This window comes from Phoxinus phoxinus, assembly GCF_949152265.1.
Source record: "Phoxinus phoxinus genome assembly, chromosome: 6".
In the NCBI taxonomy this organism is placed as follows: domain Eukaryota; kingdom Metazoa; phylum Chordata; class Actinopteri; order Cypriniformes; family Leuciscidae; genus Phoxinus; species Phoxinus phoxinus.
Window position 1 is genome coordinate 10999667 of NC_136881.1, and position 144179 is coordinate 11143845.

At 38.0% G+C, this 144179-nt stretch overlaps 8 protein-coding genes and 1 long non-coding RNA gene across 41 annotated transcripts; 6 read left to right on the top strand and 3 right to left on the bottom strand.

Annotated features, from left to right (window-relative positions):
- Positions 1–3483: 3483 nt before the first annotated feature.
- LOC306999852 (piggyBac transposable element-derived protein 4-like) lies at positions 3484–14144 on the bottom strand. Of its 6 annotated transcripts, XM_079614912.1 has the most exons (5): positions 12522–12908; positions 12040–12256; positions 6746–6933; positions 4744–5973; positions 3872–4636 (listed from the first exon to the last, which is right to left on the bottom strand). In XM_079614912.1, exons 2-5 carry the CDS (start codon positions 12061–12063, stop codon positions 4411–4413), a joined length of 1668 nt encoding a protein of 555 aa, XP_079471038.1. In that variant the 5' UTR covers positions 12064–12256; positions 12522–12908; the 3' UTR covers positions 3872–4410. The 6 variants fall into 6 exon arrangements, with proteins under 6 accessions (XP_079471036.1, XP_079471035.1, XP_079471038.1 ...); XM_079614910.1 differs by lacking the exons at positions 12040–12256; positions 12522–12908 and adding an exon at positions 13827–14144 and having other exon boundaries at positions 3484–4636; positions 6746–6930; XM_079614909.1 differs by lacking the exons at positions 12040–12256; positions 12522–12908 and adding an exon at positions 13827–14141 and having other exon boundaries at positions 3564–4636.
- A 2609-nt stretch (positions 14145–16753) lies between these two features.
- On the bottom strand, positions 16754–40440 carry LOC306999850 (piggyBac transposable element-derived protein 4-like). Of its 14 annotated transcripts, XM_079614896.1 has the most exons (6): positions 28226–28545; positions 24691–24821; positions 24426–24592; positions 22343–22539; positions 18354–19583; positions 16754–17934 (listed from the first exon to the last, which is right to left on the bottom strand). In XM_079614896.1, exons 4-6 carry the CDS (start codon positions 22510–22512, stop codon positions 17499–17501), a joined length of 1836 nt encoding a protein of 611 aa, XP_079471022.1. In that variant the 5' UTR covers positions 22513–22539; positions 24426–24592; positions 24691–24821; positions 28226–28545; the 3' UTR covers positions 16754–17498. The 14 variants fall into 14 exon arrangements, with proteins under 14 accessions (XP_079471022.1, XP_079471021.1, XP_079471030.1 ...); XM_079614895.1 differs by lacking the exons at positions 24426–24592; positions 24691–24821; positions 28226–28545 and adding exons at positions 32260–32435; positions 32514–32616; XM_079614904.1 differs by lacking the exon at positions 28226–28545 and adding an exon at positions 29099–29511 and having other exon boundaries at positions 24426–24821.
- Positions 39863–55907, top strand: LOC306999848 (piggyBac transposable element-derived protein 4-like). Of its 10 annotated transcripts, none has more exons than XM_079614885.1 (7): positions 39905–40162; positions 40416–40463; positions 40569–40873; positions 41091–41294; positions 51821–51990; positions 53571–54818; positions 55238–55907. In XM_079614885.1, exons 3-7 carry the CDS (start codon positions 40589–40591, stop codon positions 55671–55673), a joined length of 2343 nt encoding a protein of 780 aa, XP_079471011.1. In that variant the 5' UTR covers positions 39905–40162; positions 40416–40463; positions 40569–40588; the 3' UTR covers positions 55674–55907. The 10 variants fall into 10 exon arrangements, with proteins under 10 accessions (XP_079471010.1, XP_079471007.1, XP_079471009.1 ...); XM_079614887.1 differs by having other exon boundaries at positions 39915–40162; positions 40416–40513; positions 40621–40873; XM_079614882.1 differs by having other exon boundaries at positions 39915–40162; positions 40416–40513; positions 40621–40873; positions 51917–51990.
- Positions 55908–58840: 2933 nt separating this feature from the next.
- Positions 58841–67051, top strand: LOC306999860 (uncharacterized protein). Of its 4 annotated transcripts, none has more exons than XM_079614940.1 (7): positions 58841–59008; positions 59576–59619; positions 59711–59856; positions 65637–66020; positions 66182–66319; positions 66677–66720; positions 66811–67051. In XM_079614940.1, the coding sequence occupies exons 3-7, from the start codon at positions 59808–59810 to the stop codon at positions 66919–66921; spliced, it is 726 nt and encodes a 241-aa protein (XP_079471066.1). In that variant the 5' UTR covers positions 58841–59008; positions 59576–59619; positions 59711–59807; the 3' UTR covers positions 66922–67051. The 4 variants fall into 4 exon arrangements, with proteins under 4 accessions (XP_079471066.1, XP_079471064.1, XP_079471067.1 ...); XM_079614938.1 differs by having other exon boundaries at positions 58879–59008; positions 66152–66319; XM_079614941.1 differs by lacking the exons at positions 58841–59008; positions 59576–59619; positions 59711–59856 and adding an exon at positions 65413–65500 and having other exon boundaries at positions 66811–67050.
- A 9991-nt stretch (positions 67052–77042) lies between these two features.
- On the top strand, positions 77043–79892 carry LOC307000861 (uncharacterized protein). The gene is made up of 5 exons (XM_079616785.1): positions 77043–77129; positions 77258–77644; positions 77790–77957; positions 79177–79223; positions 79635–79892. Exons 1-5 carry the CDS (start codon positions 77099–77101, stop codon positions 79764–79766), a joined length of 765 nt encoding a protein of 254 aa, XP_079472911.1. The 5' UTR covers positions 77043–77098; the 3' UTR covers positions 79767–79892.
- A 2368-nt stretch (positions 79893–82260) lies between these two features.
- On the top strand, positions 82261–84092 carry LOC307000862 (uncharacterized protein). Its single transcript, XM_079616786.1, has 5 exons — positions 82261–82394; positions 82531–82917; positions 83146–83243; positions 83718–83761; positions 83852–84092. Exons 1-5 carry the CDS (start codon positions 82358–82360, stop codon positions 83931–83933), a joined length of 648 nt encoding a protein of 215 aa, XP_079472912.1. The 5' UTR covers positions 82261–82357; the 3' UTR covers positions 83934–84092.
- Positions 84093–86220: 2128 nt separating this feature from the next.
- Positions 86221–87294, top strand: LOC307000492. The gene is made up of 3 exons (XR_013798046.1): positions 86221–86251; positions 86345–86728; positions 87236–87294. It is a non-coding gene; the product is annotated as an uncharacterized lncRNA (long non-coding RNA).
- A 16212-nt stretch (positions 87295–103506) lies between these two features.
- Positions 103507–107584, top strand: LOC307000725 (uncharacterized protein). The gene is made up of 6 exons (XM_079616512.1): positions 103507–103528; positions 103657–104047; positions 104193–104360; positions 104524–104570; positions 104986–105096; positions 107044–107584. The coding sequence occupies exons 2-6, from the start codon at positions 103972–103974 to the stop codon at positions 107047–107049; spliced, it is 408 nt and encodes a 135-aa protein (XP_079472638.1). The 5' UTR covers positions 103507–103528; positions 103657–103971; the 3' UTR covers positions 107050–107584.
- Positions 107585–139868: 32284 nt separating this feature from the next.
- LOC307000871 (uncharacterized protein) lies at positions 139869–143374 on the bottom strand. 3 transcript variants are annotated; one of them, XM_079616798.1, is made up of 5 exons: positions 142535–143323; positions 142206–142348; positions 141846–142001; positions 141059–141151; positions 139875–140613 (listed from the first exon to the last, which is right to left on the bottom strand). In XM_079616798.1, the coding sequence occupies exons 2-5, from the start codon at positions 142305–142307 to the stop codon at positions 140305–140307; spliced, it is 660 nt and encodes a 219-aa protein (XP_079472924.1). In that variant the 5' UTR covers positions 142308–142348; positions 142535–143323; the 3' UTR covers positions 139875–140304. The 3 variants fall into 3 exon arrangements, 2 of the variants coding, with proteins under 2 accessions (XP_079472924.1, XP_079472923.1); XR_013798107.1 differs by lacking the exon at positions 142206–142348 and having other exon boundaries at positions 139869–140613; positions 142535–143298; XM_079616797.1 differs by having other exon boundaries at positions 142206–143374.
- Between the last annotated feature and the right edge of the window lie 805 nt (positions 143375–144179).

Genomic DNA, 144179 nt, shown 5'->3' on the forward strand with positions numbered 1-144179 from the left:
TCGATCCTCTACATTTTCTAAAAGATATTGATACTGTCTTTTTGTTGTCGCTCTTTTATGTCTTTCATCCTCATTTAAGTTGAGACTACTATGAACATTAGCTATAACTTTGACCATTAACGCTGCTTTATCTTCATCCTTCACTGCCACAGTCTCACCATTCTTAAGGACTGGATAACTCCAAGATTGTCGCACCCCACTCATTTTTTTAACAACTCTCCATATATCATTTACAGAAGTTTGCCTTCCTATAGTGTTACAATACTTTATCCAGTAATCCTTTTTTGTTTTCCTAATTATTTTCCTCACCTTAGCCTGCTCCCGTTTATATTCCAAATACTTTTCAAAGCTTAAACTATTTTTAAAATCTTTAAACGCTTTATTTCTACTGTTTATTGCTTGCGTGCATTCACCTGTCCACCAGGGTACCAATTTCCGCTTCTTACTTCCCGGCCTCGACTCGGCAATCGAAGCTCTTGCAGCTTCCACAATAGCTATACTAACATTATCATTAAATTCATCCACATCATCTATCACCTCAACTTGACTCATATTCCTATCACTTATAAATGTAAACATTATCCAGTCAGCTTTTTTAAAATTCCATCTTTCAGAAAAACCCTGGGTCACATTGCAGCTCCTGTTACCCATCCTACACATAATCGGATAGTGGTCACTTCCAATCGTTGACTCACTATAAACTTCCCATATTATTTGACCTGCAAGAGACTGAGAAACTAAAGTCAGATCTAATACAGACTGCACCCTCACCCCAATACGTGTAGGCGACCCATCATTTAAACAAACCAACCCTTTCCTATCCATTAGTTCTTCTAAAACCAGACCATTATGATCTGTTTTATCTCCTCCCCACAAGGGGCTATGTGCGTTAAAATCTCCTAACCATAATATTTTGCCACCTTCTTGTCCTTCAACCAACTCTAGTGCATCAATATCCAGTCTTTTACAGGGATTATAAAAATTTATAACATTTAAGCTACTATTATCACACCAAACCTCAATAACTAAATACTCTAATCCTCCACCTTTACCTAAAACTCTGTAGGGAACCCCCACCTTAATAAAAGTAGCACACCCACCCCCACTACTATCACTCCTATCATTTCGCTCACACACATACCCATTTAAAACAAAGTTCAAATGGGGTTTCAACCATGTCTCAACAATGCAAATAATCTCAGGTTTAGTCTCTAGTTCAGAGATAAACCTCTTGAGCTCTTGCCCATTTGCCACCAAGCTTCTAGCATTCCACTGTAGAAAATACGTGTTTTTTTGTTTTGTTTTGTTTTTCTTAGTTTTTTCCTCCTTTTCCTTTCTTTTTCCCTTTTCTTTTCCTAGGTTTTAGTTTTCGACGTAGGCAACTGTGAAGACGGCTGTGATGTTAGGGATGCTGGCTTCTCAGATTTATCTCTGTTCTGAAGTTCTTCATAAATACTCTCCCACGCAATATCTTTAATACCCAGATATCTATTGGCACTTTTAACCACAATGGCTGTCTTCTCAGACCTGTGTTTTGCTTGTGACGTACAATTTATAACTTCCGCAATAAAGCACAGAAACTCTTTCTTTTTAACATTCAGGAATTCCTCGTCAACAACTGGGTTTTTTCCTGCTCTTACTGCCTGTCTCACTAACTTTGGCACAACTTGAACTCTCTTAGCTGCCTCAGCATAAGACAACTTTCCTTCAGCCCTAACATGCTGGATTTCAACTGCTCTCTTTCTGGCTTCACACTCCCTGTACCCGACACTATGCGCTCCCCCACAGTTGACGCACTTCTCTTGCACCCCAGTTCCACATGCACCATAGATATGTTCTCCCCCACAACGACCACATGTTTGTGTGCCTTTGCAATAAGCAGCTATGTGACCATATTTCTGGCATTTAAAACAGCGCAATGGAGGGGGCACATACATCCTTACATTGTAGTTCATATACCCAACAATTACATATTTAGGCAGCGTTTCCCCCTGAAACTCCACTAATACCGATAGACTATCAACCTTCACTCCAGACCTCCATGTTTTAAGCCTCTTCAGGCTAATCGCATGTCCTCCCTCAATACTATCCTTCAGCTTTTCCAGATCCTCGTTTATGGGAATACCATAGATGACTCCCCTACATACCTCTCCTGCCGCCATTTTTTTCCTCACCTCCAAAACTTCTTTTTTGCAAACACTCTTCAGCTTTAGTGCTTTCAACTGCTGTCCCTCGTCTTTACACACTATCATCAAATCACCGTCAGACTGCACTCTAGCTCTGGTTACCTCACCCACCTTCTCGCGCAAAAATTTAGTGAGAGCAACAGGCAGGCCCTACTAACTTAATATCATGACCCTCTTTGAACTTTACCAACACTTTCAATCCTTCCTGATCCATTTTCCGCCTCACCACTCGTTCACTCGCATCTTCTGACTCACTGCCATGACTTAACCCCCTCTTCCTTTGAGAATTACGTTCGCCCTCGTCCATACTATCCTCACTCGCCCCCAGCGTCCCCCCCAACCCTGCCATAATGTGATCAAACACAATCTCCTTAGAGACTTTTGATGGCTCTCTCAAACAGCAATGTCATGTGAAAGACAAAAACCCCCAGCCAAAAACGTTTTTTTCTAAACCGTATCGTTGGAATGGCTCTGGAAGTTTTCCACCTCTGCTCTCGCGCCGAACCGCCCCAATTCCTCTACTGTCAACAGTCTGTTGTTGCAGAAGACGAAACCCTCTAGTTCCATGAGCAGCCTCTCAAACATTGGTCATTCATTTCACTTAATCATTTTACAAATACTTTAATTTTTTTTTAAATTTGAAAACGTGTAATAAAATGTTTCCCGTTTCACTGCATTTATGCCTATTTATGTGATACAAGTATTTCCTTCATGTTCATGTTGTAACAAACACTAGCTACTTAAAAACACAGAGTAGGCATGCAATGTCAAATATAATTTATTTAATCCAAAGACTTGAACAAGAGAAACGTGCATTTAAGCTAATAAGATATGACAACAGAACAATATATAAAACATAAATTCATGTCACATTTACACTTAATGTTGTCACATCTTACTGGGTAAATGAACATTACATAAACTAGAGAAACCAAATACAATTCTGTTTTGTATTTTACAATAACTATGTAATTAAAATTACATTAATTAAAAGTTTTTTTTAAGCATTTTTGCATCTATTCCAGAATAATAACTAAAGGCACAATTTAAACAACATACTTGTGAACTGATGTTCAGCTGTTCTTAATACTCAACTTATTTCCATCATCAAGCTCGGTAAACACTGATCACAGACGAAGATGTAGCCTACCTTTAATTTCACCAAGCTGATTACTCACTAAAAACTAAAAAGTCCCTACAGTCATCATGTTTTCAGTCCATTTCAAGTTTGATTTGGCTGTTGTAATACTACACAGAATATAAATTATGAGTGCTCATATGTTTTTTGTTTTGTTTTGAATGTCAAAGTAAATGCATTATTCTAATTGTTTTAGCTATATATTTTTCATAAAGGCCCTATTGGTTTCATACAGAGAAATGCACGTTTTACTCAAGGCTTTGTATTTGGCTAAATTTCATATGATTACAGTATATTTGACATTAAATAGGCCTACGTCACATGCTGTATTTAAGTGGTATTATTTGTAACATGAGCATGAAGGAAATAATATGATCACATTATAATCAAATGGGAAACACTTTACAACCTGTTACACATTTATTAATAATTTTAAAATAAAACTAGTTGTCTTGTTGTAGCATATATCATTGAATTAACAAAACTATTGTTTTCGTATCCTTTAACATTAACAATAATGAATAGACTAGATTGCTTATGATATATTATGCATGTATGACCATAAAAGTGACTTTATTAAAAAAAAAAGTATTGTTGTTAAATATTGTAGATATTGATCAAATCCAAATCCATGTGGAAATAGGGAACCATCATATTTATCGCAACTCCACCCCTCACTTCCGCCCTGTGGCTGCGGGTGTGAAACTGCTGGCCATGCGGTTCTGCTGTTGTTTTTCAGTCAGTTAATAATATTATACATAAAACATACATAAAATTTAGATCATTTAATACGATTCAAAATATATTTATTCCAGTTTACAGCTTTGTTTTTTCGTTTTGGGGGCTTAACATGGTAACATTCACTGAAGCCATAAATCAAAAGCCTTGATTTTCATGCCAATCATTGAAACAGTCCCTCTCAGGCTGAAAGCACAACAACATATCACAATTGTCTTGTCTGGTTGCAGAGCCTGCACTTCCTTCCACCCGTGTTTTCTGGCGTGATGTTCTTTGGCTAGTGGAAAGAAGAAGGAACTACTGAGGAAGAACTGCTAGAGAAGAAGCTGAGGAAACTGGTGCCAAATCCTAAGGACCAATTTCTGCAAGCTCTAAAATAAGCACCTCCAAGAATGCCTTTCGAGTCAAAGGCTTCATGTTCTTTCTCTTAGCCATTAGTTCCTGCATGATGAATGCATTCTCTACAGTGATGTCCAAAAAGTGATAAAAAACACATTGATACCACTTCTTCGGTTTATGTAGAGCTCTGTAATGTCCAGTAATGCAATTAGATGGATCCACCGCCTCCATGTTTCTAAGTGGAAATATAAAATACATATTTCAAACTTTAAACAGTTAGAGTAAATTATGGAAGCTTATTTCTCACAATTGCAAGTTTATATCTGAACACATTTTACTTACTTCTTGTAGTCCAACACCGCAGCTGGAATGGGGACCTGCACACGGGTCGGTTTAGCGTTACCCTTCACCTTCCTCTGCACAGTATCACCTTCATAGGCTTTATGGAAGGTGGAGCACATCTGCACTTTCTGTGAGTCTTTCCACTCAACAAACAGCAGCTTATCATTCCTAATCCAACGCATGGTGCCGCGCGGAGCGTTCCTTGACAGTCTGTTCACAGTTGTTTTTGGGAAACCTGCCCTGTTTGCCCACACAGGACCACAAGCCCAGACCTTTTTACACAAGAGGTCACTGAAGAGTGTGGGGCTGGTGTAAAATTTGTCTACGAACAGTTTGTACCCAGAGCCCAACATATTTTCATCCACCAATGCCATAACGGACTCATAACTCAAGCCCTCGCTCTGTGAAGAACATGACTTCCCCTCGTAAATAAAGAAGTCCCACGTATAGCCAGAGGTGCAGTCTGTCAGTGCAAAGAGTTTGTACCCTATGTTTGGAGATTCGTTTTTCATGCATCGCTTGAGTCCAGTTCTAGCCTGCGATGTCACCATTCTTTCATCAATGGTGATGTTCTGAAAGGGATGAAAAAATGTCTTGCAAGCCTCCCTAATGACTTGATACAGGGGTTGAATTTTACCCAGCCGTTCAAAGGCTGCGGTTCCCTTCCTAACGCGGTTCTTCTCATCCTCCCTGCTGTCGCTTAGATGAAGAGCTTTAGAGATTGACAGAAATTTCTGGTAAGACATGACTTTTGCAGGAAAGGACAGACTGAAGTGCTGGGAAACACTCCAATAGTCAGTCAGTGAAGAGCACTTGAACATACTCATGTAAATGACCAGTGCTATGTACGACTTCAAGTCGTTTTGACAGATATTTTCCCACACCTTGCCATTTCTCTCTTGGCACTTGGCTCCATAGTCATTTGTGTGCTCTACAATGGTCTGCAATGTTGTTTTTGAAAACAACAGTTGAAAAAAATGCAAAGGATTGCTGCACCAACTCGGTAAAAACTTTGGCCCAGGTTCTTGGAGAGGAATGAAATTTAGCTGAAGTGATTCAACATCTGCTTCATCTGAGCTGTGCCACCTTTCTGTTGATACAGCAGAGAAACCATCATTTTCACTCTCTCTGCCACCACCATCAGCACTGGAAGACAGACGGGATCTCTTTCTCTCCTGTAGGCTGTCCTCTGAATCACAGTCCTCGGGGGGGTAAATGTCACATGAAGGCCTATTGCATGACACAAGGATAAAAAAAAAAGGAAAAAAAAAAAGGAATTAGCAATGTACTTCACAACTCTGTTGACTAAAGGTCAGTTCCCACAAACACAAATATTTGGTTTGATTTTTGTATTCAATTTGACTGTTCAGACTGTTAAGAGCTTTTTGATGAAATCTGAGTGAGTTCTGTCTCTCCATTGACAGTTACTCAACTACCACTTTGACGCTTCAAAAAGTTCATAAAGAGATTTAAAACGAAAACGAAAGTTTTGTACAAATTTTATGAAGAGAAACGATCACTTTATATGATGCACAGATTCAATTTAGGCTTTTATTCACATATAAACTTTAATTAGCAAACAAAGAGAAGCTCAACCGAACCTGCTTGATGAGAGAACAAATCTAATTGGTTCTTGCAGAAGCTCAAACGTGCTGCGTTACACGAGAATGAACCTCATTGGTTCTCGCACATCAAGCGAACATGCTTGAGCTTCCGTTTACCACAACTGATGTGTGCGTTGATGATGAATCATGTTTATGGGAATCAAAGTGAAATCTTAAGAATTGTGTCAGAAGGCTTCAAGCGGCTGATGCTTATTTATATGAAAGTATATTTTGTTGCTATAATGACTATAGCAATTGGATTTGTGGTGTGAAGCAGGGCTAGCAAAGCACATTTGTAATAAGTAAAAAACATTTTTTTACAATTACAATAATTTTCAACTCACATCAAAAGTGCTAAAACATTAAAAACTACCAAGAAAATGTGTAGAAAAACTCACCGATCTAAAACGGAGTCAAGGCCATCCATAAACATTTCCTCTGCTGTGCTGTCCACACTGCTGGCCACACTGTCCAGGTCACAAATATCTTCATCACTACTTCCTGTACTGTCCTTCACACCCTTCTTAATACTTTCCTTTGGATCCATCGGAGAGTACTGAACGTCAATCCTTGTGGATTTTTGCTGCTGAATATTAGGGGAGTAAAACTGATTCAGTGGCTAGCAATAGTATCCAGCTGCAGAGCCAGCCGTTTCAGACCAGCAGCAACAGGATGGAAATGAGGAGCTGAGCAATTTTTATGTTCATACATGCATAATAAGATATGTACAATGAACAATATTTTTAAGGTAGTGCAACACTATTAACTGTATAAGCTCCACCCCTCACTTCCGTTCTGACGTTGCTGGTCTGATACTGCTGCTGCAATTCTGCATGCAGCTGTGGTGGTTAATGCATGTGTTAGGTAAACAATCCACAAGACATTGTAATCTCGTATTCATGTTATTTTTATTCCAATTTTGTATAAAATGTCCTACCTTTTAGCATTCAAATCAACTAGCACTGCATGAGTGGCATTGTTGACAACAGACAAACTTATTAACAAAGTACTTTAACTTGAAGCCTTTAGCTGACAGCACCGCAAATAATATAATAATATACAGCAGTTTAAAAATTTTGCCTAAAAACATACACAACTCACATGCTAGGGTAAGACACACATAAGCAAATGACAATTTGTTCTCTGGGTGAGAGTCCCGTAATTAGTATGGGGAGGGACGTATTTCCTGCGAATAGGTTATTTCGAACGGTTCGTTTTAAAGTCCCCCTGTACTGCAATTCTATGAATATGCAAATTAGTCCCGCCTCCACTCAATCCAGCTCAGAGATTGACGTGATTGGTTACAAGATCGCTAGTTTGTGACATCAGAAACACCAGCGAGGTCTTTGGTTCACAGCAGTTTTAAGGAGAAAACACTCCGCAATTCACCTTTGGCTAAGCTTAGTTACCCCCTTAGTTACTGTTGCGACGTCCGTCAACTTCATCTGGGCTCTGGTTTGGTATCAACAAGGCTTATGCTGTGACAGCTCTTCCTGCTGAAATTTTATCAAACTTTTATAAAGCAGCAAATAAAGTGTCCGATAGAAGTAGGCAAAAGGGGCTGCATTATGCGTTCGAATGCTTTATTCAAGACATACCGGTGAAACGCAAGCAACAACAAGGCATCCAAATAGAGACAAAAGCATAACGGTCACAGCCAAAAAATTAACCACCGCATATCCTAATCGAGACGGAGGCTGGGACTAACAATATCAAGGAGCAACACTGTTCAAAGCTGGGTAGGTCTCTTTTCACTTCTATAATCGTTATTACAAAGCAAACGGACTACGCGAGTATAAAGTTGTATTTATTAGCAGCATGTGCTAGCGTATCAACAATTAGGGTAGAGGACCGAAATCATAACCTAAAACTGTCTAACTAGTATAACTTCACAGTAAGGTTAAAAGCTAAATGCATCTTAGAGCACAAAAGTGTGCTTGTTGATCCTTGAGGGGTTTCGCTGACTGTGAGGACGTCCACACAGTTTAATCCAAAAACGACACTTGTCAGGTTTGATTTCGGTTTTGGGAAGGGAAAAAAACAGACACCCCCCTCCAACCTCTCTGGGAAATGCGTATCTGTGTTACAAATGCCCCAGGCACAACGTTTAACCATATTTTTGATAAAACTACGACGGTAATAGCCTGCAGAGACCAAACATATGAGCCGCTTGTGTTAAAGTCAATGGAGCGCTGTGAAAAAGTGTCGGACCTCTGTGGGAGCTCGTTCTTGGCTGCGCTGTGATTGGTCAATCTACATTCTAGGGCGTGGCTTAGCCAAAGGCGAATTGACCGTTTGCAAAAGCCACGCCCCTTAGTTATTGTTACTACGCCCGTCAAACAATTGAGAACCATAGCCATGGCTGGGTTGAGATCCATACATTAAGTGATTGGTTTTGGAGTAATGCAGCAGACATATCCTCCAGGGCACGACAGAAAGTATAGACAGAATAGCACACGGGAGCACATGCACAAAACAGTTTTGTAAATTATATATCAATAATTTTTATTTGATAATATATCATTTTACAAAACATGCACAACTGCGCATGTGCTCCCGCGCGCGCTATTTCAGTCACAACACTGCAATCAGAGGACGCGCTGAAACCATCAACTCTCGATGCTGTTCTCTTCATTCATAACTCGTAGCCTACTGACTGAGAAGGATATATTTGTGTAAATAGTTGTGCAACTGCGCAAACTTTGTTTTGAAGTTTAATGTTTGAGTTCCAGAGGAATTTGTGACTGTGTGTAACGTTACCTGTTCAACCACATCAAAGTTTCGTAATTAGTAAGTTCGTGCTTTTTCTCTTTTTTTTTTCTCTCTTGTTTGCTGACTGATGAGGGGGCCGCAGTGCCGTAGTGAAACGGTGTTTGTACATGTAGCCTATTTTTTAATAATAGTTGCAAGCAATCATAAAATACAGCAAGTTTTAAGCCCGTGCAGACCTCACTGCCATAGGCGCATCGTTTCACTATCTTGCTGAAATCGGAATGTTTGACGGAGGTCCTTCTCCTTAGTTACAGTTGCTGAGCTAGGATTGGACGAGAACCGTTCGAGGGTGGGGTTTTGCGAACGGTCAATTGTTATGACATGCATTTGTACATGGTTTGTCTTAAAGCATTATCGAAAACACCACATAGATAAATAACATTAAAAGCTTGATTTTTACCACAGTGGGACTTTAAAAGAGCACAGGCTGTAGAACAGAAACGTTCAAACTCATACATCCTGTCCTTTCGGTTTCGTAACCATGGCAATTGACCCTTCAGGGAGTTAATTGACAGGCGATCTGACCAATCATACTTCGCCATCGACGCCATTTTGTCCGACAAAGCAGTCAGGAGAGTTCGAAGAGTTAGTAGACATGGGACGGGAGGATTTGAACTTGAAAAAACTGAGTGTACTGACGCCTTTCCACGGTTAAAACAACATTCCTTCTTATGTTCATTGTTTATTTAATGCTATAAATTAACTAGAAGGAAGAGATGATCGGTTCACGAGCAGCTTTAAATGAGCCTCTACGGCGATCTGTCAGACACATTAAAGATCCACAAAACGGTATTTATTGATTCAATTTATTTTAAAAAGTGAACTATTTGAAAGGTGAGACTTTGTTTAAAGGATAATTCTGGTATTTAACACCTTGAGTCAATATTGTAGTTTGTTTTGGATGAACAAGAGTGGTGGACAACATTTTTTTGACAAGGTTCCTCTCTCGAGTTTTTGACTATAAAAGAATTGGCCATGGACCCATTTAACATTGGAGTCAATGTGCATGTCCGAAAATGTCATTAAAACAGCCAATAATGTTCGTTTACAAAACTGTTAAACTCACCGAGTGGTTAGTGGTGTTCGTTGATGATTATAAACAATATATCGTCGCAATATATGATTCCAATCCGTTTATTTTGCTATAGTGGAACTATTTTTTCAGAACCGTGTAACTTCCGCTCAATATTTGAATCTGAAGCGTTAGCACACTCCCGACCACTTGATGGCGATAACCGATGTTTATGTCTCGCGGGACACTCACGGTCACAGTCGAGTTCAACTTCATATTGCACTGGTCAGTGGTCACGTCTTTCAATATGGTTAGAATTTGTGCGGTCAAAAACTGCGGTAAAGAGCTCTGCTCGCTAGCCTTATGAGAAACGGAAGCAAGCAAAAAGATTACATCGACCAAATGTAAACAGCCCCCTTTCCGTTACCGGTAGCGCATTTATATTAACGAGCACTCAGTCCTTCAACAGAATTCAATGGGATTTTACAAAATGACATAAAACACGGCAGAAACTGTATTTCGCAACACTTTTTGTTTCTGGAACATCAACTAACATCACTAATCACTCAGTGAGTTGCACAGTTTTGTAAACGAACATTATTGGCTGTTTTAATTACATTTTCGGACATGCACATTGACTCCAATGTTAAATGGGTCCATGGCCAATTCTTTTATAGTCAAAAACTCGAGAGGAACCATTGTCAAAAAAATGTTGTCCACCACAAACTACAATATAGACTCAAGGTGTTAAATACCGGAATTATCCTTTAATATCAAAAGTGACCTGGTCTGTCCTGTCTGTCAGCGTGTTGTCAGTGTCCTCTCTGTTACGCAATGTATTTTTCACTGCGTGAGAACTTATTTTTTTTAAAGTCTATGGTGAGAACATGGTGGGGCGTGAGAGCGGTGGAGAGCCCCAAAAAGGGGCGGTCATTGCGAACGGTCAATTTCACTCAAACCAGAACTTTTTAAAATCTTAAAAAGGTCATGACATGAGAAACCAAATTTACCTTGATCTTTTAGTATATAAGAGGTCTTTGTACCATTAAAACGTCCTGCAAGTTTCATAGCTTAAGACGTCCTCCCGATTATAAACGAATCATTTATTTAATCAAGCTCTAAATACAGCTCGTTCTGGATCCATGGTAAGAAGTGACGTCACGGTACGAAGTGACGTACCAGCGTTTGCATATGACCGCCTCCGTCACAAGACAACTAAGCTTAAAGCGCAAGACTACGCTCATTTCGTATCGTTGTCGCGCCCGCGCGCCTCACAAGTGTTCAGTCGACGGACAGCGAGTGGGTCTGTGTACAGGGAAATTACGATGCCACAGATCCAGTCGTCAGGGGAAAATGGATGCACTTTATTTTTTGCGGACGTCCCAGTCACGGCAGTGTTAATTTAAGCGTTTGTTCTATACATTTGAAGGATGACTGTTTTGAGAACAAATCCCTAAATGATGCTGGCTTTGACAGAAAACTGTTGCTCAAAGATAAGTCCGTGCCGACTATTCTGGGCTCAACAACGACGACGCAAACTAAGTAATGTATTTAAAACTTTAAAGTAGTACTTTTTAAATACGCTGAATCCGCAAATGTTCTGGCTGTGGGCGTTAATAATTGATACATAGGCACTGACGTTAGCCAATCATAACAGTGGGCGTTAACACTGAACTCTTAAAGGGGAAACACCACCAAAACAGACTGTTTGAATCAGAGGGTGAGAAACAGGGTGGGAAAAGGTCATAAATCACTACATTTGAAAAGTTTTTTGTAAAAAAAAAAACTATAGTAATACTATAATTGCACCTAAGGGAACATAATAATAAAATTTAAAAAAAAACATGTCATGACCCCTTTAAAGGATTAGTTCACTTTTTTAAAAACTTTTGCTGATAATTTACTCACCCCTATGTCATCCAAGATGTCCATGTCTTTCTTTCTTCAGTCGAAAAGAAATTAAGGTTTTTGATGAAAACATTCTAGGATTTTTCTCCATATAATGGACTTCATTGGGTACCAAACGGTTCAAGGTCCAAATGACAGTTTCAGTGCAGCTTCAAATGGCTTTAAACGACACCAGGCGATGCATAAGGGTCTTATCTTGCGAAACGATCAGTCATTTCTAAAATAAATAAAAAAGTTTAAGTTTTATAAGGACAAATGCTCGCCTTGCTCTGTTGTGTGATGCACGTTTGTAACGTCAAGTAATACGCAATTACGTTCAAAAGGTCACGGTTGACCTTAAAAAAAAAAACATTTTAACACGTCTATAGTAATAGGAAGATATTAGTGATAAACATTCACACGTTATGAAACACATTGACGAGAAAAACACGTCAATACATCTAACGTTAATATAGTAAAAAACAACAACAAAAAACACATACCTCCGTTTGCTGTAAAAACTTATTGGGCACAGCCGACATTTTCAGAAAACGGCGATCTCCTTGCTGGGAGGGTTTGAAATCATCGTTGAAAAAGTGATCACTGCACACTCTCTTACATATTAGAACATGTTCAGGTGTGTTAATATCCAAGTGCAGCACGAGCAGCCACAGTTTCAATCGCTCAGGATTGTGTATAGGAAATCTATGAAAAGTTAAATATTTCTGTCCTGACGAAAAAGTTCTTTTAGCCTTTATAATATTAAAACACCCAGGATACGCACACGAAATGGGCATTTTAAAAAAACTGACAAAAAGACATTTGAATATGTGTGTTCCTCCTTCCGAAGGACCGTAAACACCAAGGGGGTAATCCATCCGCCGGAAACTGAAGCCTCCCTGGGCGCCGCCATTGTGGCAGAACTTCACCTGCTGTTAGCATTCCATTGACTCCCATTCATTTTTGCGTCACTTTGACAGCGAATAACTTTACGTCCAAAGACTCCATTTGTCCATTTTTTATTTCTAAAGAAACTCGACCATGTATAAAAGGCTCCATTACCTTGTATCTTACGTTATGGCCCCGTAGAAGCCGTTTTTGTAAAAAAATAGGCTAACGATTGCGTCATAATCACGCGTCTCTCTGTCGCACTGTAGAGAAATTACCGTATAGACCGGCGGAGAAGCTCACGAGCAATCGGAGGGACGTTGAGGCATAAAGTCCGACAAAGACAAGGGAGAAGCCCATGGCATAGAGAGTGATAAAGTTGATCCTGCTGCTAGCTCATGGACAGCTAATACTCACGCTCTCCGTCTCTGCGAGATTCAGAAGGGAATGATTCAGATTTCTCTCGGCACAGCTACTAGAAGACCTAACGTTACAGAGCAAGGCGAGCATTTGACCTTATAAAACTTAAACTTTTTTATTTATTTTAGAAATGACCGATCGTTTCGCAAGATAAGACCCTTATGCATCGTCTGGTGTCGTTTAAAGCCATTTGAAGCTGCACTAGAATGCACTAGAAACATTCCTAGAATGTTTTCATCAAAAACCTTAATTTCTTTTCGACTGAAGAAAGAAAGACATGGACATCTTGGATGACATGGGGGTGAGTAAATTATCAGCAAAAGTTTTTTAAAAAGTAAACTAATCCTTTAAGTCAAATGTTAAGATAGGATGTTTTTGCAATACTGCCACAACGTAGGCTATCATACAAGTGCCAGTGCCACGAACAAATTGGCACACAAGGTATTTTACGTTTGAACCGTCAATAGCGAACACTTCAACAAATAACCAAAGACACTTACAAGTTTTGATGAAGAGGCGCCAGACTGTCTGACCAAAGTAGGAACTGCTCCATTTTTCAGGAGTAGCCGTTGTGTATAGCCGGCGTTGTATTCTCCCAGGTTTAGGAAGCTGTCCTTTGTAAAATGCGCAGCACACAAGCGAACCTTTGGTTTGTGGCGCTCAGGAACAGTGTTATAAATGAATTGTAACCATTGATTCCTTATTCCATCCGTCTTCGGAAGGCCAAACAAATGGGTTTTGCTTTCGCATCGGAACTCACAGCGTCCCCACGACATGATGCAAACACTCGGTCTGTTCTGACTGAACTGAAGCCTGCCAGTGCCAAGCGTCCTTTCTGCGCATGTATTTGGGTCCTCTCAGGCTGTGACGTATACGTTTGTGGAAGTAATATTTTTTTTTATTAGTATTCATATAATTGTGGAACATCAACAGAAAGGCAGTCATAACTAAAAGATATACCTACATGTAAAGACCGAATTACGAGAGAGAGAGAGAGAGAGAGAGAGAGAGAGAGAGAGAGAGAGAGAGAGAGAGAGAGAGAGAGAGAGAGAGAGAGAGGAGAGGAGTAGGAGGTTACATTAGAAAATAAAAATAATATAAAATATAATATAATACTTTGCTTTGGGACTGTTCTGCGCCAGAGAAATGAGTGCGCCGCCATCTTTAGAATATTGTCTTTGAACTTCGGCTTTTGCTGTTGCTCTGTATCCTCTGATATCTCGATGGCATCGCTGTCCAGGAGTAATTAAGTTAGCTTTTGAAGTGGATTTACTTAATGTAAAGTTAACGAAAGTTATCATGAGGATTGTAATGTTTAAAGCAGATGTCTTAACAAATGTCAGTACTAGACCAGGAAGATTTTAAAACGAGCCGTTTATTCATAAATACGCAAGATCACTGTGAAAATACAGACCGGAAGACTCAAGACAACGAGCTCAACGCTGAAAATCAATGTTACATGAATTTTGAACAATGCCCTTTCTTGTCTTAAGTTGGGACAACTGATGAACTTTTTTGATCCACTTCAAATGTTGTCTACAATATATATATATATATATAATCCTCTTTAAAAAAAAAAACAATCTGGGAGGATTTGTGCACGTAAAATTTCCATTTACCATAAGATACCTTCTTATCCTTAAAGCTGCAGTCCGGCACTTTTTTGGGTTTAAAAATATAAAAAAAGACATTTTTGAAAAAAAAACGTAACCAGCCAGTGTTCAAAACGATCTGCTTGCCTTACCTCGATTCAAAACGGTAAGCTTGTAATAATGATTTTAATTCCAGTGGTACTGGTGGATTTCCGCGGGAATTTCGAGCATGTCTTTGCGTCATTACGTCACTTCTGTACACATAGAGAAGGAGTCCCCGGCTAGCGTGTGTGGATGATGGAGGTGGAGATTTAGCTTAGCACTTGGTATGGCGGATCCCGAAAGTTTAAAGCGACAAACACCAGTGACAACTGGAGATTCACCAGTTGTAAAACCCAAAGACTTCGGACTTCAGAGTGGCTACAGAAAAAATATATTTTTCACGTTTTGACGTGATATAAGCAATCGTTAGATTTAATCAGCATGATATAGCCTACTGCAATGCTTCCCCCCACCCCCCGAATTTGGTCAGAACAAAAGTGAATGTTACTTACTTGTTCAGATGACATTTTCCGATGAAAATTCTAATGTTGACACTTTCAAAAAGTATACTCTGAGATTGCTGATGACAGTAGTACAGTATCCACAGCGACGCGGCAGCGACAGGTTCTCCTCAATACATTGTGTTCATCCGCGCTGTTTCATGCCGATTTACTACCCACGCACAGTTAATAATTCCGCGAATAACTGCAATTGCAGATTTCGAACAGAGATGGCGACAAAGAGGAAAAACGACGGACTGCAGCTTTAATTAACAAACCAAACCAGAGCCCGTCTACGGAGAGCCTGTTCACTCCCTATTAAGTCCTATTGTACCGAATTTTGGTTGTAGTTCCACCAGAGTTCCACTGGGGGCGATCACCCCCGAGTGCAAAATGAATGGGAGTCTATGGGGCTAGACGGCTAAATTTGTTCCTTTCAGCCGATTGCCGTTGAGAAATCTCAGATTTGATTGTAGGTTTGGCAAGTTCAACATGGGTTATAGGTCGAAAATTGAATGAACGAGTAATTATGTCCTTTCGATTTCTTACAGGTTGAGTTGTTGTTGCCCATAACACGCTAGCATTCTGCTAATGAATGCTGATTGGTCAGTGAAGGACTGGTTACGACCAGAGATACCGCTTGATGGCATCATGGCATCCGAAGCGGGAACAGAATGTATTCTAGCAGAAACTCTTCTAGCACGTGTGTTTACCTGTGTCAGCTGTGCTGGCGATGCCTCGAGAGAAAATAAAGTGCAGAGCGCGAAAGCACCACAGTGACTGAAGGATTGCCGTAAAGCAGTATCTCTGGTCGTACGATGTGTATGACGTCATTGACATTTTGAAAGACTTTTTAAAGCAAATAAGTGACTCTAAAAAATCTAACACCCAGCAATGTGCAATTTCTTTGCATCTCCTTTCGAATACAACATTCAAATTACTAGACAAAAAATTATATCTTGAGAAAAGTGGATTTTGAGGGGTATAGCTCCATAGACCTCCATTCATTCTGCACTCGTCCTGTGAGCGCCCTCATATGGAATCAGAGTGGAACTGCAACCAGTCAGAAGCCGGAAGTGTAGCGAGAGTGAACCTTCTCCCCTTATTAGACATTCTCTGACCAAACCTAACAGTTTCCCACGAGAGAATCAGTCTTGCAGGTATTCTTTGTTGCATCCAGCCGAACGCATCATTCCAGAACGTGAGCACCAATTTACATACTGTAATGTTCAACCCTTTCTATCCCCAACATTAAATCTTAATCGTAAAAAAGCATTTTACTTTTTTTTTATTGGAAAAACAGCAACAGTGAATTAGAAATTAGTGAATGAAGTGAATATACAGCAGCACACACGCCTATGCACACAATTGTATATTTATCAAAACCAGCAAGTACACAAACACAGTGATTTTTTTTGTCTTTATCTACATCCTGATTGCATTGCTCATTGTTAGAGTATGTGTGCTTTCAAAATCTTCAACAATAGTTCTCATATGGTGTTAAAACGGGAGTTTTTGCTTCAGTAATGGTGTCCATTGTAGTGGATGTAAAAATTCTGATAAAAAAGTGAGTTGAAAAATTAGGATATTTTCTATGCTGAAGAAGAGCAAATATCAATTGTTGAATTTATATTTACTAAGTGGAGAAAAAAAGTCAGGTCTGAATGGGTTAATGCCTCTTGAAGCATGGATTCAGCCCATTAAGAAGTCATTAAAAATATACATTTTTGCAAACATTACATCTTAATTAAACCAAGCCCATTTAATATGCAAGTTGATAAAACTCATGAAACGAAGTTGTAAATCCATTTCCAGTATGTTTTATTTGTAATATTTCAGCATCAGCAGCCATCAATATCTGTGGATGATGATTTGGTCATGTGTGAAAAGTCAAACTTTCCACCTCCTTTACAAAATGTAACAAACAAAACATTTAGGCCAACCCAAAATTCTGATAATTGAAATCAAGCAAAGCACCAAAAACTGAGAGATTGGGGGTGACGACCCTTAACATGGTTACATTCGCTGAAACCATAAATCAAAAGCCTTGTTTTTCATGCCAATCATTAAAACAGTCCCTCTCAGGCTGAAAGCACAACAACATATCACAAGTCACACACATGACTGGAGTTGTCTGTTTGCAGAGCCTGCACTTCCTTCCACCAATGTTGTCCAGTGTGATGTGCTTCGGCTTGTGGAAAGCAGGAACCACTGAGGAAGGGCGAGCTGAGAAAACTGGTGCTGAATCCTGAGGACTGATCTCTGCAAGCTCTAAAATAAGCACCTCCAAGAATGCCTTTCGGGTCATAGGCCTCTTGTTCTTTCCCTTAGCCATTAGTTCCTGCATGATGAATGCATTCTCTACAGTGATGTCCAAAAAGTGATTAAAAACACATTGATACCACTTCTTCGGTTTATGTAGAGCTCTGTAATGTCCAGTAGTGCAATTAGATGGATCCACCGCCTCCATGTTCCTAAGTGGAAATATAAAATGCATATTTTAAACTTTATACAGAGAGTAAATTATGGAAGCTCGTTTCTGCTTGATTTATCTCACAATTAAGACTTTTCCCACACAATTTATCTCTAGTAAGATACAAACTTGTAAGTGCGAGTTTACATCTCACAATTCTTTTTTTCCATCACAAAATACACAAAAAAAAGAAGGTAATTTCAAGTTTATATCTCACAATTCAGACTTTTTTTCTCAGAATTGTGAAAAATTCCAAATTGAGAGAACTTGGAATTGCAAGAAGAAAAAAAGGGAGAAAAAAAGTCGTAATTAAAAAAAAATTCTGTGGCGGAAACAAGCTTCCATAGTAAACGCATTGAAGACTGAAGGCACAGGTACAATAAAATGGACAAGGAACAACTCTGAATAAATTGTACTTACTTCTTGTAGTCCAACACCGCAGCTGGAATGGGGACCTGCACACGGGTCGGTTGAGCGTCACCCTTCACCTTCCTCTGCACAGTATCACCTTCATAGGCTTTATGGAAGGTGGAGCACATCTGCACTTCCTGTGAGTCTTTCCACTCAACAAACAGCAGCTCGTCATCCCTAATCCATCGCATGGTGCCGCGCGGAGCATTCCTTGACAGTCTGTTCACAGTTGTTTTTGGGAAACCTGCCCTGTTTGCCCACACAGCACCACAAGCCCAGACCTTTTTACACAAGAGGTCACTGAAGAGTGTGGGGCTGGTGTAAAATTTGTCTACAAACAGTTTGTACCCAGAGCCCAACATATTTTCATCCACCAATGCCATAACAGACTCATAACTCAAGCCCTCGCTCTGTGAAGAACATGACTTCCCCTCGTAAATAAAGAAGTCCCACGTATAGCCAGAGGTGCAGTCTGTCAGTGCAAAGAGTTTGTACCCTATGTTTGGAGATTCGTTTTTCATGCATCGCTTGAGTCCAGTTCTAGCCTGCGATGTCACCATTCTTTCATCAATGGTGATGTTCTGAAAGGGATGAAAAAATGTCTTGCAAGCCTCCCTAATGACTTGATACAGGGGTTGAATTTTACCCAGCCGTTCAAAGGCTGCGGTTCCCTTCCTAACGCGGTTCTTCTCATCCTCCCTGCTGTCGCTTAGATGAAGAGCTTTAGAGATTGACAGAAATTTCTGGTAAGACATGACTTTTGCAGGAAAGGACAGACTGAAGTGCTGGGAAACACTCCAATAGCCAGTCAGTGAAGAGCACTTGAACATACTCATGTAAATGACCAGTGCTATGTACGACTTCAAGTCACGTAGATAAATATTTTCCCACACCTTGCCCTTTCTCTGTTGGCGCTTGGCTCCATAGTCATTTGTGTGCCCTACGATGGTCTGCAATGTTGTTTTTGGGAACAACAGATGAAAAAACTGCAGAGGACTGCTGCATCTATTCTGCAAAATCTGAGGTCCAGGCTCTTGAGCGGGTTTGAAGTCTATATGAGGTGGCTTAACATCTGCTTCATCTAAGCTGTGCCATCTTTCTGTTGATACACCAGAGAAATTATTTTCACTCTCCCTTCCACCTCCATCAGCACTGGAAGAAAGACGGGATCTCTTTCTCCGTTGTGGGTTGTCCTCTGAATCACAGTCCTCCTCTGGTGGGTAAAGGTCAGATGAAGGTCTATTGCATGACACAAGAAGAAAACAATAGGATTAGCAATGTACTTGGTGAGTAAAATGGTAATTTTGGTCTGTCCCACCTCAGGTCAGGCAAAAAAACAAAACAATCATAATTTGAATAAATAATTTAAAGAAACTATAGTTTTATGTATTTGTGACTTTACAACAGTGAATTCTAAAAGTCTGAATTCTAGTTACAGTAGATATCTATACATGTGCATTTGTTGACAAGCAAATGCTTTCAAAAGCCAAGAAAAAACGACTGATGAGATGAGCAGTAGTCCAACCATAACAAAATACTAGCAGGAATGACAGAAACGTTTTAGTTTTCCTGAAATTCTTGTAACGTTTTCACAAACTCTAGGTGCGTCCCAATTTGTGTACTTGTGCACTATATTCTATACCATTCTGTCATAGAAATAGCATGTTCACATAAAATCCAAAAAAAAGTGCACTTTAAATATCCGGATGATGCACTTACCTGAAAAAAAAGGGAAGAGTGAAATATTGGAAACTTTTGCAGCTGTCAGAGGGGCTATCAGACTCAGAGGTTGCATGACAAAATAAACGTATAAAATGTATACACTTCACAGTTGAGTACATGGCACACGATAGTTGTGTCCCAAATAATGCACTATAAACTTTGTACTTAAACTAAGTGTTTGACTAAGTATCTGTAAGATGTATTTATTTGCAATCTATCCTAAGACGGAACTGTTAGATGATTTTTAACATTCCGGACAAACTATAAAACTCTGTGGGATGACACCAACAAACATTATAGCCCAAGTTGTCATCTTTCATAAATAACACTGGCCACTTGTGTCAGATGTAGGTTTTTCCTGTTTGTTGCGAGACAGGCAACTACAACTAACGTCGAAAGTATAAACAGTTTGTAACCTTGAATTAGCAAGCTCAAATAACAAAAGAATTCATGCATTGCTAATGGTGTATGAGGTTAGTATGTCTTGTTCTCTAAAGCTATGTTGGTGTGATGTATTGTGTGACATTGAAGGAAAGTCTCAGCTTTCAAATTGTCAAGTTTATAATAAACAATCATTTTGCCACTCTTTCTGGCATGACATTGCTGTAGATTCAATTGTGACAATTATGTAATCAGGGTATCTGCACATTTTTTTAAAGTCAAATTTCAGGCTTTTTAAGACCTGAGGAAATCAAAATTAATACCGTACATTAGGGGTGTGCAATATTAACAAAAATATATCTCGATATTTTCAACGTTTTGTTGATAATAATTAGATGATATTTTACTGATTTTGTACTGGTACCATGGTTGGTTTAGGCCTGTTGTTTACATTTACATTGTTGATAGCAGACTCACAAATATATTCATATTTAACATTCTATGCAGTGGTCAGTTCACAGTAGTGACTGAAATTAAATTTTTTATTAGGGGGCAATATTTGCCACCTTAAATTGATTTCCAGGGGCATTTTCACCTAAATATGGAAATTATTTCTAAACGTATTTAGAGGTATGCATCACCTTTTATGTCAAATTCTAACATTCAAATTAAATTCTATTAGAATAACACAGTACCACTGTCAAATTAATAATTAAATTAAAATCCATCCTTGCAGTGCAGAGGTGACACAGAAGCGGCATCCGAACTGGCATTACTATATTTACACTTAATTTGCAATTGCATAAATAAAGCTATTCAATATTTAAATATGAAATGATTTATAATTTTAACATATGAAATGTTAAATGTAAATATGAAACTAAACCCGCCAGTAGGTGGCGGTAAGTCACTGTCTTAATAAGCGAGTTGTTGGAGTCATTTATTCAACAGATTTGTTCAAACGGCCGATTCATTCATTGAATCAAATGATTCGTTCAGAACGCGGATTTCAGTTAAAAAAAATAATCATTGTCTGTTGGACTAGTTTCATTATGAAATTCTCGTCGGCGAAATAAAGGCGGAATGTTGACAATATAAAAAGTAACACACAATGTTAACTTTATTGTTAATTTAACTGTTGTATAAAATAAATAGCACATTTACAATTGTGCACAGCCGGAAAACGGCACTCTTGCTCATGTGACATTCTAATATAACAACATATGATATAAATATAATGAGACAAAAACTCATTTGGGGACATATCTATAACTGCACTGACATCACGCAGTGAAAGCAAGCATGAAAGACAAATACGATGTCAGCTCGAACTAGCAAATGCCTCGTACGTAGTTAAAACAATGATTACAATATCATCATAGTTCATAGACAATCCTAAACACAAAGAATGAACTTACTATTGAACTGACATTTACTCGTTCTCTTATCTTCTCCTCTCGCGTGCAGGAGACAGACCCAGGCTAATACGCTGCCGTAAATGACGCGAATTGTCACGTGAACAAGCAAATCCACAAAGATTGAATAATAAAAAATAATACGTACGCTAATTAGATAGTTTTCATTTGGAAAGTATTTAGATATGCCTAAGTCAAAGTGTCATCTAAAATTTAAGACCTTTCATATGTAAAAATAAGACTGTTCATAAGTAAAAATAAGACTTTAAGACTTTTTATGGCCTTAAATTTGAAAAATAGAATTTACGACCTTTTAAGACTTTTTAAGGATCCGCGGAGACCCTGGTAATTAAAAATCAATTTTTGTTATTCTAAAAACTTTTCCTTATGAAAAATTGACATGCGCCTACATGAAATTTGTGTCAATGCCAAGCCCTAGTTCTTAAGTACCAAATACAAATATGTTATAAAAAAACTCACCGATCTAGAACAGGGTCAAGACCATCAATAAACATTTCCTCTGCTGTGCTGTCCACACTGCTGGCCACACTGTCCTGGTCAAACATATCAAGATCTTCATCACTACTGGCTGTAACGTCCACCACATCATTCGTAGTAATTTTCTTGGGATCCACAGCAGAAGTGAGCATCAAAAGAGAAGGCGCTGCAGATGTTTGCTGTTGGATTTTAACAGGGAAAACAAAGAGTTAGTGGAATGTCTGTTGCAAGATTATCACATGCATCTATAACCAATTATAAAAAAAACAACAAACCAAAATACATAAAATGATTGGTTTAAAAAAAAAAAAAAAGGTGCCTTCCCCGCACCTCAGTGTTCAGCGCTCATGTTTCACTCTTGCTCTAGCGTTATCATCAATCCGCGGTGTGAAGGCCATTGCACACTGAGTCCGAAATTCGCATCCGAAATTTTCGCACGTTAAAAAATAAATACAACCTCACGTTATGTCAAACACGCTTGCACGCTGCCTCCGAAACTTTCGTCCATCATAAAAAAAAAAAAAACCGGGTTCGATTTTCTGCGTTTTTCGCATCCGTAACAAGCAGTTTGAATGGTGCTTTGACAATTCAGAGCCACCGAATACGAAAATTTCGGACTCAGTGTGCAATGGCCTTAACGCTGCAGTATAGATACAAATATACAGTATTTAATCATTTAAAATTCAAATTAAAAACTTAATACAAAGCCTTGAGCAACTGAAATGTGATTTTCTCTGTATGAAATCCATTAAGACATTTGACAACAGAACAAGCATGGATAATACGGTGAGTTGTCTGTAATATTTCTGTCATGTGGCAACCAAAAATTTTTTTGGAAAAGTCTCTCATTTTATTTTCTAATTTGTTATCATACTTTGTATAGAATATTTCCCTGTGGTCAGATCGATTACTGTTCGGATGGGTTTTGTAAATGGGCTTTTTACGATGAAGTTATGCTTTGTATTTAGTCTTTATAAACAAATGATCGTTCAGTTTTTTTTCTTCATTTGTCAAAGTAGAGATATTGAAATTAATCATTAATTTTGCTTTCAGGGATGACTGAGGTCTTACTGGGTTAAATGCCATGATACAATGAGCTAATGTCAACCGTTTGTGGCCCAGTTTCACAGAAAAGGCTTAGATTAAGTCAGGATTAGGCCTTAGTTCAATTAGGGCATTGAAATAGCTTTTATAAGCATGCCTCAAGTAAAAAACATTATCGTGTGCATCTTGAGACAAAACAATGGCACAGACATTTTAAGATGTTAGTGGCAAGTTGCGTTCAGTTAAAACAGCTCAAACAAGCATTTTAGTCTGAGACTAGATTTAAGCCTTATTTGTGAAACCGGCTATTTGTGTTAAGTTTATTTGTAAATAACTTTTTTAAATATGAGCCATTCATACGTTTTTTAAAAAAAAAAAAGTATTAAAGCTATATTTAAAAAATAGTATTGTTTTTTTTTTATATAGAAAATGGCAGTTTCACTTGTTTAAGGAGCTTTATAATAAACGTTTATTTTAAATTGAAATACAGTATATTTGACATGAAATACATCACACTCTGTGTCCAAGTATAATTTGTAATGACATGAACATAAGTATCACAAAATAGTCAACTGAAAACCCTTACAAAATAGTTACACATTTATTAAGATATATTTTTAAAGAAGACCTATTATGCAAAATTCACTTTTATAAGGTGTTTGACTTAGGTGAACACTGATGTGTCCCCGAAGTGTGGGACTTATGCCTCTTTTTACAAGATGTAAAATGTGTCTCGGATAACCCAAGAGTGTGTATGTGAAGCGTTAGCTAAAAAATACCCTATAGATAATTTATAGGGGGGGCATCCCTTTAAATGCAAGTGAGCTGGTGCTCCGGCCCCCTTTCAAGAAGAGGGTGGAGCTTCAAGAGCTCATGATCCGGCATACCGGCAACAGGGGCAGCATCAGTGAAAACAGGCATAGACAATGGTAAATTTAGCGAAGTTAGCCATACAGAGTGCCAACAAGCTCTTTCAGAAATACAATTTGGGAGGACTCAACACATGACGTGTGATACTTACTTTGTCTGCATCTGAAGTTTGCGCACGAAGCGTTGGTATTGACCCATCTCTCAGAATCAACCTTTTTGAAAATCCAGCGTTGACAAAACCCTTGTTTGTGAAGCAGTCGGGCGCAAAATGATTGGCGCAAACGTATAAGATTTTAGCAATGTTCTTTGGGGTATTTCCTTTGAAAATGAAATTTAACCACAATATCCTCAGTGACTCAGATTGTGGTAGTCTATGGAAACTCTTATGTTCCTTGGTACATCCCAAAACACAACACCTGTAATGCCTCTTTGGCGCAGACATTGTACAACTCCAGTTGCCTCTGTGCTTCTCACTCAGCGCTGCGTCTATGCTAACAGGGCAGATCGTCACCGGCTGTGGACGGGTCTTCTCTCTACGATGATGTCACTGTAGGGGGGAATTTGAATCAGCTCGTTTGAAGAGACTGCTTTTGATTTATGGGAATTAAAAAAAAAAAATGAGTGAGTGGATTTTTACCATTAGAGGCTGGTTGTTCGAACACACTGTGAACACATTTGGTGCGCAAACACCTTATAAAAGTGAATTTTGCATAATAGGTCCCTTTAAGTATTATTTGTAATGACATGAACATGTCACCACAAAATAGTCAAATGGAAAACACTTTCACAACATGGTTGGTTACACATTCATTACTATATTTTGTATCCATTAACTTTATACGTGATTTAAAATATTGCTCATGCTCATTGTATAGTGACTTTAAAATTATCGCTAAATATCAAAATCCATGTGAATATAGCTTATATCTAAAAAAAAAATTGTGTAACCTCCGCCCCTCACTCCCGTCTAGGGATGGGACGATTACCGGTTTCACGATCAAATGTACTGACAGTTAGTATTATCGTCTAAAATTTAATTATCATTAAAACCGTGTTGGATTATCGCGATTTTAATAACTCACTGTAAATCCTGCCCAGCCAGCAACAGTCTGACGCAGGTGCAGCGCGCAATGTTTGTTTTGTTTTTTATTCGAGAAGGAATGGCGGATGGCAGTGACTGTACTTGGCAGAATTTTCAGCCTTTTAAGAGGACCAAATCTGAGGTGTGGTCATATTTAGGCTTTTACAAAAGTCCTGAGGGAAACTTAATCGAGGATGGTCACCCTGTCTGCAGAACAAAAAGTCACTGCAATATAAACACTTTAAATCTGCCGAGTCGTCTTGTGTGACCATTACCCACTGTTGTATAGTGAACAAGTTAACTTTGACCTCAATACCAAAACTACGTCTGTGAAATAATTAGGTGCAAAATGTTGTTTTGAGTTGAAATATTTTCTCACTCACTTGAAATAAACGTGAAGCTTCTGCGAAAAAATGTTTGCAGCAAGTGGCTTTGAACCAAAGACGAACGAACAAGTTCAAGCAAGACTACTATTAGTATTAAGAGTGACATTTAAGGGATAATAATGTATAGATTCATTGTAAGTTACACTTATTAGACCGATTTTTTTTTTGTTTAACCACATAATTACATAATCACATATTGAATTGAGATTAATGTTTTAAATCTTACCTGTTTATAAATCGATTTCGTTCAGCGTACAAAACAATCGTCCAGACAAGATGATCACAACAATATTATTCAAACAATATATTTGAATGAAAGGAGAGAGAGCGTCCGTTGATACATGGATGTGCGCTGTGTTATAATGCGTTGCTATGACGACGGTCATTATAATGAAGGAAATGTCACAGGATAGATTCTTGCTTTAAAGAGTGCATAGAGCTGCTCGTTTTATTTGTTTGTTGATTTTCAAATATAAAACTTGTTGAAATGTTTTCAGTGTGAGCATCAGTTATTTTTAAACACTTTCATCTCGTTTTAACAAAACGTGATATTGATAATCACTATAATTAAGGTCACTATAATCGTGATATGAAATTTTCATACCGTCCCATCCCTACTTCCGTCATGGCTCTGCTCTGAATAAGGTCTATTGGAGCAAATAAAGTTGAAGTAGTTCTATAGTTGTGTTCCAAATGACGCAGCATACACACATTTATGAAGGTAATGTGATGCCATAAAGAATCACATGAGCAGGGTAAGATTTGTGAAAGTGTACATAAGTTTGCAAGCAAAAATTTGATTTGCATGCATGCACAAGAGAAGATTTGTAAAGGTGTAAAAGGCAATTTAAAACTTTACAAATCTTCTCTTGCGAATGCAGCTTTAATTTACGCTTGCAAACATATGTACACTTTCACAAATCTTACCCTGCTCATGCGATTCTTTATGGCATCATAGTTCACACACATTATGCAATCAACAGTGTCATGGATGAATTTTAAAGGGGTCATGAACTGGCTTTAAAAAAAAATTGTATACTGTTGTCGGAGGTCAACTTATGACGTTCACGTGGTTTTTACATTCAAAATGAATAAGGAATAGGCTATTTTCTACCCGGGTTTTCTGCCTAGCACCTGAAACGTTCGGTTTATGGGCGTGCCGCATTGAAGACTTGAAAGTAAACACCCACTGCTATGATTGGATAACAGTTTTGCATATTATAATGAGTTTCGACTCCCCTGTTAGTTCACGTGGGGAATTGTTATGAAAACTTCCAATGTAGAAAAATGGCAACCGGAATGATTCACCCATACATGTTCGACCCAGAGTCTGGTTAGACATGTACTCAGTAGATATCAAACGATCTGTAACAATGCAATACTAGACATAAAAAAACATTTTTACTCACATAAGTGTGTTGCGCCATTCCTGTCGGATCCAATATAGAAGGCACAGCATCGTTTTTTAATCTCATTCTGTCTGCAAATCCAGCCTCAACCTGTATCTTGTTTACAAAAGAATCCGCGCTGAAATGAAGCGAACAGACGCGCAATGTCTTGCCCACGTGAGCTGGAACTTCATTGAAAATAAAGTTCAACCACGCATTCCTAAAATTGGAATCCGAAGGAAGCCTATGTAGCGACTGTGTTCTTCCACAATCAGGCACTGCACAATATTTTGTAATCTTCAGCGGCATTTTTATTGCTTGGTATAGCGCCACATATGCATATGTTATTTACCTATTAAATATCACGAGCGAATCAGTGGGCGGGGCTACAGAATTAGGCGTTGTTCTTCTGTTGAGGCGGTGTTTTCGCTGCTCTCTGACGTCACAGGTAGGCCAATTCGCAGATCCCTCGTTTGATGAGCCAGCTGTAAAAGCTTTTATTTGACTAAAAGGAAGTTTTCAGCGCTTACATGATAGTATTATATTACGATGACCTTTTATACACCAAAAGTTGATTTCTCAATTCATGACCCCTTTAAGGTTTTGACATTCTGCATTTAGTCTGATACTAGCTCCTCCCCCTCTTCTACGTAATTAAAGCTGCGACAGATGAGTGCATTCCAAACATTCCACGTTTATTCGTTTTTTTCCCGGTTAAATAAATGCATAATCCGGGTATTTAAAGTGTACTTTTTCTGTTTGGAATTATCAGTGAACACTATTCGATATACTATAAAACGCCATAGACGAATGCATAAGAACGCAAATTGGGAAGCACGTTTTGAGTTACCACAGTTCACAAAGGGATTCCGGTGTTTCGTGTAAACGAATTATGAATGAATGTAACATCGTTTGTCGCGCTGTTGCTCTTATATTTATCTCTATTACGCGTTTAAATATAATGAAAGACTGATTTCTATCAATGTGCATATGGAAACTGCTAGGCCATTGGTAAAAACATCTCTAACTACTCATATTAAACGATCTGTAACAGAAAGCAATAGTGACGCTTGGTAAAAATAACATTGTTACTCACACGTGAGTGTTGCGAGATTACGGTAGGCTTCAGTATAGTCGGCACTGCATCATCTTTTATTTTCAGCCTCTCTGAAAAGCCTGCGTCGAACTGCGTCTTGTTTGTAAACGAATCCGCAGTAAAATGAAGCGAACAGACAAACAGTGTCTTATTGACGCGATCTGGAACCCCGTTAAAAATAAAGTTCATCCACGCGTTACTAATGTTAGGATCACGCGGAAGGCCGTGCAAAGATTGCGCTTTTCCACAACTCAGCACTGCACAACGTCTCGTAATCCTCAGAGGCATCTCGGTCGTTTTGTTGCTGTGTTTGCGTCTCTTTTGCATTTGCTCTCCTCCTCCTACATACGTGATCGGTGGGCGGGGCTAAAGAGGCAGTGATGTAGAAGTAGGCGTTGATCTTCTGTCGAGAGTCGAGACGGTCTGGTCTCTTAGAAGCTTGGTTTCTATAATATATGTTTTCGGATTAACAAGGAAGTTTGAGTTCTGCAATTTACAGGACGTTTTAATAGTGCAATTTCCTCGTATATGTCAAACGATCGAAAGGAAAATTGTATCACATCCCTACAGTTTTTGAGTAAGCTCGGGTTTTGAATAGAAAATGAGCTAGTTCTAGCGAACCTGGCAACCCTACACGGTCTTCCCCTCCTTTTCGAGAGCTTTTTCTGCTCGGGTTGGTCAGATAGCATTTCAGTTCCGGAGGCGTCCCCATCGTTACTGTTCGAATCACTAATTTAGCAGAACTGTTTCATGACAATAACGTGAGATAGCAGGTTAGTAGAGGCCTACAGCGGTGCACTGGGTGTATAAAACACAAAACCTTGCATTCTAAGCACTCCGTACAAAATATATAGGCTACAGAATCATACTTACAGGTTGTGATCCTTTACATGTTGAGGCGCAAGAAGGCCCAAATAATGTGGGTACTGTCCCATCTTTAACGAATAAACGTTTTGCAAATCCTGCATTGACCTCGGAAAGATTTGAAAAGCAGTCGTCAGTAAAATGACGGGAACACAACAAAAGGTTGGAGTTATACTGCTGTGGTATCACTGTAAAAATGAATTTCAACCACTGACTCTTCACATCCTCATCCTTTGGCAGTCCATGCAACGTGGATTTGATTTCGCAGCGCAGAAAACAGCGTCTTCTCGACATGTCGACAACAACAACACGAACCAACAACTCTTATTCCAGCTACAACTACAAGCAGTTCACAATAGCTTCCTTCTTTTTGGGAGACATTTTTGTCGTGCACTTTTAAACAGTGTAGACCTTAGAGAGGCACGTCAAATGCAAATGAGCTGCTGCTCCCCACCCCCTTTCACTCACTGCTACTGTGAATACTGGAGTTCAGAAGAACAGGAGTCGGACACTGAAGAAAGAAAACTCCGGCAGCTACACAAATACGATTCTGCATGCTTAGTTGACGAATTTATGTAGTTACTGTACAGTCCCCCACACAATCTCGATACTTACGTATTCTGGGCATGCAGTTGGATAACGGACAGTTGGTATTGATCCATCCTTAATTAATAACTTCAATGCAAATCCTGCCTTGTACTGACCCTCGTTTACAAAACAGTCTGATGTAAAATGGTTAGCACAAACATATACGTATTTACCTACTTTTTCGGGCGCATTCCCTTTAAAAATAAAATGAACCCACCGCATCTTTAGTGGCACAGATGCCGGAAGTAAATGCACACTCTTATGCTCATTCCTACAGCCAACTACAGAACATCTACCACGTTGCTGGGCCATTTTAGTGTAAGCACTAGCTGGTCTAGCAAGGAGATAAACATAGGGTTATGGGGCATGTGTGTTGGGGAAAAAAACTTTAGATATTCCAAGAAGTGCGCTTTTTCTTCTTGATTTGTGGCGGTTCGCAACACAAAGTACATTGCCGCCACCTATCGATCGACTGGGCCATTACACACAAGTCACTGCTTATTCAGTCCTTATGGTTTTATGGATGATTTAATATCTAATTTCTCAAATTGTTCGTTCTAAGTAGTTAGAAGATCCAGTACTGACATATAAAACAAAACTATATGCATTTGATAAATGAATGATTGATTGATTTTGAACACTTATTAATCATACTTACAGGTTGTGATTCAGAGAAGCAAGTTGGTCCAAATAAACTACTGCCCCATCTTTCATGGACAAGCGTTTTATGAATCCTGCGTTAAACTCGCCGAGATTCAGGAAGCAGTCGTCAGTAAAATGACGAGAACACAACACATGGTTGGGAGTATACTGCTGTGGTATAGTTTTAAAAATGAATTCTAACCATTGATTCTTCACACCCTCATCCTTTGGAAGTCCGTACAACGTGGATTTGCTTTCGCAACGCAGAAAACAGTGTCTTCTCGACATGTCGACAACACGAACCAACAACTCTTCCAGATCTCAGCTACAACTACAAGCAGATCACAAGCCTCCTCCTTTTGGGAGACATTTTTCACGCACTTTTACTAAACACTTTTTCACAAAACACAGTCTTCTTGACATTATGTAAAACACACACACAGGCCGCTACAGTGTTTGAGGGCGAGTCAAAAGTGTGCGTTGTTCCAGAGCAGCCAATAAAGATCATAATGTATTACCGCGTTACTCATGCAGGTCACGAAAGTGAGACTGTCTGGAAATGGAATTAATCATTTATTAACCCCTACTCATCTATTTATTTGTCTATAATTTACTTTAATGTATTTTTAATTTATTTTAGTATTTATTTCTCATATTTTATTTATTTATTCTCCTTTATCTTATGGTATGATTGTCTGTTGTCTGATTAATAAGACATTTCACATTTTGTACCAGGCCATTTATGGTTGTTAACAAGTTTATAGTGTTCAATAAAGTTCTTAAAAAAACCCATTTACATTTCATATTAAAGTCATGGCTTATTTGATGTTAAGCTTCAAAGAAAAGACTACAATAAAATATAGGCTATTAAAAGCAAAAAAAAAATTGGAAAATTGCTGGAATTGACCCTTTTCACATTTACGGGTTTCTCAGAAGCAGAAGTCGTCAGTTGGGTAAACTTACATATTGGTGAATGAGAGATTACATTAAATATATTTTTTTGTGAATAATATACTCCACAATAGTGTTTTTACAACTTTCAAAAAGAGTAAAAAAATATAGAGATTAATAACAGCAGTCAGAAAAGAGAAATATGTAAATTTGACCGTCACTCCCACAAAAGTGTTAACTTTTTCTTTTAGTCATTTGCAATCACAAACTGTACCTTTATATTATTGTGCTGTAATGAATTTAAGCCCTGAAGAATCTCTATTATCATGTCCTGTGTGTGTCTGACTTCTGATCTTTAAAGGTCCTATGACATGCTGCTTTTTGGATGCTTTTATATAGTCTCTTTCCCGAAATTCAGCTTTGGTGCAGAATTAGAGCCACTGCGAGCCAGTCCCACAAGCCTTCCTTTTGGACGTGCCATTTCTGAATCTGCAGCTTTAAAAGAACACGCTGACTTTTTAGGACTTATAGCTTCACCGTATCCCCCAGACTTAGATTAGTCCATACATACCCTTCTCATCTCCGTGCGTGCCGTAACTCTGTCAGACACACCCACCGCTAGCCTAGCACAAAGACTGGAGGTAAACGGCTCCAGCTAGCATACTGCTACCAATAAGTGACAAAATAACACCAACATTTAAATAACACCAACACCAACATAGTCACAGCGTGTACAAATAACAAGGTCACATGAGACACAGGCATCTTCTAACCGTATACATACTGGGAAGGAACTATACTCTCAGAAGGTGAAGCACTGCTACTTGGGCGGAGTGATTAGCGCTCTAACACCGCTCATTTGTTACTGGGGCGATAGAGCGCATTCATGACAACACAATACTAACATTACAGGGGATACATGGAGCCCGGGAACAACTGCAATATTAGTGACCACCCTATTCATGTAATAGTGTCACTAACGTTGCATTAGATCTAGCCAATGGCACTGTTAGTAGGCTAGTCTTCTAAAAACATAACGGAATACTTACCGCAGCCGCAGGTGATCCACTTTGTCCTGTCTTTACTATCGATGGGATGGCCGTATCCTTCAGCACACGTTTCATGGTCCGTGTGGCAAATTCCATTTTTTCAAAATAGTCATCCTCAGTGAAATGTTGTGAGCAAACACGATGGTACTTGATGATGGCTACAGGTGTGTTTGGATCTATATCCAGAGCAAGTAGCCATAGATTCACCAGGTCAGCGTTTTTGGTTGGAATTCTATGAAACATCATGGTATTACCTGGTCTCCCCTGTTTATTGTCGCAGCTCTTTACAATACAGCGAACACCCATGATTGTAAACTATGCATTTACTATCTAGTAATCAACTCTTTCTTCTTCTGTTGTTTAATGGCAGTTGGCAAACCATCTAAAAGTTGCATTGTCCGCCACCTACTGGATTGGAGTATGGACCACTACTTGCTTGAAAATAATAATAATTTTACCAGTCCTGTATCATTTAATTTTTTTTAACAATTCCTCATGTATTATACAATTTGTTCCCTCTAATACACTCCAACTCACCACGGGGCTTCTCAGGTGCTGCGAGCAAATCACTCCGCATAAGTAGCAGAGCTTCGCCTTCTGATGATATAGTTTAACTTCACAGTAGTATGTATATGGTTAGAAGATGGCTGTGTCTCATGTGACCTTGTTATTTGTACACGCTGTGACTATACAAATCACAACATGTAAATAGGAAACTGTTGGTGTTATTTTGTCACTTATTGGGAGCAGTAGGCTAGATGGAGCTCCAGTAGGCTCCAGTATTTGTGCTAAGCTAGGCTAGTGAAGATGAGAAGGGTATGTATGGACTTAACTACAGTGAATAATAAGCTTAAGTCCCAAAAAGTCGGCGTGTTCCTTTAAATGCTATTGAGGAGGAGACGTGGGGCAGGGTGGAGGTGTGGCCTTGACCAGCTTGAGGCCACGGTACCATGCGCTAATGTTTACAGTGGATGTATCGCAAATTATGGCTCGTAGACGCGCAGTATTTCAAGCTTTCCAGTTTGACCCAGAATCTGATCCGGATGGAGAAGCCCCTGTTCCAACGCAGACAACAGCAGGACGTCTCCGATTGGTTAGTTTAAAATATTGTGTCTGGATACGGTACTTTAGTTGGTTTGTTTATGTACTGCTAGCAGCTAACTTATGCTGTTACAGATATTATCATGTAGCTAGCTAACGCTAGCCTACGTTGTTGGCTTTTCATATTGCTCTGATTTGCTATCGTTCTAAAGCTGTATTAGCATCTATATCAGTTATCTTCGTAGTTTAGAAAAGAAATACTCTGGCTCATTTTTTAATGACAAAGTTCTCCATGTCCACGTATGTTGAAGTCATGTTACACATAACCCATGATTTACTCCTGAAGATTTAACACTCTGTCTGTCATATATATCAGCTATAGATACTAACCAGCGCCTCGCATTTGTCCATTCTCATCTGATCATCACCCTGGTTTGCAGAGCTGCACACTCATAGTCATTTTAATAAGGGGAAATGCGGATATCGCGCGCGCCATAACACCAACAGCAGAAAGGTTATCCAAATAACAAAGAAGCGCACAACACTCGCGTTACAGTGCGTGTATTCACACACATGATGCCATCTACCTTTACAGTAGCGACAGTAACTGGGCTGTTAGCTGCAGAGCTAATGTTACAGCCATATTCTAAGGGTAACAACCGTAACCATGCAGTAAAGCAACACAATTATATAGCATTAATTGACTTACTTGTCCGAGGTTTGTAACTGAGCCAAGGAGAGTTGGTACTGATCCAGACTTTATTTTCAGACGTTCAGCAAGGCCAGCTCTGTATTGGCCCAAGTTGAGGAAACAGTCATCCGTGAAATGTTTGGCGCAGGCATGCAAAACTTTGGGAAGTTGTGTCGGCACATTTCCAGAAAACATAAAATTAAGCCACTGGTTCTTCAGAGACTCCGATGAAGGAACTAAAAAAAGATTTTTGTGTTCATTTGAACATCTAAACACTGAGCAACTGGCATGCTTCCCTCGTTTGCAAGCCATGATGTCTCGAGGAAAAAAACAATATCACGCTTGCACGGTCATCATAGCTCATTTTCTCATGGGCGGGCCAAGTTCTCTGAGCAGGCAAAGCAGAGAAAGGGGAGGTAACCTTTCCCCATATGACGACATATAGGGAATATTCCAGGTTGGCTCATCTGAGCTTTCATTTTCTCAAAGGCGGAGCAGGATCAAGAGGTCCTCGCTGTTCGCTGCAGCCTTGAAGCACGACGACGTAGCTGGATCAAATCCAACACGTACTGGACGCGCATGCGCGTTGGTGCGTTTTGGTGACGTCATATATGCATGCGCACTAGTAGAGAGTTGGTGAACAATCTGCCTTGGAGAAAGTGTGGTCTCTATCCAATAAATATTTAATCACTAATAAGGTTAAAGAGGTATCATTCAAGTTGTTACATTGATTTTACCCAGTCAATCTTTATATCCAAAAAATGTCTCCTGAGTTGGATCCCCTATGCTCCTTCTGTGGAGTGAAAGATGAGTCTGTACCTCACCTTTTTTGGGATTGTGTTCATGTAGCTACTTTTTGGAAGAAATGTTGTCTGTTTGTACGTGCTTCTTTATTAGTTCATTTTGTTGGGTGTTTAAGGATGTCTTATTTGGATTTTATAACTCTGACAAGAATCTAAAATACATTTATTTTTATATAAAAGATAAAAATATCTATTTATTTTTCTAGCCAAGTTCTTTGTACACAAGTGTACATTTTTGTCTGTCAAACCTCTTTTTATTATTTTTTTCAAAGACCTGAAATGTTATTTGCTTACTATCTCTTCTTCCAACAATGCCAAAGCTTTAAAGTCTGTTACATTGTGCACAAAGTAATATTTTTGCTTTTTTATAATGAAAACAAAAAGGGACTCAAGGCATTTCTCTCTCTCTTGAATTTATCAATTTCATTATCCTTTATTTACTCAATTTATTATTATTTATTTCTAAAAAAAATTATGTTTATTTTAATTGCTTTTTACTTTACTTGCTTTTACTGGCATTTGTCTACTGTTTATAATTATATTATTGTTATTTAATTCTGTTTTGAGATGTAACTATGTATTTGCTGTTATATTTGTTCAATCATTTTTTTTTAAAAATCGCAAATAAAGTTGGTGAACAATCGCACATGCTCTGATCTTCCAAGAACAATAAAGTTAAATATAAATGGTCACTTGAGTGACTACTGCTTAATCTGACTGCTGTGATCAGTTTGTATATTAAACTTAAATGCAGTAAAAAAAAAAAAAAAAGTACGTACATGTCTTGCAGACAGACACTGAACAGCAAATTAAGAGGAACTTTATGTACAGATCACTGTGGAAAAACGAGTATAGCCATTAAAGAAGGAACTCTTACCAGGCAAAATATCATTAAGCACTTTTCCTTTTTTTTGACATCTGACAAGGTTTTTTTTTCTTGATGCTGTTATTATTCTTGCCTTTTTTTCCTTGAATGTGTACTTGAATTGTGTATTTTAAGATGTTTACAGACCTTATTGAATTGTACCTTTAGGATTAAAATGACAGAGACTTGATTCATTTTTGCTTCCACTCAACAGCAAATATGACCTGAATAAAATAAAATGGCTTTATTTTAAAATGTTCTATATACACGCATTAAAAAAATAATAATACTTGCGGTGAGGACATGCTATTAATCTATCAAATTTAGGTTTGAAATCATGTGATTTCAAATGTTGTAAAATTAACTATTTTGCATGTATGTAGACAGAAACTAGGATAACTTAAGCATTTATGTAAATAATTACTTATTCATCAATAATCACTTATTACTATTTAACAGTACTACTACTACACAGGTTAGAACATCATCTCATTACAATATTGAGCATACATATCACTTAAAGGTATAGCGGAGGATTTTCTTTTTCCGGGTGGGTAGCCTATACTATTGGTCCACCTAAGTGTCAATCATTCTGGTGATATGTTTACGTAAGGCCGTCATACGTGCTCGTCCCAATGTAGTTTTCGCTTTCTGGTGTATTATGTGTGATGAGTTACGGTTTCAGCCATTCCTTTGAAAATGGCTGAGGGTCGAAAGAGAAAAAATGTATACGAAGTGTATGATAAGAAGAGAAAGGCCGCAGAATATAGAAACAAGACCAGAGTGATTCTGGGTGAATATTTCACACGCTGGCGTGCGCTAAAAGCACAGGTTGGGCTTCCCACTGATGCCGCAGTCGCGAAGATTCTACCAGACAGGTAAAGTTTGTCATGCTATTTGGAGAAATCCATTTTAAATCACTGCTAGTAAAAGTTAATGTAAGCGTTCCCTCTCGGGAGCAAATAGAGTGTTGCGCATGTGCATTTTTAAAAAAATGGGAGAAAGTCTTTTCTAAAATTAGGAAAGATCCTCCGCTATACCTTTAAGAGACCAGCTCATGCGAATAATCCAGAGATTGGTACTGCGCATGCGTCTAGACGTCGCTAAAACACACCTCCATGTACGGTGGTAGCTGCCCCTGCCACGGAAAGATTTTACCCTTACTGAAAAGCTCTCGAAAAGGAGGGGCAGACCGTGTATGGTTGCCAGGTTTGCTAGCCCATTTTCTATTCAAAACCCGAGCTTACTCAAAAACTGTAGGGATGTGATACAATTTTCCTTTTGATCGTTTGACATATAAGAGGAAATTGCACTATTAAAACATCCTGTAAATTGCAGAACTCAAACTTCCTTGTTAATCCGGAAACCAAGATGCTGAAAGACCAGCAGAAGATGAACGCCTACTTCTACATCACTGCCTCTTTAGCCCCGCCCACCGATCACGTATGTAGGAGGAGAAGAGCAATTGCAAAAGAGACGCAAACACAGCAACAAAACGACCGAGATGCCTCTGAGGATTACGAGAGGGGAAAAGGAATAGTGAGAACTGTGAAAACTGTGGGGTTAAAGAAAATGTTGAACATAAATATTGTACTGTACATTGAATGAAGTGGAAAGACAGGTGAGGTTCAGGAGGGAGTGGAATCTGGTAGGGATACTGGGATCAGAAGGAGAAGGAGAAGGAATAAGAATCACTAGGAAGGCTCTATTTACTTTTTAAAAAGACTCAGGGTTATGGAGTAGAATTTAAAATGACATGATAATAGAGCATCACAGTCCCGCCCACAGCCCGAGAGAGCTTTGGTGCCGGAAGTAAATTTCCCATTCATTTCTCCCATTGACTTTTGGAAAAATCCGTATCTAAAGAGTTTTAGAGCATGTCTGAGGATAACCAGCTATGGCTGAACTCATAAGCATACAACATATCATTTCGAGTAAAAAAACGAAGAGAAAATCCAAAAAAAGGCAAAGGTACAAGACTGTGTACATATTTTCATTTCCGAGCGAAGGAACTACTCATCCCATAAACCACCGCGCCTCACTGAAGTCGACTGAAGCCACAGCCGCAAAAAAGCCTTTTGAGTGAATTTTATATATTAAATGTGTAGTTAATAGCAGTTATTTCAGTAATAATCGTGTAAATAAAAATAATAATATATTGTGTGGGTGTGTGAAAGCGGTTAACGATAGCGTTAGCAACATGGTGCAGCTCAGTCATCAACACACGTGTGTTCAGTCAGTGTGTAACGTTAGTTTGTGTGTTTATTTCAAAGCCCTTTATGACACAGGACACTCTGCTGACAGGACAGGTTGAGGTCCATGCTCATTTTCATGATGTTATAGTTCATCCTTAATTGTAATAACATTTAGTGTATTTTCTTAATATCCACAACAAGTGAAAATTAAAAAGTGATGGTCAGCAAACCAGCAAGTGCACAGCGCCACCGGTCTGATGCTTGGACCGGTGCATGGTCTGCTCTTGGACCGTCATATTCAGTTTATTAACTTGCCATGAATTATTACACAAATGTTCTAAATGCATGAAGAGGTATGCCTAGGCTTAATATTGTTTTGACAGTGGCATCATAAAATGCTTGATATGACTCATACCATATGAAGGCTACAGTAAGTTAGCCTATCTAAAGTGAACGATAAGTAAGGGATAATGTAAAGGTTGTTATAGCGAGCGAATACAACTCGCGAAAGGCGGATTATGAGCCCAAAGCGAAGCCTGAAGGGAGTTGTATTCGCTATAACAACCAACTCGCTATACATTATCCCGCTTATTACATGGCTACCTACCAAATAAATAAATAATTTGACACAAGATATTAATTTAAAAAGAAATGTATTGATTTAAAAACTATTTATATGGCTTCCGCTAAAGAAACAGTCCGTTCAAGTCTCTACCAGAGAATGTAGAGTAGACGGGCTCTGGTCTCTACTGTTAGAATCCTGCTTCCATGGCAACGCTCTGACCTTCGCGGGGTTTACACGACATCCACCAATCAGATGCATCACTGTGGGATTGTGGGATTGTTTAGGATTGTGGGTAATGAAGTACTTATCCAAGACATCGCGAATAAAAGGCATTTATCTCAAATCAAGGTTAGTGCCCCATGAACTTTTGGCGTTTATATGAGCATATACAATCGCTTAGTACAGCCGTTGCTGGTTTTAAGTCTACCATGTATGGTTACGTTTTTATGGCTTAAACCCCAAATGTCTATGGAGAAATTGTATTGAATTTTTACTTCCGGCACCGGCTGTGGGCGGGACTGTGATGCTCTATACACACTCCAGTTCAGTAGGCGGCATGCACCTAAACGTTGTTTGCAGTCGAAGAAGAAGAAGAGGATTACGAGGTTGAGCAGTGCCAGAGCCCGTCTACGGAGAGCCTGTTCACTCCGTTTATATACTGTCTATGGTTCACTTCCTATTAAGTCCTATTGTACCGAATTTTGGTTGTAGTTCCACCAGAGTTCCACTGGGGGCGATCGCCCCCGAGTGCAAAATGAATGGGAGTCTATGGGGCTAGACGGCTAAATGTGTCCCTTTCACCCGATTGCCGTTGAGAAATCTCAGATTTGATTGTAGGTTTGGCAAGTTCAACATGGGTTATAGGTCGAAAATTTAATGAACGAGTACTTATGTCCTTTCGATTTCTTACAGGTTGAGTTGTTGTTGCCCATAACACGCTAGCATTCTGCTAATGAACGCTGATTGGTCAGTGAAGGACTGGTTACGACCAGAGATACCGCTTGATGGCATCGTGGTATCTGAAGCGGGAACAGAATGTATTCTAGCAGAAACTCTTCTAGCCCGTGTATTTACCTGTGTCAGCTGTGCTGGCGATGCCTCGAGAGAGAAAAGAAAGTGCAGAGCGCGAAAGCACCACAGTGACTGAAGGATTGCCGTAAAGCAGTATCTCTGGTCGTACGATGTGTATGACGTCATTGACATTTTGAAAGACTTTTTAAAGCAAATAAGTGACTCTAAAAAATCTAACACCCAGCAATGTGCAATTTCTTTGCATCTCCTTTCGAATACAACATTCAAATTACTAGACAAAAAATTATATCTTGAGAAAAGTGGATTTTGAGGGGTATAGCTCCATAGACCTCCATTCATTCTGCACTCGTCCTGTGAGCGCCCTCATATGGAATCCGAGTGGAACTGCAACCAGTCAGAAGCCGGAAGTGTAGCGAGAGTGAACCTTCTCCCCTTATTAGACATTCTCTGGCAGTGCTGAGTTGTGGAAAAGCGCAATTTTTGCACGGCCTTCCGCGTGATCCTAAAATTAGTAAAGCGTGGATGACCTTTATTTTTAACGAGGTTCCAGATCGCGTCAATAAGACACTGTTTGTCTGTTCCCTTCATTTTACTGCGGATTCGTTTACAAACAAGACGCAGTTCGACGCAGGCTTTTCAGAGAGGCTGAAAATAAAAGATGATGCCGTGCCGACTATACTGAAGCCTACCGTAATTTTGCAACGCTCACGTGTGAGTAACAAAGTTTTTTTTTTACCAAGCTCGTTGGTAAAAAATATTTTACCAAGATCGTTTAATATTTAGTTAGAGACGTTTTTACCAATGGCCTAGCAGTTTCCATATGCACATTGATAGAAATCAGTCTTTCATTATATTTAAACGCGTAATAGACAAGGGTAAAAAGTCTATGTGAAAGATATTAATAAAAATGATGTTAATTCAACAAGCGCACATACCTGTATTTACTTCCTGTTTTCGGTCGAAGTCCACAGTAGTCGATTGTCGAGTTCACGGTTCACGCGCGTGATCATAGGTAACTAAGCAACAGTGGAGACTCAGACTGTCAGCTGTCAGCCGAAGACGGTACTGTGTGGTGTTTTGAGAATATCAGCTCTGATGGATATTTCTTTGTATTTAGATTAGGAGGAATATGAGAAAATGGTTCGAGCTTGTGCCTTTCCAAATTGCAGTAATCGAATGAAGAGATATTTGTGCTTGAGCTTTCACCGTCTACCTCTCCGCAATCGGGAGATTCTACACTTGTGGTTGGTTGCACTTCAGCTTGATGTGCAAACTCCCTTGAAAACATTACGTGTAAGAGATTACCGTGTTTGTAGCGAACATTTTGATGAGGACGACTTCACCGAAAAGAGCGTCAAGTCCCGGCATCTGAAGTCAAATGCTTTTCCAAAAGCTAAAAAAACAGCGGCAGACAAATTGGAGGTAAAGGCTTTATGATTTTTGCTTATACGGCTGAAATATTACTTTAATATTACTGAAATATAAAGCTTTTTTTAATTTCCTGTGAAGAAATGTTTCGCGGTGTTGGTGAAAAACAAAACACCTCTAAATGTTGTAACTCTATGATAGACAAATGCATCCTCAATGTTTTTGTTTTAGCCATTGAGTCTGACCATTTTTTTATGTTTCCTTATTATAGGGGGAAACATCCAGTGACACAGAGAAAGAATTAGCTGCAGTAACGTTACCACAGTCAACTCCCAAGAAGACATCAAGCAAATCTGATCAGCCCTCCAGTTTCAATCTTGTTCTTTCAAGTCCACAGACAACAATCCAACAACGACATACAACGCCTTCATTATCTGGCATATATCTTGTTCAATCTCCTTTATGGCATCAAACAGTAAGTTGTTTAAATTTTAATTAAATTTTCTAATGAGAATTTGTTTTTACAAACATTTTCTTATATTGTTAATGGAATGTTAATTATATTATTTGATGTATAAATTTTTAAAAAAAGCCAGTTCATGAACCCTTTAAAATTCATCCATGACACTCTTGATTGTATAATGTGTGTGAACTATGATGCCATAAAGAATCGCATGAGCAGGGTAAGATTTGTGAAAGTGTACATAAGTTTGCAAGCGTAAATTAAAGCTGCTGTCGGCAAAATTTTTTGATCATATTCACTGAAACCAAGGCTATGCTCCGACAGAACAACATATATCAGCCAGTTTTAGAAAAAAACCCGCCTTCTTAGGGCTGGGCGATATGGCCAAAAAAAAATATCACGATATTTTTTTTTATATCAGTCGATATCGATAAATGTCAAATCTTTATTTATTTCAAGTTTAAAGACAGATTTGTACTCCTAAGTGAAAGCTGTAGAAACCAGAGCGTTGTGTTTTTAAACTACTCTTTATTGTCAGAACATATCATGACAAACACTTGCCAAACAGGTGAACATTCACAAATCCGAGGTAGAACATTCAAACATTTGACATTTTTCCTTAAAATAAATATCTTTATTTCAGTAGTATTAGCTTGAGTTAGGATGCAGATTTAACTATATACAATTTATGTTCATTAACAAAAACAGTAACATCTGCTAAAAAAAAGTAACAACATTATTTTTATTTGGTAAAATGTAATATTCTTTAGTTTTATTAAAATTAACCATTGGTCATCCAGCATCATGCATTTAGATCATTATAAGCACAGATAAAATGTAACTTTATGGTTTCTATGGTATTTATGAAAACCAGTAGCCTAAATACATTATTAAAAACTGTAATTATATTCCATTAGTCCTTTGATACATTGTCTACAATAATAATATTATACAATTCAATATATATATATCCCACATTTCATGGTGCAGTTAATATTACTAGGCTAACGTTACAGTAACGTTAACGTTAAATCCGTGGTAAATGATGGGAATGTGTAGACGGAAAAGCCTTCTGACTGTATCGTTGCGCACAGTGCTTCTCCTGTTCGTCAGCGCCGCTTCATCTGCCTTTAAACTGGTTTAAATCACTGAGACATTTGTGTTCCTCGCTGAACTCAAGCGCTCTCACTTTGAGCCGAGCGGATAAACGGTCCGTGTGGCGCACGCGGTTCAAATGAGATTCGTTCCGCTTTTGGCGCATAAACATTATCGAACATTTATCGAACTCTTGATATCGTTTTATCGAGAAAAATTATATCGCGATAATTATCGTTATCGTTTTATCGCCCAGCCCTACGCCTTCTACCTCCACCTGGAGCCTGTTATTTGTTTTGCAAAAACCCACCGCTCCCGGTTCTTCTGGTCCAGTCAGCACTGGGGAGTGTGAGATATGACTGTCAATCACAGTTCGTGCACATGCCACAGATCCCCCCTTGCGCACGTTACAATATCACATGCACACACCTGAAGTTCGCAGGTGTGTTGGATTGTGCGAAGCGTGATCCTGGAGAGAAAATCTACTAACAAGATTCCAATTCCTCAGTTAACAACCAGAGCTAGGAGGTCCAAAACAACCAAGGAAAAGAAAACATGGTAAGTACTCCATGGTGTTGATCGATGCTGAAGAGACGGGCGCGCGTTCACAGAAAATCTGGTGCACACGCACTGACGAGCACAAACTCGGTGGGAGGGTGCTCGGTGGTAGTGAGTTGTAAACATTCAAAACTTTGGCTAAGTCCACTCAATCTGCCAGACCTGCCGACTGCAGCTTTAAACTTGCATGCGCAAGAGAAGATTCGTAAAGTTTTAAATGGCCTTTTACACCTTCACAAATCTTGTCTTGCGTATGCATGCAAAATTAAATTTTTTTCTTGCAAACTTATGTACACTTTCACAAATCTTACCCTGCTCATGCGATTCTTTATGGCATCACATTGTTGTGGCAAAAATTCATCAAACAAACATCACTGCGTAAGGGACACTCAGAGTCAAATTATAAAATAGAAGTATTTATTCTTGCAAGAATAGGAGCAGTCTAATACACAGCTGTTGCCCTGTGCAGAAGAGTGACACACCCCCAGACAGACTCAACTAGCTTTTATCTCGGTTTCAAGGCCTTCTTCGCCAGAGCCTTCCTCCTCAGTAGTTTTCCATCCAGTAGTTTTCCATAGACAAGGAAGCCATAACATTAGTTGGCCCTAAGCCCCCCCCCCCCCCCCCCCCCTGCACCAAATGGCCTTCTGACAACTAGGTCAGAGGTCCTTGTTCGTCTGTTCTCTGGAGTGTCTCTCCCTTCTGCCTCCCCAGGTACATAAACATAATCTTCTCTCACTACAAGTGAGAGACCAGATGAGGCCATCATTAGGAATCACAGAAAATCAGAGTAATACTGAAAAATTCCATAACAACATTACCTTCATAAATGTGTGTATACTGCGTCATTTGGAACACAACTATAGAACTACTTCAACTTTATTTGCTCCAATGGACCTTATTCAGAGCAGAGCCATGACGGAAGTGAGGGGCGGAGGTTACACAATTTTCTTTAGATATAAGCTATATTCACATGGATTTAGATATTTAGCGATAATTAAGTCACTATACAATGAGCAATATTTTAAATCCTGTTTAAAGTTAATGGATACATTTTTAGGTTAACAATATACAACTATTTTAATAAAAATATAGTAATAAATGTGTAACCAACCATGTTGTGAAAGTGTTTTCCATTTGACCGTATTTTGTGGTGACATCTTCGTCATTACAAATAATACTTAAAGGGACCTATTATGCAAAATTCACTTTTATAAGGTGTTTGCGCACCAAATGTGTTCACAGTGTGTTCGAACAACCAGCTCTAATGGTAAAAATCCACTCACTCATTTTTTTATTATTTTTTAAATTCCCATAAATCAAAAGCAGTAGGCTTGTTTGAGATGCGCCTTGCCTCGCCTGAATTGTATGCGAGAGTAGACGGCTGCAGTGAGGGGAGGAGTGAAAAAAGTGCAGGCAAGCCGGACAGTTTTCTCTTCTCGCAGTGGATCTGACACCTGTGAGATCAAAAATGGATATCGCGGGATTCACGGGATTCACGCTCGTGCACAGTGTTGCTAATAAACTGGATGTAATTTAGCCTAAGTTCTGTTGCTTTTATATGAAAATAAATCTAATGAACAAGACACCCAAAGCACTGGTTATTTAATCCCATTCCAAATACGTGTTTATCAATAATTTTTTTCTTTAATACAGACGTGTTTTTATAAAAAAAAATTAATCAAAAATACATAATCACATAATCCATATAGAGATCACACTGTCAGAGAGTTCGGGAATATTCACACATAATTTAAACACATAAAACATGATATCAGAGTTTTAAAATCAAAATTTTAAAAGAAAACAATACATCATAGTTGTTTAAACCAATGAGCATTAAGCTGTGTCTGCTTCACAAACAAGGGTTTTGTCAACGCTGGATTTTCAAAAAGGGTGATTCTAGTCAAAAGTCTGCTAGACAGTGTGAAGGCGTCGCGTATGCGTTTACGTAACAAGCTTGCACCAGTACAGGAAAATAACAAAACATTATCAAACTAAAATATAGCATTAATTTCATTATTAATATTAAGTATTTAATTTGAATTTTAAATGATTAAATACTGTATATTTGAAATTTAAAATGATTAAATACGGTATATTTGACATTAAGCATAAGTGCCCCCTTTCTCTTTAAGTTATATTTGTAACAATATGAACATGAAGGAAATATTACTACATATGGGAAATGGGAAACACATTTTACAAAACTGTAACAAAATGTTTGTATTATCCATTAATATGATTATTTATGAAAGACAGCTATTGCTCATTGTATTCTACATCATGATATATTATGTATGTATGAACATGTATGACTTTATTTCAAAGTATTATTGTTAAATTGTAGATATCGACCCGAGTCGTGCTTACTGAGCATGGTTACTATATTACTACAGTTAGTTCATGGTACATTTTTATAAAGGCTTTAAAAAAAAATATATATATTAATGAGGAATACAGCTCATTATCCATGTTTCAACAACTCTTTATTTTATTATAATAGAAGTCATGTCTATGTTTATTATGACTTGACTGTATGGCAGTTTCAGCAGCGTGCATATAAAGAGTTAGTTTTGTATAAACCGAATACTTGAACTCTTTTTAGCTGAGAGTATGTAAATTATAGTTTTTATCGTAAATATAAATAAAAAAAATTAATTACTTAAAGCTGCAGTCCGTCGTTTTTCCTCTTTGTCGCCATCTCTGTTAGAAATCTGCAATTGCAGTTATTCGCGGAATTATTAACTGTGCGTGGGTAGTAAATCGGCATGAAACAGCGCGGATGAACACAATGTATTGAGGCTGCCGCGTCGCTGTGGATACTGTAACGTCACTGTCATCAGCAATCTCAGAGTATACTTTTTGAAAGTGTCAACATTAGAATTTTCATCGGAAAATGTCATCTGAACAAGTAAGTAACATTCACTTTTGTTCTGACCAAATTCGGGGGGTGGGGGGAAGCATTGCAGTAGGCTATATCATGCTGATTAAATCTAACGATTGCTTATATCACGTCAAAACGTGAAAAAATATATATATTTTTAAGTCTTTGGGTTTTACAACTGGTGAATCTCCAGTTGTCACTGGTGATTGTCGCTTTAAACTTTCGGGATCCGCCTGTTCCGCCATACCAAGTGCTAAGCTAAATCTCCACCTCCATCATCCACACACGCTAGCCGGGGACTCATTCTCTATGTGTACAGAAGTGACGTAATGACGCAAAGACATGCTCGAAATTCCCGCGGAAATCCACCAGTACCACTGGAATTAAAATCATTATTACAAGCTTACCGTTTTGAATCGAGGCAAGGCAAGCAGATCATTTTGAACACTGGCTGGTTACGTTTTTTTTTCAAAAATGTCTTTTTTGATATTTTTAAACCCAAAAAAGTGCCGGACTGCAGCTTTAAATTCAGTTGTTTTATGTGCTGAATCTAGGACAAATAAGATAGGGAAGAAATGGTAGTAGTATGCTATTCCAAATAAAACGTAGAAAAGTAAAACTCTCAAACCGAAATGATACTGAATAAAAAAAAAATACAAGCCATTAAAATAAAAGAACCACACAATCTTTATTAAAAGTAACACAAAAATTGTACAGTAAATATATTTCTATAAAATATAAATGTTTTCTTTTTGTGGTTCTATGCAACAGAATCAGATATAACAGTTCTTTTATTTTTTTACCAATTATCTAAATAATGTATAGTCCTACAAAGCTATTAATATCAGAGCATGTGAGCAGATAGCAAGGAGTCAGTGATACACGGGTCAATGTATAAACAACCCGCACCCGACCGACGTTTTCAACTAACCCGGCCGCAACTCGGACCGCAAAAAAAAGAAAAAGAAAGACAATATTGTACCCGACCCGCTTCCTGACCCGCATTTGTTTAAAGTAGCTATAGTAAATGCTCATCGTTGCGTCATTGGGCCATACGTAGGAACTAGGGGTGCGCATTTTTCTGAATGTTGTATGATATAGCCTAGTGTTTAGTAATAAAGGCTTGATTTATTAATTTATTTCGTATTCAAAAATCCCGCCCGCCCCCTCTCAGCAAATACATAAAACTGACATTACTGAGCTATATGCGTTTAGCCTATATTAAAATGGCAAAATTTCATTGCTCAGTTCAACGCGTTGGGAAATCGGGCATTTTGTCCCGCGTCAGCTTTTATTCAAAATAAATAAATGTATATTAAAGTTTTTAAAAGATGCCATTTTCGGCTTCAGTTTCGGTTTTCGGCCAAGTGCATCTTAAATTTTCGGTATCGGTTTCGGTTTTCGGCCAAGTGCATCTTAAATTTTCGGTATCGGTTTCGGTTTTCGGCCAAGTGCATCTTAAATTTTCGGTATTGGTTTCGCGCCAGAATTTTCATTTCGGTGCATCACTAATTCAAAAGTTAATAACGCGCTCAACATTCAGGTAAATAAGGATTTCCCACTTTCATCTCTGACTGAGCTCGTGCGTCATCCTCGCGCCAGTTATTCAGACAATAAAGTGTAGACCTATGTATTTCATAGAAAATTGTGTCTAGTACTATATAAATTACAAAGGTTTAATTGGCATCTTTATTTCAAATGACCCGACCGACCGCGACCGAATATCATTAAAAATATTTTTGGATGACTCGTAACCGCGGGTGACCGCAGGCACCCGCTCATTTTGGATCAACCCGCGCATCACTGCAAGGAGTGGATCAGTGAACGAGAGGGTAGTAGCGTCGTCCAACACAGCTATCCCAGACCATGTTACAACACAGTAGGGCTATTGGAAACAATTATACTACTGCATAGAAATTTAATGTCAGTGCATCATTTGAGCTGACTTTTTCGATGAGCATGAGTGGAGCATTCACATGGGCCGTGAGCAACTGAGCGCAGCGTCACACCGCGCATTGATGATAACGCAAGAGTGAAACCTGAGCGCTGAACACTGAGGTGCGGGGAAGGGTGGAATATATTTTCAGTCCGTTTTTCTCTTTCGGCCCAAAAACCTAAATTAATATTTATGTATTTTGGTTTGTTTATTTTATAATTAGTTATAGATGCATGTGATAATCTTGCAACAGACATTCCACTAACTCTGTGTTTTCCCTGTTAAAATCCAACAGCAAACATCTGCAGCGCCTTCTCTTTTGATGCTCACTTGGCATGAAAAACAAGGCTTTTGATTTATGGTTTCAGCGAATGTAACCATGTTAAGGGTCTTCACCCCCAGTCTCTTTTTGGTGCTTTGCTTGATTTCAATTATCAGAATTTTGGGTTGGCCTAAATGTTTTGTTTGTTACATTTTGTAAAGGAGGTGGAAAGTTTGACTTTTCACACATGACCAAATCATCATCCACAGATATTGATGGCTGCTGATGCTGAAATATTACAAATAAAACATACTGGAAATGGATTTACAACTTCGTTTCATGAGTTTTATCAACATGCATATTAAATGGGCTTGGTTTAATTAAAGCTACACTGTGTGATTTTTACCCCCATCTAGCGGTGAAAAGGTGTATGACCATCCAGTGAATATTAGTTTCTGTTCCTCTCAATTCCAATTTCGTTTTAACTCCTACGGTGGCCAATGTAGTCCAAGATTAACATGGCTTCCAGTTCGACCTCGTCCATGAGTAGGCCTATTCCTTCAAGTGATGAGGTTACTTTAGAAAACTATTATAATTTGCAGTAATTTATTTGTCAGTTAACATATAGGTTATGACATCTATGTAAAATGAATAATAGTTTTATGTTTTCGTTATTTTTTTTACCATTTCATTGCTAACATCAGCATGTAACTATGATAAAATTTTTCATGATTGTTTGATGAATAAAACATTTAAAACAAAAGCATTTATTTAAAAACGAAATATTTTGTAACATTACACACATTTTAATGTCACCTTTGATAACTTTAATGCATCCTTACTGAAAAAAAATTCTGACTAACCAACACATTTTTGAACGGCAGTGTACATTCAGTAGGTTATTGGTGTAGTGGTAAAAAAAAGAGATGGGTAAACTATAAATTCTGGTGGACCACGACGTTGTCACCTGGTAAGGTGGGCCACTGCCTACCGGTGTACCAAGGGGTATCACTGGTTGTTCCCTCATCATAGGTCACACAATCACTATTCAAGTCATACATTAATCTAAGTTTTTGTTAAAAAGACTCAAGAAGGAATAATATGGTTGAAATCTATAAAGTTTACTAAATGACAAAACAGAGAGAACAAAAATATTTTTAACCCGTAATTACAAAACGAAAACGTTTGTTGTATTATTAAAAGGCAAAATTGAACACCAAAATTTTAATTTGAACTGTAGGCTACACCAAATGCTGCGCAAAAAAAATAAATATTGACGAATTTTTGTTTATTAGCCTACTAATGTACCCTTTTGCCCCTTAATTAAACATTTAAAATATTCACAAATTAATATGGATTTTGTTGTTGTTGATTTATTTTTCTAAGACAAAATTAGAACCTGGAAATGATATTATTCCCGCAGTGCTGAATGAGAAGAGCCATATATCTCTGAACCACAGCCTACAGAAAGGTGATTTATAGGCTAATGATAATAATGTGTCTGAAAAAATAACGAGGCATTTTAATTGTTTATTAATAAACTATTGTTTTCTAAATCAGTGTCGGCTAAAAACATATCTCCATCTCCGCTGTTAAGCGGATGCGCCTTTAGAGAGAAATGCACCTTTCATACGCATTACAAAATCAGAAGGTATTAGCTTTCGATTCGAATTTGTTCGTTTTAAAGTGGACATTTCGAGCCTATATAGGTTATTTCAGTTCTCGCGCTCCAGTTCACGTAGATCATGAAAGCGCGCCTGATTGTTTTATTTTATTTAATAAAAGCACAACGTTTTCTTGTTATTGCGAGTTTACACAAATAAAAGTAGTTGCGAATAATGTATTATTATTTTCTGTATGACCAGAAATGATAGAGTATTTTAAATTGTTTCACTGTTGATAGGGAAATGTTCGCGCCCGCGCGTCCGTGCCATGCAGTGCGCGCTCACACTCCGCTCCACAAACGCTTGGATATGCGTCAAAATCTTGTGTTTATTTGTGATAATCTTAGGCTAGCCCTGTATTATTATGGTCTAACCCGCGCGGCTACTGACAGTAATGCAGCGCAATATGAAAGAATTCGTCTTAGGTTTAACAACCTATGAACAATATGAAACTAAAACGACAGCCTGCTTAATTTAAAATGGCTTAGGAACTATATGCTATTTAGAGGTGGATAAACGCAATTTGGAGGTGGATAAACGCTATTTCAGAATTTTGGCAGGTGCCTAAACGGCGTTTACGTGCGTTTAGCCTCCACTACATCCCTGTGTAGCCTATTGCAATATAAACACTGTCAGGGTGATCAACAAGGTATCTCTTCATTTACCAGTCGAAGACGGAGCAACTTTCTGCTCTTATGTTTACTCCGTGCACTGCCAAGGTCTTCATCGTGTTTGTCGTGGTACCGGTCTTTGCAGCAATTATTTTACCGCAAATACTGCATCGCTGTTGGCATCGAGCCTGGAGAAATGTACCCACACTTTTGATCGACTTTTCCACATCTTTAAGGTATTATGTGTGTGTGCTCGCGTCTCATATGAATATGTGCTCGGAGAGTTTGTGTGTGTGTGTGTGTGTGTGTGTGTGTGTGTGTGTGTGCTCGCGTCTCAATTGTCTTGTTGATTTGCCTGTTGCGTTGCCGTCTTAATTCTCTTTTTCGCTTCCTTGGCGACTCTGATACATATCCTCAAGAATAAGAGTGATCCTCCATCAGCAACAGACTTTCAAAAAGGCTTTCAGCTTTTTATATAGCAGTCTCAAACAATCCCCCTCTTCACATTCGACACGCACCGTGGCACCCATCGCGTGTTAAAACGCGAAAGGCGAAGCTTGAATTAACGGGTATGTCCCTCTTTGGCTAATGTACTTTCAAGATGGAGGGGCAACATGGCGACCGGCATTCGAACCCCTCACCCGTATGTATTTTCAATGGCATATTATACACTCACGAGAATACTTTATTACTTGAACGAAGTAAATATACATTATTGAGCACATATATTTTTGAAAGAACTAAGTGTTTTTAGCTAAGAATAAACTAAAAAAGTTACACAGTGTAGCTTTAAGATGTAATGTTTGCAAAACAATTTTTTAAAATGACTTCTTAAAGGATTAGTTCACTTTTAAAGTGAAAATTCTGTCATCATATACTCACCCTTAAGTTGTTTCAAACCTGTATGAATTTCTTTCCTCTGCTGAACACAAAGGAAGATATTTAGAAGAATGTCAGTAACCAGACAGTTTTTGGTTCCCATTGACTTCCATAGTAGGAAAAAAATATACTATGGAAGTCAATGGGAACCAAAAACTGTCTGGTTACTGACATTCTTCTAAATATCTTCCTTTGTGTTCAGCAGAGGAAAGAAATTCATACAGGTTTGAAACAACTTAAGGGTGAGTATATGATGACAGAATTTTCATTTTAAAAGTGAACTAATCCTTTAATGGGCTGAATCCAGGCTTCAAGAGACATTAACCCATTCAGACCTGACTTTTTTTGTATGACTTAGTAAATATAAATTCAACGTAATTGATATTTGCTCTTCTTCAGCATAGAAAATAGTCTTTAAACTAATTTTTCAACTCACTTTTTTATCAGAATTTTTACGTCCACTACAATGGACACCATTACTGAAGCAAAAACTCCCGTTTTAAGACCATATGAGAACTATTGTTGAAGATTTTGAAAGCACACATACTGTAACAATGAGCAATGCAATCAGGATGTAGATAAAGACAAAAAAATCTGTGTGTTTGTGTACTTGCTGGTTTTGATAAATATATGATTGTGTGCATAGGCGTGTGTGCTTTTCGTGGATCCCAAGAAAATTTCTACGAATGATGTGGTGGACGTTACAGCCAGTAGTGATGAAGATCTTGATATGTTTGACCAGGACAGTGTGGCCAGCAGTGTGGACAGCACAGCAGAGGAAATGTTTATTGATGGTCTTGACCCTGTTCTAGACCGGTGAGTTTTTTTTATAACATATTTGTATTTGGTACTTAAGAACTAGGACTTGGCATTGACCCAAATTTCACGTTTCAATTTCGATTCACAAACTTGTAATTTCAATATTGATTCATTTGGATAGTACAGTAGGCGCATGTCAAAAAAAAAGTTTTTAGAATAACACAGATTGATTTTTAATTACATAATTATCACAATTGACACTACAGCAATGTCATGCCACATAAAGAGTGGCAAAATGATTGTTATAAACTTGAGAATTTGAAAGCTGAGACTTTCCTTCAAATCAAAAGTAACAAAGCTTATTGTGATTATTGGATGGTAGGCATGCTACAAATGTTTAGTGAAGTTTTCATACATCAACTGAAACCTGCATAGACTAAAATATTGATTCTTGTGATTTTAAGAATATTAATCGATTCATCACAATGAGAATAGATTTCAATTCAGAAATCTGCATTTTAAACCCAGCCTATTTCATTCTGATGGTATGCTGACTTCTAATAAGGCTCTGCCCCAAACGTCTGTATGCGAGTTTGGTGTGTGGTACGAAATTCTATCATTGCTTTATGGCAGCATGTCACACAATACATCACACCAACATAGCTTTAGAGAACAAGACATACTAACCTCATACACCATTAGCAATGCATGAATTATTTTGTTATTTGAGCTTGCTAATTCAAGGTTACAAACTGTTTATACTTTCGACGTTAGTTGTAGTTGTCTGTCTCGCAACAAACAGGAAAAACCTACATCTGACACAAGTGGCCAGTGTTATTTATTAAAGATGACAACTTGGGCTATAATGTTTGTTGGTGTCATCCCACAGAGTTTTATAGTTTGTCCGGAATGTTAAAAATCATCTAACATTTCCGTCTTAGGATAGATTGCAAATAAATACATCTTACAGATACTTAGTCAAATACTTAGTATGAGTACAAAGTTTATAGTGCATTATTTGGGACACAACTATCGTGTGCCATGTACTCAACTGTGAAGTGTATACATTTATTTTGTCATGCAACCTCTGAGTCTGATAGCCCCTCTGACAGCTGCAAAAGTTTCCAATATTTCACTCTTCACTTTTTTTCAGGTAAGTGCATCATCCGGATATTTAAAGGGCCCTTTTTCTTTTTTTGGATTTTAATGTGAACATGCTATTTCTATGACAGAATGGTATAGAATATAGTGCACAAGTACACAAATTGGGACGCACCTAGAGTCTGTGAAAACGTTACAAGAATTTCAGGAAAACTAAAACGTTTCTGTCATTCCTGCTAGTATTTTGTTATGGTTGGACTACTGCTCATCTCATCAGTTGTTTTTTCTTGGCTTTTGAAAGCATTTGCTTGTCAACAAATGCACATGTATAGCTATCTACTGTAACTAGAATTCTGAATTTTAGAATTCACTGTTGTAAAGTCACAAATACATAAAAGTACATAGTTTCTTTAAATTATTTATTCAAATTATGATTTTTTTTTTTGCCTGACCTGAGGTGGGACAGACCAAAATTACCATTTTACTCACCAAGTACATTGCTAATCCTATTGTTTTCTTCTTGTGTCATGCAATAGACCTTCATGCAATAGACCTTCATCTGACCTTTACCCACCAGAGGAGGACTGTGATTCAGAGGACAACCCACAACGGAGAAAGAGATCCCGATGTCTGTCTTCCAGTGCTGATGGAGGTGGAAGGAAGAGTGAAAATAATTTCTCTGGTGTATCAACAGAAAGATGGCACAGCTCAGATGAAGCAGATGTTAAGCCACCTCATATAGACTTCAAACCCGCTCAAGAGCCTGGACCTCAGATTTTGAAGAATAGATGCAGCAGTCCTCTGCAGTTTTTTCATCTGTTGTTCCCAAAAACAACATTGCAGACCATCGTAGGGCACACAAATGACTATGGAGCCAAGCGCCAACAGAGAAAGGGCAAGGTGTGGGAAAATATTTATCTTAGTGACTTGAAGTCGTACATAGCACTGGTCATTTACATGAGTATGTTCAAGTGCTCTTCACTGACTGACTATTGGAGTGTTTCCCAGCACTTCAGTCTGTCCTTTCCTGCAAAAGTCATGTCTTACCAGAAATTTATGTCAATCTCTAAAGCTCTTCATCTAAGCGACAGCAGGGAGGATGAGAAGAACCGCGTTAGGAAGGGAACCGCAGCCTTTGAACGGCTGGGTAAAATTCAACCCCTGTATCAAGTCATTAGGGAGGGTTGCAAGACATTTTTTCATCCCTTTCAGAACATCACCATTGATGAAAGAATAGTAGCAGCACAGCCTAGAACCGGACTCAAGCGACGCATTGAAAACCAATCTGCAGATAGAGGATACAAACTCTTTGCACTGACAGACTGCACCTCTGGCTATACGTGGGACTTCTTTATTTACGAGGGGAAGTCATGTTCTTCACAGAGCGAGGGCTTGAGTTATGAGTCCGTTATGGCATTGGTGGATGAAAATATGTTGGGCTCTGGGTACAAACTGTTTGTAGACAAATTTTACACCAGCCCCACACTCTTCAGTGACCTCTTGTGTAAAAAGGTCTGGGCTTGTGGCCCTGTGTGGGCAAACAGGGCAGGTTTCCCAAAAACAACTGTGAACAGACTGTCAAGGAATGCTCCGCGCGGCACCATGCGATGGATTAGGAATGACGAGCTGCTGTTTGTTGAGTGGAAAGACTCACAGGAAGTGCAGATGTGCTCCACCTTCCATAAAGCCTATGAAGGTGATACTGTGCAGAGGAAGGTGAAGGGTAACGCTCAACCGACCCGTGTGCAGGTCCCCATTCCAGCTGCGGTGTTGGACTACAAGAAGTAAGTACAATGTGTTCAGAGTTGTTCCTTGTCCATTTTATTGTACCTGTGCATTCAGTCTTCAATGCGTTTACTATGGAAGCTTGTTTCCGCCACAGAAATTTATTAATTGCGACTTTTTTCTCTCTCCTTTTTTTTTCTTCTTGCAATTCCAAGTTCTCTCAATTTGGAATTTTTCACAATTCTGAGAAAAAAAGTCTGAATTGTGAGATATAAACTCGAAATTACCTTCTTTTTTTTTGTATTTTGTGACGGAAAAAATTATTGGGAGATGTAAACTCGCACTTACAAGTTTGTATCTTACTAGAGATAAATTGTGTGGGAAAAGTCTTAATTGTGAGATAAATCAAGCAGAAACAAGCTTCCATAATTTACTCTCTGTATAAAGTTTAAAATATGCATTTTATATTTCCACTTAGGAACATGGAGGCGGTGGATCCATCTAATTGCATTACTGGACATTACAGAGCTCTACATAAACCAAAAAAGTGGTATCAATGTGTTTTTAATCACTTTTTGGACATCACTGTAGAGAATGCATTCATCATGCAGGAACTAATGGCTGAGAGAAAGAACAAGAGGCCTATGACCCGAAAGGCATTCTTGGAGGTGCTTATTTTAGAGCTTGCAGAGATCAGTCCTCAGGATTCAGCACCAGTTTTCTCAGCTCGCCCTTCCTCAGTGGTTCCTGCTTTCCACAAGCCGAAGCACATCACACTGGACAACATTGGTGGAAGGAAGTGCAGGCTCTGCAAACAGACAACTCCAGTCATGTGTGTGACTTGTGATATGTTGTTGTGCTTTCAGCCTGAGAGGGACTGTTTCAATGATTGGCATGAAAAACAAGGCTTTTGATTTATGGTTTCAGCGAATGTGACCATGTTAAGGGTCATCACCCCCAATCTCTCAGTTTTTGGTGCTTTGCTTGATTTCAATTATCAGAATTTTGGGTTGGCCTAAATGTTTTGTTTGTTACATTTTGTAAAGGAGGTGGAAAGTTTGACTTTTCATACATGACCAAATCATCATCCACAGATATTGATGGCTGCTGATGCTGGAATATTACAAATAAAACATACTGGAAATGGATTTACAACTTCGTTTCATGAGTTTTATCAACATGCATATTAAATGGCTTGGTTTAATTAAGATGTAATGTTTGCAAAATATTTTTTTAATGACTTCTTAATGAGCTGAATCCATGCTTCAAGAGGCATTAACCCATTCAGACCTGACTTTTTTCTCCATTTAGTAAATATAAATTCAAAATAATTTATATTTGCTCTTCTTCAGCATAGAAAATAATCTTTAAACTAATTTTTCAACTCACTTTTTATATCAGAATTTTTACGTCCACTACAATGGACACCATTACTGAAGCAAAAACTCCCGTTTTAACACCATATGAGAACTATTGTTGAAGATTTTGAAAGCACACATACTGTAACAATGAGCAGTGCAATCAGGATGTAGATAAAGACAAAAACATCAGTGTGTTTGTGTACTTGCTGGTTTTGATAAATATACAATTGTGTGCATAGGCGTGTGTGCTGCTGTATATTCACTTCATTCACTAATTTCTCATTCACTGTTGCTGTTTTTCCACTAAAAAAAAGTAACTGTTTTGCAAAATAATTTTTACAATTAAGATTTAATGTTGGGGATTCAAATTTATCTGAAAAATGCAAGTTAGGGATAGAAATGGTTGTACACTTGTTTTTTTTCGGTGTAAATTGATGCACACGTTCTGGAATGATGCGTTCGGCTGGATGCAACAAAGAATACCTGCAAGACTGATTCTCTCGTGGGAAACTGTTAGGTTTGGTTTGTTAATTAAGGATAAGAAGGTATCTTATAGTAAATGGAAATTTTACGTATACAAAGCCTCCCAGATTCATGTTTTTTAAAGAGGATTTTATATATATATATATATTGTAGTCAACATTTGAAGTGGATCAAAAAAGTTAATCAGCTGTCCCAACTTAAGACAAGAACGGGCATTGTTCAAAATTCATGTAACATTGATGAGAGGTTTTGTATCCACTTCGAATGTTGACTACTATTAGGCCGGGAGCCAGGTCCACTCCTCAGGATGTTTTTTGCTACCTTTTTTTCACTATTTCCTATTATCTTATACCTTGGGCCATCACAAGTTGATAATGACCACCCCCAACTCGGCCCCGTTTGGTCTCAGGGGCCAAAAAAATTTTTTTTGGGAAAAGCTTTTGACGGAATTATGTAATTGTGAATATTAAGGTACCATAACCCTAAAATTTTGCATGGTGTATCCTGACACATAGGGGAAACTAGCAGAAAAAGATTCTGGGGATTCCTGCCTTTTTGCTGTCAAATATCACCCTCAACATGCCCCAAAAGACCAAAAAAATGTCTGTCCGCCTGACCAATCATTTTCAAGCATTTTATTATACATATCACTGCCTCAAATGTACATGAAAAACTTCCCAAGTTTATAAGCTTCAATTTAAGACCAAGATGACCTTTCTGTCTAGTGGATTACAGCTGGTATAACCAAATTTCCCCCCCTGTACCCCAAATTGTAGAAAACAGAACTTTCAAGCATTACCATTCCAGATATGGGATTAACCCCTTATATTGGCATCAGCCATTACATATTTAAAACACTAATATTCTATACTAATCTTGACAAACTATATATCATTTGAAAGCTTACAATCTGCAGTTGCAGTTTATTATCTTCTAGGAGTATGAAAATATTATTGTTGCAAATTGATAAATTACGGCTCCTCTGAAAATCAGTCACCAAATATGTAAACTAGAGATTGTAAGCTTTCAAATGATATATAGTTTGTCAAGATTAGTATAGAATATCAGTGTTTTAAATCTCAGATAATGCATTCATGTGCATGCAGAGTGGTCGTTCTGAACGAAACGGTTGTGGGTTTCCTATTTTGTTTTGTTTTTCATTATTTTCTTTTTAAGACACACAACTATTAATCAAATCACCTCATGAATTTGACTCGGTGGTTCTCAATCTGCTCACAATCTCACTGTGTCATTATACCTGATTCAACAACTGGAACTACATGGCCTGAGTTGTGTATGACAATTTTGATTTGCAAGATCAGTTTACATTTTCACAACAAATGCTCTTGAATAAATGTACAGTATGAAAAGTGTTGCTTGATTCAACCAAATTAGGAAACTGGTGACTGTTCTAATTTCAATTCCAAACCCCTTTGTCTCAAGGTATTTAAAACTTTCCATTGACATGAATAAATCCGATGAGAGCTGCCGTCTGTAAGACCATCGCAGTGTCAGTTATTCGTAATCACTCTCTAAGATGGAGGGATCAAGAAATGCTTTCATCGTGGTTTTATGTAAGAAATATACTATTTTAATATTTTATTTAGATTGCTATTGTAAGTCAATGTCAGTACTTTAGTATGCAAGCACATAATGCAATTTTAAATGCTTTAAAAAGTTATTTTGCTCTTTTTCAGGTGTTTATCTGTTCAGTCAGAACAGAATCTATGGAGCAGAAGTGGAGATGAAAGTCAGACCAGGAGACAACATCACTCTCTACTGTGATCGCTCTGTAACTCTTGGTTTACGCTTTATATGGATAAGAAACTGCTCTCATGAAAATCAACCCTCTCTCGTAGATTATAGGAAATTGGATCTAGAGACATTTCAGCGTTTCAACTTTATCTTCAACCGCTCCAGTAATTCTCATGATCTTCATATTACTAACATCAGTGTCTCTGATCTGGGACTGTATTACTGTGCAGAAGTAGAGAATAAGGTATATTATGAAAAAGGCTTCATCTCCTCATCTGAAGTGTACTATTATGGAAGCAGAACAACTCGTCTCTCTCTTGCAGGTAAAAAAAAAAAAACGTAACTGTTAATTTATTATTATTATTATTATTATGTAAGTCGGTAGAACTTTCACTTTACTTTTCTCTTGAAAAGAAACAAAAAGAGTATATGTGTATATGAGTTTGTTTAGAGTCTCCTGTAAAAATTACATATGCTTTTAGAGTCAGTGTGTGCTCATGATGAGCAGTTCAGCATCACCTCCACACTTCCTCTATCAGACTGTGTTCTCTGCTGGACGCTGCTGTTCAGTGTGTGTCTGGTGTGTGTTCTCCTCTCCTCACTCCTGTCCTCCGTGTGTGTGTACTGCCTCTGTCGGGCTCAAACTGCAGGTATCTCTTTCACTGTTATTTTCCATTACACTCCATTATGATTTTTACAATATAAAACCTAATTTCTTTGGTCAGCATTCAAAGCTGAAAACAAAATTTAAAGCAAGTCATTTAAAAAAAGGATGTGACTCATGTGTGGTATACAACATTAAACATTCTATAAAAGTATTTTATGATTTTGCATATGTTCTGTCAGAAAATAATTTATGTTCCCAGTTATAATTGTTTTTATTTATTTTTTTATGTTGTTGAGCTTTTTCAATTTTAAGATTTAAAGTTTGTTACTGGCTTAATGTGAGCTTTTTTGGGAAGGAACATAAAGCTGATTCTGATATGAAAGTTCTGTTTCACATATTTAATGATAATATGGGTTAATTTAATATTTATATAATCAGAAATGACTAATTATAAAGAAAGCTGCATACAGTGGCATTTATGTGTTTACACGATACTGACATTTTTTATGTGTAGCACATTTACTTTAAATTTTAAATTTAATTTAAATTTTTTATTTATTTATGTTTATAATATTTTCTCACTACTGGCATATTTTCACACAATCTTTAGGTTCTGAGCAGAGTGCAGAGATACTCACAGAGAATTTTATTAAGGTATCTATATTGTTTCAGTTATTAGTTTTAAGCTTTGCCACGTCAAAGACAATAGTTTAGTTTGTTTCATGTGCATCTCCATTCATTCTAGGGGGATCCAGAGAAACATCAGTGTGAGACGAGTAAAAGTGGACAGATCTGCCTCCACACTGAAGTCTCCTATAGACTGCTGACATCTTCATATTCCTATGCCAAGATGTGATTCTATCTGCTCAGTTTTAAACAACGCTCAACAAGGTCAGCTATGATTTCTGAACTTGCTTTTTCTCAAGCATGCTTTCACCACATTTATGCACACACACACAACAAACTTGCAGCACATTTTTATATACAAACACAATTGTGCATGATACATAACACATTCACAATAAAAAAAAAACTTCTTTGCCATTAAAAACATAATTAATTTGATTTATTTTATTGGAATTAACATAATAATAATAATAAAACAGGCTTCAAATAATAGTTTTTTTGTCAATATGTCCTTCTGTGCCATTAAAAAAACTGCAAACTTTTAAAGTAAGTAACAGCAACTTAATGCAGATCTTAATTAGCCTACTTTGTCATAGAAGGGACCACAAAAGTAGGACTTAACACCACATGATTGTCCTCACACCTATGTCAATAACACATATATAGGCTATGGGCATCTTTTGTGCAACAAAATGTAGATCAACAGGATGCTAAAATGGGTTTCCTGTGTGCATTTGCCTATCAGTAAATCCCACTCTTTCTCTCTAATTGTAATACCAACCACAAATGTTTCCACTTGACCCTTTAAACAGACATGCATAAGTGTACATAAGTGTGTCTGTTCAATGCATAATGACCACAAATATTTTTTCTGTAGGCTGAAAATGTGATATATTAGTATTTGAACTCAATCAGTTTCAGTGAACTGCAACAATAATAATAAATAGAAATGCCTCAAACGCGCCATTAATGCGCCTGAACACACCTCGTTTTCAGACCAGCATGCACATGGGTGCACAAATGGGCGCAAATGCATTTGCTATTTAAAGGTGGACTACAGCTTTTTTTACCTTAACCGAACAGCTTCGGAGTCATTGGAATGGTTATATTACTTTATTCGGGTTGAATGGTGGTCGTCTCGCACCCCCCTATCACATGTGAGTGGGAAAATCACACTTGCAACGTTGAGCCGCCGGGCGTCTGGAAGTATCGCGTGATATCAGGTCTCGCGATGTAAAGAATTGCTTTACAGCAAAAACAAATCTGCTAAAATTATGTAATTATTGCGCTCCCTCACACTGTTCGAACCTGAATGAAGAAGACGTTTTAAAGAATGTCCCATCTGCTTTGATGTCGTTGATCTACTAGCCTGAGAGTCGACGATACGTTTTTCGACAGTGTTGTCAAATATCTATTCTGGAGCTGTAGGGGGAGCTCTATAGAGAAACCTGCGAGCAAAAAGCGAGAATACAGCGAAGAAATTCCCAAACCTGCTTAGCCCTGCTTTAAACAATGTGATGCAGGACAGTGAAAATGATAACTGCGCCAGGCTGAAACTAGCAAAAAACACTCGCGTCGCGTCGCGTAATTCTACTGAGTAATTCTTAGTAGAATTACTTAGTAGTAATTCTACTAAGTAGAATTAGTACGTCCCAAATCAGAGTTCATGTTGAAATGAGTGTTCCAAAGAGACCCGGATGGTTCACTATTTCCGGTCAGAATCCGAAGTGCAGATCGATGCGCACTCTAACGGCTGATATTGCCCACAACCCATCGTGCGTTGGACGAGGATTCGGTTAGAACTACAAAAAAACTACAGACATGGAGGACGTGCGAGTCCGGCGGTTATATAGCGAGGTTTAGATAAAGGGGTTTGAGTGATTAATTATCTGACGAAAATGTATTTATTCAATGTTGTCTACATTATATTGCATCTGCAGCAGCATTGTGAACTTTTGTAAAGACACGTTTAGCCATTAACTTTTATTCCAAACACATGAGGAGAGTCTCCGCATGAAAGACCCGCTATTGGCAGATGAACGTGCTACTACATTTCTCTCCGGTAGGAAATTAAATTAGATTGAATGGAGGATTTTAACTGTGACAAGATGATTGACAGGGTAGTATACTGACAGGATGCATGCGACAGATCTGTCTGTTAAAGATGACGAAGTAGTACAGGTATGTCCCAAAGCTTGCCTACTCTTTTGTTACACACTCAAAAGTATGTACTTTTTACTCACAAAAAGAGTACATACTTTTAGGGCGTAGTATAAGTAGGCGAATTGGGATGAGCAAGACACCTAACCCCAGCTGCTCCCAACGAGCTGGATGGCGCCTTGCATGGCTGACACCTTCCGTCGGTGTATGAATGAGTGAATGTGAGGCAATAAGTTAAGCGCTTTGGTGGCCATGGGTCTATTAAAGCGCAATATAAATGCAGTCCATATGGAACAGGATGTTGTCACCGGAGGCCTCCTTGACTGAGGCAATAGAAGGCTGATGCCACATGATTTAGTTCCTCTGGAAAACAACCCAAGAAACTGCATAGGAACAATGTAACCCAGTTTCGTATAAATATGACTGCTTTTTGACTGTTGGTTAAGAGTATGGATAAGCTACTACTCGTGCTACTGTCATCATTATGACAGCAAACATCTTCTATTACTACTTGGACAGTATTTTAATTAATTCAATTATTTTGAGTATATTTAGGTTAAATAAAGGGTCTGTTTTTTTTTGTTTTTTTTTGTGCATACATATTTATAAATTTTTTGCTTGCATACACATTTTTGCGTAAAACCCTTGGGTAGGATTAGGGGTGTGGAGTGCGTGCGTATTACACACCATAAAGTGCGTATCATATGCACGTGAAAACTGCGTATCATATACACGCAAAAACTATTTTTTGTGTATAAATGGCACGAGAAATCAAATTTGTGGTATAGATATGCACGTTCTAAATATGTTCACCATGGTCCATTTCTGTATATAATAAAGAGTATAAACATCTTAGTACCGTAAGATGCGTCAACATTTGACCCGCTTTTAAAGATTTTATTATTATTTATTTTTTACATTTGTATAAATAGTTATTTGAGTAAGCTGAAACCCTACTTTACGTTTAAAAGTGTAATTCAGAAATTTCTCTCCCAAAAAAATCCTGTCATCAGTGGCGAGCAATGAATTCTGGGGTAGGCAAGGCTGCGAAGGATCCATCTGTTGTATCCTTAATTTCACTGGAAACGAGGGACACATTTGGAGGCCAAATTTGAAAAAAACCTTTGAATTGGGACAGCCTTAATCGTGCCTTTGAATGCGCCCTTGGAAGGACACTATCTTCCTGGTCATCTGTAGGCCTACTGTGAATTCGTATACTACTTTTGTCATATACTGTTTTTTGCCTAGTATAGTAGGGGAGAAATGGTGCGGAAGTAACACGGGACGAAATTAACACAGCGATTTTCTCAGAGCCCTGACTATATTAGCATTTCAAGCTATGACAGCAAGTTCAGTACGCAACCCTTGACGGAGCTGCCGAATATCACGTTATTTCGTCATCGTTTCCCGCGGTTAGGTCCGGAAAGCTGTTTTCGAGTAGGCTACGATAAGTAAATACTGAAGCTGTACTTTTTTTCTAATTACAAGTTGTGTTTTTCGTTTCATTTGTCACACAGTAATGATCAATCTACAGGTTATTTAGTGCTGTAACACATCCTGAAGTTTGCCTTGTCAGAGTTTTTCAGTATAAAAGTAAATCGGGTTTAAATGTCAGGAGTTCCTGTCGGGACGAAAGGAACACTTGTTACTTTTGTCCCGCTACAGAGAAAACAAGTGTTTATTTTGTCCCTCTGCTAATGTGGTGACTTTCTGTGTGTTGCATTCATTAAAACATATTTATGTCATATTATACCAACAGAAAATGGCAGATGTTTATGAGAGGGCGTTTAAAGCTTAAATCACATTTTAATCAGCTGACTTCTGTGTCACCATTTTTTTTCACTCAATCTGTTTCCATTTACCGTAGTCACATTTAGGTTTTAGCCAAACTTTATAGCTATAACTATCATACTCAAGTATATTTAGGCTAATAAAAAAAACAAGAGTAACACAAAAAATCTACCTTGTATATTGTTGTGTTGCTTTTGACCCACCTCTATGTTACTTTCGTCCCAACTGACAGGGTCGAAAGTAACATGAGCAGTCTTAAGTTCAAAGTGAAATCATACTGAAGTCGTTCTCAATCTCCCCCTCATGCATGAGAAAAATGAACTGTGCCTTTTATTGGCGGGAAAGAGATATTCAAAAATGGTGGCAGTTACTGTGACCTTGGGTTTTGTCTGTTTGGTACATCTTTTTTTACAGTCTATGGTTTGGTATGGGAAAATGTAAGTAAGTATGACAATTTATATTATGTAAGTGGTTCATTGAGAACAATAAACATTTACCATGGTAACCGGTCTTGTTTGTGTTCTTACACAAAACATAAATCAACATGGTGAAATTAATGACTCCGTAAATGTAAAGAAAAAGGACATGGTGAGGACAGGAACAACACTAAACTATACACAATCAGTGACACACACATCTGCGTTAACTGGTGTTCAAATTTGCGCAAAACAATGTGCTATGCATAGTAGGCTACGGTCTAGTGTCATAATAAGAGTCCTCTTACAAAAGTCTAGTCACAGAGCCTCACTGCGACAGGAAGTATTCTGTCTTGTGTGTTGTTGTTGTTTGTTTGAAACTGTTCACGTTTATTTTTTGTTTCACCTTGTTACAAGCTGCACTTTGATCCTCAACCCCTTGTTGTAATGTTAGAATGCAAAAAACAAAAACAAAAAAAACATCGTAAAATTTTACTCTCTAACTTTTAAGTTAGTCAGAGACTGTTACTGATTGTTTCAAATTCTTGTTCTTTTTTAATAATAAATAAAACAATAATATTTTTCACAATGATTTTAAGAATATTAGTTGCTCATGTATTAAAATGAAACATTTGTGGAAACCAAAGCCAGGTAATATGAAATTACACAATCTTCACATTCACAGTATCACAGCTATGACAAAAAAAAAGGGTCACGGATAATCCCACCACTAATAATGCAGCACAGGTGAAGTGATATAACAGTGAAAGTCCCAGAGCTGTGAGACATTTGTTCCAATTCATTTTTAGGGATTACCAATTTGAACAATGTATATTACAGTAACTGATGTTATAGCGGAGATTACATTTTCAACAAACCAACAATAAAACAATACAAACATATTTGATCACAATAGACCATGTACTGCTCTAAGCAAGCTACCTCTCATGCAAAAACATAAACACAAAACCACATTGGCCTATAATGGAAACATTTCATGCTTGGTGAGTGATGAACTAGAAGATCAGAAAAAGCATTCATGTGCATTCAGAGAGGTTTGAATGAAAAGGTTGTGGGTTTCCTGTTTTGTCATGTTCAGATTGTCTTTAGAAGACCCACAACCATTAATCAAAGAATCTCATGAATTTGGCCCAGTGATTCGTTGTTTATGTGCCCTTAGCTGATTTATCTCAAAATATAGATTAGTAGAGGAGGTCTATGGCCTAAATTGTGTATGAGCACTTTGATTCGCAAGGTCAGTTAACGTTTTCCTCAATAAATTATCTTCAGGAATACATATGAGAAGTTGCTTAATAAACTCAAATTAAAGGAATCTGGTGACTAGTTGACACAGCTCTTAAAAAAAAAAAAAAAAAAAAAAAAATCAAATTCCAAACCCCTTCATCTCAAGGCATGGAAACTTTCCATTGACGTGAACCAATCAGATGAGAGCTGCCGTCTGTAAGACCATGGCAGTGTCAGTTATTCGCAATCACTCTCTGAGATGGAGATGCCAAGACTTGCTTTCATCGTGCTTTTATGTAAGAAATATTATACCTTTTTAATATTTTATTTAGATTGCTATTTTTTTTCCCCAAAGCCAACGTCAGTACTTTTGTATAGAAGCACATAATGTATTTTTAAATGTTTAATAAAGTTATTTTGCACTTTTTTCAGGTGTTTATGTGTTCAGTCAGAACAGAATCTATGGAGCAGAAGTGGAGATGAAAGTCAGACCAGGAGACAACATCACTCTCTACTGTGATCGCTCTGTAACTCATGGTGTCATCATTGAATGGATTAGAAACAGCTCTCATGAAAATCAACCCTCTCTCGTAATAGATTTTACGAAATGGGGCCTGGAGATATTTCAGCGTTACAGCGTTGTCCACAACCGCTCCAGTAATTCTTATGATCTACATGTTACTAATATCAGTGTCTCTGATCTGGGACTGTATTACTGTGCAGAAATAGAGAATAAGGTAAATCATGTAAAAGGCCTCATCTCCTCATCAAAAGTGTACTATTATGGGAACCGAACAACTCGTCTCTCTTTTGCAGGTAAGAAAACTTTCTGCAGTTATTATTCATTGCTTGCTTAATTTTGGAGACCTTTACCTTTCTCTGTGAAGAAGCAAGTTTAACAGATCAGAAATATTTTTTATCAACATTCATTGATGCGTTTATTTTAGAGAAAGTGACACCCTGTTTTGGACCCTCAGACATCACCTCCACACTTCCTCTATCAGACTGTGTTCTCTGCTGGACGCTGCTGTTCAGTGTGTGTCCGGTGTGTGTTCTCCTCTCCTCACTCCTGTCCTCCATGTGTGTGTACTGCCTCTGTCGGGCTCAAACTGCAGGTATCTCGTTTACTGTATATTTCCCAATATAAAACCTAATGTCTTTGATCAGCAATCAAAGCTGTAAACAAATTATAAATGTGTAAAAATATAGTTAAGATTGTTTTTGTAGTTGCCATAATGTGAGTTTTTTTGAGAAGGCATATGACGCTCATTCTGACATGAAAGAACAGTTTCACATATTTAATGTTGTTTATAATTAAAATGACTAATTATAAAGAAAACTGTATTACAATTATACAGTAGCATGTAGGTACAGACAGTTTTATGTATTTAAGAGCATGTACGTGCTTAAAGTTACTACGTTCAGACTTGCATTATTTTCTCACTACTGGCATATTTTCACACAATCTTTAGGTTCTGAGCAGATTGCAGAGATACTCACAGAGAATTATATTAAGGTATCTATATTGTTTCAGTTATTAGTTTTAAGCTTTGCCACGGTAAAGACAATAGTTTAGTTTGTTTCATGTATCTCCAATTCATTCTAGGGGGATCCAGAGAAACATCAGTGTGAGACGAGTAAAAGTGGACAGATCTGCCTCCACACTGAAGTCTCTTATAGACTGCTGACATCTTCATATCCCTATGCCAAGATGTGATTCTATCTGCTCAGTTTAAACACGCTCAGCTGTTGCTTTAGGGCCTGTAGCTGCTTCTTATCTTTACATCTTACGTCTTTTTGTAAATGCATACTTTTTGCATCAATCACAATAAAGTTGTCACAATATCACCCTGTTTGGATTAATTTGCACCTTTTCCCGCCAGTTTGTGGTCATGGTTTCATGTGATTTGTCATCACTGTCATATCAAAGTTTTTTTGTTTTTTTCATGCTTTAAAACCCCTATTTGATCCAATGCTAACTTTAAAGGTTTACATTTTATTTTCTTGATAATATTAACATTCATTATTTTGCATCTGCTAAGATTATACAGAACATGTAACAAACAAAATATAAAAAAAATAAAGAAAAGAAAAGCTTTATTATTTAGATGTTCCAAGCCGTTAGTCTAAAAGTAAACGCATACGGTTTTGTGTCTCTGTTTTTATCAGTAGATCATGTATCTTAAAAATACATTTCAAGGGTAAATTGTAAAATAAAATTCAGTCAGTATAAAAAGCACAAGTTTGTTAAATCATTAGACAGAATTGTCTAATATGCTTATGTTATGAGAGTGTCTGTGAATATTAATAAATCTTTAAAAAAAAAAAGATAGGAAATGATGAACACTCAATGGCTCCATCTAGTGGTTAATAGCTCAAACTGGTCTTGTCCTCCTTATAATAGCAGAGAATGAAGTCAAAAACACTTACCCACAAACCATTTTATCAGGACCAAATCTTGATAAGGGCACAGAAGTCAGGACATGCTTTTATGAGAGATAGACCTCAAATTAGTTTTTCCCCTCATAATTGAATTTCATGTTACGCAATGCTCAAGATTCAAGATGAGACAACACTCACTATTCAAGATAAAACCAATGCTGAATTAAGCCATTTATATTTACTTGAATTAGTGTTGAATAGTCATTGTTCTTCAGTGGCAGGGCAGATACATTATTTGCTGGAGTAGATTGATACAGGAATACACTGTAGACGTTGCATGCAAGTCTTATAGGCCTATTACACAATGCAACAGTGGCGTTTTGATGCCACAGGATGTAAGAAGTGGTTTTCGTGTGTGAATTCAGTGCTATTTAAGTTGTCGTGGTAATAAAGAGAATCCGGCCTTCTGTTTGTTTTTCTGAGGTATGTGTTAAAACCACAAATGTTTCCAGTGGTCTTTGTGACGTTTCTCTTTTTGTGAATGCTTACTTCCATTTTAACCTTTTCATTTTACAGTTTTTTTTTAAGTTTAAGTTGACATTTTTATCAAGTTTCAAAATATTTGTTTTCAATTTAACTCATTTTCAAATTATCTATTTCCAATGTGTGTCCACCTAAAGTCCTTGTATCACCATGTAATTATTCTCAAAGTATTAGCAGCATGTTTAGATGTGGCTATTACTGAGCTGTTCACTGTATGTGGTGCTGAAACTCTTTAATTCAGAGTAATTCAGTCCACTCTTGCAAAAACTTAAGGGCTGTATTTCAAAGAAGTAAAGTAAGTTCACCTCCCAATTCTGAAACCCAAGTTAGACATGCTAGAACAGGAAACCACAAGCTTGTAAGTACACTATAAGTTTTGAAGCTAGTGCTCGCATGGAGTGCACAAATGTATAATGGAACGATTTGTGGTTAGACCCTCAAACCTGTCAGTCACTGAGATGGAGCGAGCAAGAGTTGCAGGCGTCATAGTTGTGTGTAAGTCCATTTGTGTGTTTTTGAAATGTAATTTTGCACTCTTTATAACGTAGTATTGATTTGATCGATCATTTTTCATATATTTGCTTTTGCAGGTGTTTTGTTGTGTGAACACCAGAGAGTGTTTGGGACAGAAGTGGACATGCGAATTAAAGCAGGAGACAGCATCACTCTCTGCTGTGACTGTGTCATTCCTCTTGGATCACACATGGTTTGGTTGAGAAACTGCTCACATGAGCATCAACCACCTCTGATAATAGAGACTGAAAACCTGTTCAAGGGGACGTTTCCACGTTTCAGTTTTGTGCAAAACAGCTCCAGTAACTCCTATGATCTACATATAGAGAATGTCAGTGTCCCTGATGAGGGAATATATTACTGTGCGGAAAGAAAAACAGAAATAAGTAAAGATGTACATGGAATCATTGCAAAAGTAGAGTTTAAATATGAAAATAAGACAACGCGTCTGTCTTGGGTAAGAAAATATTTCTACTATTGTACGTGATGCTTTTGATTTGTGTTGACATTCTTTAAATCAATTTTTCTTTATATTTTACTTTTAATATAGTTATTGTCAAACTTACATGTAAAAATCTATATATATATATATATATATATATATTTATTTATAATCTTATATTAAATTTAAGCATAAATGGCTTAATTAATATTATAACATATTTTTACAGTGTTTTATAGTAAAACTACTTTATAAGATTTTTTAAAGATAAACAAACAACACAAAATTACAGTATATAATGCAAACCAAGTCATTAGTTAATGTACATTAAATGTTTAAAAAAATAAAATAAAACCTCAATTCAAAATATATTTGAATTTTTATGTGAACTACTGATTTGCTAAGTCCTATGCAATATTAAACTCATTTTAAATGGGGTAATTAATGTATATATTAATTGAATATCAACCAAAAAGTGTGAGGCTGATTAAAAATGTCTTATATGTTTCATTTAGAGCCAGTGTCTCCTCATGCTGAGCAGTTCAACATCACCTCCACATCTCGTGTGTTAGACTGTATGCTCTGCTTCAAGCTGCTGTTCAGTGTGTGTCCTAAGTGTGTTCTCCTCTTCTCTCTCCTCTCCTCCATCGGTGTGTACTGCCTCTGTCGGAGGAAAACTACAGGTAATCATTCGCTCCTGAACTCAGTTCTTTCACCTGCCACAGTTAAGGTGCTTTGGATAGTCTGATGATAGTTCCAGATTTGCTTTCAGATTGTTGTCAGTCACCGTATCACATAAATAATAATAAAACATAATTTAAAATGTCACAATCAGAGTTATTTAAATGGTGTAAAATGTCAGCTGAGCTTTCTGAAAAATGAAGCACAATTTTAAATCTCACTTCATTTGTTACAGAGCCCCTAAAGCGGCATGGTGATGGAAACAATGTGAGATGAAAAAAAAAAAAAATGCTTTTGTGTTTCCCCCAAGAAACTTTGCATTTGCGCGCAATTAAACAACTCAAAAGCTTTGTGAGTGAACGCAAAGTTTTTCAAGGGAATGAAAAAAAAAAAAAAAGTCCTCCCATCTCATATTTGTTTTCATCACCATGTCCCTTTAGGGGCTCCGTGGTTCTGAAGCAAGTTTAAATTATTCTTCTGTTATTTTAATATCCTGTAGGTTCTAGTGCTGAATCACAGACTGAGAACAGACATGATGAGGTATTGTATTACATGTGCACATCCCTATACAGATTTCAATCAAATGTATTTACATTTGTTTGACAATAAGCTATAAATTACATCATAACATATTTTTTTTAACATATGATGCAATATAAGAGTTTTTTTTTCATATGCAATGAAGTAAATGTATAATAAAAATATTAATGTAATAAAATATATATATTTTCCAGGGTGGTGATGAAGTGTGTTACGCTTCATTGGACATGCCTTCCATGCGTCAAAAAATAAAAATGAAGAAAAAAGGAGTTCAGACTTCAGACTTTAGTGCTTATTCTGAGGTCAGAACCAAAAAACATAAAGTACAGTTTTAAAAATAAATGTTCTTCGGTAGTAACGGCAACAGGTGGTTTTCAAAAGCATTAAAAAATAAAATATTGGCAACACTTTACAGTAAGGTCTCATTTGTTAACATTAGTTAATGCAGTAACGAACATTAATAACGAGCAATACATTTGTACAGAATTTAGCCTACTTACATTTAATGTTAGTAAATAATTTTTTTTTACATTCATGTTAGTTCACAGTGCATTAACGCATAATGTTAACAGATTTATCTTTTGACCATGAAAATGTTTTAGTAAATGTTGAGATTATCATTAAAGATTAGTAAATGCTGTAGAAGTAGTGTTCATGTTAATTAATGTCATTAACTAATGAAACCTTATTGTAGTGTTGACAAACTTTCTCCTTTGGCATTTGGCTTTTTTCCCTTTCCAAAATATGAAACCTTTACTTTTATATGAATATTAATGGAAGTTGTGTATGATGTACGCTATGACTTATATATTTATATTCCAGTCAAAGAACATCACATTTAATGGATTCTTAGAATGTGTTCATGGCTAAAGAAAAACAAACAAAACAAAATAAAAGAAGAAAAGAAAAGTTGATTACATCATAATACATTTTTTTTTATTTTTGAAAATACAGCTTTCATCTTATTCAATGTATGTAATAAAGACAAATATTCATGTTACAGTGTAAATTAATTGTGGTGTAACTAACAGCATTTATTCAATATTTATTTCGGTTGTGGAATAGCCTGTGATTAGACATGGTTAATTATAGTAGAATAATTATATATGATATAACATATAGCATTGACACTATATGCATACAGTAGTAGCCTAGCTAATATTTTAAACTGAGACTATTCAGAGATTATTCAGCTCACCTCAGAATTGTATTCACCTCAGAAATGATTACATAGTTTATTATTACTACTACATTATTATTAAATATTAGTTTTATTTATGCAATATAAATATATATGCTGATATGTAAATTTGCTGACGTAAGTACAAACCACAAATGTTTCCATTTGTGCATGCAACAAATTGAACATCAAAAAAGTGTTTGTGGTCAACCTAGGGAACATGCATGCTCGACATATATGAAGGTAAGGGTACAAACTGTGGTTTGACAAAAACTGAAAGAAGCATATTGGAAAAGGGACTGCAAGGTGCTTAATGTAGCCTAAAGGTGGCTTCTATTAACACTGTCACGAGTCGAGCTGTGTGGCGAAAACAAGTTGAGTAACACATGCCAATGTATAGCCTACTCTTATTACTGAGCCAAATAATCCGGTTCGGTTCCCTAAAAAGAGCCGGAATTCCCATCATGAGGAAACAGCCTATTGGTCACGTGGCCGTGGGTTCAATGTGCGCTACGTCAGAATTTATTGCGCAAATGCGTTTCCATCTCCATTAACTAATTTTTGCATAAGTCAAAGAAACACTTTTGCGAATTAAGGAATTTTGATTCGAAATTTGGCGTTCCCATCTCTCTTTTGATGCGATCCTTCAAAATGCGCATACAACCAGGGTGATGGAAACAGCTCATGATCTCCAGTGTCTCTCTCGTATTCTCCAGCATCTCCTTTGATCCCTCTCCATATTTACCTTCTCCACTTACCCACTCCTGGAATCCACTGATCTCGATTCAGGGAAGTGTGTGCTCAGCTCTCTGTCTATCCACTCCTGTGCTCCTGTTAAGTAACCTGGTAAAAGAGAAAATACTCTATTTCTCATCTGCCATTACATGCAAATTTCTCTACCTGCATTACTAAACTGTTTATTCTTGTTATCCACCAGTGCAATAAATACCTGTCCGATTCACTAAATACTCAACCAGGAAAATAGACACAAACAATGGACAACTGCAACCCTCAATTCCAGTTAGTTTTATTACTATATCTGCAATGCATCACACCGTGTCCTAACCAGACACGATGCCATAAAATCCAGCGACTAATAATATGTCTGTCCACACTAGACGCGACTGCGAGATGGGTAGAAATAAATAAAAAACCCACAGCCAATCAGAACAGCGTGTGGGCGGAGTCTCGTGGCGAGTGCACAGCACCAGAGAGTAATCTTGACGGCACTCGCAAGAAAGTAGGTACATAATCAAATTCACAAATATTACACCATTTAAACATTATTCAAATACATACTGAGTTACTAAAACATTCTTTGTCAAATAATACACTTGTTTCTTCACAGTTTGAATGTTCTTGTTTCCATTTGTTTAATTTCAAGATATGAGGTGAATGGGTTTTCACCATAGACAGTATATAAGATGGACACAGCGACCCCATAGACTTCAACGGAGAAAAGTGAAGCCCATTTGAAGCACTCACTTCCTGATCGCCAGGCGTACTGCGCAGACTCAAACTGAGCTTGGTGACGTGAGCAACGTGTCTGACAGTTGTCAGTCTTCTAGTAGCTGTGCTGAGAGAAATCTGAATCATTCCCTTCTGAATCTCGCAGAGACGAAGAGCGTGAGTATTAGCTGTCCATGAGCTAGCAGCAGGATCAACTTTATCACTCTCTATGGGCTTCTCCCTTCACTTTATCAGACTTTATGCCTCCACGTCCCCCCGATTGCTTGCGAGCTTCTCCGCCGGTCTATATGGTAATTTCTCTACAGTGCGACAGAGAGTCGCGTGGGTTATGACACAATCGTTAGCCTATTTTTACAAAAACGGCTTCTACGGGGCCATAACGTAAGGTACAAGGTAATGGAGCCTTTTATACATTGTCGTGTTTCTTTAGAAATAAATAATGGACAAATGGAGTCTTTGGACGCCTCAGATGTAAAGTTATTCGCTGTCAAAGTGACGCAAAAATGAATGGGAGTCAATGGAATGCTAACAGCAGGTGAAGTTCTGCTACAATGGCGGCGCCCGGGGAGGCTTCAGTTTCCGGCGGATGGATTACCCCCTTGGTTTTCACCGACGTCACGTTCTGGGCGGTGACCCAGATGCGTGGCCATTAAAGAGGCACTCGGATGTAAACAACAGCAAGGATTGCACTGTTTATGTACTAACACATTGTTACACTAATAAACCACGGAAAAAACACGTGGAAGCTGCGAAATCATATAGAGAAGGACTTAGTAAGCAGGAAAGAGCGCGAAATTTTGACAAACTAAAGTTAATATGTGTATAAAATATAAAGTTAATTATTCCTTCTATTTCTTATCCCGACATAGGCTACATTCAGATTGTCATTCCAAAAAAGCACATGAAATCCGTTTCAAGCTACATCCATATGTGGTTTGAAATCCTATTCAAATCACATATCAGGACATCAGCTTCAGTGTGACTCTGAACGTTCTGATCGGATTTTGCGTGGTATGTGAACGCCACGTAAAATGTAAATGTCAGACGTTGTTATAGGGAACATGCTGAAAGTCGCTGCCGAAACAAGGCTGTCTTGTTGCAAAGTGCCGGACGAGCAGAAAATTATTATTTTTTAAACCTATTTTGAAACCGACGCAGACAAGAGCGCGGAAAAAAATCTGTAACGTTACATAACAGCCTCCCAGTTCTGCCGCTGACTCAAGACGCAGTAGTCCAGAGCGGCGGCTAGACATTTTCATGTTATAAAATTTAAATAAGACAACATCTCTATTGCAAATGCAAACCCATCCATCAACGCAATGTCATTGCCATATTGCCAAAGAGCTGCATGGACACACAAATTTGGTGTGGACATCATTTTAGATCAGATTCCAATTGGATACAAAGATAATCGAATTTGGACTGACAGTGTGTGAATGTAGCCATAGTTAACCTCGTCAACATTTTAGCCATAGTCAACGCTATTTACACATGTGTCTGATGCTGTACCTCTCTCAACCACAAACGGCTTCTTTCATCTGTTTATTGCACTCTTCTCTTTAACTTTTGACCGTCTATAGAACTCAAAATGTTTTATCCCAGTGCGACCGATTAGTACAGACCAACACTCGACCATTTTTCAGCAGCAGTAATCAGCCAAATTTCCGAGTCCGTTCAGTTCAGTGGCATTGTTTACGTTCAGTGGCTCCAAAATGTCCGACTTCCGGATTGATGACGTGATGTGAAAACCCTCTATTATCCATTGTTGCTTTTACAGCTACAAAGCAGGAGCACTAAATGATATTCAAAGTCACATTACACGCTTTTAACATTAAAGGTTGTATCAGCGATTTAAGGCCCAAAAATAAATGATCACATTCATCTAATCTTTCCTAACGATCCGCAGCTGCCCGCCCCATAAGCAGGCCGTCAAAAAAACGCGTCTCTGTAGGCAGCCTAGGCTCTGAGATCTGCACACAAAAACAATTGGTTTTACCAACCACTCAAAACCAAAATAAATAGCGTTCAACCAATCACCGACAGGGGCTGGGTGTTGTGAGGGCTGAGTGCACAAGCACGAGCTCTGTACAGGGCAGAGCAAATTAAGTCTTTCTTCATCCGCCACCATGTGAGGTGGAGGATGAAAAGCCTGCAGAACCGTAGGCCGTGCCACATTAGATGGCACTTTAGGCACTTTAGGCTCGCATCGTGACCGAGTCCCACACCACTCCCAGGAACGTGGTTATCTGGGCTGGTTCCAACGCGCTTTTTTTCGTGTTGAGTCTCTACCCCAGGCTCTGGATGTGGGCAAGGACGATATCTCGATGCCGAACTGCCAGCTCTTGTGACTGGGCCATAATAAGCCAGTCGTCGATATAGTTTAGCACCCTGATACCCTAAAGCCTCAGCGGAGCTAGAGCTGCATCCATGCATTTGGTAAACGTGCAAGGGGAGAGAGCTAGGCCGAACAGAAGAACCCAATATTGGAACGCTTCGCCCCCGAAAGCAAACCTCAGGAACTTCCTGTGAGATGGAAGGATGGATATGTGGAAGTATGCGTCCCTTAGATCAATCGTGACAAACCAATCCTCAGATTTGATCTGACTCATGATGACGGGAATAGTGAGCATCTTGAACCTGAATCTCCTCAGAGACCGATGTAAATGCCTTAGATCTAAAATTGGCGCAACCCTCCATCCTTTTTGAAGTAGCGGCTGTAGAACCCGGACTCCCTGTCCGGCGGAGGAACACGCTCCATGGCCTCCTTGCACTGGGTCGACTGCAGTCCACACCAACCCGTTGAATTTCGGTGGGTGGAAAAGACAGAGAAGTGACATTGGGGAAGGCTGAAACACACGACGCACCGCTGTGCTCGTCAAGATATCTCAATGAACACAGCCAGCACCCTCAGGAGCTGACTGTGCATGCCTCGCACCCACACAGAATCTTTATTGCAAAGTAGACCCGTAATCTACGCGATGCCTCGGCAAACGCGAGATCCGAGCCACTATAGATTCTGTATTGCAATGAAGACCTTTAATCTATGAGCTGCCTCGGCAACGCGAGATCGCCCGCCACACAGAATCTTTATTGCAGAGTAGACCCGTAATCTACGCACTGCCTCGGCAAACGCAAGATCCGAGCCACTAGATTCCATATTGCAATCCAGACCTTTATTTGGGACAATTCTTATGGGACAAACAACACCAAATAGGACAGACAGTTTGATACAGAGCGCTTGCTGAAGAGCAAAAAGCTAACTCTGTTGTGTGCCGGCGTCCCATTGTAGCTTCCGTGTTTGCCGGCCCGTCACGTTACGCCATGACGCAGCACCAATCAGGATTGGATTAGTTTCATTCATACTTCAGATGCGTTATGCTAAGGGCGTTCTCCAAAGTGTTTTAGTCGCCGCAGTTCGAGTTCCCTCTAAAGGGAACATTCCTTAGTGCATGTTAGTGCAAATTTGTGCAAGATGGCCTTAGGCAAACACATGCACTTTAACCAACACAAAAAAACCTAACAAAGGCAAATGGAAACATTTGTGTTTTGTGACCAGTGATCTGCTGAGAGATTAGATCTGAGAGTTTGATGATGTGTAAAAACAACAAAAACAAAAGTGAGGTGGCTGTTAGTGTTCTAAATGAAGCTTGTGGGTTTCCTGTTTTGACATGTTTAGATGTTGTTGCCACATAGCTTTTTATTTTTACCCACTTCAATAAAACAAAGAAATACATTAAATTTAACATTAGTCCTCCAGTTAGACGCATCATTGAATTGAAGACGAATCATGAATTTACTGACTGCATGTGAACTGTGTTTAATTTCTGATGCTAATCATATCTTAGTTACATTTTATCATTAAATACTGAAGCCTTTCTGCATATCTGTTCAATGATAAAAAGGTTTAAGATTTGCCTGATCGCAAAGCCAAATTAGAGCAAAAAAAAGTTTGTAACGTAATCGATTATTGGTTAGAATAGCTTTTACTCTTTGTATGTTCACACAATAACCCACTTTAATGCCAACCCCTCATGACGTAAGGCTTTTTTTTTAAAGCTAAAACTTTCCATTGGCGTGAACGAGTTAGATGAGAGCTGACGTCTGTTAGACCCTCACCAGAGTCATTCATAGACACTCACTGAGATGGAGAGGTCAAGACTCATCGCGCTCATGTGTAAGAAATATTATACTTTCTTCTTAAGCTATTTTTGAGCGTTTTTGAATGAAAATGTCAATATTACTGTGAACATGTTTGTATGATAGTATAATTTAAAGTGCTTTAGTTATTTTGTGCGTTTACAGATGTTTTACTTATCAGTCAGAACAGAATCTATGGAGCAGAAGTGGAGATGAAAGTCAGACCAGGAGACAACATCACTCTCTACTGTGATCGCTCTGTAACTCTTGGTTTCAGCTTTATATGGATAAGAAACTGCTCTCATGAAAATCAACCCTCTCTCATAATAGATTTAACGAAATGGGAGCTAAAGACATTTCAGCGTTTCAGCTCTGTCCACAACCGCTCCAGTAATTCTCATGATCTACATATTACTAACATCAGTGTCTCTGATCTGGGACTGTATTACTGTGCAGAAATAGAGAATAAGATATATAAAGATGAAAAAGGCATCATCTCCTCATCTGAAGTGTACTATTATGGAAACCAAACAACTCGTCTCTCTTTCGCAGGTAAGAAAATATTTCTGCTAATTATTATTATATCATTGCTTGATTAATTCTGGAAAACTTTACGTTTCTCTTTGAAGAAGCAAGTTTAACAGATCAGAAATATTTTTATCAGCACTATTGATGTTTTAATGTTTATTTTATATAGAGAAAGTGATGCCCTGTTCTGGAACCTCAGACATCACCTCTACACTTCCTCTATCAGACTGTGTTCTCTGCTGGACGCTGCTGTTCAGTGTGTGTCCGGTGTGTGTTCTCCTCTCCTTACTCCTGTCCTCCGTGTGTGTGTACTGCCTCTGTCAGAGGAAAACTACAGGTAATTGTTCACAGATTAATACTCTTATTTTGCACTATACCACAGTTTTACTTTAATGTACAGATAAACAACTTTTGTCAATGACCAGAAACTGTGGATCAACAAAACTGCATTATTCTTCTTATTATTTTTTTATTTTTTATGATGTTGTTATTTTAACCCTCTACTGCATAGTGTTGCTCTCAGGCAACGGAAAGTGTTTTTAAGTTTAATTTCCAGTACATGTTTCTTTAAATAATTGCAACCAATCAAAATGGTCAAATGATTGCTATAGAATGGTCCAATAAGGTGTGGGAGTCACTATCAAGCATCATTTGAAGGCGGGACTTCCTTTTCTGACATGTGGTCACAGGAGCACATGGTGTGAGAAGAATGTAAGATTATTTGCTTCAGTGATCTTATTTACAATGACATGAACTGTAAATAAAAAATATATGTATGTGCATGAAGATGTAGAGAAGCCGTTTGTCAAGTTTTATTAACTTTTTTTTAATTTAGCATGTTTAGAAATTCAGTTTTTCTTCTTGTTGCCTCAGGGCAACGTTATGCGATAAGGGGTACTTTTATGAGGTCTTTGCTGACAATGTGTTTGGATGTTATCACACATCATTACATGTTATTTGTGCACAATATGGTAAAATAATAATAATAATAATTAAATTGTACTTTTACAGGCTAGTGTTCAGTGCAATAGCAATGCTAATGGTAGATGTGTCTTTCTTGAAGGCCAAAATCAGTGTTTTTGCTTTTTCTGCACTGATATTTTACAGGAAAATGGATGCAGGGACATTTTATGGTAGAAAGGAGCGATCAGTCAGAATCATACCCAACAATGGATTTATTAGTGAGTACAGTGAGCTTGAGGAAAGTGACAGTGATGAAGAATGGACCCCAGAAAGAGGTTTGAGAGGCAGAAAAATACATGTTTAAAGCCCTTTTCTTATATTTAGTAAATTCTAAATAAAAGGCATTTTCAAATCTCTTGATTTTCCTAATAAACGTTGAGACAATATTACATTTTTCTCTGTGATTTACTACCTATACTGCATAGCGTTGCCCTGAGGCAACAAAATAAAATCTGCTAGGGGGGTGGGTTTTTAATTTTTTTTATTTTTTTTTGTTAATCTGTTATCTTAAATCTTCAAGAAAATAAGATTAAAAAAAAATTTTTTATGCAAAAACATAATTCATGCATTAGAGGGTTAACAATCCGTTTTAGATTCTGCTGATCAAAATGACAAGCTGAAAAGTAGAAATATTGTTGAGGTAAGATACTGGTACGGTAAGGTACACAAACATACAGTCAGCATGAAATCAAAATGGACAATTCTTATATTTTTTATGATACATTTTTTATCCTTGAATCATAATTTTTTTGTTATGTCCTCTTGTGATCTTTAATCGAAATATCTTCCTTTCCCTGTTGCAATGACATCTCTCTTATTTGATCATTACTAGTGGATTACAATGATTTTTATTTTAGAATTGCTTATACATTATGCATTATTCACATAAATTATAAACCTGTATATAGTAGTTCTTAGTAGTCCTCTGGGAGGTATTTAAAAAATAGCAGTTACTGATTATCTAAGATTATCTTACTCACTTGTCCTGTGTACAGTTATTCGTATTATGTCTTGTATGTATTTTATTTAATTTTATTTATTTTTATTCCAGGAGAATGATGATAAAGAGGTGTGTTATGCATCTTTAGACGTGATAACCAGGAGACAAAACAGGCCCAAGAAAACAAGAGTGCCGAGTTCTGACTTCAGTACATATGCTCAGGTCAGAGAAGGAATGGATTAGAAAGTTGCAGGTGCCATGATCAGTGAAACATCATATTCATGGTGTGTCTGTTGGTTGATTAAATCGTAGATAAAATATTTAGCAAAAAAATGAAATGCTTCTGTATTTGAGGTAAAGAATTATCAAATAAATAACGTTTCCTTTAGTAAAAGTACTTCAGTATGTTTACAGTGTTTGTGGACACACAGTAATGACCTTCACAACAGGATGTAGAAGTGGGTTTCCTGTATGAAGTGGTGTTTAGTTTAAGGTGTGTATATTTCTCTTAAATTGGATGACAACAACATTTATCTGATTCATTTTTACAATAAGCAGCATCAAATTTCCATGAAACACACTCCATGCTGAATGAGAGATCGGCATTCTGGGCCTGCTGAGCAGGATAGTGTGTTTGGATAACAGCTGGTGGCAAGCAAACAGGCGACATGTGAAGGGGGTTTGAAAACGTAATTCAAGTGTTAATCTAAAACTTTTAGTGTGTCTTTCTTACAATTGCAAAGTAAAATAGAATACCTACATCCATGCCCACTTTAGTTGCTCCTTTGTAGAAATATACATTTCTTGTTTATATTTTTTGTTTTCCTTCAGATGTTAAGTCTGCCTTTTACTAATTTAATTCTTTTAATTTAATTCTTTATTTAAAATGAAATTTAAAGAAGTTATTTGTAGTTTTTCTTTTGAACCGCCAGAGTTGTTCTTCAAAGGAGCTTCACTGCCCTGTTCTTTTTTTCTCAAGGAATCTTGTTCAGGGATCAAGGTTCTTGTTATTCTCAGTTAAAAAGATAATCATCTTAACCACAAATGTTTCCATTTAGTTTAGTGCTTGTGTGTGTGCAAGACAGAAGTTTGAAGACAGAGGTTGGTTTGTGAGTGTAAAAGTTCATGTGGTTAGTTTGTGGTGAAATTGTTTTTTTTGCATGCAATGTCTGCAAAAGCTTGATTTACAGCGGCAGTCTTTCTTTAGAGGCTTTGATGGATGAGGAAGTTTCACATTTACTGCATCTCTCAGAATGAAGCACAGACTGCAGGTTTCAGCCTAGAGGTTAAGGCACTGAGATGGACTTCACACATTCCAATCCCAAGATGAGAGAAAAACACTTTTATACCCACATTTAAGTCATTAAACTCCAGTGGACTATCTTACACAATTAATGGATTAAATGCACTTGCTGAAGTAAAAAAGGAACAACTTTGACATTAACTAACACTGGGTAGATCATCTGTTGTAGAACCCAAAGGACAGCTCTTCGTACATTTACATTAACATCTACATACTGTACATTTTTGTTACTGTATATAATGGATATGATTTAAATGTCTACTTTTCCATGTCTGAAAGAGACTCAATTGTGAGAGTTTTACAAGAGGCCTGAGGGGGCAGTGTCCAGTTGTAAAATTAGTAACACTTTATTTTGATGGTCCCTTTTGAACATTCTTTTGACTATAAGTACTTTGCAACTAACTCTCATTAGAGTATTAACAGACTTTCAAGTCAAGTCAAGTCAAGTCAAGTCAAGTCAAGTCAAGTCACCTTCAGTTATATAGTGCTTTTAACAATAAATATTGTTTCAAAGCAGCTTTACAGTAATAACAGGAAATTAAAGTAAAATAGATTGTTTTGGCTTTACAGCAGCTCTAGAATAAAGTTATTGTCCAGCTAAAGTTTTGATCGATTCACTGGTTACCTAACCCTACCCATCACAGAAAGCTGATTTACATTTACATTACATTACATTACATTTCCTATATTCTTGTTCGAGAAGATATTTCACTTGGAAATTGGAAGATGACTTTTTGTTTCATGCCAACTTTAAAGGTTGTTATAAAAAGCATCACACATTTTTGTGTATTGTGTAGTTGATTTATAATATGATGCATTGACCTTCACATGTGTTTCTGTTTTAGAATTTAATGCTGATTTCAGATCAATGGACAGCTTTTAGTGTCAGTATAACCACAGTATAGACAAGCTGAGCAAACTTCCTTGCAAATGTGTGCACTCTAACAAACACACAAAACCACAGATAGGCTAATGGAAACATTTGTGCTCGGTGACCAGTGATCAAGTAAGAGGTGTGAAGTTTGAGTTTGACGACATGTCACAGCAGCAAATGTGAGGCGTATTGCTGTAAGTGGTCTGGATATAAGAGATGTGGTTTCCTGTTTAGACATGTTTACACGTTGCTGGCTTGAACCAATACAACAGAGAACATTAAACAAAACTTGACCAATTGACAGCACAACATTTCTCAGGTGAAGATGATTATCTGCATGTCTAAATCAAAATGATTTAATCCTAAACATTTCTATCATATCTATCAGACAAACAAAAGTTTCACCCTATCTTCATATCTGTTTGATGATTATTTCCATTTTTGTGAACCAATCAAAGCAAAAAAAGTCTGTAGGGTAACCAATGATTGGTTAATATTGCTCTTACTCTTTGTACGTACATGATAACCTAATTTAATGACAACCCCCTGTGACGAGAGACATTTTACAAAATATTTTCCATTGACGTGAACCAATCAGATAAGAGCTGCCGTCTGTAAGACCCTCATAGTGTCAGTCATTCACAGTCACTCACAGAGATGGAGAGGCCAAGACTTGCTTTCATCGTGTTTATGTGTAAGACATTTTTTTTTAGAAAGTTTTCAGCTGTTTGGAGAGTTTTTCAAATGTAAATGTCTATATTACTGTGAATATTTTTGTATGGTAGTACATTTCAAATTTACATTCTCAAAGTTATTTTGCACTTTTGCAGGTGTTTTGTTGTTCAGTCAGAACAGAATCTATGGAGCAGAAGTGGAGATGAAAGTCAGACCAGGAGACAACATCACTCTCTACTGTGATCGCTCTGTAACTCTTGGTTTACGCTTTATATGGATAAGAAACTGCTCTCATGAAAATCAACCCTCTCTCATAATAGATTTTAGGAAATTGGATCTAAAGACATTTCAGCGTTTCAGCTCTGTCCACAACCGCTCCAGTAATTCTTATGATCTACATATTACTAACATCAGTGTCTCTGATCTGGGACTGTATTACTGTGCAGAAGAAGAGCGTAAGGTATATAAAGATGAAAAAGGCATCATCTCCTCATCTAAAGTGTGCTATTATGGAAACCGAACAACTCGTCTCTCTTTTGCAGGTAAGAAAACATTTCTGCTAGTTATTATTTCATTGCTTGTGTGATTCTGGAGAACTTTCTCACTGAAGAAGCAAGATGAACAGGACAAAAATATATATTTTACTAACATTCATTGATACATTTGTGTTTATTTCATATTTAGCAAGTGTCTACTTGTTCTGAACCCTTTATACCTCATGACTGTATAAAATCAACATTCATTGATACGTTTATGTTTATTTTATATAGAGAAAGTAACTTTGAGTTCTGGACCCTCGAACATCACCTCCACACTTCCTCTATCAGACTGTGTTCTCTGCTGGACGCTGCTGTTCAGTGTGTGTCCGGTGTGTGTTCTCCTCTCCTCACTCCTGTCCTCCATGTGTGTGTACTGCCTCTGTCGGGCTCAAACTGCAGATATCTCGATCACTGTTCATTTCCATTACACTCCATTATGATTTTTCCAATATTGCAAACAAATTATAAATGTGTGAAGGTGAAATGTGTGAAAATTATAAAGGTTGTTTTAGTTGTAGCCATAATGTGAGTTTTTTTTGAGAAGGCATGAAGCTGATTCTGATATGAAAGAACAGTTTCACATATTGACTAATGTGTCTAAAATTGACTAAAATGTCACATAAAATTATTTAATTATAAATTCTATAATTATAAAGAAAACTATTACAATTATACAGTAGCATTTATGTGTTAACATGGTACTGACATTTTTATGTATATATGGAGCACATACATGCTTAAAGTTACTATGTTCAGACTTGCATTATTTTCTCACTACTGGCATATTTTCACATGATCTTTAGGTTCTGAGCAGAGTGCAGAGATACTCACAGATAATTTTATTAAGGTATCTATATTGTTTCAGTTATTAGTTTTAAGCTTTGCCACGTCAAAGACAAGTTAAGTTTGTTTCATGTGCATCTCCAATTCATTCTAGGGGGATCCAGAGAAACATCAGTGTGAGACGAGTAAAAGTGGACAGATCTGCCTCCACACTGAAGTCTCTTATAGACTGCTGACATCTTCATATCCCTATGCCAAGATGTGATTCTATCTGCTCGGTTTTAACACGCTCAGCTGTTGCTTTAGGGCCTGTAGCTGCTTCTTATCTTTACATCTTACGTCTTTTTGTAAATGCATACTTTTTGCATCAATCACAATAAAGTTGTCACAATATCACCCTGTTTGGATTCATTTGCACCTTTTCCCGCCAGTTTGTCGTCATGGTTTCATGTGATTTGTCATCACTGTCACATCAAAGTTTTTTTTTTTTTTTTTTTATGCTTTAAAACCCCTATTTGATCCAATGCTACTAAAGGTTTACATTTTTTTTCTTGATAATATTAACATTCATTATTTTGCATCTGCTAAGATTATACAGAACATGTAACAAAAAAATAAAAAAAAAATAAAGAAAAGAAAAGCTTTATTATTTAGATGTTCCAAGCCGTTAGTCTAAAAGTAAACGCATGCAGTTTTGTGTTTCTGTTTTTATCAGTAGATCATATGAAAATGTATCTTAAAAATACATTTCAAGGATAAATTGTAAAATAAAGTTCAGTCAGTATAAAAAGCACAAGTTTGTTAAATCATTAGACAGAATTGTCTAATATGCTTATGTTATGAGAGTGTCTGTGAATATGAATAAATCTTTTAAAAAAAAGATAGGAAATGATGAACACTCAATGGCTCCATCTAGTGGTTAATAGCTCAAACTGGTCTTGTCCTCCTTATAATAGCAGAGAATGATGCAAAAACACTTACCCACAAACCATTTTATCAGGACCAAATCTTGATAAGGGCACAGAAGTCAGGACATGCTTTTATGAGAGATAGACTGTAATAAAATAAATCATGTGTGCTCAAATTAGTTTCCCCCCTCATAATTGAATGTAACTTCATGTTACGCAATGCTCAAGATTCAAGATGAGACAACACTCACTATTCAAGATAAAACCAATGCTGAATTAAGCCATTTATATTTACTTGAATTAGTGTTGAATAGTCATTGTTCTTCAGTGGCAGGGCAGACACATTATTTGCTGGAGCAGATTGATACAGGAATACACTGTAGACGTTGCATGCAAGTCTTATAGGCCTATTACAAAATGCAACAGTGACGTTTTGATGCCACACGCCACAGGATGTAAGAAGTGGTTTTCGTGTGTGAATTCAGTGCTATTTAAGTTGTCGTGGTAATAAAGAGAATCCGGCCTTTCTTTTTGTTTTCGTTTGTTTTTCTGAGGTATGTGTTAAAACCACAAATGTTTCCAGTGGTCTTTGTGACGTTTCTCTTTTTGTGAATGCTTACTTCCCTTTTAACCTTTTAATTTTACAGTTTTTTTTTTTAAGTTTAAGTTGACATTTTTATCAAGTTACAAAATATTTGTTTTCAATTTAATTCATTCAAATGATCTATTTCCAATGTGTGTCCACCTAAAGTCCTTGTGTCACCATGTAATTATTCTCAGATATGGTAAACAAAGTATTAGCAGCATGTTTAGATGTGGCTATTACTGAGCTGTTCACTGTATGTGGTGCTGAAACTCTTTAATTCAGAGTAATTCAGTCCACTCTTGCAAAAACTTAAGGGCTGCATTTCAAAGAAGTAAAGTAAGTTCACCTCCCAATTCTGAAACCCAAGTTAGACATGCTAGAACAGGAAACCACAAGCTTGTAAGTACACTATAAGTGTTGAAGCTAGTGCTCGCATGAAGTGCACAAATGTATAATGGAACGATTTGTGGTTACAGCCAGAAACAAAAAAATAGGTTTCTAAAAACATTTTAGGACCACGGCCAATAAACACCTTAAGTAAATGCATTCTTACAAAAATATAAAAGCAGAGCTGTTCTGGTGTGTCTGGTGGCCAATGAAAACAATAGCCATGTATTTGAAAGATGCAAAACAGGAAACCCATAATGATGCTCAGCACTTTTGGTCATCTCCATTGTCATGTTAAACATCACTACATTGTATAAAATAATTATAATGAATAATATTAATATTATTGTGACGACATCTTTTAATTTATGGCCTCTGAGCCTCTTTTAGGGTCTTACACATTTACAGTTGTAAACAGGATCATTTTACCATATTTAAAAGTTTACAAACTGTTAATGATTCAGACAAAAAATGTGTAGAAATTCAAGAAATGAGTGGGGGAGGACCAGAATAATATAACCCTCACTTAAAAAAAAAATAAAAAAAACCCATTGCGATTCAAAGCCCTTTAGAAGAAACACCTCCCATGAACCAGAACATTCTCACCGAAGACCCTCAAACCTGTCAGTCACTGAGATGGAGCGAGCAAGAGTTGCAGGCGTCATAGTTGTGTGTAAGTCCATTTGTGTGTTTTTGAAATGTTATTTTGCACTCTTTATAACGTTGATTTGATTTGATCGATCATTTTTCGTGTTTGCTTTTGCAGGTGTTTTGTTGTGTGAACACCAGAGAGTGTTTGGGACAGAAGTGGACATGCGAGTTAAAGCAGGAGACAGCATCACTCTCTACTGTGACTGTGTCATTCCTCTTGGATCACACATTGTTTGGTTGAGAAACTGCTCACATGAGCATCAACCACCTCTGATAATAGAGACTGAAAACCTGTTCAAGGGGACGTTTTCACGTTTCAGTTTTGTGCAAAACAGCTCCAGTAGCTCCTATGATCTACATATAGAGAATGTCAGTGTATCTGATGAGGGAATATATTACTGTGCGGAAAGAAAAAGAGAAATAAGTAAAGATGTACATGGAATCATTGCAAAAGTAGAGTTTAAATATGGAAATAAGACAACGCGTCTATCTGTCTTGGGTAAGAACACATTTCTCCTATTGTACGTGATGCTTTTGATTTGTGTTGACAAATTCTTTAAATTAATTTTTTTTTATATTTTACTTTTAATATAGTTATTGTCAAACTTACAAGTAAAAATCTATCTATATATATATATTTTATAATCTTATATTAAATTTAAGAATAAATAACTTATTTAATATTATTACATATTTTTACAGTGTTTTATAGTAAAACTACTTTATAGGATTTTTTAAAGATAAACAAACAACAACAAATTACAGTATATAATGCAAACCAAGTCATTAGTTAATGTACATTAAATGTTTTAAAAAATAAAATAAAATAAAACCTCAATTCAAAATATATTTAAATGTTTATGTGAACTACTGATTTGCTAAGTCCTATGCGATATTAAACTCATTTGAAATGGGGTAATTAATGTTAAAACAAAAATGTATATATTAATTGAATATCAACCAAAAAGTTGAGGCTGATTAAAAATGTCTTATATGTTTCATTTAGAGCCAGTGTCTCCTCATGCTGAGCAGTTCAACATCACCTCCACATCTCGTGTGTTAGACTGTATGCTCTGCTTCAAGCTGCTGTTCAGTGTGTGTCCTGCGTGTGTTCTCCTCTTCTCTCTCCTCTCCTCCATCGGTGTGTACTGCCTCTGTCAGTGGAAAACTACAGGTACTCATTCGCTCCTGAACTCAGTTCTTTCACCTGCCACAGTTATGAGGTGCTTTGGATAGTCTGATGCTATTATAGTTCCAGATTTGCTTTCAGATTGTTGTCAGTCACCGTATCACATAAATATGAATAAAACATAATTTAAAATGTCACAATCAGAGTTATTTAAATGGTGTAAAATGTCAGCTGAGCTTTCTGAAAAATGAAGCACAATTTTAAATCTCACTTCATTTGTTACAGAGCCCCTAAAGCAACATGGTGATGGAAACAATGAGATGGAAAAAAAAAAATGCTTTTGTGTTTCCCCCAAGAAACTTTGCATTTGCGCGCAATTAAACAACTCAAAAGCTTTGTGAGTGAATGCAAAGTTTTTCAAGGGAATGAAAAAAATAAATAAAAGTCTTCCCATCTCATATTTGTTTTCATCACCATGTCCCTTTAGGGGCTCCGTGGTTCTGAAGCAAGTTTAAATTATTCTTCTGTTATTTTAATATCCTGTAGGTTCTAGTGCTGAATCACAGACTGAGAACAGACATGATGAGGTATTGTATTACATGTGCACATCCCTATAAAGATTTCAATCAAATGTATTTACATTTGTTTGACAATAAGCTATAAATTACATCATATTTTTTTTTTTTTTTACATAATGCAATATAAGAGGTTTTTTTCAAGTTAATGTATAATAAAAATATTAATGTAATAAAATATATATATTTTCCAGGGTGGTGATGAAGTGTGTTATGCTTCATTGGACATGCCTTCCATACGTCAAAAAATAAAAATGAAGAAAAAAGGAGTTCAGACTTCAGACTTTAGTGCTTATTCTGAGGTCAGAACCAAAAAACATAAAGTACAGTTTTAAAAATAAATGTTCTTCGGTAGTAACTGCACTATTTGTATGGTTTTCAAAATAATTAGAAAATAAAATATTGGCAACACTTTACAGTAAGGTCTCATTTGTTAACATTAGTTAATAACGAACATTAATAACGAGCAATACATTTGTACAGAATTTACTTACATTTAATGTTAGTAAATATTTTTTTTTAACATTCATGTTAGTTCACAGTGCATTAACGCATAATGTTAACAGATTTAACTTTTGACCATGAAAATGTTTTAGTAAATGTTGAGATTAACATAGAACATGTAGAAGTATGTTCATGTTAATTAATGTCATTAACTAATGAAACCTTATTGTAAAGTGTTGACAAACTTTCTCCTTTGGCATTTGGCTTTTTTTCCATTTCCAAAATATGAAACCTTTACTTTTATATGAATATTAATTGAAGTTGTGTATGATGTACGCTATGACTTATATATTTATATTCCAGTCAAAAGAACATCACATTTAATGGATTCTTAGAATGTGTTCATGGCTAAAGAAAAACAAACAAAACAAAATAAAAGAAGAAAAGAAAAGTTGATTACATCATAATACAATTTTATTTTTATTTTTGAAAATACAGCTTTCATCTTATTCAATGTATGTAATAAAGACAAATATTCATGTTACAGTGTAAATTAATTGTGGTGTAACTAACAGCATTTATTCAATATTTATTTCGGTTGTGGAATAGCCTGTGATTAGACATGGTTAATTATAGTAGAATAATTATATAACATAGCATTGACACTATATGCATACAGTAGTAGCCTAGCTAATATTTTAAACTGAGACTATTCAGAGATTATTCAGCTCACCTCAGAATTGTATTCACCTCAGAAATGATTACATAGTTTATTATTACTACTACATTATTACTAAATATTAGTTTCATTCATATTTATGCAATATAAATATATATGCTGATATGTAAATTTGCTGACGTATGCGGTAGTGCATGTGAAAAAGTGAGTACAAACCACAAATGTTTCCATTTGTGCATGCAACAAATTGAACATCAAAAAAGTGTTTGTGGTCAACCTAGGGAACATGCATGCTCGACATATATGAAGGTAAGGGTACAAACTGTGGTTTGACAAAAACTGAAATAAGCATAGGCCTATTGGAAAAGGGACTGCAAGGTGCTTAATGTAGCCTAAAGGTGGCTTCTATTAACACTGTCACGAGTCGAGCTGTGTGGCGAAAACAAGTTGAGTAACACATGCCAATGTATAGCCTACTCTTATTACTGAGCCAAATAATCCGGTTCGGTTCCCTAAAAAGAGCCGGAATTCCCAACCAGGGTGATGGAAACAGCTCATAATCTTCAGTGTCTCTCTCGTATTCTCCAGCATCTCATTTGGTCCCTCTCCATATTTACCTTCTCCACTTACCTCTCCCCACTCCTGGAATCCACTGATCTCGATTCAGGGAAGTGTGTGCTTTTTATTCTTGTTATCCACCAGTGCAATAAATACCTGTCCGATTCACTAAATACTCAACCAGGAAAATAGACACAAACAATGGACAACTGGCAACCCTCAATTCCAGTTAGTTTTATTACTCTGCAATGCATCACACCGTGTCCTAACCAGACACGATGCCATAAAATCCAGCGACGAATAATTTGTCTGTCCACACTAGACGCGACTGCGAGATGGGTAGAAATCAATCAAAACCCACAGCCAATCAGAACAGCGTGTGGGCGGAGTCTCGTGGCGAGTGCACAGCACCAGAGAGTAATCTTGACAGCACTCGCAAGAAAATGGATAAGTAGGTACATAATCAAATTCACAAATATTACACCATTTAAACATTATTCAAATACATACTGAGTTACTAAAACATCCTTTGTCAAATAATACAATTGTTTCTTCACAGTTTGAACGTTCTTGTTTCCATTTGTTTAATTTCAAGATGAGGTGAATAGAGAGTTTTCACCATAGACAGTATAAGATGGACACAGCGACCCCATAGACTTCAACGGAGAAAAGTGAAGCCCATTTGAAGCACTCACTTCCTGATCGCCAGGCGTACTGCGCAGGCTCAAACTGAGCTTGGTGACGTGAGCAACGTGTCTAAACAGTTGTCAGTCTTCTAGTAGCTGTGCCGAGAGAAATCTGAATCATTCCTATTCTAATCTCTCAGAGACGGAGAGCGTGAGCATTAGCTGTCCATGAGCTAGCAGCAGGAGCAACTTTATGACTCTCTGTGGGCTTCTCCCTTCACTTTATCGGACTTTATGCCTCCACGTCCCCCCGATTGCTTGCGAGCTTCTCCGCCGGTCTATACGGTAATTTCTCTACAGTGCGACAGAGAGTCGCGTGGGTTATGACGCAATCGTTAGCCTATTTTTACAAAAACGGCTTCTACGGGGCCATATCGTAAGGTACAAGGTAATGGAGCCTTTTATACATTGTCATGTTTCTTTAGAAATAAATAATGGACAAATGGAGTCTTTGGACGCCTCAGATGTAAAGTTATTCGCTGTCAAAGTGACGCAAAAATGAATGGGAGTCAATGGAATGCTAACAGCAGGTGAAGTTCTGCTACAATGGCGGCGCCCGGGGAGGCTTCAGTTTCCGGCGGATGGATTACCCCCTTGGTTTTCACCGACGTCACGTTCTGGGCGGTGACCCAGATGCGTGGCCATTAAAGAGGCACTTGGATGTAAACAACAGCAAGGATTGCATTGTTTATGTACTAACATATTGTTACACTAATAAACCACGGAAAAAACACGTGGAAGCTGCGAAATCATATAGAGAAGGACTTAGTAAGCAGGAAAGAGCGCAAACTTTTGACAAACTAAAGTTAATATGTGTATAAAATATAAAGTTAATTATTCCTTCTATTTCTTATCCCGACATAGGCTACATTCAGATTGTAATTCCAAAAAAGCACATGAAATCTGTTATAGGGAACATGCTGAAAGTCGCTGCCGAAACAAGGCTGTCTTGTTGCAAAGTGCCGGACGAGCAGAAAATTATTATTTTTTAAACCTATTTTGAAACCGACGCAGACAAGAGCGCGGAAAAAATCTGTAACGTTACATAACAGCCTCCTAGTTCTGCCGCAGGCTCAAGACGCAGTAGTCCAGAGCGGCGGCTAGACATTTTCATGTTATAAAATTTAAATAAGACAACATCTCTATTGCAAATGCAAACCCATCCATCAACGCAATGTCATTGCCATATTGCCAAAGAGCTGCATGGACACACAAATTTGGATCTTAACAGTTGAGATATACAGTGTGGACATCATTTTAGATCAGATTCCAATTGGATACAAAGATAATCGAATTTGGACTGACAGTGTGTGAATGTAGCCATAGTTAACCTCGTCAACATTTTAGCCATAGTCAACGCTATTTACACATGTGTCTGATGCTGTACCTCTCTCAACCACAAACGGCTTCTTTCATCTGTTTATTGCACTCTTCTCTTTAACTTTTGACCGTCTATAGAACTCAAAATGTTTTATCCCAGTGCGACCGATTAGTACAGACCAACACTCGACCATTTTTCAGCAGCAATAATCAGCCAAATTTCCGAGTCCGTTCAGTTCAGTGGCATTGTTTACGTTCAGTGGCTCCAAAATGTCCGACTTCCGGATTGATGACGTGAAGTGAAAACCCTCTATTATCCATTGTTGCTTTTACAGCTACAAAGCAGGAGCACTAAATGATATTCAAAGTCACATTACACGCTTTTAACATTAAAGGTTGTATCAGCGATTTAAGGCCCAAAAATAAATTATCACATTCATCTAATCCTTCCCTACGATCCGCAGCTGCCCGCCCCATAAGCAGGCCGTCAAAAAAACGCGTCTCTGTAGGCAGCCTAGGCTCTGAGATCTGCACACAAAAACAATTGGTTTTACCAACCACTCAAAACCAAAATAAATAGTGTTCAACCAATCACCGACAGGGGCTGGGTGTTGTGAGGGCTGAGTGCATTAGATGGCACTTTAGGCACTTTAGGCTCGCATCGTGACCGAGTCCCACACCACTCCCAGGAACGTGGTTCTCTGGGCTGGTGCCAACGCGCTTTTTTCGTGTTGAGTCTCTACCCCAGGCTCTGGATGTGGGCAAGGATGATATCTCGATGCCGAACTGCCAGCTCTTGTGACTGGGCCATAATAAGCCAGTCGTCGATATAGTTTAGTACCCTGATACCCTAAAGCCTCAGCGGAGCTAGAGCTGCATCCATGCATTTGGTAAACGTGCAAGGGGAGAGAGCTAGGCCGAACAGAAGAACCCAATATTGGAACGCTTCGCCCTCGAAAGCAAACCTCAGGAACTTCCTGTGAGATGGAAGGATGGATATGTGGAAGTATGCGTCCCTTAGATCTATCGTGACAAACCAATCCTCAGATTTGATCTGACTCATGATGACGGGAATAGTGAGCATCTTGAACCTGAATTATTATAACCTTTATTTTACCAGGAAGAAAACTCACTGAGATTAAAATCTCTTTTTCGGGAGTGTCCTGGCCAAGATAGGCAGCTAAGTTTACATAGACAATTTACAAAAATTTACAACACACAAACAAATCTCATTACATAAATAAAAATAAAAATATATATATATAAAATGCATCTGGTTACAAACATTTACACACAACCAATTTACTCTGATGATTATCCAATAAATATTTAAATTGACCACAAGATACTAAATCTTTTAACTTCATCTCAGTCTGGAGAAGATTCCAATCCGATGCTGCGGCATATTTAAAAGAGGTTTTACCCATCTCGGTTCTAGCAAAAGGCACACACAAATTGTAGGTCGATTTAGAACGTAATGAGTAATTTCCAGATGACTTCTGATTAATAAGACAACAAAGATAAGGGGGTAGATAACCCAATATAGCTTTGTAAATCAATTGGTACCAGTGCTTTTTTCTTCTAATACTCAACGACGACCAACCAACCATTTTATATAGGTCACAATGGTGTGTCGAAAATCTGCAGTCAGTTATAAATCTCAAAGCACCATGGTACAAAGCATCCAGAGAGACAAGAAGGTAAGAGGGAGCATGCTGATATACTACATCCCCATAGTCGAGAACTGGTAAAAAGGTAGCAGACACTAGTTTCTTTCTCACATTAAATGAAAAACATGATTTGTTTCTAAAATAAAATCCTAATTTTTTCTTAAGTTTTTCCCTCAGATATTTAATATGTGACCCAAAGCGTAATGTGTTATCGATAATGATACCAAGGTATTTGTACTCCGATACTGATGTAATCAGATTACCCTGAAAAGTCAAAAGAGAGATTGAATTCTCAGTAGAAATTTTAGAGTTTGAAAATAACATACATTTAGTTTTTTTCTCATTTAGGACCAGCTTCAATGCACAAAACCTATTTTGGATTTTATCGAAAGCAGACTGTAAGAGAGCCACAGATTGTTGCTTAGAAGAATCAGAACAATATATAATTGTATCATCTGCATAAAAGTGAAACCTTGTATTATCAATATTAAAATCCAGACAATTTATGTATATGCTAAATAATAACGGTCCTAGCACAGATCCTTGAGGGACTCCCTTAACGACCTCCAAAGGATCTGACTGAAAACCTTCCGCCTGAACACGTTGGGTTCTTCCCTTTAAATAAGAACTAAACCATAAAATAACAGTTTCCGATAATCCTACTGATCGAAGTCTCTTTAGTAACACATCATAATCCACAGTGTCAAAGGCCTTTGATAAGTCAATAAAAAGACATGCACAGTGTTTCTTATCATCTAAGGACTCCACTATATCATTTAAGACTTTTAAAACAGCTGTACACGTACTGTAGCCTTTACGAAATCCGGATTGGTTAGTGGACAAAATATTATGAGTATTTAAATACTGTGTCAATTGCTCACTTACTAATTTTTCCAACATTTTCGAGATAATGCAAAGTTTAGATATAGGTCTATAATTGTCCATTAGAGAAGGATCACCTCCTTTGGATAGAGGAACAACGAATGCTGACTTCCAGATCCGTGGAATTTTGTTTGTTGATAAAGAAAGGTTAAACAAATACGTCAGTGAGGGAGAAATAAAATCAGCCGCAAGTTTTAGAAACAACGGGGCAATATGATCAGGACCTGGCGATTTATTCACATCTAGTTCTTTTAAAGCAGAACAGACATCGGAGCAAATAATTTGTTTAAAAACAAATTCACTTTGCCATAGATTACGCTCTGCTTCAAGGAAATCTAAGTTTGAATTTATATAATTATTTGATTCAAATAAAGACCCCGATGCGATAAAATTTGTATTAAAACTATTAAGCATTTGTTTTTTATCTACGATTTTAATGGAGTCTTTAATTATACTAGAAGGAAGGTTTGTAGTTTTACTACCAGTTAAGTACTTAATATTCCTCCAAAACTTCTCCTCAGAGACCGATTTAAATGCCTTAGATCTAAAATTGGCGCAACCCTCCATCCTTTTTGAAGTAGCGGCTGTAGAACCCGGACTCCCTGTCCGGCGGAGGAACACGCTCCATGGCCTCCTTGCACTTGGTCGACTGCAGTCCACACCAACCCGTTGAATTTCGGTGGACGGAAAAGACAGAGAAGTGACATTGGGGAAGGCTGAAACACACGACGCACTGCTGTGCGCGTCAAGATATCTCAATGAACACAGCCAGCACCCTCAGGAGCTGACTGTGCATGCCTCGCACCCACACAGAATCTTTATTGCAAAGGAGACCCGTAATCTACGCGATGCCTCGGCAAACGCGAGATTCGAGCCACTATAGATTCTGTATTGCAATGAAGACCTTTAATCTATGAGCTGCCTCGGCAATGCGAGATCGCCCGCCACACAGAATCTTTATTGCAGAGTAGACCCGTAATCTACGCACTGCCTCGGCAAACGCAAGATCCGAGCCACTAGATTCCATATTGCAATCCAGACCTTTATTTGGGACAATTATTATGGGACAAAAAAACACCAAATAGGACAGACAGTTTGATACAGAGCGCTTGCTGAAGAGCAAAAAGCTAACTCTGTTGTTGTAACGGTCACCAGCTGGAGTGCCCTTGAGAGCCACCAGAGGGCACTCCACATAAGACTATCACTCACAACTACATCTCCCTTACTCACTGCCCGGACTCATCACTTGTCACTGATCACAATCACCTGTACCTCATTCACTGATTGCATTCACCTGTGTCTCATCATCCTGTTAGTCTGTCTATTTATACCTTGTTCATTCATTCACTCACTGCGAAGTCTTGTTTTAGTGTCACACTGCATTTCTGGGCATTCTCCTGGTTTTCTTGTCTTTTGGTTTTTGGATATCTTGCCCTGTTCCCTGGTTTACTCTCTTGCCTCTGGTCCCTGGATTACTCTCTTGCCTCTGGTCCCTGCCTGTTTTGTTTGTTTGTTTGTACGGACTGCCTTCCTGTGTTTGACCCTGCCTGTTCTTTGGATTACCCCTTAATAAAGCTGCGTTTGGATTCTCCACCTTTGTGTCTCGGAGCAGTTCATGACAGAAGACTTCGCCACAAAATGGATCCAGCAGTTGTTAGTAACCCGGCCCTGAGGAAGTTCCTTTCTTCGGTGTTCCAAGATGGCCAGTCTATTGAGAGGTATGCGAGGGACTTTTTGTCTTGCTGTCATCTGGGAACGTTAAATGACACCCAGCTCATGGACCTGTTTTTGAGCGGGCTGGATGATGACGTTGCTCAATTTATGCCGGAGGACTATACCGGCTGGACCCTAGAAGGGTATGTCGACCTGGCCCTCTCCTTGAGCGGTACGGCATTTATTGTGGGCTTGGCTGATGAAACACCCTGCAAGCTCACAGTACTCGCAGAGCCCTCACCGCTGGCCGCGTCCAGTCCAGGGTCTTCACAACTCCACGTCCAGTCTGCCCAGCCAGAGTCAGTTCACGTCTCGCCTGAGAATCGTCATGTCTTTCAAACCATCAAGCCAGCCATTGGATCGGTCTATGGACGTACAGGACCGGTTTCCAGTGTGGCCGATCCCCCGCTTATGTCTGCACGTGCTGCCAAGAGGGCTATTGTTCTAGGGTTTCGTCCTGCCGAGCATACGCTTCACGTCAGTCCTGCCGAGCCAGAGCCAGAGCTTCACGTCAGTCCTGCCGAGCCAGAGCCAGAGCTTCATGTCAGTCCTGCCGAGCCAGAGCCAGAGCTTCACGTCAGTCCTGCCGAGCCAGAGCCAGAGCTTCACGTCAGTCATGCCGAGCCAGAGCCAGAGCTTCACGTCAGTCCTGCCGAGCCAGAGGCCGTTCAAGAGTCTCGTCCCACCAAGACTGCCCTTACGTCTTGGTCTCCGGACAAGATGGCCGCCGTCGAGCCTTTGTCTCCGGACAAGATGGCCGCCGCCACGTCACCTGAGCCTTTGGATCAGATGGCCGCCACCTCCGAGCCAGTGTCTCTGGACAAAATGGCCGCCGCCACTTCGCCTGAGCCCTTGAACCAGATGGCCGCCACCGAGCCAGTGTCTCCGGACAAGATGGCTGCCGCCACGTTGCCTGAGCCCTCGGACCTGAGGGTCGTCGCCACATTTCCTGTTCCTGAGACTGAGCTTCACGTCACGTCAGCCGATCCAGAGTCTCGTCCCGCCAAAACTGAATCTGTGCTTGAGCCTGAACCTGAATCTGTTCCTCTTCCTCTTTCTGAGCCGGTGTCTGCGGACAAGATGGCCGACTTCACGCCGGTGTCTTCGGACAAGAGGGCCGACTCCACGCCTGTGTCTTCGGACAAGATGGCCACCGCATCCCCGGAGGCCGTTCCTGAGCCGGTGTCTGTTGCTGTTCCTGAGCCGGTGTCTGTTGCTGTTCCTGAGCCGGTGTCTGTTGCTGTTCCTGAGCCGGTGTCTGTTGCTGTTCCTGAGCCGGTGTCTGTTGCTGTTCCTGAGCCGGTGTCTGTGTCTGTTCCTGAGCCGGTGTCTGTTCCTGTTCCGTGGTCTCCCGAGGGGTCGTCTCCGCCGTGGCCGCCCGAGGGGTCTTCACCGCCGTGGCCGCCCGAGGGGTCTTCACCGCCGTGGCCGCCCGAGGGGTCTTCACCGCCGTGGCCGCCCGAGGGGTCTTCACCGCCGTGGCCGCCCGAGGGGTCTTCACCGCCGTGGCCGCCCGAGGGGTCTTCACCGCCGTGGCCGCCCGAAGGTCCTACTGCTCCGCCGTGGTCACGCCCACAGCCTGCTCCGCCGTGGTCACGCCCACAGCCTGCTCCGCCCCGGCAGCCTGCTTCTCCAGGTCCTCTTCCGCTCCACGGGCCTGGCCCTCCATCCCGCCCCCGGGTCCGCCTCCGCTCCACCTCCCTCCTGGACAGTTTTTGGAGCGTCTGGAATCCGCTCCTTAAAGGGGGGGCTATGTAACGGTCACCAGCTGGAGTGCCCTTGAGAGCCACCAGAGGGCACTCCACATAAGACTATCACTCACAACTACATCCCCCATACTCACTGCCCGGACTCATCACTTGTCACTGATCACAATCACCTGTACCTCATTCACTGATTGCATTCACCTGTGTCTCATCATCCTGTTAGTCTGTCTATTTATACCTTGTTCATTCATTCACTCACTGCGAAGTCTTGTTTTAGTGTCACACTGCATTTCTGGGCATTCTCCTGGTTTTCTTGTCTTTTGGTTTTTGGATATCTTGCCCTGTTCCCTGGTTTACTCTCTTGCCTCTGGTCCCTGCCTGTTTTGTTTGTTTGTTTGTACGGACTGCCTTCCTGTGTTTGACCCTGCCTGTTCTTTGGATTACCCCTTAATAAAGCTGCGTTTGGATTCTCCACCTTTGTGTCTCGGAGCAGTTCATGACAGTTGTGTGCCGGTGTCCCATTGTAGCTTCCGTGTATGCCGGCCCATCACGTTACGTCATGACGCAGCACCAATCAGGATTGGATTAGTTTCATTCATACTTCAGATGCGTTATGCTAAGGTCGTTCCCCAAAGTGTCTTAGTCGCCGCAGTTCGAGTTCCCTCGAAAGGGAACATTCCCTAGTGCATGTTAGTGCAAATTTGTGCAAGATGGCCTCAGGCAAACACATGCACTTTAACCAACACAAAAAAACCTAACAAAGGCAAATGGGAACATTTGTGTTTTGTGACCAGTGATCTACTGAGAGATTAGATCTGAGAGTTTGATGACGTGTAAAAACAACAAAAACAAAAGTGAGGTGGCTGTAAGTGTTCTAAATGAAGTTTTTGGGTTTCCTGTTTTGACATAGATGTTGTTGCCACATAGCTTTTTTTTACCCACTTCAATAAAACAAAGAAATACATTAAATTTAACATATTCCTCCAGTTCAAAGGACTTTTATCACAATCATGAATTTACTGACTGCATGTGAACTGTGTTTAATTTCTGATATTAATCATATATTAGTTACATTTTTTCATTACTGAAGCCTTTCTGCATATCTGTTCAATGATAAAAAGGTTTAAGATTTGCCTGATCGCAAAGCCAAATTAGAGCAAAAAAAAGTTTGTAACGTAATCGATTATTGGTTAAAATAGCTTTTACTCTTTGTACGTTCACACAATAACCCACTTTAATGCCAACCCCTCATGACGTAAGGCTTTTTTTTAAAGCTAAAACTTTCCATGGGCGTGAACGAGTTAGATGAGAGCTGACGTCTGTTAGACCCTCACCAGAGTCAGTTATTCATAGACACTCACTGAGATGGAGAGGTCAAGACTCATCGCGCTCATGTGTAAGAAATATTATACTTTCTTCTTAAGCTATTTTTGAGTTTTTGAATGAAAATGTCAATATTACTGTGAACATGTTTGTATGATAGTATAATTTAAAGTGCTTTAGTTATTTTGTGCGTTTACAGATGTTTTACTTATCAGTCAGAACAGAATCTATGGAGCAGAAGTGGAGATGAAAGTCAGACCAGGAGACAACATCACTCTCTACTGTGATCGAAATATTACACCATTTAAACATTATTCAAATACATACTGAGTTACTAAAACATTCTTTGTCAAATAATACAATTGTTTCTTCACAGTTTGAACATTCTTGTTTCCATTTGTTTAATTTCAAGATATGAGGTGAATAGAGGGTTTTCACCATAGACAGTATAAGATGGCCACAGCGACCCCATAGACTTCAACGGAGAAAAGTGAAGCCCATTTGAAGCACTCACTTCCTGATCGCCAGGCGTACTGCGCAGGCTCAAACTGAGCTTGGTGACGTGAGCAACGTGTCTAAACAGTTGTCAGTCTTCTAGTAGCTGTGCCGAGAGAAATCTGAATCATTCCTATTCGAATCTCTCAGAGACGGAGAGCGTGAGCATTACTGTAGCTGTCCATGAGCTAGCAGCAGGAGCAACTTTATGACTCTCTGTGGGCTTCTCCCTTCACTTTATCGGACTTTATGCCTCCACGTCCCCCCGATTGCTTGCGAGCTTCTCCGCCGGTCTATACGGTAATTTCTCTACAGTGCGACAGAGAGTCGCGTGGGTTATGACGCAATCGTTAGCCTATTTTTACAAAAACGGCTTCAATGGGGCCATAACGTAAGATACAAGGTAATGGAGCCTTTTATACATTGTCATGTTTCTTTAGAAATAAATAATGGACAAATGGAGTCTTTGGACGCCTCAGATGTAAAGTTATTCGCTGTCAAAGTGACGCAAAAATGAATGGGAGTCAATGGAATGCTAACAGCAGGTGAAGTTCTGCTACAATGGCGGCGCCCGGGGAGGCTTCAGTTTCCGGCGGATGGATTACCCCCTTGGTTTTCACCGACGTCACGTTCTGGGCGGTGACCCAGATGCGTGGCCATTAAAGAGGCACTCGGATGTAAACAACAGCAAGGATTGCATTGTTTATGTACTAACACATTGCTACACTAATAAACCACGGAAAAAACACGTGGAAGCTGCAAAATCATATAGAGAAGGACTTAGTAAGCAGGAAAGAGCGCAAAATTTTGAAACAAGAAACAAGGCTGTCTTGTTGCAAAGTGCCGGAAGAGCAGAAAAGTATTATTTTTTAAACCTATTTTGAAACCGACGCAGACAAGAGCGCGGAAAAAAATATGTAACGTTACATAACAGCCTCCTAGTTCTGCCGCAGGCTCAAGACGCAGTAGTCCAGAGCGGCGGCTAGACATTTTCATGTTATAAAATTTAAATAAGACAACATCTCTATTGCAAATGCAAACCCATCCATCAACGCAATGTCATTGCCATATTGCCAAAGAGCTGCATGGACACACAAATTTGGATCTTAACAGTTGAGATATACAGTGTGGACATCATAGGGGGTGGTGGTGGCACAATGGATAAGACACATGCCTTTGGTGTGAGAGACCCGGGTTCGAATCCACTGTGAGACACCAATGTGTCCCTGAGCAAGACACTTAACCCCTAGTTGCTCCAGAGGCGTGCGACCTCTGATATATAGCAATTGTAAGTCGCTTTGGATAAAAGCGTCAGCTAAATGAATAAATGTAAATATTAGATCAGATTCCAATTGAATACAAAGATAATCGAATTTGGACTGACAGTGTGTGAATGTAGCCATAGTTAACCTCGTCAACATTTTAGCCATAATCAACACTATTTACACATGTGTCTGATGCTGTACCTCTCTCAACCACAAACGGCTTCTTTCATCTGTTTATTGCACTCTTCTCTTTAACTTTTGACCGTCTATAGAACTCAAAATGTTTTATCCCAGTGCGACCGATTAGTACAGACCAACACTCAACCATTTTTCAGCAGCAATAATCAGCCAAATTTCCGAGTCCGTTCAGTTCAGTGGCATTGTTTACGTTCAGTGGCTCCAAAATGTCCGACTTCCGGATTGATGACGTGAAGTGAAAACCCTCTATTATCCATTGTTGCTTTTACAGCTACAAAGCAGGAGCACTAAATGATATTCAAAGTCACATTACACGCTTTTAACATTAAAGGTTGTATCAGCGATTTAAGGCCCAAAAATAAATGATCACATTCATCTAATCTTTCCTAACGATCCGCAGCTGCCCGCCCCATAAGCAGGCCGTCAAAAAAACGCGTCTCTGTAGGCAGCCTAGGCTCTGAGATCTGCACACAAAAACAATTGGTTTTACCAACCACTCAAAACCAAAATAAATAGTGTTCAACCAATCACCGACAGGGGCTGGGTGTTGTGAGGGCTGAGTGCACGAGCACGAGCTCTGTACAGGGCAGAGCAAATTAAGTCTTTCTTCATCCGCCACCATGTGAGGTGGAGGATGAAAAGCCTGCAGAACCGTAGGCCGTGCCACATTAGATGGCACTTTAGGCACTTTAGGCTCGCATCGTGACCGAGTCCCACACCACTCCCAGGAACGTGGTTCTCTGGGCTGGTGCCAACGCGCTTTTTTCGTGTTGAGTCTCTACCCCAGGCTCTGGATGTGGGCAAGGATGATATCTCGATGCCGAACTGCCAGCTCTTGTGACTGGGCCATAATATGCCAGTCGTCGATATAGTTTAGTACCCTGATACCCTAAAGCCTCAGCGGAGCTAGAGCTGCATCCATGCATTTGGTAAACGTGCAAGGGGAGAGAGCTAGGCCGAACAGAAGAACCCAATATTGGAACGCTTCGCCCCCGAAAGCAAACCTCAGGAACTTCCTGTGAGATGGAAGGATGGATATGTGGAAGTATGCGTCCCTTAGATCTATCGTGACAAACCAATCCTCAGATTTGATCTGACTCATGATGACGGGAATAGTGAGCATCTTGAACCTGAATCTCCTCAGAGACCGATTTAAATGCCTTAGATCTAAAATTGGCGCAACCCTCCATCCTTTTTGAAGTAGCGGCTGTAGAACCCGGACTCCCTGTCCGGCGGAGGAACACGCTCCATGGCCTCCTTGGACTTGGTCGACTGCAGTCCACACCAACCCGTTGAATTTCGGTGGGCAGAAAAGACAGAGAAGTGACATTGGGGAAGGCTGAAACACACGACGCACTGCTGTGCGCGTCAAGATATCTCAATGAACACAGCCAGCACCCTCAGGAGCTGACTGTGCATGCCTCGCACCCACACAGAATCTTTATTGCAAAGGAGAACTGTAATCTACGCGATGCCTCGGCAAACGCGAGATCCGAGCCACTATAGATTCTGTATTGCAATGAAGACCTTTAATCTATGAGCTGCCTCGGCAATGCGAGATCGCCCGCCACACAGAATCTTTATTGCAGAGTAGACCCGTAATCTACGCACTGCCTCGGCAAACGCAAGATCCGAGCCACTAGATTCCATATTGCAATCCAGACCTTTATTTGGGACAATTCTTATGGGACAAACAACACCAAATAGGACAGACAGTTTGATACAGAGCGCTTGCTGAAGAGCAAAAAGCTAACTCTGTTGTGTGCCGGCGTCCCATTGTAGCTTCCGTGTATGCCGGCCCCTTACGCTACGTCATGACGCAGCACCAATCAGGATTGGATTAGTTTCATTCATACTTCAGATGCGTTATGCCAAGGGCGTTCCCCAAAATGTTTTAGTCGCCGCAGTTCGAGTTCCCTCTAAAGGGAACATTCCCTTGTGCATGTTAGTGCAAATTTGTGCAAGATGGCCTTAGGCAAACACATGCACTTTAACCAACACAAAAAAACCTAACAAAGGCAAATGGAAACATTTGTGTTTTGTGACCAGTGATCTACTGAGAGATTAGATCTGAGAGTTTGATGACGTGTAATAACAACAAAAACCAAAGTGAGGTGGCTGTAAGTGTTCTAAATGAAGCTTGTGGGTTTCCTGTTTTGACATGTTTAGATGTTGTTGCCACATAGCTTTTTATTTTTACCCACTTCAATAAAACAAAGAAATACATTAAATTTAACATTAGTCCTCCAGTTCAAAAGACGAATCATGAATTTACTGACTGCATGTGAACTGTGTTTAATTTCTGATGCTAATCATATCTTAGTTACATTTTATCATTAAATACTGAAGCCTTTCTGCATATCTGTTCAATGATAAAAAGGTTTAAGATTTGCCTGATCGCAAAGCCAAATTAGAGCAAAAAAAAGTTTGTAACGTAATCGATTATTGGTTAAAATAGCTTTTACTCTTTGTACGTTCACACAATAACCCACTTTAATGACAACCCCTCATGACGTAAGGCTTTTTTTTTAAAGCTAAAACTTTCCATTGGCGTGAATGAGTTAGATGAGAGCTGACGTCTGTTAGACCCTCACCAGAGTCAGTTATTCATAGACACTCACTGAGATGGAGAGGTCAAGACTCATCGCGCTCATGTGTAAGAAATATTATACTTTCTTCTTAAGCTATTTTTGAGCATTTTTGAATGGAAATGTCAATATTACTGTGAACATGTTTGTATGATAGTATAATTTAAAGTGCTTTAGTTATTTTGTGCTTTTACAGATGTTTTACTTATCAGTCAGAACAGAATATATGGAGCAGAAGTGGAGATGAAAGTCAGACCAGGAGACAACATCACTCTCTACTGTGATCGCTCGGTAACTCATGGTTTCAGCTTTATATGGATAAGAAACTGCTCTCATGAAAATCAACCCTCTCTCATAATAGATTTAACGAAATGGGAGCTAAAGACATTTCAGCGTTACAGCTCTGTCCACAACCGCTCCAGTAATTCTCATGATCTACATATTACTAACATCAGTGTCTCTGATCTGGGACTGTATTACTGTGCAGAAATAGAGAATAAGATATATAAAGATGAAAAATGATGGCATCATCTCCTCATCTAAAGAGTACTATTATGGAAACCGAACAACTCGTCTCTCTTTTGCAGGTAAGAAAATATTTCTGCTAATTATTATTATATCATTGCTTGTGTAATTCTGGAAAACTTTACGTTTCTCTTTGAAGAAGCAAGTTTAACAGATCAGAAATATTTTTATCAGCACTATTGATGTTTTAATGTTTATTTTATATAGAGAAAGTGACGCCCTGTTCTGGACCCTTGAACATCACCTCCACACTTCCTCTATCAGACTGTGTTCTCTGCTGGACGCTGCTGTTCAGTGTGTGTCCGGTGTGTGTTCTCCTCTCCTTACTCCTGTCCTCCGTGTGTGTGTACGGCCTCTGTCAGAGGAAAACTACAGGTAATTGTTCACAGATTAATACTCTTCTTTTGCACCAGAGTTGTACTTTAATGTACAGATAAACAACTTTTGTCAATGACCAGAAACTGTGGATCAACAAAACTGCATTATTACTATTATTTATTTTTTTTAATGATGTTGTTATTTTAACAATCCATTTTAGATTCTGTTGATCAAAATGACAAGCTGAAAAGTAGAAATATTGTTGAGGTAAGATACTGGTACGGTAAGGTACACAAACAGACAGTCACCATGAAATCAAAATGGACAATTCTTATATTTTTGTACGATACATTTTTTATCCTTGAACATCATCATTTTTATTTATTTATGTACCCTTGTGATCTTTAATAAAAATATCTTCCTTTCCCTGTTGTAATGACATCTCATCTCTTCTTTGATCATTACTAGTGGATTACCATGATTTTCATTTTAGAATTGCTTATACATTATGCATTATTCACATAAATTATAAACATGTATATAGTAGTTCTTAGTAGTCCTCTGGGAGGTATTAAAAAATAGCAGTTACTGATTATCTAAGAATATCTCATTTGTCCTGTGTAGAGTTATTCGTATTATGTCTTGCATGTATTTTATTTAATTGTATTTATTTTTATTCCAGGAGAATGATGATAAAGAGGTGTGTTATGCATCTGTAGACGTGATAAACAGGAGACAAAACCCTCCCAAGAAAACAAGAGTGCCGAGTTCTGACTTCAGTACATATGCTCAGGTCAGAGAAGGAATGGATTAGAAAGTTGCAGGTGCCATGATCAGTGAAACATCATGTTCATGGTGTGTCTGTTGGTTGATTAAATCGTAGATAAAATATTTAGCAAAAAGTATTGAATTATCAAATAAATAACGTTTCCTTTAGTAAAAGTACTTCAGTATGTTTCTATACAGTATTTGTGGACACACAGTAATGACCTTCACAACAGGATGTAGAAGTGGGTTTCCTGTATGAAGAGATGTTTAGTTTAAGGTGTGTATATTTCTCTTAAATTGGATGACCAACATTTATCCGGCTAATTTTTACAATAAGCAGCATCAAATTTCCATGAAACACACTCCATGCTGAATGAGAGATCAGCATTCTGGGCCTGCTGAGCAGGATAGTGTGTTTGGATAACAGCTGGTGGCAGGCAAACAGGCGACATGTGAAGGGGGTTTGAAAACGTAATCCAAGTGTTAATCTAAAACTTTTAGTGTGTCTTACAATTGCAAAGTAAAATAGAATACCTACATGCATGCCCACTTTATTGCTCCTGTGTAGAAATATACATTTCTTGTTTATATTTGTTGTTTTCCTTCAGACTGGTGTATGGTAAGCCTGCCTTTTACTAATTTAATTATTTTAATTTAATTCTTTAGTACATTTAAAATGAAATTGAAAGAAGTTATTTGAAGTTTTTCTTTTGAACCGCCAGAGTTGTTCTTCAAAGGAGCTTCTGCCCTGTTCTTTTTTTTTTCTCAAGGAAGGGTCTTGCTATTCTCAGTTAAAAATATAATCATCTTAACCACAAATGTTTCCATTTAGTTTAGTGCTTGTGTGCATATGAGACAGAAGTTTGAAGACAGAGGTTGGTTTGTGAGTGTAAAAGTTCATGTGGTTAGTTTGTGGTGAAATTGGTTTGTTTGCAAGCAATGTCTGCAAAAGCTTGATTTACAGCGGCAGTCTTTCTTTAGACTCTCTGATGGATGAGGAAGTTTCACATTTACTACATCTCTCAGAATGAAGCACAGACTGCAGGTTTCAGCCTAGAGGTTAAGGCACTGAGAAGGACTTCACACATTCCAATCCCAAGATGAGAGAAAAACACTTTTATACCCACATTTAAGTCATTAAACTTCAGTGGACTATCTTACACAATTAATGGATTAAATGCACTTGCTGAAGTAAAAAAGGAACAAATTTGACATTAACTAACACTGGGTAGATCATCTGTTGTTGAACCCAAAGGACAGCTCTTCGTACATTTACATTAACATCTACATACTGTACATTTTTGTTACTGTATATAATGGATATGATTTAAATGTGTCTACTTTTCCATGTCTGAAAGAGACTCAATTGTGAGAGTTTTACAAGAGGCCTGAGGGGGCAGTGTCCAGTTGTAAAATTAGTAACACTTTATTTTGATGGTCCCTTTTGAACATTCTTTTGACTATAAGTACTTTGCAACTAACTCTCATTAGAGTTAGTCAAGTCACCTTCAGTTATATAGCGCTTTTAACAATAAATATTGTTTCAAAGCAGCTTTACAGTAATAACAGGAAATTAAAGTAAAATAGATTGTTTTGGCTTTACAGCGGCTCTAGAATAAAGTTATTGTCCAGCTAAAGTTTTGATTGATTCACTGGTTACACTTTATAAGAACTGCACGCTATTATAAAGTGCGTCTGTCAAAAATCGGTAAAGTTACCGATTCACTTCTGTTGCAAAGATCATTAGTTATTTACTTACATGGCTGCTTACATGACACCGTTCTAACAGAAAACCCTTAATGCTCTCCGGCCTGCTCATTTCCACAACAACAGTGCCTGGTGGCTCGAGAACGCGTGTAGTCTTTCTGACCTCACCAAATTACTTGTCTGGCCTTAAAAATTCATAATACAGAATTTTTTGTCACGTATCCATGTAAACTAGGATCATTTTGACAACATTTTATCTGTACAGAGGTAAAGGGAAGGAGGCCTTCACAGGGGAGAGACTACTTGACACTTCAGGACTGCGTAGTCGTCGTGTCTAGACGTATGTCCTTCATCAGATCCGGATACGGCTTGGATTGCGGTAAACCTTAGGATAAACAGAGAGACTAATATTAGCATAAATGGCATCAGGATTCATGGGAAGTGTTCCCGGTTCCCGGGTGTAATCGATTCAGCCTAACACTGAATTATAAAATTTGCTAATGTGTTATGTGCATGCCAGGTCAAAGAGATGTTTTTAGTCTAGTTTTAGTCTATTCTTTTTGAACATATAGACATGTCACTAGTAGACATGTTGGTGACACATTACTTATAGTCAACAGAATGTGTTAAAGGGACCATCAAAATAAAGTGATGTATAATATTTTTAAATGTCCAAAATATTCTCATTGTTCTTATTATTATCAACTGTCTAATGCTTGATTTCTCATATATATTGGCTTTATTTTTGTGCAGCACTTTGAACTGCATGTGTTTATGTGAAGGCAAATAAATAATACAAATATATGAGCGATGCCAATCCATCTTGTGATTTAATTAATTCAGTGTCTTTAGTTGCGTTGTAAGTGACCTAGGCTTCACTGTTTAAAGGTACACTATTTAACTTAGCAGTTAAAATATAAACTGCATGCATCTCGCAGAAGAATATTGTTTTGGTTGTGCTTCGGCTTTGTGTCTCTGTGCGGATGAATATGCTTCGAGGCACCGGGGGTATTTAAAAAAACTAGTTACGCAGCAAGTGCTGAGTAAGTACTTACAAATTGAAATCCATTACAAAAATTGTAGTTAGTAACATAATCCATTTACATTTGTCACGACCGGCTCAAAGCCGTGGCAAATGAAATGAAGGACATAGTGATTTGTTTGCAGAAATAAACATTTATTAAAATAAATAGAAAAATATATAAAACAAGAAAACATGGTCATCTGTAATGTCTGTCAGGTGCATGGATGTAAGTGTACATCAATCAACCACAGAAAACAAAATACTAAACCAAATAACAAAAGCAAGTTTAACCTAAGAACAAACCAGAGCCCAACTCAAACACAAAGTAACCTGGAGAAAGACCTCTTCTCAACACTAGCCAGCCTAAACTTCTGTAGAGGGATGAACAGGTGGACATCGTTCCCGTGATGAGTCTCCTAGACTCATCACACATTTCACATTTTAGGTTATAATATCTGACTACTTTAAGATTATTTTTGACCTAACTTGTTTATCACATTTTTGAACAGGATAATCTTGTGCCATATTGATATACAAATACAAAGAGAAAGAAACCCAGTAATCATACAAACCACAGTTCAACTGAGTAGACAGGATTCTATCCTAATCATATTTCTCCTGCACACTTTTTTATTTATTCATTAATTTATTTAGAAACATTAGAATAGTATTTTTTTTTTGTAAATAAGTTTGTGTACAATTAAAATGTTTTGTTATGGCATCACCAAAAATAAATAAATAAAAATAAAATAAAACGGAGAACCACTGGTTTAAGACTTAGGACTTACTATTTCTAAGACTAAGGAAATAGTATTGATAGATAAACAATAAGGAATGTATATTGCCTTGTCATATGTAATCAGATTGATTTTTAAGAAGGATCTTTCATAATTCAATGTATGGAGGACCAGTATAAATTCAGAACTGGACAGCTCCCCTTTAATAATAAAATACCTGTTGTTTTCATTCACCCATATGCGTATTTGACCCATAGGGACTGACAGTCTTTCTAACATTGCTCTCTCTTTTATAGTTAGCAGGTTGTGGAGCTAAAAGTGTGTGTGCTTTTATGTATTGTGTGTCTCCCCCTGTGAACCATGCTCAGACTCCAGTGTTGAACTGCACATGTGGATGTTTGATCTATATTTTTTCACTAGGAGCCCCAAAAATGTGTTTTCACACACACACACACACACACACACACACACACACACACACACACACACACACACACACACACACACACACACACACACACACACACACACACACACACACACACACACATGTTGGTGCAACTACATTATGAGGACTCTCCATAGGCGTAATGGTTTTTATACTGTACAAACTGTATATTCTATCTGCGACCATTTGTTTGCACATGCTTGCTTGCAAGTAGTACTGTAGCGAAGTATTATTAGTTTGGTACATTACACCACTGTTCACAGGCCTACACTAACTCTATCCCTCATTACACCACTGTTCATAGGTGTAATGATGTGGCGGACTCAGAGGGATCCATTTGCAGCTTTTTATTAGAATGGTCAACAGGCAGGGTCAAATAGCAGCAGACAGGACAACGGAGAGAACACAGGGCAGATCGGGGTCACAGGCAGAAGTCGAGGCAAGCGGCAAAAGGCTAGGTCCAATAAGCAATCCGGGTCAAGGCAGGCGGAGAACAATCAGAGGTCGGTATAAACAGTCCAAGGTCAGAAACAGAACAGCAGACAGAGAAAACCGCTTGGAATTGAAAGCCGGGGCAATGCAATACTTCGCCATGAACTTGAGAGTGAATGAGGTTTATATGGGTGAGTGTGGATGAGCTGCAGGTGTTTGTGTCACAGGTGAATGAGATGAGTGCTGATGAGTCCGGGCAGTGAGTATGGGAAATGTAGTTCGTGAGGAAGTGATCAGTCTATTGTGGAGCGCCCTCTGCTGGCTCTCGAGGGCACTCCAGCCGGTGATCGTTACAATAGGCCTACACTAACCCTAACCCTACCCATCACAGAAAGCTGAATTACATTTACATTACATTACATTTCCTATATTCTTGTTCGAGAAGATATTTCACCTGGAAATTGGAAGATGATCGCAACTTTTTGTTTCATGCCAACTTTAATGGTTGTTATAAAAAGCATCACACACTTTTGTGTATTGTGTAGTTGATTTGTAATATGATGCATTGACCTTCACATGTGTTACTGTTTCTGTTTTAGAATATAATGCAGCTGATTTCAGATCAATGGACAGCTTTTAGTGTCAGTATAACCACAGTATAGACAAGCTGAGCAAACTTCCTTGCAAATGTGTGCACTCTAACAAACACACAAAACCACAGAAAGGCTAATGGAAACATTTGTGCTCGGTGACCAGTGATCAAGTAAGAGGTGTGTGAAGTTTGAGTTTGACGACATGTCACAGCAGCAAATGTGAGGCGTATTGCTGTAAGTGGTCTGGATATAAGAGATGTGGTTTCCTGTTTTGACATGTTTACAAGTTGCTGGCTTGAACCAATACAACAGAGAACATTAAACAAAACTTGACCAATTGACAGCACAACATTTCTCATTATCTGCATGTCTGAATCAAAATGATTTAATGCTAAACATTTCTATCATATCTATAAGACAAACAAAAGTTTCACCCTATCTTCAGATCTGTTTGATGATTATTTCCATTTTTGTGAACCAATCAAAGCAAAAAATGTCTGTAGGGTAATCAATGATTGGTTAATATTGCTCTTACTCTTTGTACGTACACATGATAACCTAATTTAATGACAACCCCCTGTGACGAGAGACATTTTACAAAATATTTTCCATTGACGTGAACCAATCAGATAAGAGCTGCCGTCTGTAAGACCCTCATAGTGTCAGTCATTCACAGTCACTCACAGAGATGGAGAGGCCAAGACTTGCTTTCATCGTGTTTATGTGTAAGACATTTTTTTTTTGAAAGTTTTCAGCTGTTTGGAGAGTTTTTCAAATGTAAATGTCGATACTGTGAATATTTTTGTATGGTAGTACATTTCAAATTTACATTCTCAAAGTTATTTTGCACTTTTGCAGGTGTTTTGTTGTTCAGTCAGAACAGAATCTATGGAGCAGAAGTGGAGATGAAAGTCAGACCAGGAGACAACATCACTCTCTACTGTGATCGCTCTGTAACTCATGGTTTCAACTTTATATGGATAAGAAACTGCTCTCATGAAAATCAACCCTCTCTCGTAATAGATTATAGTAAATTTGATCTAGAGACATTTCAGCGTTTCAGCTTTGTCCACAACAGCTCCAGTAATTCTCATGATCTTCATATTACTAACATCAGTGTCTCTGATCTGGGACTGTATTACTGTGCAGAAATAGAGATTAAGGTAAATAAAGATGAACAAGGCATCATCTCCTCATCTAAAGTGTACTATTATGGAAACCGAACAACTCGTCTCTTTTTTGCTGGTAAGAAAACATTTCTGCTAGTTATTATTATTTCATTGCTTGTGTGATTCTGGAGAACTTTCTCACTGAAGAAGCAAGATGAACAGGACAAAAATTTATATTTTACTAACTTTCATTGATACATTTGTGTTTATTTCATATTTAGAAAGTGTCTACTTGTTCTGAACCCTTTATACCTCATGACTGTATATAAAATCAACATTCATTGATACGTTTATGTTTATTTTATATAGAGAAAATAATTTTGAGTTCTGGACCCTCGAACATCACCTCCACACTTCCTCTATCAGACTGTGTTCTCTGCTGGACGCTGCTGTTCAGTGTGTGTCCGGTGTGTGTTCTCCTCTCCTCTCTCTGTGTGTACTGCCTCTGTCAGAGGAAAACTACAGGTATCATCCACTATTTCACACTCTTCTTTTACATTGCCACAGTTTTAATTTAATATACAGATAAACATTGGATAAGAAAAGCCTGCAAACACAATGTGATAGTAATGTATAAATTGAAGTGTATCACATAACCATTGCATAACTAAACTATTACATATGTGATGTTCTAATTTAAACAATCCATTGTAGATGCTCCAACAGATCAAAAAGACCATTTGAAAAGTGGAAATACAATTGAGGTATGAACAATGCAAACATTCACGTTCATTATAGACATTTAAATATAGTATATGCAAGTTTCAGAAAGCAATTTAATTTCTTTCATTCCAGGGTGGGGATGAAGAGGTGTGTTACGCATCTTTAGACGTGATAACCAGGAGACAGAAACAACGCAAGACAAAGCGAGTGCAGTGTTCTGACTTCAGTACATATGCTCAGGTCAGAACAGAAACGGAGTAGAACTAAAACAGAACTGAGGTGCGTTCTGAAACATTCCAAATATGATAAAGGTTGCACTTTTCATTATCAGGTAACATCACAATGATACAAGAGGACTTTCTACCATTACATCTGAATGTAAAATTCCACACTTGGATACTTGGTCCCACTTTACAGTATATTAAGTGTCTTTAACTACTATATACTAACATTTAAATTAATAATTTGATACAATGTCATTATTATTCATAATCACATACATGTTTTTACATTGTACTTATATTTTAAATACCTGCATGTATTACATCTATAATTACACCGTTGACCCTTCACTGCCACCTTAAACCTAACCATGCATGAAGCATATCCCTAAACTTACCCGAATCCCACCTCAACAGAAGCAAAAGTGTTTTTAATACAAAAGAGAAGACAATAAACATTTTACCTAACTTTTTTTTAATGTAAGTACATAATTAAAGACACCTAATATAAAAAGTGACTGGACACTTTAACAACTTTTTTCAAAATTTTCACACATTGATAATTTTGTTGTTGTCATGAGCTGTTACTCTTACTTTTGTTACTCTGTTGTTACTCTGGTCCTCATTGCCGTACAATGTTGTTTTCCTCTATTAACATGGTCTTTGTGGACACACAAGCTGAACTATAAATAACAGGATGTAGAAGTGGGTTTCCTGTATGAAGTGGTATTTTGTTTAAGGTACTTATATTTCTCTCAAACTCAATGATTGCAACGTTTATCTGGCTCAATTTTACAATTAGCCCAATTAAATTTTCCCAAAACATGGGCTAATCGGTGGCGGATGAAGCATTTTGTGCTTTCTGAGTAGATTAGTGTATTTGGATAACGGTTAGCAACAAGTAAACAGGCAAACTATCTATCTTATTTTAAAACCATCTATCTTATGACTTTAATGTTCAAAGATAAATGCCCACTTTAGTTGCTTCTCGGTAGTAAGATATATTCTTGTTTTTCCTCTTATTTTTCTTCGAACTGGTATTATTATTTCTTCGAATAATTTAAATATTCAAAGCATCAGAGTTGCTCTTCAAAGGAGTTTTACTGAAGTGCACGGTCTGTGTCTTTTTCTGAGGAAGGGTCTTGCTTTGTTTCCAGTTAAAAAGCCATCTTAACCACAAATGTTTCCATCCAGTTTAGTGCTTGTGTGCATATGAGAAAAAAGAAAGAGTTTGGTCTGTGTAAATGTTCATGTGGTTAGTTTGTGGTGACATTGGGTGGTTTTGAACATGCAATGTCTGCAAAAGCTTGATTTACAACGGCAGTCTTTCTTTAGACTCTCTGATGGATGAGGAAGTATCACATTTACTGCATCTCTCAGAATGAAGCACAAAGAGCTGGTTTATTTTTTTTGTATTTGCTTTCCTTTTTATGTTGGCAATGCATCCCACATGACCTCTCAAAAGATGTTCAAATGATGCTAAATCAGTGCTATGCCATTTAATATAAATGTGTCAAAAGGAATATTTTTCTTTTATCTGTATTTTATCACTGTAGGCCTATATAATGGATAGATATTTTTTATAGTATGGCAATGTATATTTGTACTTTTCCATGATCTGTTTTTATGTGTGAAAGAGACTCGTGGTGGTCAGAGTCATCAGTGTGTTTAGTTGTATTAGTGGCCTGAGGGGGGCAGTGTGGGTTTGCTTTTTGTAAAATGTCTAAAACATTTCAAATGCTTGTTATATTCCATAATTATTTGATTAATATTTTAAAGCACATTTTCTATGTGAAGGTTATATGGCAAATAAATGTGTAATATCAATTAATAGCCAGTTGATTCAGTGTCCCTAATTGTGCTTGGCAAATCATTAAAAATATATTAAAGATAAGTGACAAAAGAAGATATGGGGGAGGAACATATTCATTTAATATTATTGTTGTTTATGGTGTAAGTACAGTAACTGTGTGTGTGTGTGTGTGTGTGTGTGTGTGTGTGTGTGTGTGTGTGTGTGTGTGTGTGTGTGGGCCCTATAATAAGAAATGGCAAAAAATCATGGCCACTCTCTGTGACCAGTAGGTGGCGCTCACGGAGTTTTAACAACATGTGTTTTGCTGTTCAGTCAAAAATAAAAAAATAAAAAAATCCATTCCACACTTTGCAGAAAGCAAGTCTGACAGAGAAAACTGGATTATAGAGTTATTAGAGGGTTATTGCAGTAACCCTGTTTGTAGTTGAATTAAAAGGGCAAATAAGGCGTGGGTGATAACGAGATATTTAGACAAGTCCATTCAATCGCTTATTTATTCTAGAACCTCATCCTAGTGCCTCATCTGCTCAATATCTTTATTTGGAACCCAAAACTAGGGTTATTATTAACCAAATTATTATTAAACAACTATTAATTATCAATAACTAAAACTAAAACCATAAAAACATTTACGTTCCATAAAATAAACGTTGACTGAAATACAATTAAAGAAAATGTAAAAGAACTACCGTATCCATTTATAAGGATATGTCATACCGTTATACTTGTGTTTATTGAATACAACTGTTTTGTTTTATACAACAGCTCAATAAACAAGCACAGCAGTGGTGTTTCGTTCCTGAATGAATCAGCATTTTTGAATGAATCGTTGAGTGATCAGTCGGGAGTCCATTTGTCATTGCACTAGGCTACCTTAAAATCCTTTGAGACAGGCTGCGTCTGAAATCGCATACTTCCTTGAAGTATGTGAAAAACAGTATGTGACAAAAGAAGAATGCCGAATTCACAGTACTCTTAAGAGAGTAAGCAAAAAATATCCGGATGACCTACTATTTCCGGCATGTGGACACTTTACTATCCCATGAGGCCACAGGAGAGGATTTGTGAATGGCAGTGAAGCGACGTAACTGACTCTGGTAGGTCACATGATAAAGCCTTGGTCTTTGAGACTGGTAGGTGAGATGCTTGCTAAGGGTCACAATGTAAAACTTATGCAAAAAGGGCCACAGACAACTCCTACTAAAAAGTATTTTCCTATTAAAGTGTTTTTAAAAATATGTAAAAAAATTTGTTCTATGTGGAATTTGTTGTTGGCCACTATGGACTCTGAGGGAAAATAATATCATCAGTTTGACACAAGAAATACACACGCAAACCTAAAAACAACAGCAATAAAATAGCTTGACCTTAATTTGGATTTGGCGTGAAGTTTATTTTCCCTTGCGGCATTCATTTCTGTTTCCATGTGAGTAGATATCAGACATTCTTCCAGCTTAACAACAGAGTAGTCAAACATAGACAATGTCGATTTCGGTCAGTCGAGGAACAGATGATTTCCTCCATGGTTGTGCCAGCTGCAGTCGATGTCATGCTGTGTGTGTGTGTGTGTGTGTGTGGGTGCGGGGCACAAAAGCTGATTGCATCATGTCATTCTCGACCTTAATTTGTAACTGTGTAGTAGTATGGAATGACATTATCAAAACTATTATAATAATAAAAATTTGCAAATAAAAAAATTACATTTATTTATATAATTAAAATATTTAAAGCATTTATTTATTTTACTTTATTTGTTTATTCATTAATTGTGTTATGTATTTTTTGCTGTCTAACAAATCAAAATACATTTTATTGATTTACTTCATTCAATGCATCTCAAAAATTATATTTTGTGGGCTCTTAGTTTTATGAGCTTTAATAATAATGATTAAGCTGAACTTAAAGGATAATTCCGGTATTTAACACCTTGAGTCTATTGTAGTTTGTTTTGGATGAACAAGAGTGGTGGACAAAATTTTTTTGACAATGGTTCCTCTCTCGAGTTTTTGACTATAAAAGAATTGGCCATGTACCCATTTAACATTGGAGTCAATGGGCATGTCCGAAAATGTCATTAAAACAGCCAATAATGTTCGTTTACAAAACTGTTAAACTCACCGAGTGGTTAGTGATGTTAGTTGATGTTCCAGAAACAAAAAGTGTTGCGAAATACAGTTTCTGTCGTGTTTTATTCGTCATTTTGTAAAATCCCATTGAATTCTGTTGAAGGACTGAGTGCTCGTTAATATAAATGCGCTAACGGAAACGGAAACGGGGCTGTTTACATTTGGTCGATGTCTTTTTGCTCGCTTCCGTTTCTCATAAGGCTAGCGAGCAGAGCTCTTTACCGCAGTTTTTGACCGCACAAATTCTAACCATATTGAAAGACGTGACCACTGACCAGTGCAATATGAAGTTGAACTCGACTGTGACCGTGAGTGTCCCGCGAGACATAAACATCAGTTATCGCCATCAAGTGGTCGAGTGTGCTAACGCTTCAGATTCAAATATTGAGCGGAAGTTACACGGTTGTGAAGTGTCTGAAAAAATAGTTCCACTATAGCAAAATAAACGGATTGGAATCATATATTGTGACGATATATTGTTTATAATCATCAACGAACACCACAAACCACTCGGTGAGTTTAACAATTTTGTAAACGAACATTATTGGCTGTTTTAATGACATTTTCGGACATGCACATTGACTCCAATGTTAAATGGGTCCATGGCCAATTCTTTTATAGTCAAAAACTCGAGAGAGGAACCATTGTCAAAAAAATGTTGTCCACCACTCTTGTTCATCCAAAACAAACTACAATATAGACTCAAGGTGTTAAATACCGGAATTATCCTTTAAGCTGAAATCACTTTCAGATGATCAGGTACCAAATGTCCCCACATGGATAGTAAAACCTGATTTTTTTTGGTCCCCATGAGGACATACATTTTAATTTATTGAAAATGTAAAAATGCATTACGTTTTCTGTGATGGTAGGTTTAGGGGTAGGGTAAGTGTAATTGTAAGGTAATAGTAGTATAAAAATCCACACAACATGTTTGTGTGTGTGTGTGTGTGTGTGTGTGTGTGTGTGTGTGTGTGTGTGTGTGTGTGTGTGTGTGTGTGTGTGTAGCGCTATTTTTGACCAACTAATCAGCCATTGAACACTTTACACTCTTTGCTCATGTTGATGTTAGCATTTTATGACAGTGTTGCATAAAGACATATATGTATAAAACAAAAAAAAAAGAGATGAAATAACAGGCAAATACATTCTGTCAGGCTTGGCAACACTTTCCTCTATACTGTCACTGTGTGTTTCAGCTCTGATGGGAAAAGAATATTACAGGACTGTCATTTGTTAGATAATCACCTACAGACAGATTTTTTTGTATAATGCGTCTCATTGTCATATATCTGAAATAACCACGTCTGCATATGAACAGCTGTTCTAAATATACCATGCACATCCATCTCAAACACAGAAAAGTTCAGCTGGCCTGGTCTTGGAATCTCCGATTCAGTTATGGATAAAGATATAGTGAAAAAGACACTCAAAAGCCTGAAAGAGAAGCGTAGAGGACAGTGATCTAATACATACAGTGCTGTAGGGGTTGAAAGGGCTGCTGTCAAAATAGAAGCAGCGTTTTAACTTGAGTAGCATTTTCACTCCATCCAATGACCTATAAAGTAAAAGTACATACGAACTCAGAGTTTCTCCGTGTGGATATGCTTCTGTGGAATGAGTAACACTGCTACAAATAACTCCATGCTTGTTGCTTGAATAATCTAACTGTGCACATGGGTAAATACTTCATTTGAACTCTTTCCCCACCAGCATAAAAAAAAAAAAAAAAAAAAACAGTTGCAAGCCACCACCAGCGTTTTTGATCATTTTCACAAAAACGGCATGGTCCACAGCATATTTGTTTTTATGAATATCTGAACATCAAAAGAAAGAAACAGAGCCTCTGCTTTTAAACACACAAAAAAACAACTGTTTTGTAGCTTCATGCATTCTTTTTTTATCAGCACTTGTTGGTAATGTGAGTAAGTTTCATAAAAAAAGCAACATTTTGAGCAAAAAGCTGAGAAAAGCACGTTTTTGTCAAAGACTACATCCAGTTCGGATTCAGAACGATGATCAAAACATACATGGAGTAGATCGAGTCCATCAACGCCCCTAATGCTTGCACAATCCTAACCACTTCCTGGGTCGACATTTCATTCAACATTGGGCCGTTTTGATTTATACATTTAATGTTGATGATTACATATGATATCGCTTGTTTCTGCATCTTCTTCGCATGTGTTTAGATCAGGAGATTCAGAACTCTTTCAGAAGATGTGTCATAGCGCCACCTACCGTATAACAGTGAAAACATGGAAAGTCGTAAAATTCTGTCAATGGCAGGGAAAGAGTTAAATTTAGCCCTAACCAAACCTTTAGTATTTGGTGGATATGAAACCGAAGTTTTGATAGCTTTTCTTCCCTGTTGTGATGTGAAACAGTTTGAAACGGCTTCTCAAACAAGAATTTTTTTTGGGCGGGACTTGAATTTATCCATTTGTTAATAGATTGGATCGTTGTAGTTTGCTATTGCTGTGATCTCATATGACTGACAGGTTGTCACTGAATTACTTCACTATTCCAATATTGTCAATTGCCAATATTTTGATTTCATGGCGGCTTCAACAGTAGTATTCATTCACAAGAAATAAAATATTAAAAGAGAGAAACATTTTGGCAAACATGTTGCGAATGACTGCACCACAGCAGCACTTAATAAGAAAGTAGCCATAACTTAATAATACTTTATAATCTATAATTAGGCACCATTTCACTGGTGTAGGACATATGAGCTAACTCTTGTATAATACAAAAACACATCTATTTTTTAAACTAAAATAACAGAATTTTAAATGTTGCTTTAAAATCATTATTTTGGAATTTGTCATTTTACAGTTCATAATTCAAAACTGCAGCACTGAGTGAACATATCTGGCAAATTGAACTCAAGTTTTAACTCAAGTATAATTTGTTCTTTGAGGAAAAGTGACGATCAGACCAGAGGTGTTGAGACATGAGGAACTATTAAAAGAGCAGTGACAGGAGTTTGCGATGGGTAACGATGGGTTTTACACATAAACGATGGGTTTTATCGAGCTTGGATAAGAATGGCTATTGGATGAGCAGTAATTAAGTCCTTCATTTGGACCCATATTGTAAAATAAGGTGAAAACACTCATTAGATTCCATTTTTTTAGTTCATTTTCCATTAGTTTCTGACATCACATCCAGGTCACTGTGTGGGTGTATTTTTTATTTATTTTTTATTTTTACCCTTCATAGGTAGACGTCATGTTATCTTAGGACACACACATCATGTGTAAGAGTTAGAGAGTACAGCTTAAATTATGTATAATGAGAAGTAAAGTACGCAATCTACATTACTAAAGCCTCTCTATAGAATAATCGCTAACACTTAGCATTATACGATCTATAAGCAACTATGCGTCAAATAGTAATTAGAGTAGGCTATTATTAGACTATTATTACTAGCTATTATTACATATCTACTAGAACTTTTTTGTGATAGTTCCCCAACAGACATTTTACTGACTTTAAAGGGGTCATGACATGTTTTTTTTTATTTTATTATTATGTTCCCTTAGGTGCAAATATAGTATTACTATAGTTTTTTTTACAAAAAACTTTTAAAATGTAGTGATTTATGACCTTTTCCCACCCTGTTTTTCATCCTCTGATTCAAACAGTCTGTTTTGGGGGTGTTTCCCCTTTAAGAGTTCAGTGTTAACGCCCACTGTTATGATTGGCTAACGTCAGTGCCTATGCATCAATTATTAACGCCCCCAGCCAGAACCTGTGCGGATTCGGTGCAACTGTTTAATAGCAGCTGATGCATGTGAAGCGATGGCTCTTGCAATGATAAAACCTTATTATGTTTGAGCCGGAATCAGAGGAAAATGAACGATCACCACAACAACGAAGACTGGATCAGCCCGTGTCCACATGGAAAGTGAAACTATTTTGAATTAATTAAAAAAAATTAACCCGAGACACTTGAAAACGGATTATTGTTACATAATTTTCCTATAGCTTAATTTGCTAACAGTTTAACATTATTTAACTAATTCCAATGAAATGATTGGGTGTACCACGGACAAAAATGCATGCACAGGCCATATTTGAAGATGCAGCATTGATAAAGGCAACATTTTTGATTTTCTATCACATGTAGGCATACTAGAAAGGCGACATATTTTCAAGATTCTCTTATACAAATGTGTTTATATTAGCCATGGTAAAAAGTAAGTTTGCGTCGTCGTTGTTGAGCCCAGAATATTCGGCACGGACTTATCTTTGAGCAACAGTTTTCTGGCAAAGCCAAGCATCATATTGGGATTTTTTTCCTCAAAACAGTCATCTTTATAATGTATAGAACACTGTCGTGACTGGGACGTCCGCAAAAAATAAGGTGCATCCATTTTTCCCTGACGACTGGATCTTTCAGCGTATTTAAAAAGTAGTTTAAAGTTTTAAATACATTACTTACAGTTTGCGTCGTCGATGTTGAGCCAAGAATAGTCGGCACGGACTTATCTTTGAGCAACAGTTTTCTGGCAAAGCTCAAAACAGTCATCCACACGCTTAAACTAACACTGCCGTGACTGAGACGTCCGCAAAAAATAAAGTGCATCCATTTTTCCCTGACGACTGGATCTTTCGCAGCGTATTCAAATATGTTGTTTGTCCACAGCCAGGAACAGCACATCTGCGGCATCGTAACTTCCCTGTACACAGACCCACTCGCTGTCCGTCGACTGAACACTTGTGAGGCGAGCGGCGCGCGGGCGCGACGATGATACGAAATGAGCGTAGCTGCCTTGCGCTGAAAGCGTAGTTGTCTTGTGCGGGAGGCGGTCATATGCAAACGCTGGCACGTCACTTCGTACCGTGACATCACTTCTTACCATGGATCCAGAACGAGCTGTATTTAGAGCTTGATTAAATAAATGATTCGTTTATAATGGGGAGGACGTCTTAAGCTATGAAACTTGCAGGACGTTTTAATGGTACAAAGACCTCTTATATACCAAAAGATCAAGGCAAATTTGGTTTCTCATGTCATGACCCCTTTAAGTAAATATGCAAGTTCATGTCAAATTATTCTACTAACCCTAACCCTAACTCTAACCTAACAGTCTGTTGATGAGAGTAGTAGACATTAGTGGCAAATTATTGAGAGTTATTGAGTTATTTCAAAGTCACAATTCTAATGTGGACTATCGAAATAAAGTGTAATTGAACATTCACATAACAGTTCACTTCTGAATGTTCGCAATTCAGTGTAATACACATTGTAAATCCCTATTTTTTTGTTTAAATAGTCTGGGAAACCATTTTACAGACACATTTTAAGTGACTTTCAGACACTAATTGAATTAAAGCAGTGTGGGATTTGGTGCCATGCTCCAGTACACATTAGAGGATTTTGATCGCATACCTGAGATTGAACCAGCACTGTTTATGTCAGCAGCTCAAAATCGGAGCTCTTAGGGCGAAACAGTGAGCACACACTCTTCCAGTCACTAAGGATGCTTTCCATTTTCTAGGTCAGCTCATCTAAAGCCTGAAGGTATCACAAACTAGTTGCTTTATGCTTTGTGCTATAGCAACAAACACACACACACACACACACACACACACACACACACACACACACACACACACACACACACACACACACACACACACACACACACACACACACACACACACACACACACACACGCACACACACACACACACACACACACACACACACACACACACACACACACACACACACACACACACACACACACACACACACACACACACACACACACACGCACACGCACACACACACGCGCGCACACACACGCACACTAAGTAATTTAATTTAATTATATGTCGACTTAATTTGTACATGGCACTCCGCCAGTTGCATGCCTCTGTTGTTTTGTTTGGTTATAATAATTGCAGTTGTTGGTCATGTGGTTTTTCCATCACTTCTCCTACTGTGACTATTCAAGACCTTACAAAGCTGACTTCGGAGATGCATGAAATTGATGTGTGTCCTTTCACACACAAGCATGTATATATTCACAATGCAGAATGTTCTTTTAAATGCACTTGACTAATACAATGCATGTATTACTAGCTTATTAATGCATTCACTATAGCGAGTAAAATACAGGTCATATGTTGTCATGATGTTAAATCAAAGCTTCTACACAAATTCAAAAAACAAAATGGTTACTGTAATTCAAAAATTAGAATTTGACAATGCATTAAGCAGAGAAACTGACATTTCATTAAGATAGAATGTAAAATTAGGTAAGATGCAACCAAATATGTGACTTAATCTCAGCGCAACACATTTATCAAACATTTATGCTCTTATTACATAATCTCGACTTTTCATCTAAACATCACGCTTGTGAGATTCTTTCAATCGGAACAGTATTAAGGTTAATAGGGTTAGTCATTCCATTAAGGTTAGTATTTTAGGATTAGGATTTTTAAAAAATGTTTATTAATGGGGCATTTGTAGTTTTTTGTAATGAAAAGTTTTTTATTCCTATTTTTTTTTATTCAAGGTATAGCGGAGGATTTTCTTTTTCCGGGTGGGTAGTCTATACTATTGGTCCACCTAAGTGTCAATCATTCTGGTGATATGTTTACGTAAGGCCGTTCACACGCTGGCGTGCGCTAAAAGCACAGGCTGGGCTTCCCACTGATGCTGCAGTCGTGAAGATTCTACTAGACAGGTAAAGTTTGTCATGATATTTGGAGAAATCCATTTAAAATCACTGCTAGTAGGCGTTCCCTCTCGGGAGCAAATAGAGTGTTGCGCATGTGCATTTAAAAAAAAAATTGGAGAGGGCGGGTCTTTTCTAAAATTAGGAAAGATCCTCCGCTATACCTTTAATTAACAATATTAATAATGAATACACTTTTGTATTATGTAGTATGTACATATTTATGTAACCACATATCATTCTCATAAGTATGATGATTAATTTGTTATTTATATTATTTTTTATTATACAAACCTCATTTATTATTATCATTTAATTATTTATTTAATTTAAAACATATTCATTGTTCATCATAATATAGATCTTCCCTGTGTAATCTTTAAATCCCAATTAATTGTCCACTTATACAAAAATACAAATTATATATAGTGTAATCAATCATATAATATGTATATATTTACTAAATTAACAAAATAAACATAAACTGACATACTAAATTCATATTTGCTTTATAATATCACATTAAAAACACCTATAAAATTATAATTTAAATTTAGATTTAGATTATTCTGCAAAAATGTAGATGACACTTCAATCTACTAAAATTAGCGTCTTAATAATATAGGATATGATGCATCATCATCCTGTACATGCCATATCTAAATATGCTACAATTTAATTTATAACTGTTCTTAAAGAAAGAATCTTTATTACATGTTCACATAACTTTATATACATTTTATCACACAAGCTATACAGCTGAATCTATGATCTTGGGTTTGCTTATAGCGCTTTGTACGACCAGTCTAGCTAGTGGAACCCTAAATGCATATAAACGTATAAATTAGAGAAACAAAAAGTAAAGATGAAAGAGCAGCGGATAAAGGGTGAAATAAAAAGACAAAATGAGCCTCTTATCGTCTTCCTAATCATCATTTCAATTTTCTCATGCTTCGGGCTCCCTGTGGTGTTTTTTATTCTCGTTCGATTGCCCTTTTTCCTCGCTACCAAAATTAGAGCGTTCTCTCTAGTTCATGTCTTTAAGGTCAGGCCTCACAAGTGTAGACACTTTGCGCAGGGGAATGATGTTCAGGGAGATAATGTTCGCGTGTGTGTGTATTCTAGGCTTTTGGGCATGTTAGACATGAATCCAATTTGATGTGTAATTTTGCATTCTGATAATTTAATTAAGAATGGCCGTGTCACATTATGTCTCACCGATGGAGGAGAGATAACAACATGAGGGGTGACAGAAAAGGATCAGAAGTAAGCGGTAAGGAGAGAGAATAAGGGTATATCTTAGCTGAAAAAAGGGAGATATTGAGAAGAGAATCAAGAAAGTTAGAGGTGTGACCATATCCTCAGGCAGTGGATCAGTTATTGGACCTTACACACGCATGTTGCCATCTCCTGGGGCTCAGCTGTGTGTGTGTGCTTGCTTGCAAGTGGACCTCTGACCAGAGCCTCAGGTTAAATCTGAGACGAGCGGAGATAATTAATATTAGGAGAGCTATTGTGACAACTCCCTGTGCTTTTGTCCAGACATGTTGTTGAAAAATACATTGTGCTTAATGCTTGTGAATGTTTCAAATGCCCCATGCCGACTCATCTCTCACAGCGTATATTTTTAAAAATAAGTCAGGAACATTTGTGCAGACCTCAAGTGGTTTATTTAAGACTGTAAAGCATTGCTGTGACCACACATTGCTTAACCACAATGTGGCGCAGGGCTTGTATCCTCTACAGCTCTATTAAAAACAGAAAATAGAGCATCCGTGTTTGTTTTTATCCACCTCACTGGATCTCAGGGCTAATTAGTGGATTTTTAGTCCCAGAGTTCCCTGCAGTCAGAGGAAAAGTTAAAGTCAGCATGAAACGGAAGTTGTGATTGTCATTTCTTTTCTGACGTATATCCGAGTGAACTGGCTTCTCGAATGAGAAAAAATGCCGGGATTTTAGTGGACACTTTCTGCTTCCGGTAGTGACCTCGTCACAGATTGTGTTGTTATAATACACACGAACATGAAGATGAAGATGAAGATGAAGATTAATAAAATTAGGCAGTCTTTAACAAATCCACAGGGTAATCCACAGAGTAAGAGTAGCGAAACACACATCCAACATAGACAAGACCCGACAACAATGAACAGAAACAAGGGAACTTAAATACACGTGCAAACAAGGATGATTAGACACACACACATTAACTGAATGACGAAATCAAATCTGTGACCATGACAACAAACAAGACAAGGATATACGGTTCAAATGAAAACAAAGTCCAAACTGAGTTGTCTGTGACATTACGCCCCCTCCTGGAAAGGCAAGACCTCATGCTGGTAGATGAATGGAGGAGGAGGCTCAGGTGGAGGATGAGAGTCCGGGAGAAGGGTCGAAAGGAAAGTCCAGGGTGGTGCAGGTGGTGTTATCCAGTGAATGGCCTTGAAAAGGGACAGGAAGGTGGTGACCCAGGCCACAGCCAGGACTATGCTCCAAGATGGCCTCGCTGGAGGGAGGAACCATGAGAATGACAGGAGACGACGATGACGAGGTGGAGCCCACCGTGCAGCCGGAGAGCCGATGTAGCGCAGGGACGCCGAAGACCTTGGCGGCCGCGAGGGAGCCGCAGCGACGACCCCCCGAGATGGAAGTGAGGATCCGGAGGGCAGAGGTGGAGCTGGAGAGACCGAGGGTGGTGGCGGTGCCTGAGGGAGGGCAGAGCTAGCCGGAGCCGTAGGGGTGGAGGGCCGGAGAGCAGTGGCCGGTCCGCAGGTCTGTGGCGAAGGTGGTGCGATGTCCGACCCAGGTGGAGCTGACGTTCCGAGGGTATATTTTTTGTTATACTCTCTTCACATACTGATAGCAATCAATGATTAAATATAGACTATATATCTTATGTGGAAGTCTCAGGACCAAAACATTTTTGTCCAATCATTGCATTTATTTTCTCCATTGGGAAATAGATTTTTTATAAACATTTTTAAGACAGCCTTACTGTAAGCTACGAGGTTGTTAATTAATTGTATTTGCTTCTATTGAAGCCGCTATCCCTAATTATTTTTACTAAGTTTTAAAACAATCATGTTTAACTGCAGAATTCATGGTGAAAAACTACATTACACATGATGCTGTGCAGAAAATTCCACTAATTCAAATCAAAACAAGCTAAATGCGCCAAAAGATCTCTTTAGCTCCACAAATTACGTAATCGAGTCGGTTTCCCATACTCTCTCAAGTATACAAGTTGTTATTTTGAGTTCTACGAGGGAGTGAATGCTTTTTACAAGTCCACTACGTATTGGATTTAATGTAGTACGTCATTGCACTACAGGCTGCAGAGAGGACGCATTGGAAAATTATACTTAACATAAGAAACATAGAAGACATTTTCTTTTCCTTTTCAAAGATTGCAGGGAAATCAAAAAGATAAAGGTCAAATACAAACAGTGAATAAATGTAGCGAGAAAGATGTAAATGTCTGTTGCGAAAATCACTAAAAGCCTCTTTTGTAATGGCAAGACGTGGCTGTGTGTGTAATGTGTCACAACGTTCAGTCAGGCAAAATCACATACGCGCAGAGCCAGGGGAGACAAAGGAGGGTTTTCTCTTACTGTTAGCAAAGAGCCATTCAGCTGATAAAGACAAAAAGAAATGCATGAAAAATGCATGAATGAAATCTCCCTCTACTTTTCTCTCTCTTGCTCGTTCCCTGAATCACTGTTGGATTAAATGAAAGGGGGATCTAAGATGAGAGTGCGTGAGAGAGGCATAAGCTTTATTTATTCATTGTCTTAAGTGGTTGAGTGGGTGAACCCAGTGTAAAACCCCTCTGGCACAACCCCCTACACACACACACACACACACACACACACACACACACACACACACACATTCTCACCAACACGCACACACATGCACGGACTGGTGTCAAACGTCCCTCGGGGAACGGGTCGTTAGAGGTCCGTTTAACATTCGATATGATGTGGTGAAATTGCGGACATCTGGGGTTAGGGGATTTCGACAGACTGTGCTCATGTATGCAAAGCAAAGCCCCATTTAGCTCTTGAAATAAGTGCATTATGGTGTCACTCCTCTTTAAATCAAAAACCAAGCATGGTTTGCTAATTGGAGAAGGCCAAGGGAGCTAGTGGGGGAGGGTTTTTGCGCTCCTGGAGTATGTAAAGGGATAGGTCACTCAAAAAAAAAAACATTCTGTAATAATTTACTCACTCCCATGTCATTTTAAACCTGTATGACTTTATTTTTTTTTGTGTGGAAAATGTCTCAAATGTCAGTGCTGCATAAAGTTAAACACATCAGGCCTGGTTTCACAGATAGGGCTTAGATTAAGCCAGGATTAGGCCTTAGTTACAGTTTTTTCCAACTGCTTACACTCAAAGGGCCCTATCTTGCACCCAGCGCAATTGAGTTTGTACACCGACGCATGTATCATTCCTATTTTGCACCCGCGCACAGCGGACTTTTCCCTCCACAGACGCACGTCGGTAAATTAGGGAATGAACTTGCGCTCGCGGGGAAGGTTCAGCGAAAAGAGGAGGCGTGTTCCGGTGCAAAAGTTCCCTGGTGCTATTTTCTAGTTTTAGAAAGCAATTGCGCCACTGACCAGGAAAAAACAGTCTAAAGACAGTGGCGCGTTGCGCGTTAGTCATATGGTATTTTAAGGGCGCGTGCTTGGCCATAATGTAGCGTGTTAACGCGCATCCACTTTGATTCTCTAATAATTATAAACAGACGCAGCAGTTTTCATTTTTGCAAATCATACATTATTACAAGGAAAAATATTAACACACATTGTTGTGTCCGTGAAGATGTGGAAAAGATCTATTTAGATAAAAAAAAAAAAATCTAGATTAGGCTACACATTTACCCAAATTATACGCCTGTTTAACCGAAGATAATTTGGGTGGGTCTCTCCCATCATCCCCAATGTCACTTCTCTGTGTTTTACGGCCCTGACGAGAACGTCGGTCTCCTCGGCTGTGAACCACTTCTGGCGTGCGCTGGCAAATCCGCCGTTATAATAGCGATCCGCCGTGGAACAAGCGCGTCTGCTCTTAAAGGATAATTCCGGTATTTAACACCTTGAGTCTATATTGTAGTTTGTTTTGGATGAACAAGAGTGGTGGACAACATTTTTTTGACAATGGTTCCTCTCTCGAGTTTTTGACTATAATAGAATTGGCCATGGACCCATTTAACATTGGAGTCAATGGCCATGTCCGAAAATGTCATTAAAACAGCCAATAATGTTCGTTTACAAAACTGTTAAACTCACCGAGTGGTTAGTGGTGTTCGTTGATGATTATAAACAATATATCGTCGCAATATATGATTCCAATCCGTTTATTTTGCTATAGTGGAACTATTTTTTCAACAATGGGATTTTACAAAATGACGAATAAAACACGACAGAAACTGTATTTCGCAACACTTTTTGGGGGAAATGAGGGAAATAATGACACCTGTGATGATTAATGAATCTCCATAGTAACTAAATGGCGAGAAAATGAACAAAGGAACACAGGTGACTGAAAATAACAAACTAAAAGTGCATGATAATGGACTAAACTTACACCTTGTCGGTAAAACCGGGTGCTAAAGTTTTTGTTCAAGATTCCGATGGCACGTGAAATTTTTTTTTATTATGAGCATGGTTAAATTATTTATAATAAACACTGCAATATTCCATAAAAAATACAAACGGTCAATTTTGATTTCATGTGGACAAAACACTGTTTAATAAAGGGACAGGTCACCCTAAAATGAGCATTCTGTCAGAGACTAACACATCTAAAGTTTTCAAGGCTTCTAATTAACTTTATTCTAACTTTATTCAATTTCTGTACATTTACCACCTGTTAGAGCTACCTGAAATTTTAAAGCATTTTTTACAAGGTTACATGGGTCAAAAACAATGAAAAAATAACTTTGTTTGTTCATTTTAGCAGGGCTAGGTAAAAATCTGAACCATCCCGCCTGGAAGAACCTTAAGGCCCGTGCACACCGGGACTATTGCGCACGCTTTTCGCCGACGTTTAACGCATTGTGACTAAACAAAGGGCGCCAATGTGAGTATGCACACCAATGCAAAAATGGCAGGCGTAAAAGTGATTTAAAACAAAAAAAACGCCTCGGGTAATTTTTTTTTGGTTTGACGAAATAAAAATGATATCTATGGTAGCCTACTTGAGGGCGCTCAAGCACAAAACGGTCTTGCCGAGCACACATTGATAGAAGACGACGACGAAGAGGAAGATACAACGAAGCAAGATGAATGTAGAGCTGCTGGTCTCTTTGGTGTCTGAACACAAAGAACTTTATGACAAACACCACAGCGACTACAAAAATCAAACTAAAAGTTAGTTATTGTTATTGTTGTTATGTAGAGGAATTGCAGATCAAATAGGATTCAGGGAGTGAATTTGCATATTCAACTCGGCGCATCGCCAGTGAAAATCACTTGGTTATGAACACAAAGACGTGCCGAAAAACGCCTCGTAAAACGCTGGCGATAAGTACATTGTCCCGGTGTGCACGGGCCTTTAGTGTTAAATCCTGATATATTAAAGGCACAGCTAATTGTGACATTTATTACAATAATTCATGTGAAGATTGTTTTAAGTTCACTTTAATTAAATGTTGTTATATATTTTAAAGCCTATTAAATATTTAAATCGATAGCTTTCAATTATACTGTAATGTTGACTGGCTATAATTAATGACAAAAATTGAGAAAAAAATCCATGTAATAGAGACATCAGTATTGGTATCAGTGATACTGGCCTTCATTCATGGTCCTTATTAAAAAGATACAATTAAACAAATATTTAAAATATACTGTCTTAATGTTGTTTCTACATTAGTTCAATGGGAATTGTGATCACAGTTGGCCAACACATCGTTTTGGGAAACGCACCCCAGTATGACTTTCTTTTTCTGTGAAACACAAAAGAAGATATTTAAAAAAATGTCTCAAATGTGTGTTTGTCCATACAATGATAGTCAATAGTTGTTTTGGATCCCTCTGACTTTCATTGTATGGACATAAACAGTTCTTTAAAATATCTTCTTTTGTGTTCTGCAGAAGAATGAATGTCATACAGGTTTGGAACGACATGGGGGTGAGTTTCCATTTTTGGATGAACATTCCTTTTAAACCTTTTTTTGAATTTGTGTACCAGAGAGTGTGTGATATGCTTTTTTTTCTTCTTCCTGTTGTATTGGTGAGGTTGAGTGTGTTTGTGTGATAGGGAATTTGTCTCGGCCTGGTCTTTTCATGAAGCCGGAATGGTGTGTGTTCTGTTAATCCACTGTATGGTGTCCTGCATAAATAATGCACTGAATGGTTTTTGTGCATGTGTGTAGGAAGGTGTTTGGTGGGTGTGCTGGCATTGTTCGATGTTTCGAGTCTCACAAGGTCGTCTGCTCAACCGTAACGTTCAAGCTGCACCATCGGGTGGAGAGATAGAGTAAACAGCAGAGCCGTGGTATAGTGGTCCGCTTTGCTGCTGTGTGACAGGATGAATGGATGGCTCGGCCTGGGTCAGCATTGTGCTTCCTCTATCTGCACAGTCCTGGTGGCCCCACATACACAAAGCTTATCGGAGAGATGGAATAAAGAAATTAGATGGAATAAAAGAAAAAAGGAGGTAATAGAGCAAGAATAGGCCTACATGAGAAAAACAGTAACGGATGTATTTAGTGAGAGCCTGATTTAAGTGTTAAGCTTTTTTTTTTTTATTCTTTTTTTAACCAAAATAACCTTAGTATTTGCTTTTACAGCCAAGATGACAAACAGATGATGCTTAGACAAGGACCCGTTTGTTGCTTGGTAGAAGATGCTACCTTGGCTCCTGCTGAGGGAGAGAGGGGACCTGACTATATAAAGTGGAGCACCTGACTATATAAAGCTAATGGTGAAGATGGTGTCAACAAGAACATTTACTCACTGTCTCAATGGCATTGCACTTGGAGCTTGTCAAATTAGGCCATCAAGACCAGGCCATTAGATCAGGTTTTCCAAGGACTTCTTGTGTCTGTTAACAACAACAACCCAGCAGCTGTTTGTTGTGATGGGGTCATTAATTATGAAAATGTGAGTATTGAGAAAACCAAAATGGAAATGTTGTCAGATACCGATAAATAATAATTATAAAGTAATTATAATATCGATAATAAATTGTTAGAAGCTGACAACCGAAGAACAACTGGTTCTTAACTCTTTCCCTGACAGCGTTTTATTAAAAAAGTTGCCAGCCACTGCCAGCATTTTTTTATCATTTTTATCATGTTATTTTGACGGTGTGGCAGGCCTTTATTTTAATGGCGCTGAGAACGCCAGAGCCTGAGCAAGCAAACAATGCTCGCATTTTGTGTGTTCATTAGTTTACGATCAGTCTAACTGTGCGTTCACACCGGACGCGAATAGCGCGTCAAATTCGCGCCTGCCGCATCTAGTTTGACGCTTGAACATTTTGAATGCATTCGCACGTCCAAAGCGAAATACACGCGCGTAAAAAGCAAGCGTTTGGAGCTAAATTGACGCGCGTCCGAGGCGAAATCCGCTTCTTCTGGGAGAGGCAAGTGCTGCGGGAAATTTAAAAATACTACTGTTATTGTGTCACAAAATGTAGTTTTAAGAGTTGTTCAGTCGAGAATGTAGTTGTTTAAACCTCAAATCTGTTGTTTTCATTATAAAGATAGCGCCTATTTAAAAAAATTGATCTGACGTTTAGTCCTCCTGACGTTTGCCGCTGGTAAACCAGAAATGTTTAAATTCACAATCTATAGCTTCGGCTCTATTATATGAAACAAGTTAAAATACATTAATGACTTGTTATAACGTAGGTCAAACGACTTCTTTAACGTTATGTGAGTTTTTCTTCATCTCATTCAGAAATGTATGACTGCAAGTGTTCAGTGTCGTGTCACATTCATAGTTAACATCTGAACAATATCATTCCTTCTTTCACGCAGGCATTTAGTCATTACAAAATAATTTATTAAGGCCAAACATAAGTTATTTAAAATTTTAAATGACATCGGGCATTCCCCTGTTTATCACGTCACTTCACCACGTGACAGCAGCAAGCAGGCTCCGATTGGTTATTGCGGCGCGAATTGACGCAGAAGTTCAGATTTTTCAACTCAGGCGGCAGACGCGAATTCGCGTCAAACGCGTGAATGCACAAAAATAACTTTTCGCGCGAACGAGGCGTATTCGCGTCTACCGCGCCGCACTCTACGCCTCATTCGCGCCGCAGGTGCATTTTTTTACGCGCGTAATGCGTCTTTGCATTAGGCTTGTTTGAGATGAGCAAAATCTGCGCAGAACCAATCACCGGTGATCAGCGCGAGATGCATGCCGGTTAGAAAAGTGTCCGACAGCGGTCCGCCTGGCTCTGATGTCATGCTGACGTACACTGTAAAAAAAATAGCTGCGATTATTTATTACAACTTAAAATCTAACATTGTTTCAGCTTTAAAAAGTAATTGTTCATGCTTGACTTAAAATATTAAGTTTAGTTAACTTTAGTTTAGTTAAGTTGGATATTTAAGTTATCTCAACAAATTTTAAGTTGTTATAACTAATCCCAGCCACATTTTTTACATTTAAGTGAATTTTAGAGCTTTTCCTCCTCTAGAATACGCATTGTTTTTGACTCTTCATTTATTACCTGTGTAAATAAAAAAAATTGCAAACTAAAAATGTAAAGATCCATGACTCTTCTTGACTATTGAAACATAATGTGTAATATGAATCAATTTGAACTCATTTGAACTGAACTGTTTAACTAGGAAGTGAATCATTCAGTTCAAGTTGATTGTACTTAAAAATTTAAGTAATTTCAACTAAAATTACATTAAGCGGTTTTTAAAATGAATCTTGTATTACTTATTGATCATATACATTTAAGTGAATTTTAGAGCTTTTCCTCGTTTAGAATACGCATTGTTTTTGACAACTGTGTGTATATCGTTCCTTAAAATGTCCAAGACTGCACATGTTCATATAAATCCACTATTTGTCAATTTGGGCTAGTAAAACTCAAAAACCCTTTTTGCATGAAATAAATTACAAGAATAAATTACATTTTAAATATTAATATTACAATATTATTTTATATGTTAAAATAGGTATTTAATATATATATTTTTTACAATTTTATGTATAATTTTTATTTTAAGCTGTAATAATATTCATAATATTACTGTATTGTTTTACATTAAAACCATTGTTTCTTAAAAGTGAACTGTAAGGGAACACAACAGATGGGGAAGATGAAGACACCATAACAGCATAATTTTACAAACAAAAAAATCTAAACAATATTAAGAAAGAACAACATTGATAATAATAAGAAACATTTTACAACAACGATAATAAGAAATGCTTCAAGAGCAGCAAATCAGCACATTAGAATGATTTCTGAAGGATCATGTGACTGAATATTCAGCTTTGCCATATACAAGAATAAATTACATTTTAAATATTAATATTAAAATATATGTAATATTATTTTATGTTAAAATAGTCATTTCATATATATATATTTGTTTTACAATTTTATGTGTAATTTTTTTTAAGCTGTAATATTCATAATATTACTGTATTGTTTTAAATTAAAACCATTGTTTCTATGGTGTGTTCAGACCTATATTTTAAAATAGTGATGAACATGAAAAATCATGAAAGAATGGTAGAAACCTCAGTTTGTTTTCATGCCAGGAGTTCAAAAGATAGCATCCGTTCAATTCTTTTAGAAAAAAAGGTCTGAATTTTTTTTTTTAAATAAAGAAAAAACACATAGGCTATGGAAATGGAGGCGCCCATATATGGTCAATAATGCCAACTAGTGGAGAAGTGTGGTACTGCGCATAAACAAAATCTCACTGAAAGCTAATTTTTTGAGATATCAACCTAAAATTTGAAACACAACTTGTTCAGATTTTTGGCTTTGTTTTTCTGTTTTATTTTTTTTGCAGTTTTAGAGTCACCCAGGTTTTGAAAAAATATATTTTATATAAAATATGAATAATAAAATTTTTATATTGTATATTTTCATAAACTCAAACTTCTATAATTTTTTTCTGTTTCACTTTCTTAATTTATTTCACTTCTACAAAAATCTGAAAAATGTCTTCTTTAAAACAAGACTAATTTTATGTCTATATTCCAAAGCATTCCTGAATTACAACCATTTAAGTTCGAAATGTGCATTTTCATGACTATTTAAAAAAAGAGGGGTGACACTAAAGTAAACTGTAAGGGAACTCAATTTATTTCTACTATCTCAATTTAATATTTGGAGGCAGGAGTGTTTAATTATATATATATATATTTGTGTGTTTGTATGTTTGTTTGTTTGTTGCCAAGACATTCAAAGTCGAGAGTTCTAATGTTGACATCATAGTGGATCTTCATCTCTGAACTGCAGCTCGGACTCAGTTCTGTGTGTTATATTGGAGTGAACAGATCGAAAGACTTTCTGCAGATATCCACGACAAATATTCAATTGACTTGCAACATTCGGTGTCCATAATGGCGCTGTTCGGCCGTGTGTGTAGACAACTGTACGAGTGTCTCACACACTTCTTGCCTCAGAGAGCGGCGCAAGAACCAGAGAAACTTCCGGAGGAGTGTGAGGCCTTCCCTGCCAACGACAGCCGCCGCAAGCTAACGTTACCCGAGAAGAGCCGGCGTGGAGAGAGAGAGGAGGAAAGAGGAGGAGATCAAGATGAGGAGCACACACTTGAAAAGATAAAGATGAAGAAGAACGGACGTGTGCGTCAGAAGAAGAGAGAGAAGCTCAGTCTGGAAAAGCTGATGGATGGAGGACCTGAGCTTAGAGAAGCTGGAGAAGAGAAACGCAAGACAACGGTTCTTCTCGTGGAGGTCAAACCTCTGGATCCAAGATCTTCCGTCTTGAAGCCGATAGAGGGAGGAATCCCGATGTTTCCCAGCGTCTCCGAACAAGCCGCTCGCTTCAAACTCCTGCCGCCAGTGACAAACCCACACGCTCATCCTCAGAAACCAGTTCCCGCATCCGAGGAGGAGCTTTCCCCGATTCAAGCGGATCACGGTGAAGTCGTTTCCCTCAAACGCTCCTCATCCCGAGTGTGTCCTCTCAGACGTGTTCCTCCACGTCCAACTCCTGCAGCGGATGAGCTATTCTCCCCGCGACGCCGAGCGTGTCTTATCGAACGTCCTCCCAGCCGGAAGCCTCATCCGTTCCCTTCTTCCCCGTCTCCACAACTCGTGCTGGTGGACATCGAGGACGAGGAGAACGAGTACGTGGAGTTCACCGGGAAAACCTTCCGGGACTCACTCAAACGCTCAAAGGCCGAAGTGAAACCGGGAAAGATGTTTGCTTGGATGGAGGAGGAGGAGGAGGAGAGAGAGGTGCAGGAGGAAGAGTGGGCGAGCGAAGTGGAGGAGATCCAGGGATTTGAGGAAGACGAGGATGATCCCGGTGAAATGGGAGACTTCAAGGTCACACAAGGTTATACTTCTCCCTCTGACATTCCCAAGAACGAGATCCAGCGCGACGCCGGGAACGTCCTGGAAAAATGCACAAGAAAACTCCCACTTCTTCTGTTCACCTGGAGGAGAAAAGAGGAGAAGAAAGCAGTGAAGGAGAAGGAGCGACGAGAGAGAGAGTCGCTGCTGGAACGCTACAGGAACGACCCGAAACTGAAGCACTTGTGGATCAACAAGCACAACCGCTCCTCCCGATGAAGATCACCATCGTCATCATCGTCCTGTGGGAATAAAACATCTTCATTTATTACCCGTGTAAATATAAAAAAATTGCAAACTAAAAATGTAAAGATCCATGACTCTTCTTGACTATTGAAACATAACGTGTAATATGAAGTGAACTGTTTAACTAGGAAGTGAATCATTCAGTTCAAGTTGATTGTACTTAATTTAAGTCATTTCAACTAAAATTACATTCAACTGTTTTAAAAATGAATCTTGTATTACTTATTGATCATATACATTTAAGTGAATTTTTGAGCTTTTCCTCGTTTAGAATACGCATTGTTTTTGACAACTGTGTGTATATCGTTCCTTAAAATATCCAAGACTGCACATGTTCATATAAATCCACTATTTGTCAATTTGGGCTAGTAAAACTCAAAAACCCTTTTTGCATGAAATAAATTACAAGAATAAATTACATTTTAAATATTAATATTACAATATTATTTCATATGTTAAAATAGTTATTTAATATATATATATTTTTTACAATTTTATGTATAATTTTTATTTTAAGCTGTAATCACATTCATAATATTACTGTATTGTTTTACATTAAAACCATTGTTTCTTAAAAGTGAACTGTAAGGGAACACAACAGATGGGGAAGATGAAGACACCAGAACAGCGTAATTTTACACACAAAAAAATCACAAAAATATTAAGAAGAACAACATTGATAATAATAAGACACATTTTTCAACATTGATAATAATAAGAAATGCTTCTTGAGCAGCAAATCAGCACATTAGAATAATATCTGAAGGATCATGTGACTGAATGTAATAAATGACATTTTAAATATTAATATTAAAATGTATTATTATTTTATGTTAAAAGAGTCATTTCATATATATATTTGTTTTACAATTTTATGTGTCATTTTTTTTAAGCTGTAATATTCATAATATTACTGTATTGTTTTAAATTAAAACCATTGTTTCTTAAGTGTCACCGGCCCACCCAAAGTCATTACATATTTAAAACAGTAATATCCTATACTAAACCTAAACTAATATTGACAAACTATATATCATTTGAAAGCTTACAATCTCTAGTTTTCATAGTTGGTGACTGATTTTCAAAATAAATTACAGAGGAGCCGTAATTTATCAATTTGCAAGAATAATATTTTCATACTCCTATGGTGTGTTCAGAGCTTTATTTTGAAATAGTGATGAACATGAAAAATCATGAAAGAATGGTAGAAACCTCAGTTTGTTTTCATGCCAAGAGTTCAAAAGATAGCATCCGTTCAATTCTTTTAGAAAAAAAGGTCTGAATTTTTTTTTTAAATAAAGAAAAAACACATATGGAAATGGAGGCGCCCATATATGGTCAATAATGTCAACTAGTGGAGAAGTGTGGTACTGCGCATAAACAAAATCTCACTGAAAGCTAATTTTTTGAGATATCAACCTAAAATTTGAAACACAACTTGTTCAGATTTTTGGCTTTGTTTTTCTGTTTTTTTTTTGTTTCAGTTTTAGAGTCACCCAGGTTTTGAAAAAATATATTTTATATAAAATATGAATAATTAAATTTTTATATTATATATTTTCATAAACTCAAACTTCTATAATTTTTTTCTGTTTCACTTTCTTAATTTATTTCACTTCTACAAAAATCTGAAAAATGTCTTCTTTAAAACAAGACTAATTTTATGTCTATATTCCAAAGCATTCCTGAATTACAACCATTTAAGTTCGAAATGTGCATTTTCATGACTATTTAAAACAAGAGGGGTGACACTAAAGTAAACTGTAAGGGAACTCAATTTATTTCTACTATCTCAATTTAATATTTGGAGGCAGGAGTGTTTAATTATATATATATATATATTTGTGTGTTTGTATGTTTGTTTGTTTGTTGCCAAGACATTCAAAGTCGAGAGTTCTAATGTTGACATCATAGTGGATCTTCATCTCTGAACTGCAGCTCGGACTCAGTTCTGTGTGTTATATTGGAGTGAACAGATCGAAAGACTTTCTGCAGATATCCACGACAAATATTCAATTGACTTGCAACATTCGGTGTCCATAATGGCGCTGTTCGGCCGTGTGTGTAGACAACTGTACGAGTGTTTCACACACTTCTTGCCTCAGAGAGCGGCGCAAGAACCAGAGAAACTTCCGGAGGAGTGTGAGGCCTTCCCTGCCAACGACAGCCGCCGCAAGCTAACGTTACCCGAGAAGAGCCGGCGTGGAGAGAGAGAGGAGGAAAGAGGAGGAGATCAAGATGAGGAGCACACACTTGAAAAGATAAAGATGAAGAAGAACGGACGTGTGCGTCAGAAGAAGAGAGAGAAGCTCAGTCTGGAAAAGCTGATGGATGGAGGACCTGAGCTTAGAGAAGCTGGAGAAGAGAAACGCAAGACAACGGTTCTTCTCGTGGAGGTCAAACCTCTGGATCCAAGATCTTCCGTCTTGAAGCCGATGGAGGGAGGAATCCCGATGTTTCCCAGCGTCTCCGAACAAGCCGCTCGCTTCAAACTCCTGCCGCCAGTGACAAACCCACACGCTCATCCTCAGAAACCAGTTCCCGCATCCAAGGAGGAGCTTTCCCCGATTCAAGCGGATCACGGTGAAGTCGTTTCCCTCAAACGCTCCTCATCCCGAGTGTGTCCTCTCAGACGTGTTCCTCCACGTCCAACTCCTGCAGCGGATGAGCTATTCTCCCCGCGACGCCGAGCGTGTCTTATCGAACGTCCTCCCAGCCGGAAGCCTCATCCGTTCCCTTCTTCCCCGTCTCCACAACTCGTGCTGGTGGACATCGAGGACGAGGAGAACGAGTACGTGGAGTTCACCGGGAAAACCTTCCGGGACTCACTCAAACGCTCAAAGGCCGAAGTGAAACCGGGAAAGATGTTTGCTTGGATGGAGGAGGAGGAGAGAGAGGTGCAGGAGGAAGAGTGGGCGAGCGAAGTGGAGGAGATCCAGGGATTTGAGGAAGACGAGGATGATCCCGGTGAAATGGGAGACTTCAAGGTCACACAAGGTTATACTTCTCCCTCTGACATTCCCAAGAACGAGATCCAGCACGACGCCGGGAACGTCCTGGAAAAATGCACAAGAAAACTCCCACTTCTTCTGTTCACCTGGAGGAGAAAAGAGGAGAAGAAAGCAGTGAAGGAGAAGGAGCGACGAGAGAGAGAGTCGCTGCTGGAACGCTACAGGAACGACCCGAAACTGAAGCACTTGTGGATCAACAGGCACAACCGCTCCTCCCGATGAAGATCACCATCGTCATCATCGTCCTGTGGGAATAAAACATCTTCATTTATTACCCGTGTAAATATAAAAAAAATTGCAAACTAAAAATGTAAAGATCCATGACTCTTCTTGACTATTGAAACATAACGTGTAATATGAAGTGAACTGTTTAACTAGGAAGTGAATCATTCAGTTCAAGTTGATTGTACTTAATTTAAGTCATTTCAACTAAAATTACATTCAACTGTTTTAAAAATGAATCTTGTATTACTTATTGATCATATACATTTAAGTGAATTTTTGAGCTTTTCCTCGTTTAGAATACGCATTGTTTTTGACAACTGTGTGTATATCGTTCCTTAAAATATCCAAGACTGCACATGTTCATATAAATCCACTATTTGTCAATTTGGGCTACACTGAAAAAAATGATACTTTGGATTAACTTAAAAAAATTGATGTAATTTGTTACAACTATTTTTTTTAGATTTTTTCAAATTGTATTTTTGATTTAGTTAAAACCGTAAATTTTTATTTAATGTCAAACCAAAATTTTAATTTTTTCCAACACAACATTTTACATTACCCCAAAGTAATAATATCGCTTGTTACAAAGAGCGCGTGTAATTTTTTTGCTTTGATACAACCTAGTGTTTTTATTTGAGAAAAACTTAACATTTACAGTTACATCCAAGTGAAGTTTTTACTTTGAAATAAACTAAATAAATAGATGTAATTAGTTTCTATCAAATAATTTTTTTGATTTGGCTGAAACTATACATTTGTACTTGATGTTAATCAAAATTTTGCTTTGGTTCAAATAATTTTTTTCATTTTGGAAAAACTAATATTTTCAGTTTTAATAAAATAAATTGAATTTTTACTTTGGAAAAAACTAAAAAAATTGATGTAATTTTGTTACAAGTTATTAGATTAGGTTTTTTCAAGTTGAATTTTTTACTCAGAACAAACTATCAATTTTAATTATAACAAAGTCAATATATTTAGGTCAATATTATAATGTGTCAATAAAAAAGCCAAAGTTGCTCCCATATTCAAGTTTTGTTGTACTTCAGATAAAACCTTGTTTCGGTCTGTAGCTCACAACCTGGTCTGTGCAAATTTTTCTAAGCCATTGTACTTAAATAAAGACACAAAAATGTACTTCAAAAGGACTGAAATTTAATTCTGCAAGCATTACATATCTTTTAAAACATGTTCGCAGACCATGTAACAGCAATTAAGTGCAATAAAGTTGATCCCAGTTTCTAAACTGTACAAACTTGGTTAGATTAACAAAAAATAAAAAGTGCTTAAGAGTCACTCACATCAATATTGAGCACATTACCAATCAATGAAGCAGTAAAATATGTAAAATGTGAGAAATGTAATGCAATATCACATCGTTAACATTAAAACTGTTAACAGTTATTAAAAGCTATCAAATATCTATACCACAAAAAAACTTCTCAATAAATTGAGTTTAACATCAGTTGAAAGTTTTTCATTGAACAGTGATTCAACCTGCAATTTGAGTACAAGCTCTAAAACAGAACCAAATACAGATCCAAATGCATTTCTCTTGGCAACTTAACTTTCACAGCTTAACACTGAGGCTGAGAACTTTGCGCGTCATTTTCTTTGGTTCAATCTCCATAAATACCTTTTGTAGTGCATCAAAGGTGTGTTCCAGCTCACCTGGATAGCTCAAGTTCAGCACATAAATTAGGCCAAATAACATGGCACATGCATGTGCGACTGATGGCAACCTGTTCAGGACTTTCACTCCTTCAATGACTATACCAATGTCATGTGGTGGATGGAGAGAATCACCCTCTTCCCTGATGACGAACACAGCCATTGTGGAACTTGCAAGCTCTGTTTCAGCTTCATCCATCTGGACAACCTGATAAAAGACGAGCTACAAGTTATTCTTGATGAAACCAGTTTCCAATGAACCGACATAAATGACACAGACAGTTCCCAAAATCAAATAAAAAAATGTTAATGATGAGATTGAGCTGGTTTATATTATATACACGAGACTCAGGATTCACAGTCATCTGATTGCCAGAGACAAGCAAGGTTTCGAGTAGGATGATTATAAATAGTAAGTAAAACGCCCTGCTGACGACTTGGTTTTGGTCTCTAGCGAATTCAAAATGTAATGAACTGACGCCAAAAAAGAAGCATTTTCTCATCAAAATATGACCAAATTAGCACTTTCCCAGCAACATTTTCTTTTGCTTCCACATGAGCAAGGTGGCAATGTGTCTGATGCATCCTGCCTTTATCTGTGCGTATGTGCTTTATCATTATAAAAGCTTATGGATTCATGCAAAACTACTCACCAGATACTCCTTAATAAGTTGGTCCGGGTCTTCTCCGAAGTAGAGAATTAGACACCTCAGCAGACACTCTCTTTTTATATTGACTTCAAGGCTCTAGATGAGTAAACACACATACAAATATATGATTTTACATTTTAAAACGGAAACATGGACAATATTATAAAAAATAAATAAAAAAATGTTAAGACTAAGATGGGGACAGAGTTACAGTAAATTGTGGTAACATTTAGGTCTTTACCTGAGGTCACCAAGTATGGTGACAAAATAAAACGTTGCGCTTTTCTAAGCGGGTTGAAAAAGGATAACTAATGTATGACGGAATAGCACTGGGTACATTATAGTTATTTTTAACCCGCTTAGAAAAGCGCCACGTTTTATTTTGTCACCATACTTGGCCGTTCAACTATTCGTAACTGTATTTAAATAGGGAAAACGTGGAGGTGTTTGGTCGTTTCTAACTTGATCTCTGTTTGGTACCTAATGAATGAACTGGTCTTTTTGGGCTAAGCGAATTGCTATCAAAGTGTCACCACGCGTCAGAGCGATTTAAGTATCCCTTTAAGTGACAAAATTAGACACATAACCAACATATAACTTATGTGGGAAATAAAACCATGAGAGCGTCACTCGATTGGAGTGCATTTACCATATCCAGTAAAATGGCACTTAATTTTAATTTGTAAAACTAATTTCAACCCACATTTGTAACTTTCTAATTCAGAATACAAGTTACAAGGCAAACTTATCTATCTATCTATATATATACACAACATACCCGAGTACATACCAGATCAAGAACTTTAAGTATCTTCTGGGTCTTCTCTCTGAGAACTCCTCCCTTCCTTCTGATGAGCTCGATCAGCTTGCTGTAGTGCTCGTCCAAAGAGGCCAGGAATCGTGTCTGAAGTGGAACAGTTGTAATCCTGAGAAATTCAGCGTTGATCTTAATATGAAATAAAACAAAACACAGAAAAATGATTACATGACAGCTATATGTGAGATACATTCTGAAATACAAAATAACAAAAAAAAAATAATGCATGTCATTTTGAACACAATTTTAATATTTCATAGCAGATTTCTTATAATAGGCAATTAGTATCCTCTACTTTACAGGCCATTACTTATAGTTAAAAATATTACATGCCTCATCCTCTGTGAACAATGCAGGCCATCTTTCTATCAACTCTTCAACTCTCAATTCCTTTCCCACAATTTCTTGTCTTCGCAGTGAAAAGGTTTTGGCCATTTTGTCCTTTACCACTGCACGATTATCTCGTTTCTTTACTTCTGTTAAAAGCGAGAGTCTCTCATTTTCATGTTTTTAAGAGAAAATATAGCCATTGTGGCAAAACGGACACTGAATTTATAAATGTGTATGGTAACACTGTCATCCTCTTCGATCTCTAATATGAGCAGGTTCACAGGGTGCACGAGTTTAAAATGGGCCCCCAAAAAAATCCAACACGATCTTACCCAAGTTCGTTCAACGTTCTGTCCGATCCCGACCCAGACCTTTGTCGCAGCTTTGTGAAGCAAATGTATATAATAATTATGTCAATCGTTTGAGCTACGTTTGGGCTGTTTTCGTCTATGAGATAATTATTTTTTGCATGCAGTGCGTGTTGCTGCGCCACAGACACGTGCGCGCGCCTCAGAGGAGGCCGAGTGTAGACGCCTCAAGGCTCTAAAATTTGTAATATTTAAAAAACCGAACCAGCACAAACGGAAATCTTTACAGCACAAAACAGCACTGATGTAGATCAAGCGGTTGACACCATTTTTAGCTGTTTTAAAGCTTTAAAACGGGCTGCATGTCCGACCTGTGGCGTTCACCGATCGGGTTCGAAAGCATGTGCTCCTTCACCCGTCTCAACAAGCTCACGAGTAACGTTAACGTTACGGAGTCAATACAGTTTAATGTTAAGCTATTGGTGAAAAGCACGCGAAAAGTCTGTCCCTGGAGCACTCTACTCTCATCCCGCCTAAACTTTGGCTCGACTGCAGCTCTAACATTATAACGTTACTGAGGGGCTAGTAGTGACCCCGCTACCGATTAAACATGTCCAGACACTGGCGGGGCTCTTCAGTTGAATTAAGCGCGATCTAGACACGATTATTATAAGTTTGATCATTTTTTAACTACGCGACCACATAATGCGATTTAGCAAAAATACGTGATAACAATTTTAACCAGTTCATATTTCTTAAACTCCATCACAGAACACCCCGACGTCTGCAAAGTAGTTCCCGGTTCTTTGACTTAATGTTAATTTCCTCAAAAACAGATATGTTGTCACCAAGCAAAACACATTCGAGCTCTTACCTTGTTTAGTTGAGTTTTCTCGTAGACTCGCACATGGAGATGGTCCTTTGCTTGCGAAGCGAGGTAATGGCGGACAGCAGAAATGTTCAACGACTGAGATGTACCGAGACGTAATGACGTCACATGATCACATGACACCCCAAAACTTTGGTTTAACCTTAAACTACCATTCAAGTTAAAGTAATGTTTTAAAGTTTGTCTAGAGGGCGTAACACTTACTTTGAGGCAAAGTGAAAACAGAAGGTATAAACTGAAAATCACAATTTTCCATTGGACCAATGTAAATATATACTTTGAATGAATTGCCCTGATATTTCACTTTTAAACTCAAAAACCCTTTTTGCATGAAATAAATTACAAGAATAAATTACATTTTAAATATTAATATTACAATATTATTTCATATGTTAAAATAGTTATTTAATATATATATTTTTTTTACAATTTTATGTATAATTTTTATTTTAAGCTGTAATCACATTCATAATATTACTGTATTGTTTTACATTAAAACCATTGTTTCTTAAAAGTGAACTGTAAGGGAACACAACAGATGGGGAAGATGAAGACACCAGAACAGCGTAATTTTACACACAAAAAAATCACAAAAATATTAAGAAGAACAACATTGATAATAATAAGACACATTTTTCAACATTGATAATAATAAGAAATGCTTCTTGAGCAGCAAATCAGCACATTAGAATAATATCTGAAGGATCATGTGACTGAATGTAATAAATTACATTTTAAATATTAATATTAAAATATATGTAATATTATTTTATGTTAAAA

Excerpts from the sequence above, each read along its gene's own strand:
- LOC306999852 (XM_079614908.1), bottom strand. The coding sequence starts at position 12,896 with ATGGATTACCCCCTTGGTGTTTACGGTCCTTCGGAAGGAGGAACACAC. Across the intron at positions 6,931-12,521 it reads AGTTTTTACAGCAAACGGAG|CAAAAATCCACAAGGATTGA; the intron begins GTATGTGTTTTT and ends AATATTCAGCAG. Across the intron at positions 4,637-4,743 it reads GCGGTGTTGGACTACAAGAA|AAACATGGAGGCGGTGGATC; the intron begins GTAAGTAAAATG and ends ATTTCCACTTAG.
- LOC306999850 (XM_079614892.1), bottom strand. The coding sequence starts at position 28,513 with ATGCCTCTGAGGATTACGAGACGTTGTGCAGTGCTGAGTTGTGGAAAA. Across the intron at positions 27,247-28,225 it reads TAATCTCGCAACACTCACGT|ATACAGGTTGAGGCTGGATT; the intron begins GTGAGTAACAAT and ends TTTGTAAACAAG. Across the intron at positions 19,584-22,342 it reads CTTGACCCTGTTCTAGATCG|ACCTTCATCTGACCTTTACC; the intron begins GTGAGTTTTTTT and ends GTCATGCAATAG.
- LOC306999848 (XM_079614881.1), top strand. The coding sequence starts at position 39,974 with ATGACCTTTATTTTTAACGAGGTTCCAGATCGCGTCAATAAGACACTG. Across the intron at positions 41,295-51,820 it reads CTCCTTTATGGCATCAAACA|GCGTGTGTGCTTTTCGTGGA; the intron begins GTAAGTTGTTTA and ends TTGTGTGCATAG. Across the intron at positions 51,991-53,570 it reads CTTGACCCTGTTCTAGACCG|ACCTTCATGCAATAGACCTT; the intron begins GTGAGTTTTTTT and ends GTCATGCAATAG.
- LOC306999860 (XM_079614938.1), top strand. The coding sequence starts at position 59,808 with ATGCCAAGATGTGATTCTATCTGCTCAGTTTTAAACAACGCTCAACAA. Across the intron at positions 59,857-65,636 it reads TTTAAACAACGCTCAACAAG|GTGTTTATGTGTTCAGTCAG; the intron begins GTCAGCTATGAT and ends CACTTTTTTCAG. Across the intron at positions 66,021-66,151 it reads AACTCGTCTCTCTTTTGCAG|AGAAAGTGACACCCTGTTTT; the intron begins GTAAGAAAACTT and ends CGTTTATTTTAG.
- LOC307000861 (XM_079616785.1), top strand. The coding sequence starts at position 77,099 with ATGGAGAGGTCAAGACTCATCGCGCTCATGT. Across the intron at positions 77,130-77,257 it reads AAGACTCATCGCGCTCATGT|ATGTTTTACTTATCAGTCAG; the intron begins GTAAGAAATATT and ends GTGCGTTTACAG. Across the intron at positions 77,645-77,789 it reads AACTCGTCTCTCTTTCGCAG|AGAAAGTGATGCCCTGTTCT; the intron begins GTAAGAAAATAT and ends TATTTTATATAG.
- LOC307000862 (XM_079616786.1), top strand. The coding sequence starts at position 82,358 with ATGGAGAGGCCAAGACTTGCTTTCATCGTGTTTATGT. Across the intron at positions 82,395-82,530 it reads TGCTTTCATCGTGTTTATGT|GTGTTTTGTTGTTCAGTCAG; the intron begins GTAAGACATTTT and ends GCACTTTTGCAG. Across the intron at positions 82,918-83,145 it reads AACTCGTCTCTCTTTTGCAG|AGAAAGTAACTTTGAGTTCT; the intron begins GTAAGAAAACAT and ends TATTTTATATAG.
- LOC307000725 (XM_079616512.1), top strand. The coding sequence starts at position 103,972 with ATGAAAAATGATGGCATCATCTCCTCATCTAAAGAGTACTATTATGGA. Across the intron at positions 104,361-104,523 it reads CTGTCAGAGGAAAACTACAG|ATTCTGTTGATCAAAATGAC; the intron begins GTAATTGTTCAC and ends AATCCATTTTAG. Across the intron at positions 104,571-104,985 it reads AAAGTAGAAATATTGTTGAG|GAGAATGATGATAAAGAGGT; the intron begins GTAAGATACTGG and ends TTTTTATTCCAG.
- LOC307000871 (XM_079616797.1), bottom strand. The coding sequence starts at position 142,307 with ATGGCCAAAACCTTTTCACTGCGAAGACAAGAAATTGTGGGAAAGGAA. Across the intron at positions 142,002-142,205 it reads CATTGTTCACAGAGGATGAG|ATCAACGCTGAATTTCTCAG; the intron begins GCATGTAATATT and ends TTTCATATTAAG. Across the intron at positions 140,614-141,058 it reads AACTTATTAAGGAGTATCTG|GTTGTCCAGATGGATGAAGC; the intron begins GTGAGTAGTTTT and ends GTCTTTTATCAG.